General features: G+C 41.3%; 1 protein-coding gene across 4 annotated transcripts; it reads left to right on the forward strand.

Moving 5' to 3' along the window:
* The first annotated feature begins 35,200 nt into the window (after positions 1 to 35,200).
* fzd6 (frizzled class receptor 6) lies at positions 35,201 to 119,817 on the forward strand. 4 transcript variants are annotated; one of them, XM_087986301.1, is made up of 8 exons: positions 35,201 to 35,288; positions 53,871 to 54,070; positions 73,002 to 73,400; positions 103,621 to 103,817; positions 109,883 to 110,900; positions 114,354 to 114,502; positions 115,666 to 116,094; positions 119,105 to 119,817. In XM_087986301.1, the coding sequence occupies exons 3-8, from the start codon at positions 73,212 to 73,214 to the stop codon at positions 119,265 to 119,267; spliced, it is 2,145 nt and encodes a 714-aa protein (XP_087842427.1). In that variant the 5' UTR covers positions 35,201 to 35,288; positions 53,871 to 54,070; positions 73,002 to 73,211; the 3' UTR covers positions 119,268 to 119,817. The 4 variants fall into 4 exon arrangements, with proteins under 4 accessions (XP_087842427.1, XP_043544376.2, XP_043544374.2 ...); XM_043688441.2 differs by lacking the exons at positions 35,201 to 35,288; positions 53,871 to 54,070 and adding an exon at positions 71,495 to 71,517; XM_043688439.2 differs by lacking the exons at positions 35,201 to 35,288; positions 53,871 to 54,070 and adding an exon at positions 71,891 to 72,246.
* The last annotated feature ends 2,079 nt before the right edge of the window (positions 119,818 to 121,896 follow it).

The following is a 121,896-nucleotide window of genomic DNA, read 5'->3' on the forward strand; positions in this document are numbered from 1 at the left end:
TCCACATCCCACCCCCCCACAACCAGTCCACACCCAACTCCTGGCACCTTTCTCTGCCACCGCAGGAAGTGCAAAACCTACACCCACACCTCCCGCCTCACCTCTGTCCAAGGCCCCAAAGGATCCTTCCACATCTGACAGACATTTACCTGTACCTCCACCAATGTCATCTATTGTATCCGCTGCACCCAATGTGGTCTCCTCTACATTGGGGAGACAGGATGCCAATTTGCAGATTGTTTCAGAGAACATCTCTGGGACACCTGCACCAACTAACCCCATCACCCTGTGGCTGAACACTTCAACTCTCCCTCCCACTCTGCCAAGGCCATGCAGACCTCCTCAATTGCCAAACCCTTACCACCCAACGCCTGGAGGAAGGACGCCTCATACTCCGCCTTGGAACCCTCCAATGACACGGGATCAATATGGATTTCACCAGTTTCTTCATTTCCCCTCCCTCAACATTATCCCAGTCCCAAATCTCCAACTGGGCACTGTCCTCCTGTCCGACACCTTTCCCACCTATCTGCTCCACTCTCCTCTCTGACCTATCACCTTCTCTCCCACCTCCATCTACCTATCGCATTCTCAGCAACCTAGCCCCCCAGTCGCACCCCCTTCCCAATTATCTCTCAGCCCCCCTGGCCAAAAAAACCCTATTCCTGATGAAGGGCTTATGCCCGAAACGTCGATTCTCAAGCTTCTCATATGCTGCCTGACCTGCTGTGCTTTTCCAGCGTCACACTCTCTACTCTGATCTCCAGCATTTTCCAGCATTTTCTCTTTTGGTTCCAGCATCTGCAGTCCTCACTTTCTTCTCAGTGGCTTTGTACACCTAAAGTAATTCCAAGGTGGGGAATTTCTGGGTGCCACATAAGTGGCCATAAATTAAAATAAGCCTGATGACTGCTTTACTTACTTGCCTCCAATAACTTTGGTGTGTATCATCTGGTGGTCTAGAACCTAGCGGTGTCTGAACCGCTGGGGGTGTTCCTGAGCAGATGCAATCTTCTTGTCCTGATATGAAGAAGGCAGCTAGCTCCCTGGCAGAAAGGCAGGGTACCTCTGGAATATCCTGAGATGATTTTCCCTGCATGGTCAGCTGTCACTCCTCCTCTTAGTCAGAGCATACTGATGCCTCACTCACCCCCTGAGGAATGGAGTGCATGGAGGATGGTCTTGGCCCCTATTGCTTAGTGTGTGAAAGAATGTATTCCTGGCTCGATAGACTCCAGACCCAAGTGCATATGTGACAGATACTGACTGCTATGCTGGACATGGCTCTCCACATGGCATTATACCTGCATTAGATACAGATCAAGGTGTCAATCCCCAGAGCTATGATTGTTTGTTTTTCTATTACTGGTAAGCATAATATGCTACTGGAAGGGGGCGTGTATCCAAGGAATGAAGAGTTCTGAGTGAACAATATTTCTGCTTGGTTAAAGAGTTAGGGTACATGAAAAACAATAAAGCATTATGAGATTCATGTGATTGAGGTACCTGGAAGCATTTCATTCTGAAGCCATTTTTGTGGTTATGTCCTTCTCCCACACAATGCTTCAGTGAAACTGCATCCATTTTCTGAATTGAGATGGAAGGTCTGATGTTATCTGAGATGCTCAGTGCTATTGCTCCTTCTTTATGTTTTATCTGTTAACCTCCCACGTCAGACACTACGATGTAACTGGTCCTATATTGATCAATCTAATTAACTGAGATACGTACAGTGACCAAGAGATACCTGATGGAGATGTCTGTCAGCCAATGTTTTGTGTGACAATCCCATGTAGTGACAGCTTTACAATGCTTCTTGCCCCTATGAGTGTGAATTGGCATCAAATAGACAGTGGCACTCACTGTGGGGGAGTGCAGCAGATCATTCATCCTTTAGTAGTATTGGAGCCACATTCTATTGGGCAACCTGCAAGTAACGACCCACTGTAGCAACCTCTGTCCAGGCTATCAGTGTCAGTCAGAATGGCCTCCTGTTTCCCACAGACAGAGTACATCCCTTGTCCCCTTACAGCCTATAGGATAACATCAATTAAGGCAATGTGAGGTGGAGGTGACTAAGAAAGGATGACTAATTTTCCTGTCTTACTTGATGGTGTATAGGGGTCTTTTGAATATGGTTCCCAGAAGCTGGAGTCTAGAAGGTCATGGCAGGTGTCAGAATTTCCTGTCATCTGCTATAATTTCCTGTCATTCTATTCACACATACCTTTGCAATGAGCTGAGAACATAATAGTGTGAGACAATGAGACCCACCCACACATAGAGGTAACTGCCATTTTTAAACCCAAAGATACACGTCTTGTTTTTAAAAATAAGATTCTACATCATGTAGTCAAATCCCAACATGGCCTTGCCTCTCACTAATCTGCATTCATAGTGCAAGCTTTGCCTCCAGCAGAATATTTGTATCTATTGTGGCAACACTTATGTTAACTCTGTGATGTGGTATTGAAAGATTTAGTGGAAGCTTATTACGTGTCCTGACGTATGCATATACTCCAGGCATGCTTCCACAAACATGTAATGCTTCAAGTTATCTTAGTTAAGATGGGATCTGAAATATTTATACTGTTAGGTCATATTTCATATATGTTAGCTGTCATTGTCTTAATTAGGTCATTGGCTTCATTAAAGAGTCAGAGACAACTAGTGGTGATGTAACCTGAGAGCTCCCATACCTCAAATAGGGAGAAACATTGAGAAGAAGAGTCCTTCAGAGCAACCTCAGCTGGTGTGGGATTTGAAGTCACACAGTTAGCATCACTCTGTGTAAGACAGCTGGCCAGCCAACTGAGCTAACTGATTCCCAGGCTGTATTTCATAAACAGTGGTGATATCATGAATATATCTCTTAAAAATACACTGTAAATTAACTCTGAGACATAATACAATCTCTGTAGCTCTACATAAAGTATGGCAGATGCCAGAAATCTGGAAATAAGCACACAGAATGCTGGAGAAACTCAGCAGGTCTAGCATTTTCTGTAGAGATTCAGATCTGGTTCTAAAAAGAGTCATACCAGACTTGAAACCTAATTCTGTTTTTCTCTCTTCACAGATGCTGCCAGCATTCTCTTTGTTTATCCCTAGCTCTATAATCTCATCCAGAGATACAATACTCCAAGATTTCTATATTCATCCAATTCTAGCCTCTTGTGTATTCCTGACTTCCTTTCTCCTATCACTGCACTTTCATCTGTCTATGCCCTAAACGGCAAAATTCCCTTTGTTGTTATTTAATCTCCAGCTCCCTATGTCCTCCTTTAAGATACTCCTTCACTTATCTCTTTGACTAAGATTTTGTTCCTTGTCTTATATTTCCTTTGATGTAGCTCAGTGGCAATTATTTTCTGATAAGGCTGCTATGAAGCACCTTGGAGCATTTCACTACATTGAAGGCGCTTTATAGATATGAATTGTTGTTGATACCTTATAGGAATATTTAATTCTCCTTCCTAAATTTACTTGTGTTATTAAACTTACATGAGGAGACCACACCCATTGCTGTAAAGAATATTTTTAATGGAACAACAAAAAAAACAATTAAATTCTAAATAGTACCTGATGGAACATTATATATTTATGTTAATGAAAACGAGTTTGAGTGGAAACTTGAAACACAAACCCATTTTGAAAATGATTAGTATTTTGAACATTGTATTCACCTAAGTTGTAATTCACTCCAAAGCAGAAACACTATTCTGATGGTTTTATGAGAAAAAGAGTTCAATACGTAATCTTGAATTAAATTAGGTCTAGCTAGAATGTAAACATCCTTTCAAACTCAGTGAGCATTGCATTGTCACCTCTGGAAACTTGAATTCCATAATTTTACATTATCATTTTACTAGGTTTCAATTGTCACTTGTTTAATGCTTTGTTACAGTGCACTACTGGGGCTATTTAAACTGTTTGTATATTTAAAAGAGCAAAACATAAAACCTCATTGTGGTAATCAAATGCATTCACAATATGCATAATGTACCTTAAACATTTGTATAACCATGGTGGGTTTTTTTTAACACAGTTTTTGAGGCCTCGCTGCAGAGAAATATTTTTACGGTTTGGGACAGTCCTGTGAAGTCCTTGGCTGTATTAGCCAGTGCTCCGATGAAGTGGATATATAGATAACAAAGTTACCTTAGAGTGCCACATAAGTGTTAATACCATATTAGAAGAAGGAGATCTAAATGCATCAAAACAATTGGTTTTACATATGAAAGACCATGAAGGTTTTATTTTAAAAGGTCGATCTAACATTTGCTTGTCTGATGGAAGGATGCTTGAAGCTTAACTGAGCCGATAAATTCTGACGTGACTACTTCAAGCTGTTACATTTAAATATGGTTGTATAATGGCTCCAGGAAGAAGATATCTGTAATTTAAGTCTAAAAGTTGCAGTCACAAGTGACTTAAAGTTACAGAGGTTTTAGATACAGAGACTCTACTCTTACTGTGTATTATTTTGTTGGTTTGGTTGGATTATATCTTGATTTTGTCTGTTAATAATTTTTGTTTTTTTGTGAAGCCAATTCTGCAGCATTGCATGTTATTGTTCAATGAAATTCCACTTCATTAAAACCAAAACAGATCAAAATATGACCTATCAAACTAGTTTTCTGTCTAGGATCTGAAGTGTCAGGTAATAACATCAGCTGTATTTATAACAAAAGTCATCTGTTTACATCTTTCTATTATTAAGAAGTGGCCTGAAATGTTCACTGAATTGTAATTGCTGTCAAAAATGGATTCAGTCATAACATGAGACTTAAATAAAGGCAAATTACTGCAGATGCTGGAATTCTGAACCAATTGCAGAGCTGAAGAAACTCCCCAGGTCTAGTAGCATCTGTAGAGAAATAAGATAGCTAATCTTTTGAGTCTAGTATGATTACCTTTAGAACTGACAAAGAGTCATACTAGACTCAAATCATTAACTCTGTTTCTCTCTCAATGAAATTAGTTTTGATGTGTCAAAGAATGACCAGAAAAGTTACATCTTCTTCAAGGTGGGTTCCACTCATCCTGTTCATGTACAAGCAAATTTAGTCCTAGCATGTGTCCCTAACTGAACACATCTGAAATAAATTTGCTGGTCACCTTCCAACAAGTTACCAACAACTTGACATCCAGTCCTGGTGATTCATTACAGCCATAAGAATTTATCTCTTAAATGTATTCCCAGTTTCTGATAGATATTACACTTAACTTTCTCAAGGAGTTTTGACAGTAAACAAAGATGATGGAATGTATTCACATTGACTTTTCTTAATGTACATCCAAAAATATTAGAAATTCACAAAATGGATAGAAAATATGTGTACAACATCTCAATATGCTAATGTGTCACTCATGAAGGATAAAATAATAGCGTTTAAACTAAGATGCATGATGTATAATGTTGCAAAGAATGACTGACACAGGCTCCTGTTTAGTCCACATGCACAAAGCTGAAAGGGTTCGAGCAACACTTAATCAAGCAAACGGCTCAGCTTCATATGGCTTTTTTCTGTGACTTTGAATCAAATTCTAAGGACTTCTGGAAGTTCTACTTACATTTCCTCATTTATATTTAGGATTAAAAGCTACATAAAAATATCTAATATGTTTTCTATTTCTGTGTACATGCCAGCTGCTGAGGAGGTCTAACTATATCAAAACAGCTGGTTTTATGTAACTAAACAACAAAAAGTTTTATTTTAACATTTGCTTGTTACTTGAAGGATACTTGAAGCATAACTGGGCATTCTTATGACACCCAAAACTATAACTAAAGGCACCAGGAAGAAAGTATTAGTTTCATTATGAAAGTAAAACAGCTATTTTCAAATGTCCAAAATGACAAAGAAGTACAGGTTTAATGTGAACATTTGCACAGCAGTTTCATTAATAATTTGGAATGCTCTAGAACCTCCTGTGCAATGATTGTGGAATTGAATCAAGAAAAGCATTTGAAAGGAAAATACACCAAATGCAGACTTGCAGCCCACTGCCATTATTTTTACCATAACACCTTAGGTTTTTGAGTTTGATCTCTCAGAGCAAAATTCCCCAGCAATGTAGTCCCTTCAAATCTGGATTTATCTAGTTCACCCAGAATGCTAATAATAGATCTTTGATAGCTTAACTGATATTGTCTTTGTTTCTGAAGTAGGAATGCCTTACTGACATATTGAAGCTATTTTATTTCTTTTTCTGAAATGATTTAGTTATTTTTCTGTGATGCTTTTGGCATAATATTTTGCTCAGTGAATTATCAGCATTCTACCTGGATACATCACTGTGTGTTGGCTAGCATATATTCATTTGATATTGTACTGGAAGTTGAATCATATTATGACCACATATGCAATTTTGGTTATGTGAAAGCATAAAATAAATTACTTTCCATTTGCAAATAAAAGTGTAATGAATATGGTATGTTCTTATATGTTTCCCCTTTTCTGTTTTCAATATAGTTTATTGAAGTTTATTGCAGTGTCAACAATACAGACTGAAACTGGGGTTGATTCACAGATTCAACTAAAAAGTAGATCATTGCTATACGCCCTCGGTAATAGATCCTCACTACCCCAATATATTGTAAAATTTTAATTCATAATGTTCTACACTTGAGAATGCCTGTTTCCCTGGTGCCCTGGCTGCTTTTGGCCCCAGACCTCAGGCTGCTCCCAGCTCCAGGTCTCACACTCCTCACAGTTCCAGGCTTCCGGCTGCTCCCAGCACCAGGTCTCACACTCCTCACAGCTTCAGGCTTCAGGCTTCAGGCTGTTCCCAGCTCCAGGTCTCACACTCCTCACAGCTTCAGGCTTCAGGCTGTTCCCAGCTCCAGGTCTCACACTCCTCACAGCTTCAGGCTTCAGGCTGTTCCCAGCTCCAGGTCTCACACTCCTCACAGCTTCAGGCCTCAGGCTGCTCCCAGCTCCAGGTCTCACACTCCTCACAGCTTCGGGCCTCAGGCTGCTCCCAGCTCCAGGTCTCACACTCCTACCAGTTCCAAGTCTCAGGCTGCTCTTAACTCCAAGCCTTGGGCTGTTTGATAATCCAGCCCTTGGGCTGTTTCTGATTCCAGGCCTCAAGCTTCCCACATTTCCAGGTCTCAGGCTGCTAGCTGCTCCTCAGTCACAGAATTGTTCTGTCCTGCATTTGTTGCTGAACAGTAAGCCTGCAGCAGGAGACATTGTTGGGGGTGGGGGGACAGACGGAGTGAATGTGTGAGAGAGAGAGAGAGATAGAGAGAGAGAGAGTGAAAGAACCTTCTTTCTAATTATGCCTCATATTTTTCTATATTATATTTCATCAGAAAGTTTTTGTCCCTTCATTTAACTGTCTACATCCCTCTGCAAGCTCTTTGAGAATTATTCACCACTTTCCTTCCCAACTATTGCCTGCAAAGTGATTTGATTTGATTTGATTTGATTTATTGTTGTCACATGTGCCTAAGTACAGTGAAAAGTTTGTCTTGCAAGCAGTACAGGCAGATCAAAACATACAAGGACTTAGAGATCATAGGGTGTTTAGACAGAGAGAGGTTTACAAGGTTATAGCTGCACAGGAGGTGCACTAAAGTAAGATCAACATTTGATTTGAATTAGAGAGGTCCATTCTGCAGTCGAATAGCAGCAGAGTAGAAGCTGTTCTTGTTCCTGTTGGTACATATGTTTAAGCTTCTGTATCTTCTGCCTATAGGAAGAGGTTGGAAGTGTTGGGAAGGGTTGGGAAGGGTCTTTGAGATGTTGGCAACATTTCAGCAGCAACGAGAAGTGTAGATGGAGCCCGTAGATGGGAAGGTGGCTTTCATGATTGTCTGGGCTTTGTACACAACTTTCTGTAGTTTCTAAGCCATTATCATCTCTAAAGGTTGGTGAGGATCCTTGTGCACATGCCAAATTTCCTAAGCCTTCTAACAAAGACATTGTTATGCCTTTTTTAACCATGATTTCTACGTAGGAGCTCCAGGACAGATTGTTAGTTATTGTCACTCCTAGAAACTTGACACTCTCGACCCTCTCCACCTGAGCTCCATTGATGTAGATAGGGGCACGTCCTATTCCTTTCTTCTTGAAATCAATGATCAGTTCTTTTGTTTTGCTGATATTGAGAGAGAGGTTGTTATCATCATACCATGGCACCAAGCACTCTATCCCCTTCTTACATTCTGACGCAACATTGTTTGATATCCAGCCTACAATGGCGGTATGGTCACAAACTTATAGAAGGTGTTCGTATGAAATTTGGCCACATAATCATAGGTAGAAGCAGACCCTTTGGTTCAACTCATCTGTACCGATCAGATATCCTAACCTAAGCTTTTCCCATATCCCTCTCATCCCTTCCTATTCATATACCCATCCTGATACCTTTTAAATGCCTCCATCATTTCCTCTGGCAGCTCATCCCATATATACCCCACCCTCTATGTGAAAAACTTCTTTGCCCCTTAGGTCCTTTGTATATCTTTCCCCTCTCACCCCAAACCTATGCCCTCTAGTCTAGACTCCCCCACCCCAGGAAAAAGACCTTGTATATTTATCCTATCCATGCCCCTAATGATTTTATTTTAAGCCTCTATAAGGTCAACCCTCAGCCTCTGACACTCCAGGGAAAACAGCCCCAGCCTATTCAGCCTCTCCCTATTGCTCAAATCCTCCAACTCTGGCAACATCCTTGTAAATCTTTGCTCTACAACCCTTTCAAGTTTCACAACATCCTTCCGATAGGAAGGAAACCAGAATTGCATGCAATATTCCAAAAGTGACCTAACCAATGACCTGTACAGCCGCAACATGACCTCCCAACTCTTACACCTAATGCTCCGACTAATAAAGGAAAATATACCAAATGCCTTCTTCACAATCTTATCTAGCTGTGACTCTACTTTCAACAAAATATGAACCTGCACCCCAAGTTCTCTTTGTTCATCTACACTCCTCAGGACCTTACCATTCAGTGTACAAGTCCTGCACTGATTTGCTTTTCCAAAATGCAGGACCTTGCATTTATCTAAATTAAATTCAATCTGCCACTCCTCAGCCCATTGGCCCATCTGATCAAGATCCCTTTATACTCTGAGGTAAACTTCTTTGCTGTCCACTTCACCTCCAATTTTTTGGTGTCATCTGCAAACTTACTGATTATGTTCACATCCAAATTATTTATATAAATGACAAAATGTAGTGGACCCAGCACAATCCTTCTGGCACACCACTGGTCACAGGCCTCCAGTCTGAAAAGCAACCCTCCACCACCACTCCCTGTCTTCTACCTTCCGGCCAGTTCTGTATTCAAATGCTAGTTCTACTTGTATTCCATTAGATCTAAACTTCCTAACCAGTCTACTGAGGAACTGTGTCAAACACCTTACTGAAGTCCATGTAGATCATGTCTAGAGCTCTACCCTCATCAATCCTCTTTGTTACTTCCTCAAAAAACTCAATCAAGTTTGTGAGACATGATTTCCCATGCACAAAGCCATGCTGACTATCCCTAATCAGTCCTTGCCTTTCTAAATACATGTAAATCCTGTCCCTCAGGATTTCCTAATAGCTTACACACCACTGATGTCAGGCTCACTGGTCTATAGTTCTCTGGCTTTTCCTTACCACCTGTTTTAAATAGTGGCACCACGTTAGCCAACCTCCAGTCTCCCAGCACCTCACCTGTGACTACCAATGATATTAATATCTCAGCAAGGGTCCCAGCAATCATTTCCCTAGTTTCCCACAGAGTTCTACATTACACCTGATCAGATTTTGGGGATTCCACTTTTATGCATTTCAACACATCCAGCACTTCCTCCTCTGTAATATAGACATTTTTCAAGACACCTCCATCTATTTCCCCACATTCTACATCTTCCATGTTCATCTCCACAGTAAACACTAATGCAAAATACACGTTTAGTATCTCCCCCCATCTCCTACAACTCTACACAAAGCCTGCCTTGCTGATCTTTGAGGGGCACTATTCTCTCCCAAGTTAACCTTTTGTCCTTAATGTATTTATAAAAAACCCTTTGGATTATCCTTTACCCTATTTGCCAAAGCTACCTCATGTCTGATTTTGCCCTCCTGATTTCCCTCTTCATTACATTCCTACTGCCTTTCTACCCTTTTTAAGATTCATTCGATCTCTTCTGTCTATACTTCCTTCTTTTTGTATGTCTCCTTCTTCTTAACCAAAAACTCAATTGCACTAGTCAACCAGCTTTCCCTACTCCTGCCAGCCTTTCTTTCACCCGAACAGGAATATACCGTCTCTGGAATCTCGTTATCTCATTTCTGAAGGCTTCCCATTTTCCAGCTGTCCTTTTACCTGCAAACATCTGCCGCCAATCAGCTTTTGAAAATTCTTGCCTAATTCCATCAAAATTAGCGTTCCTCAAAATTAGAACTTCAACTTTTAAATCCGGTCTATCCTTTCCGATCACTATTTTAAAACTAATAGAATTATGGTTGCTGGCCCCAAAGTGCTCCCCCACTGACACCTTCATCACCTGCCCTGCCTTATTTCCTAAGACTAGGTCAAGCTTTGCACCTTCTCTGGTAGGTACATCCACTTACTGAATCAGAAATTTTTCTTGTATACACTTAACAAATTCCTTTCCACCTAAACCCTTAACACTATGTCAGTCCCAGTCTATGTATGGAAAGTTAAAATGCCCTACCATAACCAGCCGGTTATTCTGACAGACAACTGAAAGCTCTTTCCAAATTTGTTTCTCAATTTCCCACTGATATTAGGGGATCCATAATACAATCCCAATAAGATAATTATCCCTTTTTTATTTCTGAGTTCCACCCAAATAATTTCCCTGAATGTATTCCCAGGAATATCCTCCCTAAGTACAGCTGAAATGCTATCCTTTATCAAAAAATCACTCCTCTCCCCTCTTGCCACCACCCCCCCCCCCCCCCCCACCCCCCCACCCCACCCACCCACTTTCTATCCTTCCTATTGCATTTTTGTCCTGGAACATTAAGCTGTCAGTCCTGTGCATCCCTGAGCCACGTTTCTGTAATTCCAATGATATCCCAGTCCCATGTTCCTAACCATGCCCTGAGTGGGTTTTGTCCAGGCGCTCCAGTTTCCTCCCACAATCCAAAAGGTGTGCAGGTTAGGTGAATTGGCCATGCTAAATTGTCCATAGTGTTCAGGGATGTGTAGGTTAGGTGCATTGGTCAGGGGCAAATGTAGATTAATAGGGTAGGGGAATGGGTATGGGAGGGCTACTTTTCAGAGGGTCGGTGTGGGCTTGTTGGGCCGAAGGGCCTGTTTCCACACTGTAGGGATTCTATGATTCATCTGCCTTCCTTGTTAGGACTCTTGCATTGAAGTAAATGCAGTTTAATCTGTTAGTCCTACCTTGTTCTCTGCTTTGTTTCTGCCTGCCCTGACTATTTGACTCCCTCCTTTTCTGAACTATACCAGTCTCAGATTGATTTCTTTCCTCACTATTTCCCTGGGTCCCATCCTCCCACCTTACCAGTTTAAACCCTCCCAAACAGATCTAGCAGATCTCTCGGCCAGTATATTAGTCCCCTTCCAATTCAGGTGCAATCATCCTTTTTGTACATGGCACTCCTACCCCAGAAGAGATTCCAATGATCCAAAAATGTGAACCGTTCCCCCCTGCACCAGCTCCTCAGCCACGCATTCATCTGCACTATCCTCCTATTCCTACCCTCGGTAGCACATACTATTGAGAGTAATCCAGATATTACTACCCTCGAGGACCTCCTTTTTAAATTCCTGCCTAGCTTTCTGTATTCTCTCTTCAGAATTTCTTCCTTTTCCCTTCCTATGTCATTGGTTCCAATGTGTACAATGACCTCCTGCTAGTCCTTCTCTCCTTTGAGATCATTCTGAATTCTCTATGAGATATCCTTAATGTTGACACCAGGGAGGCAACACACCATTCTGATTTTTCACTGACAGTCCCCTAACACAATCAATTACTTGGAACCTGACATATTCTTCATTACATTAGAGCCTGTCTCGATACCAGAAACTTGGCTGTTCATGCTGCATACCCCTGAGAGTCCATCACTCCTACATTTTCCAAAACAGCATACTTGTTTGAAATGTGGATAGCCACAGATGACTCCTAAACTACCTACCTACCTCTCCTTCTTTTCCTGGAGTTAACTTATCTATCTGTCTGTATCTATGGCTTTTCTCCCTTCCTATAATTACCATCCATCACACCCCCAGCTCATGTAAATTCCTTATGTCAACATCAGTTCTTTTGTCAATTGTCATAAATCTGTGCCCTCTCAGTTAGAAGGCTATTGTCAAGCAGAATCCTCAACTTGAAAGACTCTTAGTGTGGCTCAGTCTTAAATGTTCCCTCTTAGTACAGCTCTACAACATATAACATTTCTTTTTCAAAGTGCAGAAGTGCCCAGACTTTTCAGTTGTCAGTGCAACATGCAGTTCAGTTTTATACTTGGAAAAAGGAAAATATGTGGTTTCTCATGATACACTTATTTCAATGCTAGTTGTAAAGAATTAACCAGATAGATTTCCTTGATTCTTGAACAAAATCAGATTGTCTTAAACTCATTAAATGATTGATATAGTTCCTGGAAGTCAACATTCAGAATGCACATGCACACAATTACAGATTAAAAATAGACATAAATGATTTTGGCCAAATACTGTGATACAAATACAAGACTCGGTTTACAGTTTTGTGGTTGGTAGTCTTATATGGCTATGAACTTACAGTCATAGAGTCTTACAGCACAGAAACAGACCCTTCGGTCCAACTCATCCATGCTGACCAGCTATCCTAACCTAATCTAGTCCCATTTGCCAGCACTTGGCCCATATTCATATATTCATCCAAATGCCTTTTAAATGCTGCAATTGCACCAGCCTCCACCACTTCCTCTGGCAGCTCATTCCATACATGTACCACTCTCTGTGTGAAAAAGTTGCCCTTTAGGTCCTTTTTATATCTTTCCCTTCTCACCCTAAACCTATGCCCTCTAGTTCTGCACTCCCCTACCCCAGGAAAATACTTTATGTATTTATCCTATCTATGCCCCTCATGATTTTATAAATCTCTATAAGGTCACCACTCAGCCTCCGACGCTCCAGGGGTAATAGTCCCAGCCTATTTCACCTCTTCCTATAGCTCAAACCCTCCAATCCTGGCAACATCCATGTATATCTTTTCCGAACCCTTCAAGTTTCACAACATCTTTCTGATAGCAAGGAGACCAGAGTTGCACACCATATTCCAGAAATGACCTAACCAATGTCTTGTGCAGCTGCAACATGACCTCCCAACTCCTGTACTCAATACTCTGACCAATAAAGGAAAGCATACCAAACATCTTCTTCATTATCCTATCTACTCCATGTTCGAGGAACTATGAACCTGCACTTCAAGGTCTCTTTGTACAGCAACACTCCCCAGGACCTTACCATTAAGTGTGTAAGTCCTGTTAAGATTTGCTTTTGCAAAATGCAGCATCTTGCATTTATTTAAAGTAAACTCTATCTGCCACTCCTCAGCCCATTGGCCCATCTGATCAAGATCTATTGTAATCTGAGGTAACCTTCTTCGCTGTCCACTACACCTCCAATTTTGATATCATCTGCAAACTTACTAATTGTGTCTCTTATGTTCACACCCAAATAATGTATATACTTCACAAAAAAGGAGTGGACCCAGTACAGATCTTTGTGGCACACCACTGTCACAGGCCTTCAGTCTGGAAAACAAGCCTTCACCACCACCCTCTGCCTTCTACCTTCCAGCCAATTCTTTATCCAAATGGCTAGTTCTCCCTGTATTCAGTGAGATCTAACTTTGCTAACCAGTCTCCCATGGGGAACCTTGTAAAATGCCTTATTGAAGTCCATATAGATCACGTCCACTGCTTTGCCCTTATCAATCATCTTTGTCACTTCTTTAAAAAACTGAATCAAGTTTGTGAGGTATAATTTCCCATGCACAACACCATGCTGACTATCCACAATCAGTCTTTGCCTTTCCAAATAAATGTAAAGCCTGTCCCTCAGAATTCCCTGCAACACATGCCCACCACCAACATCAAGCTCACCAGTCCATAGTTCCCTGGCTTTTCCATCCCCCTTTCTTCAATTGTGGTACCATATTAGCCAACCTCCAGTCTCCCAGCACCTCACCTGTGACTGTCGATGATACAAATAACTCAGCAAGGCGCCCAGCAATCATTTCCCTAGCTTCCCACAGAGATCTAGGGTACAACTGATCAGGTCCTGTGGATTTATCCATTTTTATGCATTTCAAGACATCCAGCACCTTCTCCTCTGTAATATGGACATTTTTCAAGATGTCACCATCCATTTCCCCACATTCTATATCTTCCGTGTCCTTCAGTAAACGCTGATGCAAAATACTCGTTACATATCTCCCCCATCTCCTGCAGCTCCACACATAGGTACAAATCCCTCGTCACCTCTGTCCAAGGCCCCAGAGGATCCGGCAGAGACTTACTTGCATATCCTCAAATCGTATTTACTACTCTGTTGCTCTCAATGTGGTCTTCTGTACATCAAAGAGACCTGAGTGCAAACTCGTGGAAAACTTCAGGGAACATTTCTGGTCCGTATGCACCAATCAACCCCACATTCCCATGGCCATCCATTCCAACTCCCCCTCCCAATCTCCCGATGACATGTCCATCCTGGGCTTCCTCCACTGCCTTAAGGAGGCCACCTGCAAACTGGAAGGAGAACACCGTATCTCTTGTCTTGGGAGCCTACAACCACATGTCCTCAACGTTGAATTGACCAGTTTCCAAATCACCCCACCCCCCCATCCCATTCCACATCCAACCATCTGACTCAGCTCCGCCCTCTTGACATGACTGAGCTATCCATCTTCCTTCCCACTTATCTGCTCCACTCTTCCCACCAATCTATCACAACCATCTCCTACCTGTATCCACTTATCGACATCCCACCTACCTCTCCCCCAGCCTCAGCTCCCCCCTATTTATTTCTCAGCCCCTTTACCCCTTGCCAATCCTTAAAAAGGGTCCTGCCCAAAATGTTGACTTTCCTGTTCCTTAGATGCTGCCTGACCTGTTGTGCTTTTTCCAGCACCACACTTTATCGATTCTGACTGTTCAGCATCTGCAGTCCTCCCAATCTTCACGGAATTGTTGAAAACCTAACACTAAAAACATCATGATGGACAGGAGCTGATTTCTTTCACTACATGGAAGATTGAGTAACAAATCCCCATTGCCTGCTTGGCTTGGGGCAATTACTACCATTGAAATTAATTGATGAGCTTTTGTAAACAGTCACCATTAGCGCTGCTTCTGAAAGCCTTGTCAACATCATCAATGGAGAGGTAGCATAATTGTGGTCATGTCTTTTGACTAGTAATCCAAAAGCCCAAGCGAACATTCTGTGGACATGGGTTTCAATCCTACCACAGCAGACGGTGAAATTTGAATTCAATAAGGAGCTAACCTAGTGATACCCATACGACCACTGTCAATTGTTTTAAAATGCAACTGGTTCACTAATGTCCTTTAGGAAGGAAACCTGAGAGGACTTGATAAGGTGGTTGTTGAAAGTGCATTTCCTATCATGGATAATCTAGAACAAGGTATCATAGTTTAAAAATAAGGAGGCATCCATTTAAGACAGAGGTGTTGATACATTTTTTTCTCAGAGAATGAGAGCATTTGAAATTCCCTGCTTCAAAGGGCAGTTGATGCAGTATCTTTAAACATTTTTAAAGCAGTGATAGTAGATTATTGATTAGCAAGGGGGTGCATAATTAACAGAGGTGTGCAGGAATGTAGAGTTGAGATTAAAATCAGATCAGCCATGATCTTATTGAATGGTGAAGCAGGCTTAAAGGGCTGAGTGGCCTTCTCTCGTTCGTTGTACATATATGTTTACATGTCTTGAGCACATTACCTTCATCTCTGGATTAATAGTCTAGCAATAATACTATTAAACCATCGGAGCCCCTCCCTTTTCACTTTTATCCCTCTTTCAATCATACCATCACATTTGTTGTTTTCCAATCCACCAGGACCATTCTAGAATCTTCAGAATATTGGAGGATTATAATCAATGCATTGATTGAGGAACATCTTTGCAGTCCTCTTACCCGGAGCTCTATGATGTTGGCCATCCACACCAGTGGAATTTGTCAGTTTTCAGTCTCATCTATTTCTCTAGTATTTTTTGTTTATAAATAATATTAAATATTAGCAGTTCCACACACCCTTTAGATCCTTGGTTCCCCATTAACTGTTGTATTTTTAAATGTTAACACCTCTCCCATTTTCTTTTTTCTCATCTTAATTTCTTCTGTCGTAGGTTTTTAATGGATTCCTTCTTTCTGTTTCATTTTACACAATTGTAGAAGATCATACAAGTTTCCCAGATTTAATTTCCTGCAAATTAAAATGTCAATATTAGCTATTTAACTACTATTGCTGAGTTGCTGTGTTGCATGGTAACAAGATTCAAATATGTGATGCAAACTTGTTATGTTCTACTGAACGTTAATGAATAATATAGCTGGAAACTGGAGAGCTATAAAATCCTCAGGTTAATTAGACAGGAACAGCTAGGCATGTTTGTCAGGATCATTAAACTATAACCCACAGATAGCACTTAAACTTGACTGATGTTTTATTGTAGCAGCTCAAGGCTCAACAGAGCACATTATGTATTTTCTGAACCACACTGAAGAGATGGAAAGCACTCTGCACAGCGATGACCGCAGACCAGGCTATTCACACTTCTGCTTTTACGGGGGAGTTTAAAATTAAATTGTAAGCTTTAGACCAGAAACCTCACTAATCATCCCATTATTGTTCTGGGACTAAATGGGAGATGATGCCAGGTTGCAAAGAAACAGTTTTCAGATGTCCAACTTAGCGGCCAGCCCCTGCTTGGACCAACCTGCCAAGAGACAAGGGTCACCCCATTTCCCATGGATATTTTCTAAGGCTTGAACAGGCCGATACCCTCGCCAGAATCATGGTTTTACACTATATTGGGAGCAAAATGAGGGTGGGAGGGAAAAAAATGAGTTCAGGAAATGCATATGTTAGGAGAATGGAATGGACTTTATGACATTAAGACACAATTTTTCCACTGTCAAGAATTAAGTCACTCAGGTAATATTCACTTGTGTTCATGTAATGTCAAAATAGTTAATGGGTTGACAAACTGTGGTGTGAGTATTGGATCGAAGGAATGTCCTTCTGTTGGAAAGTTGGGAGAAGGAGGTGAATTTGTGATATCAATGATAGAATGTATTTTACAGAGGAGAAAACTTCAAAAGTGACTGTAATTACTTGGGTGCCAAATACAGAAGCAACATGCAATGGTCAGAGCTAAGCAATTATACAATCAAAGTACTACATTTAAACTCTAGAGTTCTATCATATCCAGTTGTGAATGGTGATGGATAATTGAACAACTCATTAGAAGAGGAGACACCCCAAATATATCCTCCTCAATGATAAGACAGCCAAAACATAATTTCAACAGATAAGGCTGAAGTATTTAAATCCACCTTCAGTTGAAGAGGCAAGTGGATGATCCATTTCAGCTTCCACTTGAGTTTCACAGCAAAGTGATGATAGATTTAAAAATCTGAAGCACAAAGGGACTTGGGAATCCTAAATCAGGATTTTATTAAGGTTAACATGCCAGATCAATTAACAGTTAGGAAAGCAAATGCAACATTAGCATTCATTTCAAGAGGGCTGGAACACATGAGCAGAGTTATACTGCTGAGGCCACATGAAGTTCCAATCAGATCGCATTAGGAATATTGTGAGCAGTTTTGTGCCCCTGTCTAAGTAAGGATCTAGTGACATTGTTGGGGGGAGGGGATATCTGGAGGAGGTCCACAAGAAAGATCCAGGGAATGTGAGGCTTGTCATATGAGGAGTATCTAAGGACTCTGAGCCTGTACGTGATAGAGTTTAGAAGGATGAGGTGGGATTTCATAAAACATATACAAAACTGAGACCTGGAAAGAGTAAAGGTGGTAGTAGGAGACATTAGGACACAAGGGCACAGTCTTAGGGTGCAGGGATGATCCTTTAGAATTGAAATGAGGAGGAATTTCTTCAGCCAGCAGGTGGTAAATCTGTCAAACTCATTGTTATAGAAGGCTGTGGAGGCCAAGTCATTGAGTGTATTTAAGATTGAGATAGTTATGTTCTTGATTAGTAAAAGGATTAAGGATTTTGGGGAGAAGGCAGGAAAAGGATTCAGAAACATATTACATGGTCAAATGGTGGAGCAGAGTCATTGGGCCAAATGTTTAATTCTGCTCCTATATTTTATGGTCTTATGGTCTTATAAATGCAAGACAAAAAGAAATGAACAAAAGTTGTAATAGTAAATATGTAAGTTCAAAGGAGGAGTGAAGTACATGGTGGATCAGTGTCAAGAACTCTCCACATGTAAATAAAGAGTGACTCAGTGATGCTGTTCTGGCCTCTGTGGAGTTATTTCAGTGGCAATGACAGAAAAGCATAGTCCGGAAGAAATTCGCTTGCAACAGTAGTCTTTGAGTTGGGGATAAGCTTTTCTTGCACCATGTTATTATTTGGGAAGCTTGACTGATTTGATGCTGTCAAAAACGGGTCCCAGTACATGGAAAGAGTGCATTATTTTTTTCTGTGAGAGTGGTAAGGACATGCCAGGAAACTATAGACCAGTGAGCCTGACGTTGGTGGTGGGCAAGTTGTTGGAGGGTATCCTGAGAGACAGGATGTACATGTATTTGGAAAGGCAAGGACTGATTAGGGATAGTCAACATGGCTTTGTGCATGGGAAATCATGTCTCACAAACTTTATTGAGTTTTTTGAGGAAGTAACAATGAGGATTGATGAGGGCAGAGCCGTAGATGTGATCTATATGGATTTCAGTAAGGCTTTCGACAAGGTTCCCCATGGGAGACTGATTAGCAAAGTTAGATCTCAAGGAATACAGGGAGAACTAGCCATTTGGATACAGAACTGGCTCAAAGGTAGAAGACAGAGAGTGTTATAGAGTCATAGAGTCATAGAGATGTACAGGGTGGTGGTGGAGGGAGTGCCACAAGGATCGGTGCTGGGTCCACTATTTTTTGTCATTTACATAAATGATTTGGATGTGAGCATAAGAGGTACAGTTATTAAGTTTGCAGATGACACCAAAATTGGAGGTGTAGTGGACAGCGAAGAACGTTACCTCAGATTACAGTAGGATCTTGACCAGATGGGCCAATGGGCTGAGAGGTGGCAGATGGAGTTTAATTTAGATAAATGTGAGGTATTGCATTTTAGGAAAGCAAATCTTAGCAGGACTTATACACTTAATGGTAAGGTCCTCGGGAGTGTTGTTGAACAAAGGCATCTTGGAGTGCAGGTTCACAGCTCCTTGAAAGTGGAGTCACAGGTAGATAGGATAGTGAAGAAGGCATTTGGTATGCTTTCCTTTATTGGTCAAAGTATTGAGTACAGGAGTTGGGAGGTCATGTTGTGGCTGTACAGGATATTGGTTAGGCCACTGTTAGAATATTGCGTGCAATTCTGGTCTCCTTTCTACTGGAAGTCTGTTGTGAAAATTGAAAATGTTCAGAAAAGATTTACAAGGATGTTGCCAGGGTTGGAGGATTTGAGCAATAGGGAGAGGCTGAACAGGCTAGAGCTGGTTTCCCTGGAGCGTCGGAAGCTGAGGGGTGATCTTATAGAGGTTTACAAAATTATGAAAGGCATGGAAGGGGAAATAGACAAAGTCTTTTCCCTGGGGTTGGGGAGTCCAGAACTAGAGGGCATAGGTTTAGGGTGAGAGGGGAAAGATATAAAAGAGACCTAAGGGGCAATTTTTTTCACAAAGAGGGTGGTACGTGTATGGAATGATCTGCCAGAGGACGTGGTGGAGGTTGGTACAATTGCAACATTTAATAGGCATTTGGATGGGTATATGAAAAGGAGGGGTTTGGAGGGATATGGGCCGAGTGCTGGCAGGTGGGACTAGATTGGGTTGGGATATCTGGTCAGCATGGACGGGTTGGACCGAAGGGTCTGTTTCCATGCTGTACATCTCTATGACTTTAATTACACTGGGGCTGATGAAAAGCAGCAAGTAATTCTGACAGCTTTTTTGGTTGTTAGGAGGCTAACTTTGCCTGAGACAAGATATAGCAAAACCTTTCAAAAGTTGAATGATTTAGTTAAAGAAAATTATGACCCCTAAGCCTCCTCTACTTCTGAGATATTATCAGGTTTACTTGGCAATCCAAGAACCAGGGGAATCCATGTTGCAAGTTTGATTAAGTTAAGGTGACTGCAGAGATGTGTTACTTTATTTTAACCCTTAATGAGATGCTGAGAGATCATTTGGTATGTGGGATTTTTGATGTAATCATGCAATAGCACCTAATAGGTCAAGACCAACTGAACTTCAAACAGGCACTGCAACTGGCTTTATCATTGGAAAATGCAACAAGTGGAGCATATGATAGAAGTGGATACTCTCCTCAGTCCGACTGAGCTTGGGGAATGCCAGTTGAGTGAAGGCAATTGCATAGCCTCATTCAGGACATATCCTGAATGGAAGGACTCTAGATTGGCCCACAGCCAAGCTCCAAAATAAAGCCAAGCCTCAGACAAATTGTTAAAATTTTCTTGAGGATCTGAGCCAGCAGTATTGTAATTGTTGTTATTTAATGATCTTGAGACAGCAAACAAGTCCAACAAGACTTAAATTGAGTAACGGAACTCATAGGCATAACCAAGAGAGTGTACATCTGCGAACGTTCACCTACATCTGGTTTGGAACAGTTAAATTGCTTAGCAACATTCAAATCAGAATCAGGGCGGCATGGTGGCACAGTGGTTAGCATTGTTACCTCACAGCGCCAGAGACCCGGGTTCAATTCCCGCCTCAGGCGACTGACTGTGTGGAGTTTTCACGTTCTCCCCGTGTCTGCGTGGGTTTCCTCCGGGTGCTCCGGTTTCCTCCCACAGTCCAAAGATGTGCAGGTCAGGTGAATTGGCCATGCTAAATTGCCCGTAGTGTTAGGTTAAAGGGGTAAATGTAGGGGTATGGGTGGGTTGCGCTTCGGCGGGTCGGTGTGGACTTGTTGGGCCGAAGGGCCTGTTTCCACACTGTAAGTAATCTAACAGATTAAGGGTACAATTTCAGTTCTGGTCTCTTATGAGAAGCAGCTGGTTCAATTATCACTGATTGTAGTAAGAAGCTTGGGCCCAAGCTTGATGTGGTAAAATTGGTTGAGAAAGGTTCACCCTATATTGACTCAAAAGTGTTTGATTCGAAAATATTTGCCTGAGTGAAGTCCTAATTGAATACCTGAATGTTTTCCAGGAAGTTCTAGGGATTATCAAAGGAGCTAAGGCCACTTTGTATGTTGATCAGGAAGCAATTTCACGGTTCTGCAAGGCCCACCCAGAGTCATTTGCCTTACGAGCAAACGTAGAGGCAGAAATCTGGAGGCTGGAATGCAGAGGAATCATCAAATCAGTCCATTTCATGGACAGCACCAGTTGTACCGATCACGACACCAAACAGGTTGGTATGTCTTTGTGGGGATTTTAAACAAATGGTGAACAGCTTTTCACAACTGGAAAATACTTAATTCCTTACATCAAGGACTTATATGCAAAACTGGCAGGAGGGCTAATCTTCATGAAGCTAGATATGACCCTGCTAATTGCAGTTAGATGAATTGATCCCCATAAGGGTTCATGCCAATACGCGAGATTACCATTTGGGATATCATCTGCCTGTCCAATTTTTCAGCAGATGATGGAGAACAATTTACAAGGTCTACCCCATGTCGACATTTATCTGGATGATGTGCTAATAACAAGAAAGTCCAATAAAGAGCACTAAGAGAATTTGGGCATAGTCCTTAGACAATTCTCCCAGGCAGGTGTAGGAAGGGAATGATGTGTGTTCCAGAAACCCCAAATGACTTATTGGGCTACAGAGTTGAGAAGACCGGGTTACAGGAGGATAAAGCATGGGCAGTCAAAGGTGCCCAGGCTCCCACGTCTCCACTGGAGCTTATATCTTTCCTTGGGCTGATGAAATATTACAGGAGGATCATACATAACCTGGCCTCAATTCTGGCACCTGTGCACCAAAGGGTCTTAAAAAAGGGTCAGCCTTGGAAATAGTCGCATAGCCAAACCAAAGTTTTCAGGAAAGTAAAGAATCCTCTCAGGTTGCCACCAGATATTGGCACACTGTGATCCTGAGTGAGATCTGGTATTGGCATGAGATGTTGCCCCATATGGCATCGGGGTAATATTAATTCATAGGTGGCCCAATGGAGAGGAACATCCAACAGTGCATGCAACCAGGACTTTTGCTAATGCAGAGCGTAAATACTCCAAAATAGAAAAGGAAGATTTGGCAGTCAAATTTGGAGTCAGGAAGTTCCATCAATAACTGTATGGACAAAAATTTATAATAATAACAGGCCATAAACCCTCACTAAGTCTCCATAAACAGGACAAGGGAATGCTACCCATAGGATTAGAGTGGTGCTGGAAAAGCACAGCAGTTCAGACAGTATCCAAGGAGGAGGAAAATCGACGTTTCGGGCAAAAGCCCTTCATCAGGAATAGAGCATAGCTTCAGGCCGAATTCAGTTTTGGGCTCTCATACTAAGTGCATGTAATTACAAGTTGAAACACCATCCAGAAGCCCAAGTAGCAAATACAGATACATTGAGCCACCTCCCATTGGTGATACTGCTACTGGAATATTTTAAATTTTCTGGACACTTCCCATTACAGGTCAATTTGACTGTGGAAAGATCCGGTCCTAGCAAAACTGAAACAACTGATGGTGATGGGAGTAACTGAAAGGCCATCACAAATATAATTGAACCCTTTTGGATCTGGAGAGTGCAGATCACAGAAGAGAATGGCATATTATTATGGGGAGCAAGAGTAATTGTCCCGAGTAAAGATCACCACCGTATACTGGCTGAACTCCACAGCATCATCTCGGGGTTTCTGAAATGAAGTTGATGGTTAAAAATTATGTGTGGTGGTCAGGATTGAAGGTAGATATTGCTGCATTGATGGGACAGTGCCCAGAGTGCAACATGGACAAAATTACATCCAGCACTGTCCCGATATTTGTGGGAATGGCTGAGTAAACACTGGACTTGGTTATACATTGACTATGCAAGTCCTTTCATGAGCTCAAGTTTCTTAGTTATTGAAGATGCCCACTCAAAGTGACTGGACATGCATAGAGGTTATTCGTTAAACACAGGGACAATGCATGGAAAAACTGTATGCATCTTTTGCAGTACACAGACTCTCAGAGGTGTTGGTCACAGATAACTGGGCATTGTATACCAGCAGGGAATTTAAGTATTTTCTGAAGTCAAATGGTATTTGTCGTATAAGGACAGCTTCATACATTCTATCATTTAATTTTCTGGCAGAAAGAGCAGTTCAAACTTTGAAGGCAGGCTTGAAGAAACAGCCTACAACTTCACTGGATACCAAACTCTCCCAGTTCCTATTTAATGATAGGACCACCTATGAAACTACAGGAACAGAGTTGTTAATGGGGAGGAGAATCTGCAAAGGTTAAATCTTATTTTTCTGGAGCTGAGGATAGTGATGAAACAGCATCAGAAACACTAATGCCAGACACAAGACTCCGTTAGCAAGAGAAACAGTTTACATCGTGGGACAAAGTTTGATGTAGAAACCATTGGAAAGGCACTGCATGTGTGAGATGAATCGCTGATGCGATGTCAGGTCCAGTGATGTATAAAGTTCAGATAGGTGAGACGGTCCTGAACAAGTTCATGGACCATATAAAAACTGTAAACTTGCAAAGTGTGGGGGCAAAGTGTACCTGGCTCCTTGACTGACTTTCCGACTATTCCGTGATCTGTGAGTTCTTTCTCTCCATTAAGCATTGAAGATACTTGGGAATCTGAGATGGACATAGCAGAATTGCTGCTTTGACACCTTTGCCATCTGAAGAGGAAAATGAAAGTATTCTGAAATGCACTGCTTGCAAGAGGCAAGCTACTATGTGTTACACACCGTCCATATCAGAGGCAGAGTTGGAGGATCGTGATGTGGTGCTAAAGTGCCCAGGAGGAGCTACAAAAAAAGAGCCAGCCTATGTCATTGGACTCAGTGGGGGGGTGGGGAGGTAGTGATTGCAATTAGGTCAGCCAGGTGGATCTCATAGGATATGAGTTCCCTGATTCAGGCTGTTAATTTAGTCCAATAAAGGATCCCAGGATGACAGATGTAAACAGAAGTGTCAGATGATCTGTTCACCATATGATCTGGCTCTAAGGAAGCTGGATCAGAGTCAAGGAGTCTCTTCACATGTAAATAAAGGTCGACTTAGTGATTGGGATACCAGTCTCTGCGGAGTTATTTCAGGAAGTGTCTGAGCACAATCACTGAAAATGGAATGAACGCAGTCAAAGACCCCATCAGCTATGGTGGGAGATGGAGGGCAGTTGTGGATACCAAACTTTCCCAGTTCCTCTTTAATGATAGGACCACCCCTTATGAAACTAGAGGAACAGAGTTGTTAATGGGGAGAAGACTCTGCAAAGGTTAGATCTTATTTTTCTGGTGCTGGGGATAGTGATGAAACAGCATCAGAAACACTAATGCCAGACACAAGCAAGAGAAACAGTTTACATCAGGGGACAAAGTTTGGTGTAGAAACCATTGGAAAGGCACTGCATGTGTGAGATGAATCGCTGATGTGATGTCCGGTCGAGTGATTGAGGAAGAAGGAAGACATGGTGGCAGATAAAAGAAAAACACTGCAGATGCTGGAAACCTGAAATAAAGTCAGTAATGTGTTGAAAATACTCAGCATCCATGGAGAGAAAAAAACAGTTAACATTTCAAGTCAAACACAAGACAAATTGGAAAAATTTTAGAACGTTGTATTGTCAGAGTAGATTGGAGGAGCAAGATAGTATGAAGGATTGTGTAAAGGGATTTAGGTTGGGATGGAAGACATGGATGGACATGAGATAGTTAGGGTGGGTGAGGGATTGTAAGGTGTTGGAGCACTGGTTTATGTTTTCTTTGAAACCTGAACACAGTGTTGATGTACCCTCAACTCAGCCCATTTGGTAGCTTCCACTCTTGGTCCAGGAATGCCTGTCCTGACTTCTAATGTAGCACCCCACCCACACAGCTCAGTCCAATGATCCAAAATCCAGGAAACTAGAGATGAGTTATCAGAGGCACAAAGTTTGAAAAGTGGTTTTGGGTACAGATCAACTTCCTTGCAGTAAGAACAAGTGAGTTTGCCATGCCATTCTATCCAAGCATCAACCACCTCCTAACTTCTACATTCCTTTTCCTCTGTGAACTTAACTCTGCTGCCTTCCTCTTGAGTAATTATGTACTCCATAGACTGCCATTGTAAATTACATTGAATGCTTGTTTTAAAGTTATTAATTATCTGGTAATGGCTTTCTCTTACCTGTCGGAATGCCAGCCAGATCTGTCATAGATGTCTTTGAATTTTGTAAACCATTTAAATATGATGAAATATGGCTTGCTTATAAATTTCTGTTCTTTATTTTCTTGTTATGTTATAACAAACTCACACAACTACATCTTTTTCTGTGTTCTCTACGTATAAGGAACAGCCTATGCCTTCAGCCAGTCAAATACATTCAAGTCTCAAATCTAACAATGATCTCATTCTCTATCAAAGATTAACATACCAGCATGTCAAAGATTGATATTGCACTGTGATTTAAGAAACAAGCAATATTTTGTGCTAATCCTGAGAGTAATTTCACTGCAAGCATGCAGCTTACAAAACAATGATCTCTTTTAAACTTAATATCACTAAACACCGTCCCGACAAAATCCCATAGAAGTCAGTGGGCGGCACAGTGGGCGGCACGGTGGCACTGTGGTTAGCACTGCTGCCTCACAGCGCCGGGTTCAATTCCCGCCTCAGGCGACTGACTGTGTGGAGTTTGCACGTTCTCCCCGTGTCTGCGTGGGTTTCCTCCGGGTGCTCTGGTTTCCTCCCACAGTCCAAAGATATGCAGGTCAGGTGAATTGGCCATGCTAAATTGCCCGTAGTGTTAGGTAAGGGGTAAATGTAGGGGTATGGGTGGGATGCGCTTTGGCGGGTCGGTGTGGACTTGTTGGGCCGAAGGGCCTGTTTCCACACTGTAATGTAATCTAATCTAATCTAATCAGCATCAAGCAACCCCCCTCACCACTCTCTCCAGATAAGCACTATTTATACCGACATCCTTTACTGAATTAAGTATGTGATACAAATACACAGACAGAATTTAATGTAATGATTGGGCCAGTGTAAGGTCTTCTCTTGGATTTTGGACCCTGGCGAGCAGCTAACCCTGGCCTGCAGCATGACCAGAATGGGTGGTGGCTGCCAGTGCTGCGCCATACACGAGGGATAATTGCTGTGCTGAGAACAGATGAGTGAGGGCAAGATGGAAGTTGCTGAAAGGGATTTGTGGGAGGGGTGAGGTCTAACAGCAATACTTTGGTTCATTTTGTGTTGTGGATTAATTTAAACATACATTCTGCATTGCAGCAAAGGGACCTGAAGTGGAAGCTTTTCATCTTGAACTCAGCAAGTCTGACAAATATGCTTAATTTAATTAATTATTAATTTAAATGCATTTGATGGCCCTGACTTTGAAAGACTCTACTGGCCTCAACTGAGTTGAAAATGCATTGAGAGGTTAAACATTCAGACCTATGTCACAGGGTAGTGCATAAAAAAAATGAACACAATTAGTTGTAGAAGGATATACTCCTGGAAAAAACAAGACAATGTAGAATTGATTCAAATCAGATCCAAAATCATATTTAATTTTCTTCAGATGGGCTACATCTCCAGTGTTTACCTCACTTGCATAACATGGTTGTGTGACTCATCCACTAGCCTACTCTGCCGGAATTAAATTATTAAACCAAGCTACTTGTTAAAATGGTCAATTTGGATACTTTGGGAGCATTTCAAGATTGCAGCAGTCCTTTTTGTGAGATGGTGTCTCACCAGATAATCGGCCTCATGGCCAATTATTTGCAGGCCTGACTATTGGTGCCATACGAACACAAATATACGAACAGGAACTTTGTCAGCTATAAAGCCCCCTGAGTCTGTTCTGATATTCAAAAAGACCATGGCTGATCAATTGGTAACATCAAAGCTACATTCCCACCTACCACTGATAACCTTTCATCACCTTGCTTATCAGAAATCTATCTCCACCTGCCTTAAAAATATTCAAGAACTCTGTTTCCACCACGTTTTCAAGAAACAAATACCAAAATCTCAACTTCTGACGGAAAAAAATGACTTGTCTAATCTCTGTTTTAAATAGGTGACGTCTCATTTTTAAACAGCGACCACTCATTCTGGATTTTCTCATAACAGGAAACATAACAGGGGCTTTAACCTCTGCTCAGTCTGTGCCTGGAACTCAGATGTGTGAATGAGTCAATGTTGGAAGAAGCTGAAATGATCTCTTGCAGTCTGTCAGGGTAAGTGCTGCTTTCTATTCAATGCCTCATGTATGACTATGAGTTGATATTGTAAGCTTGCTGCTACACATGCAAAATTGGCTGTCAGGCAGATACCTTATGCATAATCAATGCCTGGCACTTCATTGCACCCACTGTTTTACCCCACAGTGGTTCTACCTCTCTCTCATCTGTCAGGGGTCACACTTAAAACAGAAAAGGAGTTACAACAGTCAGCAGCTCATGCACCACCAGCTCACTCATATTTCATCACAACACAAACAGCCTATACATTTCATAGCTTCTCACTCACGTTTGCATGAATTAAGGATGCCATCAGAAAAATTGACTTTGGAAGGAGTAAATCACACTAACATCAGATACATACATAATATAACATTTTATGCTCCTCGATCACCTCCAGCTCATTCACAACATTCAGCCATCTTTCATTCACCACATTCAGCCATCTTTCATTCAAAACTCTCTCCCTCGTACCACACTTCTCTCACAATTACCACACTCAGACAATCACAAGTTCAACTTCAACATCCCAAGCACAACCTCAAACTAGTTTATCAAACGTTGAGGCAATTCACCATGTGCTGGTGAATGTTCAACTGGCAGAATTTTCTATGTCCATCCAGAACTGTTTCCAAGGCAGGCAAAGGACCTTAACTGAGTGGGTTGAAAAATTTCAGTTTTTCAACGACAAGTGCAAGTTTTGATACTGAGTTCTCGGGTGGCTTCGTTTACCTCTTTTGGATTCATTTGCATGTCATGAATACTCACAAAGACCCTCAATGTGCTGGAATTACTCTTAAAGGAACAATTTTCTTGGCCAAAGACAGAAAACAGATGTTGTTGCAAACCCCACTGTATCTACCAGACACACAGCTAATACCATAAGTTGCTTTCTTCAAGCTTCAGTGAGTATAGTTCAACATATGGCTCCTTCAAAAACCAGCGGATAATTGGTGGAAATATTCCTCAATCCCTTCCTCCAGTTACTCAGAAGCCAATCCCCTTCCAGTAACCCCTCTTCCCAACCCACACTGCTCCACAGCATTGCTGCTGGACCCCAGGTTTGCCAGATTCATGACTGATACTCCTGTAGGCCAAAAACGTGCTGAAGGCATTGGCCTGCCATCCCTGCCATCGCTCCAACCTCTTTCAGCCCAACTGGATCCAGCTAGACCCTACCAGGGACTCTGCTTCTACCACCATCACCACAACACTGCTTTCCCTTATTTACAACCATCCAGCAGGCAGAGAAGACATTGCGGTAATGACGAGTAGTTAGACTAGTAATTCAGATCCCCAGATTCTGGGCACAGGGGTTCACCCACATGGCAGATAGTGGAATTTAACTTCAGTTAGTAACTTTGGAACATAAAGCTGCTCTTATTGATGGTGACCAATAATCAATTATAAAAATTAATTTGGCTTATTACTGTCTTTTAGGAAGGGCAATCTGCTGTACATACCTCTGGCCTCTAACTTCTTAACTCTTAAACACATATTCTTTAACTTTTAACTCTGAAATAGACTAGCAAGACTCTCAGTTCAAGGACAATTAGTGAGGGACAACAAATCCCAGCCATTCTAGTGATTCTCAAATCCCATGAAAGAATAAAGAAAAGAAAAGCTACCAAACCAAATAGAACATCAATGTTTACTGCACAATATCAAAAAGTAATTATGGTAAACTATACAAGATCGATTGGCATAGGCAATAAACAAAAGAATTAACTTTTATTTATTGTTGCAGAAACAGCTGGTCAGTTGTGCTCTGCCAAGCTCTTCATGGCTGACTGGGCAGCACAGGCACAAAAAACAGTCAGGCAGCAACAAGAGGAGACTCCAGCATTCTGCCAATCACTGGCTGAAGAAATACAGGACAACTAGCTTCCAGGGAAGCCAATGTTCAACTTGCAGGTTAAAACAGAAAAATGGCAGGACAATCTGTTAAAATAGAGTATGAATGATCAACTTTCATATCAATGCATTGTATCATAATCCTACAGGACAAATCAAATCACAGAATGATACTTGGCTTGCTGGACCATAATTTTTACTTTTTCTTTGCAGTTACCATGCAATTAACAAGAGGCTGCCAATGTACTTTTAACAAGAGAACATCAAAGTTTACTGCATAAAATCAACAAGTAACTATGGTAAACTATATAAGATCTATTGGAATAGTCTTACTGCAAATATTAGAAGGAAAGATTTATCCCTTTTATTTCAACAATAAACTTACAGACATTCAAATCTCAAGAAGAAGCATCTGTATCTCCAGCTAAAACTTCTTGTTCAGTTGAAATGAATGCACCCAGTTTCCTTTCAGAGAGTGTTTCTGCATTGACAATTCTATTTCGTTCACTTAATGTCTCTCCCAAAGGCTCATAAAAATACTAACTCAGCTCACTTTTTAATCTAACGTGATTGCCTACATGGATGTCTGAAGCATCCTTGTAGGATGTCTTCCTCTCTGATGCCTCCACAGCCTTCTGTTTCTGGAGTTTACTTCTACGGCCTTCTAAACCTCAGGGTTTCTCCCAAGCCCTGATTACTCCTATTAAAAACAGCACCTTTGCTGTTATTGTCCTTTTTCCTCTGAATTACTCAGCTTCTGTCCCCCACCTACACTCTCTAGAGGTCATAAATCAAGAAGTCAGCAAACACCTTAGTAATTTCTCCTCCAGTGGCTTACTGGCCAGTTAATTGAAATTTCATGTTCATGGTTCAAGGGGTCTTCAAGAGAAAGGTCATATTTTCACAGAAATGAAAAATTAAACATCCATTTTCCTCCTATTGAGAACCTAAATTCTCAAGCAAGAATAACATACGATATGAACGTTCATGACAATAGTATACAAATTCATTTTCCCAAAACAAAAACTGATTCATTATCTTTTGCAGCTTGGATGTGTTACAAACACTGAAATGAGAAACTGGATAACCAAATGGTTAAGCACCCGCACATCGCCTTTTTGCAAAATATTGCTTATTCCTTTCAAAACAATTGTCCTTTCTTTTGTGATCATAAGAAGTGGATCATATAGGACAGGGACTTCCATTCTGTCAATGTATTATGGAAAATGAACAATCCAGGTGACTAAAATGTAATTTTGTCCTTTTTAGCGCATTACTATGAATGGAAAAAGAATGTTAATCTCTGATGTTACTCTCAGAAACGTCAAGTTCTCACAGCAAAGAGAGGAGAGAAAAAATCAGTTTATTTCTGCAACAGAGTGTAGGATGTGTTAGCTGATTCATTAACTGTAAGATTATTATGAGTCACATTCCTTCAGCATGTTAGCGTGTTCAAACAGATGACAGTGTTGTTTCTGAAAAGTAAGCCTTTTCCAGAAAAAAAGCATTTATATTTTGAAGTGTACTGAGTCTGCCAACTCAATAATGAATATAGCCTGAGTTCTTCCCAGAACAGTGTTTGCCTCAATGCAATTTATACAAACTATAATGAAAATATGCCAGTCTTAGAAAGAGACTCCAGTTTCTGTTCAGTGTTCAATCCAATACAACATAGCCTGCACAATGTCTCCATGGAAATTGGTTGTAAGATGGATGTCCCCAGTCAGTGCCTCACAGTTGAGGTCAGTTGACTGCAACAAGTCAGGAAGTACATTGGCACAGTATTGCATATCTATTCCTAATAGTTCCAAGAATCAATACTAGTGATGGATGATAAAGATATTTCTTCCATCCTCTGGAAGTTCATTGAAAATACCAAGGTAAATTCTATTTCTGAGTGACTAATGGGTCATCTGCCCATTCAAGCAGTACATGTGCCAGTGAACTGGAAGAAGGAATTGAGGCCTCAAGATAGTATCAGGCCAGTGATAAACCAAGGTCAACTTTGGCAAAAAGGATGGAGGAGCAAACACAGAACATGCTGTCAGTAAACTCAGCAGTATCTGGGAGTATGTGAGAGAGAAGGGGTTAGCATTTCAAGTAGAGTTTTGTTCTGAAGAAGTCTTGAAATGTTAACTCTTTCTCTCTCCACAGATGCTACCAGACCATTCTGTGTATCTCCAGCATTCTCTGTGTTTGTTTCAGATTTCTAGAATCCATTGCATTTTGCTTTTATTAAAGGTGGGAGAAAGATTGATGGGAGGGGAAATTGTTACAATTGTGAAGGGTAGAAGCATACAGGGCAATAACAATCTAAATTACTTTTGTGAATCTACAAAAGAAATTCCCACACTTACCTTGTCTTCATTCATTGCCATCAACTGTAGATTTGGTCCTACACAGACTCTGACTACTCCTAACTATCAGGCTCCATTTACATCAGAAATCTTGTTTCCATATTTGAAAAGAGCCTACTGCCTGAAAAAGGCAGTTGCCTTCAACCAAAGCTCATCAGTAAAGCCACAAAAAATTTAAACTCATGTGGGGCTGTTACCATTGTGTTAACACCAAGAGACAAAACCACTGAAAATTAATTCCTTTTTTTGCAAAGTTGAATCTTGCTGCATTGTGCTATTTTAATTGTAATGTTGAGAGTTGACACATTACTGCCTGGAGAAAGTGAGGACTGCAGATGCTGGAGATCAGAGTCAAGAGAGTGGTGCTGAGAAAGTGGTGCTGATGAAGGGCTTTTGCCCGAAATGTCGATTCTCCTACTCCTCGGATGCTGCCTGACCTGGTGTGCTTTTCTCACATCACATTCTTGACCATTACTGCCTGGGATGATTAACATGAGATTTTCCTCATTTTGGAAAAAAATACAAATGTTCCCCAGGGGCGGCATGGTGGTTCAGTGATTAGCACTGCAACCTCACAGCCCTAGGGACCTGGGTTCGATCCCAGCCTTGGGTGACTGTCTGTGTAGAGTTTGCTCTGGGTGCTCCGGTTTCCTCCCACAGTCCAAAGATGTGCAGGTCAGGTGGATTGGTCATGCTGAATTGCCTCTAGTGTTAGGTGCATTAGTTGGAGGGAAATGGTTCTGGATGGGTTACTCTTCGGAGAGTTGGTGTGGACTTGTTGGGCTGAAGGGCCTGTTTCCACACTGTAGGGGATCTAATCTTATTCATTGGAATGAATGTCTGTGTAATCTTGCTGTCAATAGTCTCCTGAACAATCGGTTCTTGAAACAGAGAATGAGCTGTCCTGTGACACTGGTCACAACGGTCTTTTCACATTTTCCTTTTGTTATGTAGCATGCTGAATTAACACAAATTTCTCAAAAACATTTGGGAAATGTATAACAGCTGCTGTGTGTGATCCAGAAAAGTTCCTACTTTATCCAAAAAATCCGAAAGAACTGCGGATGCTGGAAATCGGAAGCAGTAAACAGAAATTGCTGAAAAACTTCAGTAGGTCTGGTAACATCTATGGTGAGAAAGCAGAATTAATGTTTTGATTCCAGTCACCTTTCTCTAGAACTGATGTTAGCTAGGAAGCGGATCAGTATATAAGCTGAATATCAGATGGGAGAGGAGTAAGCAATAGGTGGAGCTGGAGTCCAGAGGGAGAGAAATACCAATTTATCAACTAAGAGCGAGGAAATAGGAGTATTTATGCCCACAGAAGGCAAAAGGCTGATGAAAAGCAGTCAAACATAAAGGCCAACTTCAATTCCACCATCTAGGTCTCCAACCCAGAAAGGGACCATGTGAACTGTAGAGTGTCATTCCTCAATAGCAGGCCATTTCTGATAAGTGCATCACTCCAATGTATTCTCAGCCAAATTATTCAGTTTAACACCTTGAATGGAAAATTTAATTTTGGGAGGTGATGTAAAATAAGCAATATTAAAGTGCCCCCCACCCCCCCATTATCTTCAATAGAAAGGAAAGCCAGTCATATGCAAACAGCTAGTTACTCAGTCTTTATCTGTTCATATTATTGTCATTGGCTGTCCTGCGGTTTGAGGACATCCCATGACATACTGGGGAAAAAGAGAGCAAGATTTGCAGTTGTATGATCCCCAGCGTTTGCCAAAGTTAAATTTCAGATCTTTAATTAAGTCACGAATCTTCTTCCGTAGATTCCGGATGTTCAGCTGTAACTGTGACTACTCAACAAAAGGTTTCTCTGACACTCCTCATAATAATACAGGTACACAACAGTGGAAAGCTCATGGAGATTCAGGAAATGCTAAACTATTAACCACATGCACCCACAATTATCAATGCCATAACAGTAACATTAAAGCCACACAAGTGCCAGGGAGTACCCGTATACAACAAGAGTATCTAATCCAAGCCACTCATCATCTAGATTGAAAATTTATCACCATTCCTTCAATGTGTCAGCATCATTTTTATGTGTGTCTGATTTACTTGCTTACTTCCTGACTCATTTTATGATAATAATGAGATATGGTTTACTGTGAGGCATGGTTTATAATTGTTGAAACAAGTGCAATTCAATGAAATGCATGTTTCCCTCTCACTCTCCAAGTAACCTTACAGTTTTAAATTACTATATTCTCATGCTGGTTTAAAATCTGCTTTGGAAGCGGAAGATGGTAAAGAAGTTTATACTACCCTGATTACAGCTAGCCAAATGGAAGTTCAATTGATAAATCTGGAATATGGCACACACTACAGGTACGTATCTCTTTATCTGAGCATCCAAAAACCGAAAAGCTCCAAAATCGGAAGGTTTTCATGGAGCATGCAAAGTCAGTCATGTCTGCGTAACATCACGAGGTTTTCTTGACGGGCGAGGGCCACCCCCACTCGACCCACATGGTGGCATGGCCCAGCACTTGGAGGCGTCAGTTGTGTATTGTATTTACTGTGCTAAATTGTTTAATTTTAGAGTGAAAATGTCAAAACGAGGTGCAGGTATATCTATGGCTAACAATAATATAAAGAAAAGGAAGCATCTGTCATTATCAATAATGCAGAAAGTAGAGTTATTCAGAAGCTTAATCGTGGTGTCGCTGTGCAGCATTGGAACTACCACTGTCTATGATTTGAAGAAACAGAAAGACAAGTTATTGAAGTTTTATGGTGACAGTGATGACCATCAACTAATGAAAAATAGGAAAATACTGCATAGGGCAAAAAATGAAGATCTTAACTGTGTGTTGATGGAGTGGATTAGACAACAAAGAAATGAACGGATGCCACTGACTGGTTTGATGGTCATGAAACAAGCTAGAAAATATCACAAACAACTGAACATTAAAGGCGAATGTCAATATTCAGAAGGTTGGCTGCAGAAAGTCAAGAAGTGTAATGGTGTGAAGTACCTGAAAATTTGTGGCGAAAAAGCTTCTGCTGACCATGAAGCAGCTGAAAATTATGTTGGTGAATTTGCCAAGCTGATATCTGACGAAAGCCTTAGTCCTGAACAAATTTACAATGCTGATGAAAACAGCTCTCTATTGGCGCTATGTCCCGAGAAAAACATTAGCAACGGCTAATGAGAGAGCACCAACAGGTTTTAAGGAAACTAAGGACAGATTAACTAGTCTTGGGTGTGTCAGTGTTGCAAGGTGAAATGGGCAGTGATTGGGAAAAGCAAACATCCGAGATGTCTTAAAGGTGTACGCAATTTGCCTGTGCATTATTATGTAAACACGAAAACATGGGTAACCAGAGAATTTTTTTCCAACTGGTTCAGTAAACACTTCATACCAGCAGCATGAGCTCATTGCAGACAAGCTGGACTGGAAGAAAAGTGTAAAATTTTATTGTTCCTGGACAACTGCTCCGCAAATTACCCTGCCGAACAGCTTGTGAAAGGTAATATTTTTGGTATTTACTTGCCCCCGAATGTGACATCAGTATTACAGCAAGTATAAAGACTATTTTTTAAACAGTATGTTTGCAGCAGTCAACAGAGAGGTAGGAATTCAAGACTTCCTGAAAGAGTTTAGTCTTAAAGATGCCATTTACACAGTTTCTAATGCTTGGAATGCTGTCGATAAAGCAACATTAACAAATGCTTGGCACAGATTCTGGCCTACAACAATGTTTCTTGTAAATGAATCTGCAGATGAAGAGTTTGAAGGCTTTCATGTCACTGAAGAGCAAAAGATGATAGCAAGCCTTGTTACTTACGCACAAAATTTATTGGACTCAAGCGTAAATAAATTACATGAAGCTGACATCAAAGAAATACTGAACATTGACAATGATATGCCTATCGTGCATTCCTTAAGCGATGGGAACATTGCTGAAATGGTTTTAAATAAAGGTTTCTGTACAGATAAGTGTGAGGATAGTAGTGATGATGATGATGATGATGATGATGATGATGATGATGATGATGATGATGATGATGATGATGAGTTAGTGATGATGAGTTGAAAAAGTCCCCACTGACGATATGGTGAAAATGTGTGATCAGTTAATTGCTGGCCTTGAATAACAGTTCATTTATCAGTGAGCAAGAGATAATGGCAATTTACTCAGCTAAAGAGAGATTGCTTAGACAGAAACCTATGTCAATGAGACAGATGACACTAGAAGAAGTCTTTAAAACTGCCACCTGCCATAGTGCTGAAGCTGTGTATGTTTGAGTTTTACCGAATGTTTTTATTGTAATTTTCTTTATGGAAATAAAATGTTGTTGAATATTTATAGTCAATGTATTTCATGAATTTGTATGTATTACTCTATAAATAAGCTTTGTACATTTAGTTAAAAATCACACAACACCAGGTTATAGTCCAACCTAGCTTTCGGAGCGACGCTCCTTCATCAGGGGATAGTCACCTGTCTTTCACCTGTCTATCACCTGATGAAGGAGCGTCGCTCCGAAAGCTAGTGTGCTTCCAGTTAAACCTGTTAGACTATAACCTGGTGTTGTGTGATTTTTAACTTTGTACACCCCAGTCCAACACTGGCATCTCCAAATCATTTGTACATTTAAGCTTTCCAGAATGTTTTTCTTGTAATGTTTTTGATGGAAATAAAATAAAATATAAGGTCGATATATTTCATTTATCAGTACACTACTCTATAAATAAAGTGTGGTAGTACTTCTAGTCTTCATTTATCCCGCTTAGTGTCAGTATTCATATGTTTTTGCTGCAGTACATTATTTATGTTTGATTGTGAGTTGCTGCCCTACACCCTACAGGGGACACTACATTAGTTCCAAAAACTGCAAAATTCCAATTTCCGCAAAGCAGCTAGTCCCGAGCATTTAGGATAAAGTGATACATACCTGTATTATCAGTTGTTATCAATATCTAATTGCTTTCATTTTAGAGAAGGAAATCTGTTGGCCTTACCCAGTGTGGCCTACATTTGACTCCAGATCTACAGTAACGTGGTTTACTTTTAACTGCCCTCTGAAATGGGAAAGTAGGGATGGGCAAAAAATTTTGGAATTGATTGTGATGTTTGTATTATAGGAGTATATAAGGAAAGTTCAATAGCTTGTGTTTCTATTTAATTTTTCACCTTCTTACTTCAACTTAATCTTTTTAACCTCACCTGAAGGTCTGACCATACAGTGCCTTTGTTAAATCAGAGAAACGATTATGATTAGAGACGTCTATGCGAAAGTGTGAAGTCTTGTTCTGTATTAATTGCAGTGCATTTCAAACAATGTAAGGATTTATTGAATATCCAAAGGCTACTCCCCTCTATATTCTGCTCATGAGCGTGTTTTGGTTTACAGAAAGAAAGTTCAACTGAAAACTTACAGGGCAGGGTCAATGAATGCAGATATTGCAAAGTGTAATTTAATTCCAGCCCAACCAAGGTTGCTTCAGATGTAAACATACACAAATTTCCAGCTGCCTGTTTGTTTGAACCACAGCCACATGCAGGGAGCCTGGGTTTTTGCAAGTTTCTACAAAATGTCAGCCTGTATCATTAAGGTAATTTGAAAGGTAAGAGCTGGAACAGTTTGAGGAAAAGGGTATGAGCATGAAGAAAGGTGACAGGGCAAGGAGTGAGGAACAAGCTTTTCACATGTTGCTGTGGACACCTTAGTGGAAGGTATAGTCAGGAAGAGAGATCTTTAATCCGCAGGAGCCAGGAAAGCATCAAGGCAAACTGTGAAGAGAGGGGAACAAAAGGCCATGCAGGAATTTGGCCTTGAGGGTGGTTCTCAAGAAATTCAATTAATAATTAAGGCTTATCATCAAGGCATCTTCAAATGCCATAATCCATAATCACATCAGGAGACTTGCACACTCTGCTCAATGTACTAAACTTGCATCACCAACAATTGACAGCCTCTACAAATTGCACCAAATATTCACCGCTTCACCTTATTTGCACACCCTGTAAGCCTTGTGCCGATATCTCACAGATGGCAAACACATTGCAGTTATTTAACCATCATTCAAACTCATTGCACCACACTCACTGGCACAATTACCTTTATTTGAGGAAAAGGTGAAACAGGACTTGAGGCAGTAGAATAAACCAGTAGGGGACATGCATGGATGGAATGCATGCTCTGACCCTTATGGAAGATACAGTGCTTGTTATTGAGCAGTCATGACTAAGTGTGTGATCAACGGGGATGCTAAAACATTGAAGGTGACAGTATGTTCATACCTAATCCTACCCCATGTATTCCATTTCCTTCTCATCCAGTAATCCTGTCTGATTTCCATGCTTCAGATGATCTTCATGTGAACCTTTTCCTTTCACCTCCCTACCTGACTACAATCCTACCATTGTGCCTTTCTCCCTTCAGCTGCTTAGGAACAGAAAACTGTTCAGACACTAGTGGAGGAAGAAGAACTGGAAGTGAAGAAGACACTAATAAGGTGCAAATCTTGACCTACTCTTGGAAAATAAGGCACAGCAGGTGACTGGGGTGTCAGTGGGGGAGCACTTTGGGGCCAGTGACCATAATTCTATTAGATTTAAAATAATGATGGAAAAGGATAGACCAGATCTAAAAGTTGAAGTTCTAAATTGGAGAAAGGACAAGTTTGACAGTATTAGGCAAGAACTTTTGAAAGCTGTTTGGGGGCAGATGCTCGCAGGTAAAGGGACAGCTGGAAAATGGAAAGCCTTCAAAATGAAATAACGAGAATCCAGAGAAAGTATATTTCTGTCAGGGTGAAAGGAAAGGCTGGTAGGTATAAGGAATGTTGGATGACGAAAGAGATCGAGGGTTTGGTTAAGAAAAAGAAGGAAGCATATGTAAGGTATAGACAGGATAGATCGAGTGAATCCTTAGAAGAGTATAAAGGAAGTAGGAGTACGGTTAAGAGGGAAATCAGGAGGGCAAAAAGGGAACATGAGATAGCTTTGGCAAATAGAGTTAAGGAAAATCCAATGAGGTTTTACAAATACATTAAGGACAAAAGGGTAACGAGGGAGAGAATAGAGCCCCTAAAAGATCAGCAAAGCAGCCTTTGTATGGAGCCGCAGAAAATGGGAAAGATACCAAATGAGTATTTTACATCAGTATTTACTGTTGAAAGGGATATGGAAGATAGAGACTATAGGGAAATAGATGGTGATATCTTGCAAAATGTCCATACTACAGAGGAGGAAGTTCTGAATGTCTTGAAATGGGTAAAGGTGAATAGATCCCCAAGACCTGACCAGGTTTACCCTAGAACTCTGTGGGAAGCTAGAGAAGTGATTGCTGGGCCTCTTGCTGAGATATTTGTATCATCGATAGTCACAGATGAAGTGCCATAAGACTGCAGGTTGGCTAACATGGTGCCACTGTTTAAGAAGGGTGGGAAGGACAAGCCAGGGAACTATAGACCAGTGAGCCTGACATCAGTGGTGGGCAAGTTGTTGGAGGGAATCCTGAGGGACAGGATGTACATGTATTTGGAAAGGCAAGGACTGATTAGGGATAGTCAACATGGCTTTGTGCATGGGAAATCATGTCTCACAAACTTGATTGAGTTTTTTGAAGAAGTAACAAAGAAGATTGATGAGGGCAGAGCAGTAGATGTGATCTATATGGACTTCAGTAAGGCGTTCGACAAGGTTCCCCATGGGAGACTGATTATTAAGGTTAGATCTCATGGAATACAGGGAGAACTCGCCATTTGGATACAGAACTGGCTCAAAGGTAGAATACAGAGGGTGGTGGTGGATGGGTTATTTTTCAAACTGGAGGCCTGTGACCAGTGGAGTGCCACAAGGATCAGTGCGGGGTCCTCTACTTTTTGTCATTTACATAAATGATTTGGATGCGAGCATAAGAAGTACAGTTAGTAAGTTTGCAGATGACACCAAAATTGGAGGTGTGGTGGACAGCGAAGAGGGTTACCTCAGATTACAACAGGATCTTGACCAGATGGGCGAATGGGCTGAGAAGTGGCAGATGGAGTTTAATTCAGATAAATGCGAGGTGCTGCATTTTGGGAAAGCAAATCTTAGCAGGACTTTTACACTTAATGGTAAGGTCCTCGGGAGTGTTGCTGAACAAAGAGACCTTGGAGTGCAGGTTCATAGATCCTTGAAAGTGGAGTTGCAGGTAGATAGGATAGTGAAGAAGGCATTTGGTATGCTTTCCTTTATTGGTCAGAGTATTGAGTACAGGAGTTGGGAGGTCATGTTATGGCTGTACAGGTCATTGGTTAGGCCACTGTTGGAATATTGTGTGCAGGTCTGGTCTCCTTTCTATTGGAAAGATGTTGTGAAACTTGAAAGGGTTCAGAAAAGATTTACAAGGATGTTGCCAGGGTTGGAGGATTTGAGCTATCGGGAGAGGCTGAACAGGCTGGGCCTGTTTTCCCTGGAGCGTTGGAGGCTGAGGGATGACCTTATAGAGGTTTACAAAATTATGAGGGGCATGGATAGGATAAATAGGCAAAGTCTTTTCCCTGAGGTCGGGGAGTCCAGAACTAGAAGGCATAGGTTTAGGGTGAGAGGGGAAAGATATAAAAGAGACCTACGGGGCAACTTTTTCACACAGAGGGTGGTACGTGTATTGAATGAGCTGCCAGAGGATGTGGTGGAGGTTGGTACAATTGCAACATTTAAAGGGTATTTGGATGGGTATATGAGTAGGAAGGGTTTGGAGGGATATGGGCCGGGTGCTGGCAGGTGGGACTAGATTGGGTTGGGGTACTTGGTCGGAATGGACGGGTTGGACTGAAGGGTCTGTTTCCATGCTGTACATCTCTATGACTCTATGACTCTAATGAGGAAGAAATATAATTACCTCAGTCTCCTATTCACCAGCTCAGATATTTATATTGCAGCTACTTCAGAAGTTGAAAGGTGGTATCTGCAAGTGACAAAACGCTGGGCATAAATTGTCTGTTGGTAGGAAAGCGGCAGCTGCCACATTGCTTGAGGCTAAGGTCGTTCATGAGTTTGTTGTTGAAAACTTGGTTAAGGCTAGATGGAGCATCCTAGAGATAAAGAATAATCAGTTTACTCAATTAATTACTTGGTGCATTGGCAGCCTTGCCAAGAAGTCTATAATCAATGCCATAGAAACATAGAGGAGGTCCAGCAGCAAACTGGCACATATCCAGAAATCAGATCACATCTTTTCCCTTTTTTTAGTGTGGAAATGGTAAGCAACTGAGATGAAAATGTCTGACATCCTGTTGCTCACAGATTCAGATCAAGAATTCCTCTCTGAACACCTCAGATGGATAAGGCCACCTGCTAAGTGTGCTTCTCTTCCTTCCTCTTTCGTTATCACCTGCTCACTATCATCTCTGTATCACTCATCCAAGGAAGCATGTGAACTATAGCACTCATATTTTACAGCAAGTGGATTGTGCAGAATTCTTAAATTCAGGACAAAGTCCTTCAGCATATCTTGCAGAGGATTCGACCAATTTTAATCACCTATAGAAATGCCCAAATACTTCCACAATTGGAACAAGTTGGTCAAAACCAGTCACCTACTAACCTGAAATTATAGAATATAGAACATAGAACATTACAGTACAGGACAGGTCCTTTGGTCACCCTGTGAAACCAATCTGAAGCCCATCTAACCCATACTATTCCATTCTCATCCATATGCCTATCCAATGACCATTTAAATACCAGTAAGGTTGGTGAGTCTACAATTGTTGCAGGTAGTTTGTTCCACGTTCCTCCTACTCTCTGAGTAAAGAAATTACTTCTGACATCCATCCTATATCTACCAACTCTCAATTTGAAGCTATGCCCCCTTGTTCTAGTCACCACCATCTGAGGAAAAAGGTTCTCTCTGTCCACCCTCTCTAACCCTAATTAAGTCACCTCTCAACCTTCTTCTCTCTAATGAAAACAGCTTCAAGTCCTTCAAATTTTCCTCATAAGACTTTCCCTCCATACCAGGCAACATCCTAATAAATCTCCTCTGAACACTTTCCAAAACTTCTACACCCTTCCACGAATGCAGTGACTAAAACTGTGTGCAATACTCCAAGTGCGGTCGCACCAAAGTTTTGTACAGCTGCAACATGACCTTGTGGTTCTGAAACTCAATCCCTCTACTAATAAAAGCTAACATCCGTATGCTTTCTTAACAGCTCAATTAACCTGGGTGGCAACTTTCAGGGATCTATGTACATGGACACCGAGGTCTCTCTGCTCATCTGCACTACCAAGAATCTTACCATTAGCCCAGTACTCTTTATTCCTGTTGGTCCTTCCAAAATGAATCACCTCACACTTTTCTGCATTAAACTCCATTTGCCACCTCTCAGCCCAGCTCTGCAGCTTATCTATGTCCCACTGGAACCTGCAACATCCTTCATCACTATCCACAACTCGACCGGCCTTAGTTTTCTCTGCAAATTTACTAACCCATCCTTCTACGCTCTCATCCAGGTCATTTATAAAAATTATAAACAGCAATGGACCCAAAACAGATCCTTGCAGTACACCACTAGTAACTGAACTCCAGGATGAACATTCCCCATTAACCACCAAACTCTGACTTTTTCCAGCTAGCCAATTTCTGATCCAAACCATTACATCGCCCTCAATCCCATGCCTCCATATTTTGTGCAGTAGCCTACTACGGGGAACCTTATCAAATGCCTTACTGAAATCCATATACACCATATGAATGGCTTTACCCTCATCCATCTGTTTGGTCACCTTCTCGAAGAGCTCAGAAGGTTTGTGAGGCATGACCTACCCTTCACAAAATTGTGTTAACTATCCTGAATCAACTTATTCCTATTGAGATGATTATAAATCCTATCTCATAGCGTTTCCCAACACTTTACCCACAACAGAAGTAAGATTCACTGGTCTATAATTATTCGGTTGTCTCTACTCCCCATCTTAAACAAGGGAACAACATTTGCTATCGATTAGATTAGATTACATTACAGTATGGAAACAGGCCCTTCGGCCCAACAAGTCCACACCGAACCGCCAAAGCGCAACTCACCCATACCCATACATTTACCCCTAACCGAACACTACGGACAATTTAGCATGGCCAATTCACCTAACCTGCACATCTTTGTGACAATGGGAGGAAACCGGAGCACCCGGAGGAAACCCACGCAGACACGGGGAGAACGTGCAAACTCCACACAGAGAGTCGCCTGAGGCGGGAATTGAACCCGGGTCTCTGGCGCTGTGAGGCAGCAGTGCTAACCACTGTGCCACCGTGCCGCCCACCGTGCCGCCCACTATCTTCCAGTCTTCTAGTACAATTCCTATATACAATGACTGCATAAAGATCAAAGCCAAAGTCTCAGCAATCTCCTCCCTGGCTTTCCAAAGAATTCTAAGATAAATCCCATTCGGCTCAGGGAATTTATCTATTTTCACACTTTCCAGAATTTCTAACACCTCCTCCTTGTGAACCTCAATCCCATCTAGTTTAGTAGCCTGTTTCTCAGTGTTCTCCTCAACAACATTTTCTTTTTGCAGTGTGAATACTGATGAAAAATATTCATCTAGCACTTCCCCTATCTCCTCTGACTCCACGCACAACTTCCCACTACCATCCTTGATTGGCCCTAATCTTAATCTCATCATTCTTTTGTCCCTTATATACCTAGAGAATGTTTTAGGGTTTTCCCTGATCCTATCTGTCAACAACTTCTTATGTCCTCTCCTCACTTATCTGAGCTCTCTTTAGGCCTTTCCTGGCTATCTTGTAACTCTCAATCACCCTAACTGAGTCTTCACATCTCATCCTAACATAAGCCTTCTTCCTCTTGACAAGAAATTCAACTTCCTTAGTAAACCACGGCTCCTGTACTTGATAACTTTCTCTCTGTCTAACAGGTACATACTTATCAAGGACACACAGTAGCTGTTCCTTGAATAAACTCCACATTTCTATTGTGCCCATCCCCTGCAGTTTCCTTCCCCATCCTATACATCCTAAATCTTGTCTAATCATATTGTAATTGCCTTTCCCCAGCTATAGCTCTTGCCCTCTGGTGTATATCTATCCTTTTCCATTGCTGAAGTAAACATAACTGAATTGCGGTCACTATCACCAAAGTGCTCCCCACCTCCTAATCTAACAACTGGCCGGGTTCATTACCCAGCACCAAATCTAATGTGGCCTCACCCCCTGTTGGCCTGTCTACATACTGTGTCAGAAACCCTCCTGCACACAATGGACAAAAACTGACCCATCTAAAGTATTTGAACTATAGTATTCCCAGTCAACATTTGGGAAGTTGATGTCCCCCATAACAACTACCCTGTCACTTTCGCTCCTATCAAGTATTATCTTTGCCAACCTTTCCTCTAAATCTCTGCAACTATTCAGAGGCCTATAGAAAACTCACAACAGAGACCTCTCCTTTCCTGCTTCTAATCTCAGCCCATGCTAACTCAATTGATGAGACCTCAAACATCTTTTCTGCAGCTGTAATACTGTCTTTGACTAACAAAGCCACACCCCCACTTCTTTTACCATTTTCTTGTTCTTACTGAAACATCTAAATCCTGGAACCTGCAAAAACCATTTCTGTCCCTGCTTTACCCATGTCTCTGAAATGGCCACAGGTATCAACCAATGCTGCAAATTCACCCACCTTATTTCGGATGCTCCCGGCATTGCAATAGACACACTTCAAACCAACTTCTTGCTTGCCGGTGCCCTCTTGCAACACTGAAACCTTATTTTGGACCTCCCTACTCTCAATCTCCTCTGTACTCGAACTACAATTTAGGTTCCTATCCCCCTGCTGAATTAGTTTAAACCAACCCGAAGAGCATTAGCAAATTTCCTCCCCAGGATATTGGTACCTCTCTGGTTCAAGTGAAGTGCATCCTGTTTGTATAGGTCCCACCTACCCCAGAAAGAGTCCTAATTATCCAGGAATCCAAAACCCTCCCTCCTGCACCATCCCAGTAGTCATGTGTTCAACTCCTCTCTCTCCCTATTCCTCACTTTGCTCTCATGTGGCACTGGCAACAAATCAGAGGTAACAACTCTGTTTGTCCTAGTTCTAAGCTTCCACCCTAGCTCCCTGAATTTCTGCCTAAAATCCCCATCTCTCTTCCTTCTTGTGTCATTGGTGTCTATGTGGACCATGACTTGGGGCTGCTCTCCCTCCCCACAAGGATTCTGAAAACACAATCAGAGACATCACAAACCCTGGTGTCTGGGAAGCAAATTACCAACCGTGAGTTTCTTTTGTTCCCACAGTTGATGATTCTTTTAAATAACACAGGCAATGGAAGGGAGGGAACCATATGGTTGTTCATTCTCTCAGGCAGGAGAATACTGCAGACAACGAAGTGAAAGGCAGAGGCCCAACAGATGGGTGCCATTATCATCTTGGCAATTACTCGCTAAATGCATGATGCCAGGTATTTGACAGAGAGCCCCTTCTCTTTTCTCCTTGAGTACTATTTCACACTGTGATAAGATATGAGGCAAAATTTTTCCATCCTTAGAGGTGGTGGGGCAGGTAGCAGGAATGGCAAGTAACAGTGCAGGCTGGCACCACAAAGAAATACACCCCCATCTCGCCACTTGAACAATGAAGTTCTCAGAGATGAGCTTCCTGATCCACCACCAAATTAATGGCCTCTTAACCGCTTCCCATCAACCAATTATCTGCAATCTGGCTACCAAGATAAGTGGCTACTTTCCTGACAAAAAGACCAGTGCGGTCTACCTGATGGGCTCGGGGAATTGGAGGCAAGGTTGAGGTGCATGGATTGGCCACTGAAAATCAACCGCCTGCCTTGCTACCAACCATTCCAATCCCATTATTATCCCATGATCACCAATCTTTGATCCTTCAAAAAATGCACCTTTCTCTCTGGTCTTTGTGATTGAGCAGCCTAGGCCTCTATTGGCATTTCCCTTAGTGTAATGGCTACAATTCTGATTAGTCAGCAACTTGGGAGGGGTGTGACATCAGTAACAAGGGACCTGATAAGGAAAGAAACCTACTGGACAGCATTTAAGTGCCTGATTAGTGCTTGATTTGGTGGCATTTCTGGCAGGGGCCAGAAATTTTGTCACATCTGAAGACCTCCTCCTCCACATTTAATGCAGAGACTCTGTGCTTTGGGGTGGAGTGACCATAATATGGTAAAATTCTTCCCTAAGATGAAGAGTGACCTCATTGATTTGAAAACTAAGATCATGAATCTCACTAAAAGAATTTATGATAGTATGAGGCATGAGCTAGCTCTGATAAATTGGAGAATGTTGCTAACAGGGAAGATGGTGGATAGACGATGGTAAACATTTAAATAGAGCATGGAGAAATCGTAACAATTTTTCCATTCAAGTTTTGTACAAAAATTAAATGGAAAAGGAGGCTCAAACGTGACTATCAAAGTAAATTAAGAATAGCATTAGATCCAAGGAAGGTGCATACAAATTGCCCAAAAAGGCAGCCAATTTGAGGACTGGGTACAGTTTAGACTTCAGCAAAGAACAATAAGATTGGTTAAGAGGAGAAAAATAGAGTATGAGAGTAAATTTGCCAAGTGCACACAAACTGGTTGTAAAAGTTTCTATAGGCATGTGAAATAAAAATAGGTTAGTGAAGGCAAATGTAGGTCCCTTATAATTAAAAACAGTGGAAGCAATAATTGGGAATAAATAAATGGCAGACTAGTTAAATACATATTAAAGGCTAACAAATGGTCAGGATCTAATAATCTACATCCCAGAGTCATTAAGGAAGCGACCCAATGGATACACTTGTGGTCATCTTTCAAAATTCAATATACTTTGAAACAGTTCCTATGAATTGAAGGATAATTAATGTAACTCCACTATTTAAAAAAAGAGATAGAGAGAAAGCAGGGAATTATAAACTGGTTAGCCTGACATTAGTAGAGACAAAAATGTTAAAGTCCATTACAAAAGATTTAATAACAGAGCATTTGGAAGACAGGAACAGGATCAGATAGGGTCAGCATGGATTTATGAAAAATAAATCATGCTAGACAAATCTACTTGAATTTTCCTGGCATGCAAGTAGTACAGTTAATGAGGGGAAGCCAATGAATATGGTTTACTTGTACTTTCACAAGACTTTCAATAAGGTCCCACATAAGCGATTAGAGAATAAAAATCAAGAAGAAAGGACTGGGGTAGTGTACTGATATGGATGGTAAACTGCTGGCAGGCAGGAAGTAAAAAGTTGGAAGAACGGGTCATTTTCTGAGTGGAAGGCAATGACTGGTGAAATATCACAGAGATCAGCATCATAGAGTCATAGAGTCATACAACAGCGTAACAAATACTTCAGTCCATCAAATCCATGCTAATCATAATCCCAAACTAAACTGGTCTCACCTGCCTGCCCTTGGCCCATTTCCTTCCCATATCCATCACTTCCTGTGGAAAATTATTCCAAACATGAACTATTCAATGTAAAAACATTGCATCTTGTCCTTTTTAAATCTTTCTCCTCTCACCTTAAAAATATGCCCCCAGTATTGAAATCCCCCAACCCATGGAAAAGCCTTTTGCCATTAACCTTATCTATACCCCTCATGATTTTATAAATCTCTGTAAACCTCTTAATCTCCTAGGCTTCAGTGAAAGAAGTCCCAGCTCCTCCTAATAACTCAACACCCCATTCCTGGCAATATCCTAGTAAATCTCTTCTGAATCCTCTCTAGCTTCTTCCTATAAAAGCCAGAACTGGACACAGTACTCAAAAAGAGGCCTTACCAACATAACGTCCCAATGTAACAACCTCAACATAACATCCCAATTCATTTGCTCAAAGATCTATGCAATGAAGATAAGCATGCTAAATGTCTTCTTAGCCTCCCTGTCTACCTGTGTCACAAATTTCAAATGAATATGTACCTGAACCTCTAGGTGTCTCTGTTCTACAGCACTACCCAAGGCTTGAACCCCAGCTAATTACAATATATAGTGTCACAGTATCATAGAGTCTGACAACACAGAGACGGGCCGTTTGGCCCAGTTTGGTCTGTGCTGACCAAAATGTCCATCCACGATAACTCCATTTCCCTGCACTTGACCCATATCCTTCTAAACCTTTCCTACCCATTATGCCCGAAACATCGATTCTCCTGCTCCTTGGATGCTGCCTGGCCTGCTGTGTTTTTCCAGCACCGCATTTTTCAACTCTGGTCTCCAGCATCTGCAGTCCTCACTTTTCTCCTTTTACCCATGTATTTGCCCAAATATCTTTTAATGTTGTTCATGCCACTGGAGCTCATTCCATAAAGGTACACTCTCTGTGTAAAAATGTTGCCCCTCAGGTTCCCTTTTATTCTTTCCCCTCTTAACTTAAACTGATGCCTTCTAGTCTTTGATTCCCCAACCCTGTGAAAAAGACTGAGTGCATTCACCCTATCCATGTGTCTTATGATCTTATACACTTCTATAAGATACCCCTCAGTCTTCTATGCACTAAAGAAAAAAGTCCTAGCTTGTCCAATGTCTTCCTACAACTCAGACCATTGAATCCTGGCAACCTTCTTGTAAATTCCTTCTTCACTCTTTCCAGTTTAATAACATCCTTCATATAGCATGGTGACCAAAATTAAACACAATTTTCTAAGTGCAGCCTCACCAACATTCTGTACAACTTCAACATAACTTCCCAATTTCTATACTCAATGCCCTGTCTGATGAAGACCAGTCTGCCCTGTATATCTGTGACTCCATTTTAAGAAAACCGTGCAACTGAACTCCAAGGTCCCTCTGTTCCATTACAGTCCTTAAGGCCCTACCATTCACTATGAAATCCCACCTTGTATGGACTTTCCAAAATACAATACCTCACACTTATCTATATTAACTTCCATTTGTCATTTCTCAGCCCACTTCCCCAGCTGATCAAGGTCCTGCTGCAATTTCTGATATCTTTCCTCACTGTCAATGATACATTACAATGTCATCTGCAAACTTACTAATCATTCTCATCATTGACGTAGATAACAAACAGCAATCGGCCCATCACCAACCTCTGAGGCACACCACTAGTCACAGGCCTCCAGCCCAACAAGCATCCTTCCACTATTACCTTCTGCTTTTTAAGATCAAGCCAATTGTGTATTCAATTTGTCAGCTCATCCTGGATTCCATGCAATCTAAACTTTCAGAACAGCCGACCATGTGGAACCTTATCAAAGGCCTTACTGAAATCTATGTAGACTCCATTTACTGCCCTGCCCTCATCATCCTTCCTGTTCACTTCATAAAAGAGCTCTAACAAACTTGTCAGGCATGATCTCCTAAGCGCAAAGCCATGATGACTACTCCTAATCAAATCCTGTCTTTCCAAATGCATGTATATCTTATCCCTCAGAATCTTCTCAAGTAACTTACCCAGCACAGATGTTAAGCTTACTGGTTTTTTGTTCCCAGGTTTTTCTTTGCAGTCCTTATTAAATAAGGACACAACATGCACTACCCTGCAGTCTTCTGGGACCTCACCAATGGCTAACAATGATGCAAATATATCAGCCAGAGCCCTCACAATTTCTTCTCTATCCTCTGGTCACGGTCAGGAGATTCATCCACCGTCATACATTCTAATACATCCAATACCTCCTCTACTGTGATACCTTGGACTAACCCCAAGACATCACCGCTAACTTCCCCAAGCTCCTCAGTCTTCATGTCTTTCTCCACGGTAAACACAGAGGAGATATATTCATTGAGGATCTTACCTATCTCCTGCGTCCACACATACATGTCCACTTTGGTCCTTGAGGGGTCCTATACTCTCTCTATTTATTCTTTTTCCTTTAATATACTTAAAATATCTGTTTGGATTCACTCTAATCTTCTCAGTCAAAGCTATCTCGTGCCCCCTTTTGCCCTCCTGATTTCCTTTTCTGTTAATTCTGTATCCCCTATATACTTGCATTGTGTCCCTTGATCCCAGCTGCCAGTACCTCCTTCATATTTCTGGTCAAAGCCTCAGTACCTCTTGTCATCCAGGATTTCTTACTCCTGCAAACCTTGCCCTTCACCCTCACTGGAACATATAGACCTTGAACTCTACCTATCACATTTTTAAAGGCCCACTTGCTGGAGGTCCCGTTGCCTGCAAACAAACTACTCCAATCAACCCTTGTAAGCTCCTGTCTAATTCCATCAAAATTTGTCTTGCCCATCCCACCCACCCCCCACCCCCAATTTAGAACCTGTCAACCTGTTTTGTCCCTCTCCATGACTATTTTAACATTAATAGAACTATGTTCACTGGTCCCAAAGTATTCCCCCACTGACACGGCAATCACCATTAGTATATATTAATGGTTTGGATGAGGAAACTAAATGTTATATGACATTACCAACCCAAAGAAACCTAAACATATAAATAGAAAGCAGGACTTAACAGCAGTGCTTCGCCTGAGGCCCACTGAAGATGTCACCTAGTAGGGTGACAAAATGTCTAGAAATGAACCTTCCAGCTCAGTGAGCAAACCTACATCCAGAACCTCAACCTGAGCTACAAATCTTCTCAAAACTCGCTAAATGTAATATCTCCAGTTTGGCAAAAGACTCAAAACTGAGTGGGAGCGTGAACAGTGAGGAAGATGCAAAGATGTTTTAGCATAATTTGGACAAGATGAGTGAGTGGGCAAAAAAATGGCAAACTGAAGTGTAATGTGAATAAATGTGAGGTTATCTGCTGTGCGAACAAGTACAGGAAGGCATATTACTACCTAAATGGCAATAGTTTGGAAAAAAAGGGATGCAACAAGACCTGCCTGCCTTCTACATCAGTTGCTGAAAGTAAGCAGGAAGGGATAGTAGACAGTGAAGAAGGCACCTTCAAACCAAGAGTATTTGATTACAGGAGCAGTGTTGTCCTTCTTCAATTGTACAGGAACAGGGAGATCTTGGTGACACCAGACCAAGTGTGCAGTTTTGATCTCTTTGTCAAAGGAAGGTGGTTCTGACTGTGAAGGGACTGCAATGAAGGCTTATCAGACTGATTTCTGGGATAGCAGGACTAATGTGTGATGAGTGACTGAATTGATTAAGACTACATTTATTGGAGTTTAGCAGAATGGGGGGGGGGGGATCTGATAGAAACTTCTAAAACTCTAACAAGCTTAGATAGGGTAAATGCAGGAAAGATGTTCTTGATGTCCAGGAGTCCAGATTCAGGGGTCCAGCATACAGTGTATGCCATTTAGGACTGAGATGAGGATAATTTCTTTCATCCAGAGTGTGGTGAGCCTGTAAAATTCTTTGTCACAGGAGATGATTTTGAGGCTAAAATATTTAATTTTTTCAAGAAAGAGTTAGATATCATTCTTGAGGCTAAAGGGTATGGGTCAAAAGCAGAAGTAAGGTACAGAGTTAAATTGAATTGTCATATTGAATGGTGGAGCAGAGTCTGAATGGCCTACTCCTGCTCCTATTTTCTACATTTCAATGTAGAGAGCACTAAATCCAGCCTGACGTTTTATTGAGCCAGCGATTTTGTCTCATGCAATATTTTAAATGTGGTCAACAAGTCTTGTTCTGTTGTTGCTCACAGGAGATTATGTTCTGTTTTCTTATCTTGTTAATAAAATACTTTCCTCTCACCATAGCTGCGGTGACACATTTTTTTAGTGTCATGCATTTATTTTAGTATAAAATGAATTTGATACACTACAGGCACACATGCTTCATATGCATATTTGTTCAACAAACATTTATCAATATTCAGTGCAAAATTTTGCTTTTTTTCCCTGTCAACTGATAACAACTTCCAGTGTTTCCATAGTGCTGATGTGTGGCATTTCACTAGTGCAATGCACCTGTCAAACAGACACACAGAAATGGAAGGAAGTAAAGGATGCAAGAGGACTCACACTTTCTGACTACTTTATGAACAAATACACTGTTCATGATTTGACAACTAAGAGTAGTGAAAATAAGGAACATGGCCACCTGGTTAGGCAATGACACACTGATTGGAGGTTTGATATCTGGATGTGGGAGAAACAGATAGTTATCCATAGGGCCAATTAAGGAGAGATTACTAGAGTGGAAAGAGATTGTGGGGTTGGTAAGCATTGGTCAGATGGGCTGAATCACCCTGTTTCCTCCCCACTCACTGATTCTCAGTGATTTATCCAGTTGCTGCTCCAGTCATGTTAGAGTAAAGTACAGAACTCTCTGATTGTGCCAGGGCTCTCTTCCAATCTGTGGAGGTGGTGGGGTTGGACTGGGTGGACAAAATCAGAAATCATGCAACACCAGGTTATAGTCCAACAGGTTTATTTGAAATCACAAGCTTCGGAATGTAGCCCGTTCATCAGGTATTGTGAGAGGAAACCACACAAAACACAGCATTTACTGGCAGAGAGATCAAAAGATTATACAAATAGTGTAAGTGGAGTGTCAAATAATAAGTCTCTGCAGATGACTAAGAGTATTAGACAATGTGAATAACAACCAAACAGATGATCTATAATCCAATTAACTGAAGCAGAGAGATAATCACAAAAAATTTAAAATGAGGTGGTGCTGGAGACAAACTAAATGACTGGAATAACATGGAACTAAAACAAAAGCTGCTGGGAAAGCCCAACAGGGGTCTGGCAGCATCTGTGAAGAAAATCCAGACAAAGCGTCACCGGATCCGAAACTTCCTTTTTGATTTTTCTTCACAGATGACGCCAGACCCGCTGAGCAACCCCACCCCAACAACCCCTACCCATGCCCCTACTCCTGATTTACAGCAGCTGTAGTTTTTTCGGTTTTTATTTGACTGGAATAACATGAGAGTTATAAGCATACCGAGGGACTAACCAATGTAATAAGTAATCCAAAACTGTACAAGCTAATGAAGGTAGAGAGATCATAACAATTTATCAAGGTGATGGTGTCAAAACAGAACAGTAAAGAAGATTTTACAGATACAGAACAGGGTTGTGAGGTCACATGTAGTGAGACATGAACCCAAGATCATAATTGAGGTTGCCTTCATGGGTATGGAATGTAGCTATCAGTTTCTGCTCGGTGAGTCTGCATTGCTGTGTATCTCGAAGGCTACCTTGGAGGACACTTATCCGAAGATCGGATGCCGAATGTCCTTGGCTGCTGAAGTGTTTCCTGACTGGGAGGGAATGTTCCTATTTGGCGATTGTTGCACCATATCCATTCATCCATTGTTGTGGTATCTGTATGGTCTCACCAATATACCATGCCTCGGGGCATCATTGCCTGCAATGTTTAAGATATGATGTGGAGGAACCAGTGTTGGACTGGGGTCAACAAAGTTAAAAATCACACAACACCAGGTTATAGTCCAACAGGTTTATTTGGAAGCACAAGCTTTTGGAGCGCTGCTCCTTCATCGGGTAGCTGACAGTGCTCAGAAAGCTAGTGCTTCCAAGTAAACCTGTTGGACTATAACCTTGTGTTGTGTGATTTTTAACTGTGTTTAAGATTGACAACATTGGCCAAGTTGTATGGGTGCCATGTATCTGGTCGGTGGTGTTCTCATGTGTGATGGTAGTATCCGTGTCAATGATCTGACATGTCTCGCAGAGGTTGGCATGGCAGGGTTGTGTGGTGTTCTCATCAATATTGTCTGAAGGCTGGGTAGTTTGCTGCGAACAGTGGCATGTTTAAGGTTTGATGGTTGTTTAAAGATGAGAAGTGGAGGTGTAGGGATGATCTTGTTGAGATGACATTGGTTCACTTGCTCCTACTCATTCAATGCTCGCAAACTAATTACTCTGCATGGAAAAATAAAAATCTTAAGAACTGTGAATACTGGAAATCAGAAATTGAAACAGAAATTGCTGGAAAAGCTCAGCAGATCTAGCAGCATGTGGAGAGAAATCACAGTTAACATTTCAGGTCCAGTGACCCTTCCTCAGAACTAGGTAATCCTTCCTCAGAACCCTGCATGGCCTCTGCATCTCTTCTTCACCCAGTTGGAGCAATTAGCCACCTTTACCACAACTGTACGAGCATTAATAACTGTGCCAGAACTTTCATCTCACTTAATCCCTCCCTTTCTCTCATTTCAGGAGAAAATAGTCCACAGTAGAGCAACAAGAGTAACGATGGGTGGTCGTCTGCCCAACATTGAGATCTTCATACCCTACAAGGAGAAAAAGCTGACCAATCATCTGGTTGACAGTACCAAGGGCTCTGGACTGATCTCAGAGGTTACCTTTGACTTAGTATGCCTGGACCCTCTGAGTGAAGGGTGTCTCCCATGACTTGAGTAAGGACTATTTCCCTTAGACTTTGAGATATGGCTATTTGGTTGTTATGTTGTGATTGTAACAAGGTCAGCCAGGTGAACCTCATAGAATATGACTTCCCCGATTGGGGTTGTTAATCTGGCTTACAAATAAGAATAGGAGTGTCAGACATCCTATCATTCAGAGAGCTGGTGCTGATGAAGCTGGATCAGTGTCAAGGACTCTCCATGTGTAAATAAAGGGTGACTTGGTGATTGGATGCCAGCCTCTATAGAATTACTTCGATGGCAACAAGAGTAGGATTAATAATGTAACCATGCAAAAGCACCTACTAGCTGAAGCTCAACTGGACTTCAAACATGCACTACAACTGGCTTTACCATTGGGAAATGCAGCAAGCGAGCATATGATTTGCTGCGTAGTCTGATGGGAGTGAACACCTTTGACAGTCTGACTGACCTTGGGAACAACTACCTGAATGAAAGCGATTGCATAGCAACATTCAGGATGTTTCCTGAACAGAGCTACTCTAGGCTAGCCCAAAATAAAACCAAATCCTGGCCAAATGGTTAAAATTTTCCTCAGGATCCAGGTCGGTGAGCCATGTAGTTGCTGCCGGTATGTGGACTCAGGACAGTAAAAGAGGCCAACTACACATAAATTGAGTAAGCGAACTCATAGGCTGGTATCCAGTGGTGTGTACACCCTGGACAGTCCACCGACATCTGGTTTGGAACAGTTAAATTGCTTAGCAACAATCAAATCAAAACCAAAATAAATTCCTGCTTAAATGGTCACCTGCTTCTAATGGAGGTTGATATAACTTCAGTTCCACTCTCATATGATGTTCAGTTAGCACTGATTGTAGTAAAAGACTCAGGCCCAAGCTCAATAGAGCAAAATTGATTGAGAAAGATTCACCTAGATTGGCTCAACACTTTTTGATTAGAAAATGGCTGACTGAGTGAAGTCCTAATTACATTCCCGGATGTTTTTCAGAAATGTCTAAGAACTATCAAAGGAGCTAAGGCTACCTTGTATGTTGACAGGTTAAATCAGATCTTCCCAGATCTGGGAGGAGGGAGGGGTAAAATGCCAATGCCAAACACAAGATTCTGATAAGATAGAGAGAAAGAGAGAGAGAGATACTTGACTTCAGGTGTCGAAGTTTAGTGTAGGAACCACGGGAATGGCCCTGTGTGGTTAGGACTCATGGTCGATGCGAGGTCAGGTGTAGTGACATATGAAGTTTGGGTAGGTGCAACAGTCCTGAACAAGCACGTGGACCATATGAAAGCTGCTAACTCACTAACTCACTAAGCCTCAACAGCCTTTGCGACTTTTCTGGAACTTTTCTGGTTCTCCTACAATGTCAAGTGTTGAAGATACTTGGAATTTAAGATAGATATGGTGGATGCTACCACGTCAACCCCTTTGCCACCTTTTCAGCATTCATGCTCGTGTCCTGAGCTCGGGGCTGGTCTGCTTCTATCTGTCTTTATTGTTTCTCTCTTCTCTCCTTTTACTTCTTTCTTTTCTCTCTCTTACTATTGTTCTTTTTGTTGCCTTCTCGGTGCCATCAGTCCCTTTCCCAGGGGGACAGCAGCAATGGGAGCACTTCCTTCCTTTGCAGCAGGTTCCTTTGCTGAAATGAAGTTTAAAAGTTTACAAATCAAGTTTACAATTTCAACAACAACTTTCATGACTTGAAAAATGTTTATAAGTTTACTTGCTAATGCTTGCTGGCAGGTTATACAGTTGACAAAACAGAGGAATCGGGATCATTTCTGCAAAATGTAACATTTGCACCAAATCTGGCTGGTGGTGCACCATCAGTTGGCATGGAAGCCAATTTCTTGATCGGAATGTTTTTCTCAAGTAGAATTTCTTATAGGTATCCTGCCCCTTGTTCTCTCTTCGAGGGGCAACAGGAATGAGAAGATTGTCTTTAGTTGTTATGCTCTCAAAAACCATGTGCTCAAAAACAATCAGCTGGGCTGTGTCAATCATTTCGATGGATTCATTAATCTAGTCAGTTGGACCAGACCAAACCCTCTCAAAATATGTTAAGAAGATAGCCTAGACCCGAACTTTTTCTTATTTTAAAGGTAAGCATAAGATGTTGCATTCCAGCTGCAATTCAGCTGATCAAACTGCAGGTCATTCTCCTATACCACATTTTTCGTTAATGTGAATTCGCTCTAACATGATTAACAAATTGGGGACACTGTTTTTAAAGTGCGCACTTTTAAAGCATTTATTGGTTAAAATGCGATTCCAGCCCCATTAGTTTAAATAGTGCTGTTATTACATGATTTTCTTATAGCATGGGAGTGCACGAGAATGGAACTATTGCGTTATAGCAGAACTGACTGTAACAGATTTGAAACAAAACACACATTATTCATACAATACAGTTAAAATAACAAAAGAAAGAAGAAATTGTATTAACTTAACACTGCGGGAAAACTGAATAGAATAATGCATTGCTTTTACCACTAAATATCAACTGTTTCCATGTGGTAATATCCCATGGTCACGCTGCAGATCAGCATCTAGATAGACACCTTTGGAACAACCAAAATGTTACTGCTGCTTTCAAATGTGAAGGCACAGGAAGTCACTCTGTGGTCATGATTTGTTTTAATGCTTCTGGTCATCTTGCCGTGCAAGATATTGGATGTGTAATTTAGCAACATTCCTCATAATTTTTCTTAATCCTATTAGATAAGCAGCTGAAGGAGAAAAATTGCAAGTCCACAGAGAACAGGCAGAGAAGCAGGATGGGCTGAGCTGCCCTTGCAGAGAGTATGCATTGATAAGAGGGGCTTAATAGACTCCTACATTTCTAGTTTTGAACTATATTGGCTTCACACATCCATTCCCAGTGTAGGTACAAACAAAGTACTGCAGATGCTGGAAATCTGTAACAAAACCAGAAGTGGCTGGAGAAACTCAGCAAGTCTGGCAGCATCTATGCAGAGAAAGCAGAGTCAATGTTTTGGGTGAGTGTTTTCAATGTCTGGATCATACGTGCTGATGTCAAGATACTTGTTTATAAGGTAGACATCCTTTGGAATCTTCTATATGGCTCCAAAACGTTGACTACATGTAAATACCACCTCAAGGAGCTTGAGAAATATTATCAAAGCAGTTTGAAAAGGATTCTTCACATCAGCTGGGAAGGTATGTGTACTAATACCAGCATCCTTGAAGCAACCATTAGTACCTGTGTCGAGGCCATAATCATCTGAAACCAGATCCTCTGGGCTGGTCATATGTTTAAGATGCCTGAGTTCCAACTACGAAACCAAATCTTCTTCGCCCTATTAAAGAAGGCACTCTGATGAGAGGAGGACAAAGGAAGTATTTCAAAGACTTAGTGAAGGCCGCCCTCAAGAAATGAAACAAAGGTATCAATGCATAGAAGACCCTCATTCAGAAGAAATTGGCTTGGAGGCAGCTGCTGCATGAAGGGGCAGCATTCTTTGAGAACACCTGTCAGCAAGAGGATGTACAGAAAAGGAACTGGAGAAAGAAATGTCAGCAATCTCAAGTCCAAGGCCCAGTGCCACCTCCAGGAAACATCTGACAAATGTGTGGTCAGAGATGCAGCTCTAGGATCAGGCTCATCAGCCCTACAAGGACCCACAGAACAGGTGACAAGTGATACTGAACTTCCTAGGTGGACAATCAAAGTTGTTAGCGAATGATTCCCGATGCCGATAACTGAATGATGGCTATGAGATAAGGCACCCTATGTTATCCAACCCTATTTTATCTTTCTGTTCATTTTTCCTTCTTCTTAAATGCATCTTCACTATCCGCCTAGTCTAGTCTTTATGGTAGTGATTTGCAAGTAATAATTCTTCTCCTGGGTAGATAACATTCTCCTGAATTCTCTGTTGACTTACGAATGACTGTCTTATATTTATGACTTATAGTTTTGGACTGCCCCATAAGTGGTACAAATTTTCTGAGTCTACCATATGGTATACCTTCATCATTTAATAATTTTAATTCGGTCACCCATATTTCAAGAAAGAAAACTTAGACAATTCCATTTGTCCCATTAGTTTGAACCATCCTGTTCTTTATTACTAACAAATTAATGAAAATTCTTCATTAAGTACAATATCTTCTCAAAAATAATAAGGAATAGGAGACCTGAAGAATGGTTACACCCAAAATGTCATCTTCTCCACCTCCTGATGCTGCCTGGCTTGCTGTGTTCTTCCAGTCTCCTGCCTGTCTAGTTTGGTTTCCAGCATCTGCAGTTTTTTGTCTGTAATTTAGACTACGCCTCCGTAAGATCATGGCTAATTTGTTTATGTTTCAAACTTCACATTCCCATTAATTCCTGATAATCTTTGATTCCCCTGCATCACAATAATCAATCCACCTCTGTCTTAGAAAGATATAATGACCCCAACTTCACTAACCTTCTCCACATTATGTGGCACAGAGTTCAAAAGACACACAATTTTCTGAGAAAAACAATTGTCATCTCCAAACAGACAATTATTCATTTTAAAACAGTACTGCTTAGTTCTGGACTCACCCACTAAAGGAAATATCCTTTCCATATCCACTTTGTCAAGAATACTCAGCTCTTATACACTTCAATCAAATCATCTGTCACTATAAGACCATAAGACCATAAGACATAGGAGCGGAAGTAAGGCCATTCGGCCCATCGAGTCCACTCCGCCATTCAATCATGGCTGATGAGCATTTCAACTCCACTTACCCGCATTCTCCCCGTAGCCCTTAATTCCTTGTGACATCAAGAATTTATCAATTTCTGCCTTGAAGACATTTAGCGTTTCAGCCTCCACTGCACTCTGTGGCAATGAATTCCACAGGCCCACCACTCTCTGGCTGAAGAAATGTCTCCGCATTTCTGTTCTGAATTTACCCCCTCTAATTCTAAGGCTGTGTCCACGGGTCCTAGTCTCCTCACCTAACGGAAACAATTTCCTAGTGTCCACCCTCTTCAAGCCATGTATTATCTTGTAAGTTTCTATTAGATCTCCCCTTAATCTTCTAAACTCCAATGAATACAATCCCAGGATCCTCAGCCGTTCCTCATATGTTAGACCTACCATTCCAGGGATCATCTGTGTGAATCTCCGCTGGACATGCTCCAATGCCAGTATGTCCTTCCTGAGGTGTGGGGACCAAAACTGGACACAGTACTCCAAATGGGGCCTAACCAGAGCTTTATAAAGTCTCAGTAGCACAACAGTGCTTTTATATTCCACCCCTCTTGAGATAATTGACAACATTGCATTCGCTTTCTTAATCACGGACTCAACCTGCATGTTTAACTTTAGAGAATCCTCAACTAGCACTCCCAGATCCCTCTGTACTTTGGCTTTACGAATTTTCTCACCGTTTAGAAAGTAGTCCATGCTTCTATTCTTTTTTCCAAAGTGCAAGACCTTGCATTTGCTCACATTGAATTCCATCAGCCATTTCCTGGACCACTCCTCCAAACTGTCTAGTTCCTTCTGCAGCCTCCCCACTTCCTCAGTACTACCTGCCTGTCCACCTAACTTTGTATCATCAGCAAACTTCGCTAGAATGCCCCCAGTCCCTTCATCCAGATCATTAATATATGATGTGAACAGCTGTGGCCCCAACACTGAACCCTGCGGGACACCGCTTGTCACCAGCTGCCATTCCGAAAAAGAACCTTTTATCCCAACTCTCTGCCTTCTGTCATATAGCCAATCCTCAATCCATACTAGTAGCTCACCCTCACCTTGTTCAGCAGCCTCCCGTGTGGCACCTTATCAAAGGCCTTTTGGAAATCTAGGTAGACCACATCCACTGGGTTTCCCCGGTCTAACCTACTTGTCACCTCTTCAAAGAACTCCAACAGGTTTGTCAGGCATGACCTCCCCTTACTAAATCCATGTTGACTTGATCTAATCCGACTCTGCTCTTCCAAGAATTTAGAAACTTCATCCTTAATGATGGATTCTAGAATTTTACCAACAACCGAGGTTAGGCTAATTGGCCTATAATTTTCCTAAATGAAGTTCCAGTGAAAACAAGCCCAATATTTCTTCATAAGGTAGCTCGCTCAATCCAGGCATTAGCCTGGTAAAGTTCCTCTGAATCACCTCCAGGAATTTACATCCTTTCTTAAATTAGCAAGCAAAGAAAGTACAAACTTTTTGAAGTATAGCTTCACAAATGCCCATATAACAAAAGCATAACATCATTATATTTATGTTTCAGTCCCCTTGTAATAAGGATAGCATCCCATTAATTCTTCTTGAATACTTGCTGTACCTGCATACTAACATTTCAGATAACACTGATAACACTCAGTTGAGTCAGCAAATGAATAAAAGTTGACACAATGTGCAACATTAACATCACTACAAGATTCAACAACAATTTCACCATGGCAAAATGTTTCCAGGCATATCACAAGAGGCACAATTAAACACAATTTGACTTCAGGCCACACAAGGAGATGTTAGGAGAGTGACGGAAAGCCTTGTCATAAGGTTTTAAGGAATAGATTAAGGGTAGACAGCTTATGAAACTGAAAGGCTAATTCTGAATGTTCTCACCAATGTCAGGTACAGCAATCCACTCACTGGCAGTTGTTTGATGGTGAACAGATTCCCTCCAAGGGACTGAGGAGATGCAGGTTCTCCTATTCCCTGCCAGTTCTCTTCTGCCACTGCATTTATGTTCAACTTTCTTTTGTAAGAAAGAGGGAAGAATATCGAGTTTATTTTCCATAATTGTGTAGCTTGAAGTATTTGGAAACCATGAGGGATTAGTGTCAGGCTTGCAAAATTGTGTAAAATCTAGTAAATGTGAGGCAAAACACCTGCAGGTTAGTCTTGAATGTGGTTGTCGAGCAATGGGAGTGTGTTACATTGAGTAGCTTGACAGGCTGATGGTGTGATTAGACTTTGCTCCATGTTCCCGAAAACATAGTCCTTAGTATATTGTGTAAGACATTTAAAGATGCATTGACTACCCTGAACACTCACTACAATCACATTTAGGAACTCACCTCCATCCATTCTCTTTACAACTGTTAAGACATGGTTAGAAATCACATAATGCTGAAAATGTGTTGCTGGAAAAACGCAGCAGGTCAGGCAGCATCCAAGGAGCACGAGAATTGACATTTCGGGCATGAGCCCTTCTTCAGGAATGAGGAAAGGAATGTCTTTCCTCATTCCTGAAGAAGGGGTCATGCCCGAAACATCGATTCTCCTGCTCCTTGGATGCTGCCTGACCTGCTGCGCTTTTCCAGAAACACATTTTCAGCTCTGATCTCCAGCATCTGCAGTCCTCACTTTCTCCTAAAAATCACACAATACCAGGTTATAGTCCAACAGGTGTTGTGTGATTTTTAACTTTGTACACACCAGTCCAAATCCTGCATTTCCAAATCATGTAGAAACATGATATCTTTGTTCCTTTGGAGAAAGAACCTCCAGCTCCACATTAGTAATTCTGAGATCCCTTTTCTGACAGAATGCTCTTTTTGCAAATTTCCTCTTTCCCTCAAAGAATCTGTGAGACCATTCCAACAGTTAGTGAGCACAGTTCCCATAAGAGGGGTAAATTGCCTTTATACAATACATCATTCAATCTATGCATTCACTTGGGCCCTTGCTGAGCAACTCTCAGCCATTCGTTCATTACAAACTTATTTAACCTCACCTTGCCCTGGCATGAGTTAATCAGGCATCAACTGCCCTCTGCACACTGACGGGCTCAAATAAAACTTTTTGGTGTGTGTGTTTCAGAAAATGATTTCTGTTTTGAGTGAGAGACAGAGAAAGGCACTGCAAAAGAGAACAATGCATCTATCTCTTTTTCTCACCGTCTCCATCGCCTATATTTGAAATGATATAACAGATTAGTTTGGAAATTGAGAATAGGAACCTCGGAAAGTAATCATTTGCTGTTGAAAGCAACATTTTAGAAGCTTTTATTATTTATCAACCTCATAATAATGTCAAATATTTGGTAATGAATATTTTGAATCAAAACATCTTCAGGATTCTGATCCCAAATAATGTTTTCTCAAAAAAATTCTGTAAAGGTTAAAGATTCTCAGAAAGCCTGCTCTTTCATAGACAATATTTGCTAGACATCTAATTGCTCACATTGATTTTCTAAAAGATAGTGAAATGGAGAAGGTGGTGATCAGAAGAGCATTTTGAGGCTATAAATCATTATATTTTGAATCAACATATTGGGGAATGCTAATGAAGGTGGCAACTAATTTGATTCAGTGTTCAGTATTGAGATGGAGTTGGTATAATTTTGAAAGTGCATGCAGATCTGAATCAGTTGTCATTGTGATATAGATGTCAGTATCTGATTTAATGAAGTGAAATTTAGAGACACAAAGAGTGTCTTGGAGACGGTGGATTGGGTGATGGTCACTGGCATGAGCAAAGTAATTGTTGAGGAATAAAGGAACTCTAGCAACCGCAAAAGAAAGGAAAGGTTAAAAACTAAAACTGAATAAGAGAACTTTAGAAAAGAATCACACAATGCACAAAAGCTAAGTTGAAAACAACATCAAGAAAGTGTCAAAAGCAGTTAAAACAACAAAGAGAATGAAGGAAAGCAAAGGGGTGAAGACAGCATGAGAGTTAAGGTATTGAAGTGCCATGGTATATAATTCTTGCTGAAATGAGAGGCAGTTTGTTGAAGTTTGGCATCTTGCTCTCCTCAGAACAAATGCAAGTTTACCAAATTTCAATGATAACAATAATTTGTATAACAGGAGAAAAGAAGTGCTGATTAGTAGCTGGAACTGACAAATATTCATAGGTAGAATCCCAGTTTTTGCAAGCAAAAAGGCTGTGCTTAGGCTTTGCACATTTTAGGAATTACCCAGGAGCTTAGCAAGCCTATAGTTCCCAGCCAATCAGCACACATTCCCATATGTGGATAGGGTAGTGTTAATGCTGATCCTTAATTCACTATGAACTGAGTGCTTTGTTAGATCATTTTGAAGGGCAGTAAAGAGTTAACCAAGTTGCTGTGAGTCTGGAATCACATATGGGCCAGATCAGATAAGGAAGACAGATACATTTTTATAACAACCATGGTCACCTTGACTAAATCTAACTCTCAATTTCAAATCTATGAATTGGATATTAAATTCCACCAGCTCCCATGGTGAGATTTGAACCCACACCCTGAGCATGGCTTGGGCTTCTTGGTTATCATCCCAGTGATATTACCATTACAGCATGGTACTGAGTTTCAGGAAAAGTGAACCCAAGATTTGACTTTTTCATGTAATGTGTTTCAATGTGTGTCAAAAACTAACAGCAATGGTAGACATCACACACTCATGGTTAGTTAGTATAATCTCATTGTTCATGTTTAGTCAGGAGAACATTTCTTCTGCCTTCCCCAAACTGGATTAAAGACACTGGTTGTCCCTGCTCTAAGTTGCTCTAAGTTCAGTCTTGCTAGCATCACATTACAAACTGACATTATCATTGACATTTTAGTAGCCAGTTGTTAGATTCCAGTGAAAGTTGTTTCTTGTTTTATGCCCAATACCAGTGCAAGTGAGACAAATGGAAACAAATTAGAGAAGAATTTTGCTAAATCCTCACAAATCCAACAAATCATCGCACTATTTTCACATTTGCTGGTCCCTGTATCCCTTGCTACAGATCTCATCTTCTCAGGATTTGGGGAAAGTCCTTTATCATTGTCAGCATCTGACCTATGCACTCAACTTCAGGCATCTTTAATAACATCTTTTTCTGGTCCATCTTCAGTTCAATTTGGCGAGCTCTCTCTATAAGTTGCATTGGATTCTAATTGTGGTCTGCTACTGTACTCCCGCAGCATACTAGCATATCATCTATCCTGACTATTTTGTGCTGTCTGTGTTTATACTCTTTCAGAGTATTCTAAATGCCAGACAATATGTGTAACCATCTGTGTCTCCAAAATAACATTTAGAATGTCATTATAAAACTGCTGCTTTCATCTGGCTTCATCTTTTGCATCAATGTTATTGAATATCTTTGCCTTGATGAAACACAGAAAGGTTTCTTATATAATTCTTGAAAACTTTCTTGAATATTGTTTTATTGAGATACTCTGGATCTTTGCACACTCTCAGTTTTCCCATTATTTTCACCACTACCATGCTAATCCATTCTATGAGACTTTTCACTTTCATGATTTCACTTTCTTTTCCACTCCTGTATCTTGTCTTTCAGACTGGATTTGAGGGCATCTGGAATTCTCCACAGTAGATAGTTAGTTGATTTCACACTCTCAGTTACTTTGGAATGATACTCACCAGGAAGGCACCGTAAGAAGTCAAATATCTTTGTAATCTTCTGTGTCCTGTTTGGCAATCAATGGCTTAGTGGACTGAAAAATACTCCAAATCTCTTATGACATAGATGGTGTTATTAGTCCAAACTTTAAACTAGCTTCAATTGAGATGAGTGGATCTTGTTAATATATGAAAAAGCAATTTTTTTAAAACCTTAAAGTTGGATTTGAACTCATCTTCAGTTCAGTCTGAAATGGATTTTCATTTTCGGGTATACAAAGAGGAGTTCAAATCAGTTCCGTCGAAATTTAATTTTTTCTTCTTTCAAGAAATTTTGATTCCATGGCTGATGGAAAATAATGCCAATGAAATCAGTGTTGGAGTAGGAATGGAGGCTTTAGGCAGTGCCGGCTTGACCTGAAGTTGCTTGAATCTACTCTCATCAAATATTGAAATAGTTTGACGACAGAGACATCCCCCCAATATTTACATCAGTAGCGATTGTAATGAGGTCAGGTGGGTCATATAGAATATGAATTACCTGATTGGTGCTGTTAACCTGGTCCAATCAGAGAACCCTGGCTGACAGATAAGAATAGGTGTGTCCCCCTTTCTCTCGGGGATCTGGGGTGGAGGGTGTTGCACGCAGCAGTCCCCTGCAACCGCAGATTGCGGTGGTTCACGGACTCCAAGCCCAACTGCTTGTTCTGTGGCGCTGTGGAGTCCGTGGACCACGTATATATTGGGTGTGGGCGTTTGCACTCCCTTTTTGATTTCCTTAAAAACCTTCTCCTCTGTTTTTGGCTGCACTTCAGTCCCACGCTCATGATCTTTGGGCACCCGGTACGGAGGAAGGAGGGCAGGTCTGAAGACCTCCTTGTGGGTCTGCTCCTGGGCCTGGCCAAACTGGCCATCAACAGGTCCAGGCAGCGGGCCGTGGAGGGGGTCGTTAAGGCCGACTGCCTGCCCCTCTTCCGCGGTTACGTTAGGGCCCGGGTGTCCTTGGAGAAGGAGCACGCGGTGTCGACCAACACCCTGGAGTTGTTCAGGGAGAGGTGGGCGCCGCAGGGAGTGGAGTGCATCATTTCTCCCTCCAACTCTATTTTGATTTAGTCCCTCCCCTCCCCTTCACTGTTTTGATCACACAGCACTGTCCCTTGATGTGAAGGGCAGTGCTTGTCACTGGCCACCCGGGTGTTTTCCTATCTTCCTGGTGGTGGAATTTGAATAAAGATTGGTGCACTTTGTGTCTTCCACTGTGTCTCCCACCTGCACACACACACCATGGGTGCTGGGGATAAAATAAGCACTACCGCACTTAGGTGGTAGTGTGGGGGTTAAGAAAAAAAAAATATAAACAGGAATGTCACAGAAAAAAAAAACAAAAAAAAAGAAAAGAAAAAAAAAGAATAGGTGTGTCAGAGGTTCTATTCACTCTGAGATCTGGCTCGGAGGGAGCTGGATCAGTGTCAAGAACTCTCTATGTGTAAATAAAATGTGACTTGGTGACTGGCTTCTGTCAAGATTAGGTTAGATTACTTACAGTGTGGAAACAGGCCCTTCGGCCCAACAAGTCCACACTGACCCGCCGAAGCGTAACCCACCCATTCCCGTACATTTACCCCTTTACCTAACAATACGGGCAATTTAACATGGCCAATTCACCTGACGTGCACATCTTTGTGACTGTGGGAGGAAACCGGAGCACCCGGAGGAAACCCACGCAGACACGGGGAGAACGTGCAAACTCCACACAGTCAGTCGCCTGAGTCGGGAATTGAACCCGGGTCTCTGGCGCTGTGAGGCAGCAGTGCTAACCACTGTGCCACCGTGCCACCCAATATTTACAAGTTATAATAGTGACAAGTTATAATAGTGACAAGAGAAAAGCATGCCCCTGAAGAAATCGGCTTGAAACAATCATTGTTGGATCTGGTATCATGCCATTATTTAGGGAGCTTGACTCATCCATTCTTGCCATCAATGGCTTGGCTCAGTATATGGAAAGAATATGTTGTCTTTTCAGGTCAAATGGCCAAGAAAAGCAATGACTAATTCTCCTGACAGCTTGTGAATCAACAGCTTTATCTGTTGTTAGGAGCCCAACTTTCTCTGAGGCACCAGATAATAAAAACTTTCAAGAGTTGACAGATTGGTTTTACTCGCAATTCGAGAATCAGGGGAATCTGCATTCTTGGCTAGGTTAAGATAACTGGAAGAGGCATGAGACTTTGATTTAACCCTTAATGAAATGCTGAGAGACCATTTGGTAAGACAGAGTATTGATGTAGGAGAAAGTGAGGACTGCAGATGCTGGGGATCAGAGCTTAAAAATGTGTTGCTGGAAAAGCGCAGCAGGTCAGGCAGCATCAAAGGAGAAGGAGAATCGACGTTTCGGGCAAAATCCCTTCTTCAGGAATGAGGAGGGTGTGCCAAGCAGGCTAAGATAAAAGGTAGGGAGGAGGGACTTGGGGGAGGGGCATTGGGAATGCGATAGGTGGAAGGAGGTTAAGGTGAGGGTGATAGGCCGGAGAGGGGGTGGGGGCGGAGAGGTCGGGAAGAAGATTGCAGGTCAAGAAGGCGGTGCTGAGTCTGAGGGTTGGGACTGAAAAAAGGTGGGGGGAGGGGAAATGAGGAAGCTGGAGAAATCTGTATTCATCCCTTGTGGTTGGAGGGTTCCTCAGCGGAAGATGAGTCGCTCTTCCTCCAGGCGTCGTGTTGCCATGGTCTGGCGATGGAGGAGGCCAAGGACCTGAATGTCCTTGGTGGAGTGGGACGGGAAATTAAAGTGTTCAGCCACGGGGCGGTTGGATTGGTTGTGCGGGTGTCCCAGAGGTGTTCTCTGAAACGTTCCGCAAGTAGGCGGCCTGTCTCCCCAATGTACAGAAGGCCACATCGGGTGCAGCGGATGCAGTAAATGATGTGTGTGGAGGTGCAGGTGAATTTCTGTTGGATTTTGAAGGATCCCTTGGGGCCTTGGAGGGAAGTGAGGGGGGAGGTGTGGGCGCAAGTTTTGCATTTTTTGTGGTTGAGGGGAAGGTGCCGGGAGTGGAGGTTGGGTTGATGGGGGGTGTGGATCTGACGAGGGAGTCGCGGAGGGAGTGGTCTTTCTGGAACACTGATAGGGGTGGGGAGGGAAATATATCCTTGGTGGTGGGGTCTGTTTGGAGGTGGCGGAAATGATGAAGGTTGATCCGATGTATCTGGATGTTGGTGGAGTGGTAGGTGAGGACTAGTGGGGTTCTATCCTGGTGGCAATTGGAGGGGCTGGGTTCAAGGGCGGAGGAGCGGGAAGTGGAGGAGATGCGGTAGAGAGCATCGTCAACCACGTCTGAGGAGAAATTGCGGTCTTTGAAGAAGGAGGCCATCTGGGTTGTTCGATATTGGAATTGGTCCTCCTGGGAGCAGATGCGGCGAAGGCGAAGGAATTGGGAATATGGGATGGCATTTTTACAGGGGGCAGGAGGGGAAGAGGTGTAAACTAGTTGGCCGTGGGAGTCAGTCGGTTTATAGTAAATGTCCGTGTTGAGTCGGTCCGAGATAGAGATGGAGAGGTCTAGGAAGGGGAGGGAGGAGTCTGAGACGGTCCAGGTAAATTTGAGGTCGGGGTGGAAGGTGTTAGTAAAGTTGAAGATCTGTTCAACCTCCTCGTGGGAGCACGAGGTAGCGCCGATACAGTCATCAATGTAGCGCAGGAAAAGGTGGGGAATGGTGCCATTGTAGCTGCAGAAGATGGACTGTTCCACATATCCAACGAAGAGGCAGGCATAGCTAGGGCCTATGCGAGTGCCCATGGCTACTCCTTTGGTTTGGAGGAAGTGGGAGGATTGGAAGGAGAAATTGTTAAGAGTGAGGACCAGTTCAGTCAGTCGAAGGAGAGTGTCAGTGGAAGGGTACTGGTTGGTTCGGCGGGAAAGGAAGAAGCGGAGGGCTTTGGGGCCTTCGTGATGGGGGATGGAGGTGTATAGGGACTGGATGTCCTTGGTGAAAATAAGGCGTTAGGGGCCAGGGAAGCGAAAATCATGGAGGAGGTGGAGGGTGTGGGTGGTGTCCCGAACGTGGGTGGGGAGTTCTTGGACTAAGGGGGACAGGACCGTTTCAAGGTATGCAGAAATGAGTTCGGTGGGGCGGAGCAGGCTGAGACAATGGGTCGGCCGGGGCAGTCAGGTTTGTGGATTTTGGGCAGGAGGTAGAAACGGGCGGTACGGGGTTGTGGGACTATAAGGTTGGAGGCGGTGGATGGGAGATCACCTGAGGTGATGAGGTTATGGATGGTCTGGGAGATGATGGTTTGGTGGTGGGAGGAGGAGTCATGGTCAAGAGGGCAGTAGGAGGAGGTGTCCGCGAGCTGGCGTTTAGCCTCAGCAATATAAAGATCAGTGCGCCAAACTACCACCGCGCCTCCCCTGTCTGCCGGTTTGATGGTGAGGATTGATGTAACCAAGCAAAAGCGCCTAGACTTTGAATGGGAACTACAATTGGCTTTATCATTGGGAAATGTGACATGTGGAGCATATGAGTTGAAGGGTATTCCAATTGAAGTGATACCCTTGCCACTCCAATGGAGCTTGGAGAACTCCACTTGAGTGAAGGCAATTGCATAGCCTCACTATGGACATATTCTGAATAGAGGGACTCTAGGTCAGCCCACAAGAAGACCCAAAAAAAAGCCAAGTCTCAGCCAAAGGTTAACATTTTCCACAGGATCCAGGACTGTAAGCCATTGTAGTTGCTGCTGGTATGCCTTATGGGCAAAAGTAGATGCAGAATGAGAAGGCTGGAAAGGAAAGAAGTCATAAAACCAGTACAGTTTGTGGAATGAGCAGCAACCAGTCATACCGATTGTGAAGCCCAACAGGTAGGCTTGTCTTTGTGGGCATTTTAAACAAACGGTAAACCACTTTTTGGAGCTGGATAAATACCCACTCCCTCAGATAGAGGACTTATATGCAAAGTTAGCAGGTGGGCTATGCTTCACAAAGCTAAACATGAGCCATGCATACTTGCAATTGTGGTTAGGTGAGGATTCCTGGAAATATACCATAATTAATATACATAAGGATTTGTACTGAAGATACCTCGGAATTTGAGATGGACACATCAAATGCCGCTGCCTCGACACCTTTGCCATCTGAAGAAGAAAATGAATTTCTTCCAAGGTGTTCTGAGTGCAAGATGCTAATGTGGTAGTGAGTGTAGGAATAGGCAGATAGAACAGATCAATTCAAGACTGAAGAGTTGGAGCAGGAGGGAGGGCTATCAATTCCTAAATCACTGGTTCTATTTGTGGAGAAAGTAGGATCTGTACAAATTTAGTGTGTTCTAGTGAAGTTAGTGAATTAATCTCCACTTAGAGAAGCAAGAATTGATCAAGAATGGTCAGCATAGCTTTGTCAAGGAGACAGTGAGGTCTGCAGATGCTGGAGATCAGAGTTGAGAGTATGTTGCTGGAAAAGCACAGCAGGTCAGGCAGTATCCAAGGAGCAGGAAAATCGACGTATCGAGCTGGAGCCCTTCATTAGGAATCATTCCTGATGAAGGGCTCCGGTCCGAAACATTGATTTTCCTGCTCCTCAGATGCTGCCTGACTTGCTCTGCTTTTCCAGCAACACACTCTCAACAATAGCTTTGTAAAGGGCAGATGTTGTCTAACAAATTTGATTAAATATGTTGAGGAGGTGAATAGGTCTGTAGGTGAGGGTAGGACAGCTAATGTAGTTTAGGGCGGCATGGTGGCTCAGCAGTTAGTACTGCTGCCTCACAGTGTCAGGGACCCAGGTGCGATTCTGTCTGTTTGCACATTTGTGTCTGTGTGGGTTTTCTCTGGGTGCTCCGGTGCTCCACAGTCCAAAATTGTGCAGGCCAGGTGAATTGGCCATGCTAATTTGCCCATAGTGCTAGGTGCATTAGTCAAAGGGAAATGGGTCTGGGTAGGTTACTCTTCAGAGGACTTGTTGGGCCATAGGGCCTGTTCCCGCACTGTAGGACATCTAATCTACATGGATTCCAGTAAGGCTTTTGACAGTGCCTTGCAAGAGCTCATGAGATCTAGGAAAATTGAATCCAAATTGGCTTTGCGATGGGAAGCAGAGAGTGTTGATTGAAAGGTGTCTGTGTGACTGAAAGTCTGTGTCCAGTGGCATAAAGTAAAGTAATCTAATCTAATCACATCATTCTGTGCTGGGTCCTTTGCTGCTTGTCTAGACATGAGATATAATCAGTAAGTTCACAGATGACACAGAAATCCATGATATATCAAATAGTGAGGAGGCAAGCCTTTAACCAGAAGGCAGTATGGATGGTATGGGCCAAGCACTGGCAAATGGTATGGGCCAAGCACTGGTAATTTAATCTTGAAAACTGTGAGGCAATGCATTTTAAAAGGACGAACAAGGCAAGGAAGTGCACCTTGAATGGTAGGATCTTCAGAAGATCCGGGAGACACTGGCACATCCCTAGCACATAGAAGGCAGCAGGAAAGACATAAACTGGTTGAGAAGATATATGACATACTTGCTTTTATTAAATCAAGGCATTGAAAACAACAGCAAGGAGATTATGATGGAACTGTACATAACATTAGTTAGGCCACAATTGGATTACCGCATGTTGTTTCTGGTCACCACACAGAGAAGGAAGTGATTGCACGAGATGGAGTGCAGAAGAGATTCACAAGGATGTTGCTTGGGCTGGAATTGTTCAGCCATAAAGCGAGACTAAGTTGTTTACCTGAGGGTGGAGGGGGAATCATATTGAAGTGTACAAAACTCTGGGGGGCATAGACAGGGTAGTTTGTGAGAAATATTTCCCCCAATAAAAGTTAATAATTAGGGGCGCAGTTTTAAGGTAAAGAGCAATAGTTTTAGAGATGATTTAAGTTTTTTTTCACTTAGAGCGTTGTCAATATCTGGAAGTTATCATTCCAACAGGTGGGGCTCTCAAAACATTTAAGAATATCTAAATGAGCACTTGAAATGCGATAGGAGACAAGGATCAAGTGCTGGAAAACAGGACTAGAGTAAATGGATGTTTGATGACTGGCGAGGACACAATGAGCTGTAAAAAACTCAGAGGGCGATGGAGGCGGGGCCATGCGGGTCGCGTTGCATTCCCATTCACACAAACCCTCGGCGGCGGGAGGAGGAGGAGGAGCAACAGGTGTGTTGGCGACAACAACAACTGATCCGCGAGGGGGGTGGGGGAAGGGTAAAACCAACTGATCCGCCAGGGGAGGGGGGTAACAACAACAACTGATCCACGAGGGGAGGGGGTAACAACAACAACAACTGATCCGCCAGGGGAGGGGGGTAACAACAACAACTGATCCGCGAGGGGAGGGGGTAACAACAACAACTGATCCGCCAGGGGAGGGGGGTAACAACAACAACTGATCCACGAGGGGAGGGGGTAACAACAACAACTGATCCACGAGGGGAGGGGGTAACAACAACAACTGATCCGCGAGGGGAGGGGGGTAACAACAACAACTGATCCGCGAGGGGAGGGGGGTAACAACAACTGGTGAGTGGTTAGGAGGCGCCTCCTCCTCATTTTGAGGACTGTTTGGGAGGATGACGGTTCTGTGCGCAGTTTCTCCCCGGGCCTGGTCGGAGTCGTGGCTTCCTTACCCTCCCTCCCCAAACCCGTCCTGATCCCTCTCTCCCGAGGCGCTAAGGTTTGAGCGGTACTGAGGAGTTGGTGAGGGTTGCCTGTCCAAGCGGGAGCAAAGGGAGCAGCCTCCACCTCTACGCTTTCTGCCAGTGTAGTGTGAGGGGTCGGCATTGTGAATGAAGACTGAGGCATCCAGCGGAATCATGGTGCTGTCGGGAGAGGTATTTACACGAGGAGTCTAACGCTGTCGGGAGTGGGGAGATCTAGGTGTATCAGGTATTTACTGGAAAGGGAAATCTGGTGCTCTCGCCCTGTAATCGTTCTTATGGGGGTTGGTAAGACTCCCCTTTCCCACTGTTTATTTAGCCATGAAAGGTTTAGGAATTGCGAAATACTTAAGCAATTCCTACTCCTGTCTGATAGATTGTTTTCTTCTCCTTTTGTTAATAATTAGAATCTTTTCATGTATGCTGGGAGAAGTTGTGAGTGAGCTTTGAAGTGTGGAGAAAAGCTGGTGGTATACACCCTTTTGCAAAGTTAACATCAAATGCATTCCTTAAGTGCAAAGGTCAGAGCACTTGCTTTAAAAGAATGCATGTGAAAAATTAAAACTGTGCGGGGGTACGTTATGGAATTCATTGAAGCTCGTCCTATTGTTAACCATCCACATGTTATCCAGCTGAATTTTTAGTGGCACTATTTTGCTTTCCCAATTTATGTACTTATTTATCTGTCAGTCAATTCCATGCAATTCTCCTTCTTTGAGCAAAGGAATTATTGGCAGTGTTTTAAATGTATCTTTTATTAATTTAAAGATTCACATTTTAGAGTTACATTCGTGGCTTGCCTTGAAATTCCATTTTGCATTCATTCCATATGGCTGCAGCTCTGCCAAAACATTTCCTTCTTCAAAGTGACTTCATGTGAACACTTGCATTTGGAAATGACATCTGCATTAACAAATAAATGATGGTAAATTGTGCTATAGAATTAAAATTATGTACTTTCCTAACTCCATGCTTTTCTTTCAGGACTCAATATTGAATATAATTACTTGAAAAGTACTGTGTTGATGATAAACAGTTTGCACTGATCAGTACTCTTAAAGCAATTTACCAGCTGAATAACAATGCGATATACAGTGAAGAGTGGATAAAGACTACTCCTGTTCTTCATACTTGGAACTGGGGATCAGAGTGTTATTACTTCTGTGACCCCCATTCTTTAATTGCATTCCCACCATGAAAGATTCAACACAAGTCTTTGTTTGTTGGTTTGTCCTGCCACTGCTCCGTTTGACCCAGAGTCACAGTCATTTCACCTGTGAACCTATAACAATCCACCGGTGTGAAGGTCTGCCATACAACATGACATTTTTTCCAAATAAATTGGATCACTTTGATCAGGACATGGCTGCAATTGCAATGGAGGTATGTCTTATTTATGTTGTTTATATGTATTTCCATATCTACATATCAAAACTGAAGATAAAATAGAATGCAAAAAGAAATGACCAGTTTTTTTCCATCTGCTTTAATACTTCCTTAAGTGGAGCCATATACTTTGTTTTATAATGCTCACGTGAAAGCATCTTCAGATGTGTTTTTGCATTAAATGTGCTATATGAGTGTTAGTTGTTTTGTTTTTTGCTTCCTAAACTGTAGGAGTCCCTCAGTAGTTCTAGGGCTACCAAGTATAACCAGTTATAATGTGCTGTCTTAAAATTATCAGTTGCAGATTACAAAGTCAACTTTAATTGCAGACAGGTCAGTTCAGGAGGTGCAAATATTATGTCTTAGTGTCAAATGTGGGGTTGAAATTTTCATTAGAAGTCATGTGGTACAATATATTTTGAATTTCTGTTCAACCAATGAGTAGCCATTATGAAAGTGTTTCCTCTGGGTATGAAAGTGTTTCCTCCTTAACAGTTTGGTGTTCTTCTGTTCCACCCAAACTAACTGCAGCTGAAAAGTATCACTTTGCTATTGGTCCTCCTCCCCGTATTCCAGATACAAAAGTCTTTGGGTGACTGTTAAAATATTCTTTCCTCCTCTTTTGTGATTCAGTTAGTAACTCCCTTCATTAGAGGCACTGTAAGATAGGATACTCAGTGTGTCAGGGCATCATGCTTGCAAACCATTAACTTTGCCCTGAGTATTAGCTATGTCATCACACAGGTCTGTCCATCTCAATACTTTGAATTCATCATCTCCTTTTGTGAATTTAGGCAGGGGGTTAAAAGCTTTTAAATTTCAATGGTTTGTGAAGGTATCTAATTTTCAAACACCTGTGGTGTTCTTGTTTCAGATGAGCTGTTTGCTCGATTCTATGTTGAATAAATCTATTATGAATATTAAAACAGTGCAAGCAGTTGATTAAACTCTGTGATGTTCATAAGTGTGTATGCATGTCAGCTGTGCTAAACCTAACTAAATGAGCTGTGTAGGAGGACTGTAAGTGATAAGCATATGTACAATTTGCCTATTCATGTGTTAGAATTTAACTTTGAAATTTATTTAAAAATTGCCAAGTGTACCTTTTTTAAAATTAGCATGACACTGTTGGATGAAGTGTTAGAAAATGTCATTTGATTTCAGCATTTAGTATGAATTTTTAATAAATAATGCTAGTTATCACAAGCATTGAGGGCAGCACAGTGCCTTAGTGGTTAGCACTGCAGCCTCACAACACCAGGGACTTGGGTTCAATTCCAGCCTTGGGTAACTGTGTCTATGCAGAGTTTAACTGTGTCTATCCAGAGTCCTGAAGAAGGGCTTATGCCCGAAACGTCGATTCTCCTGTTCCTTGGATGCTGCCTGACCTGCTGCGCTTTTTCAGCAACACATTTTCAGCTCTATGCAGAGTTTGCTAATTCTTTGCATCGGTTTCTGCTGGTGCTCCGGTTTCTGTTCTCAGCGTGCAGTTTAGTTTGGCCATCCTGAATTGCCATGTATTGTCCAGGGATGTGCAGACTAGGTGGATTAGATGGGGGAGGGGTTATGGAGATAGCACAGGGATGCTGGGTCTGGGTGGGATAATCTTTGGAGGGTTGGTGTAGATTTGATGGGCCAAGTAGACTGTCTCTGCACTAGAGGAATTCTGAGTCTATGACAAAAGAACATTTGATGAAAGGTCTCATAATAGACCTGTTACCTAAACTTGAGATTAAGGAGCAGTAGCAGCGTGGATATGAAATTGGCTAAAAGGCAGAAAGCAATTTTGAAGGGTTGTTTGACGCATTGGAGGAAATCCTTCGGGAAATGGTATTCAGACATTTACAGTCTTTGCACATTAATGAGCTGGACTTGATTTACAGGGCACAACAGCTGCTTGGATTTGTACAGTTTCAGCAACACTCGAAGTTCAGTACCATCTAGAATAAAGCAGCTCACTTGACTGGCACCACAACTACCACCTACAACATTCTCTCCCTCCACCATTGATGCAGCAGTGTCTCCAAGATACTCTGCAAGAACTCAACAAAGCTTTTTTGGCATGACCTTCTAAATCCATGACCACCTACATCCTCAAAGAGCAAGAGCAGAAAGTGCATAGGAACACTACCACCAGTAAGATCTCCTTCAAGCCATGCACCATCCTGACTTGAAGCTATATTATTGTTAATTACTGTCATTGGGTTAAAATTTCTTGAAATACCTGCCCAATTATACTGCGGTAGCTCAACATCATCATCTCCAGGCCATTGGGGATGGGCAGTAACTTTTAAAAAGACATTCTTTAGAAGTTAAAGTTTACAGATAAATGAAACTCAGAAAAACGTAATAATCAGTGAGGAACGCAGTCTTCACGGTGACATATACTGATAAATTGGACAGAAGCACAAGAGGTATGTGTGCAGCTATGCACTTTGGTAGAAAGAATATGGAGAGGCCGTTGAGAGTGAATTGTACCATTTACTGTAAATTGCTGCAGGAACAGATAGTGTATATACATAAATCTTTGTAAGTAGTCTAGCAAATTGATATGACTTTGGAAAAAGCGTATAGAATCTTTGGCTTTGCAAACTGGCAAGGAAGATGTACTTTTAATCAAAGACTGGTTAGTCCTCAGTTGGAATGTTTGATCTAAATCTGGTCACCACACTTTGGGGAGTATGTTATGGCCTGAGAGTGATTAAAAGAGGTGCTGTTTTGGAATAGTATCAGGAATATCAGACTGCACTGTGAGTTCTAGAAAGCTGAGGTTGTTCTCCAGTGGGGCAGACAAGGTTAAATCAGAATTTTATAGAGGTGTACAAAATCGTGAGGTGTCTTGACAGTATAAGTTGTCTCCATTAAGAACAAGAGTACATATTTGAAGTAATTGGCTGGATATGCAGACAGGAGGTGAAGGGGATTTTTTAGCTGTGAGTCAAGATACACAATGGACTTTCTGAAAGTGTGTTGGAAGGAAATATGATAATTTTCAAAATAAATAATTGCTAAGAAATATTTTCATGAGAAATTGTATCCATCCAGTTTGTGACTGCAGTTTAAGATTCACTTCCTTGGAAAGCTGACCGAAGCACAGTGAGCTGAATGGCATCCTTTCTTTGCTATGTCATTCTCTATGTGACACCTGATTGGAACTCCGATGTATCAAAGATGAAAAAGCAGCTGAACATGTCAGGAACCCACTAACAAACAAAACCAGGTAGAATGTAAATTCTCAATTAAGAAGCAGAGAAGAAAAAGGGAACACAACAAATTCATTTGCAAAGACTTTTTAAATAAGTTTTCTTAATTCCCTGAGTTTCAAGTGTTTAACATAGAAACATAGAAAATAAGAGCAGGAGTAGGCCATTTGGCCCTCCAAGCCTGCTCCATTTTTCAACATGATCATGACTGATCATCAAACTGTTCTTACTTTCACCCCAACACATTTGATCCTTTTGGCCTTCAGAATAAACTCCTTCTGGAGAAGATTCATTGTTTTGACCTCAACTGCTTTCTGTGACAGAATTCTAGAAGCTCACCGCTGTTTAGGTGAAGAAATGTCTCCTCGTCTCAGTCCTGAGAGGCCTCCCCCATCTACTTAGTTTGTGACCCCTGGTTCTGGACTCTCCAGACATCGGCAAAATCCTTTCTGTATTTAAACCTGTCTGGTTCTGTTAGAATTTTGTAGGGTCCTTTGAACTCCCATGAATATAATCCAGTTTCTCTTCATATGTCAGTCGTACTGGCAATAAGTATGATGAAAGGCTGTGCTGAGCTCCCTCCATAGTCATAACATCCTTCCTCTGACATTCCCTGTACCCAATTACTGTTCCTATGAAGGCCAACATACCATTTGCTGCTTTCACCACCTGCTGCACCTGTATGCTTGCTTTCACCAACTAGACACGCAGGTCTTATTGAATTCTTCCTTTTCCAATCAATCAGCATTCAGATAATAAGCAGTTCAGAAACTATTCTGTAAATGCACAAAAAACTTGAGTAATTCATAAAATAATCTTTCTGAAAATCAATCTAGTCAGTTTTGTTACTGTAGGGCCTACTATCTCTTTCTCTCTCAGCCTGGAAATTGAATTCTGTTCCTTTTATGGTGTTTGCTTTGTTCAGTCTACCTTTCTGCCATACCTCTGAACATGTGGCACATGAATATATATCTATAACCTACTACAAACTTTTAGAATGGCTGCATTTGTTTCATATTTGGCAGACAGCACAAACAATAGAAATGTAAAATTAAAGTGGAAAATTCTGAAAGGATTGTACCATTATTCCATTATTTAAAATTCTTAAGTAAAACCATTAGCTAAGCCTGAATTGTGCAGAGGTATTTGGTTGTGAATTATGCAATTTAAGTATTTTCTTCAGTTTTCTAATTATTGTGCTTCCAATTTGTGAACTTTTTTTATGACACTCTGCTTAATTTAGAGGTGCCAGTGTTGGACTTGGGTGTACAAAGTTTAAAAATCACACCACACCAGGTTATAGTCCAACAGGTTTATTTGGAAGCTCTAGCTTTTGGAGCACTGCTCCTTCATCAGGCGGTTTGGAAACTAGTGGTTCCAAATAAACCTGTTGGACTATAAACTAGCGTTGTGATTTTTAACTGTGTTTAAAATGTGAGTAAGGAGCTCCGAAGACTCATCTCCCTTTGTGAACTTCAGAAAAGAAAAGCATTGTAATATTGAAAAGTTTTATTTTATCTGCTAACCAAGAAATCTTTGAAAAGAAAGCTATAATTTTACTTATCCAGCTGACTCATTTGTCTTGGTGACATACTTGTGGAAGGCTAGGCCAGGCTGTTGTCAGAGGAAATCAAAGATGTCTTATCTTCCTTTTAGCAAATAAACTTTGTTTCAAGTTTGCTGTGTGATCTCAGTGACCAGTAAGTGCTAGATTTCCAGCTGCTTGTTTCACTCCATGTGACTTTTCTTGAGGATAGAGCACAAATCCTCACTATATAGGAATCTCTTGTGTCTATATATTTAAATATACTAGAAAGCATATGAATATTGGAGTGGATCATTGACTGCCTTCTAGTACACATGCAATTTCCATTTTGTGCCATACACCCCCAAATGTACATGTGGAATCTGGGAATGATAGAATCTCCATTGGGCAGAATGATTCTTGTCATGGTTTCTAATTTGAATGTGGAAAAATAAATGAAAGACATGTTTAAACAATGAAAACTTGGACCATTCTCAACATTAATCACAGTCTTTTCATTTGTATCCAACTTTCAAATCACACAAAAATTGAGGAAACTGCATCTCCATTTAATGAATAAGAGTCTGGTTTGTGAAGATCACAGCAAGCCATGTGACAAATTTCAGCTAGATTGTGAAGTTGAGCCTGTATAATGTTTGCTATTCTATACATTTATGGTGATTTTTAATATCCACCAAGGTAAGGGCGAGGACCCAAATAATACACAGAGGAACCTTGATTTTCCGGCATTCGATTATCTGAAATTTTGGAATATCTGGCAAGATCACAAGGTTTTGATGCTTGGCTAAACAGTGTTATCTGGCATTTGATTATCCGAACATTCGATTATCTGACAAAATACTCCGCGCTTGTGTCATTTGGATAATCAAGATTTCTCTGCAAAGTAAGAATGTTATAACTGTTATAACAATTGACACCTCTCTTTTGAACAATTTGCTACTGCAATCAGATTTGTTCAAGCCTGTGAGCATTTCAACTCGAGTTCTTGTACTGTCAGAATATTTGACCATCTGTCTTAAGGATTTCCAGAATTATGATCCAGATAGTTATTTGGCATTCCTGAAACCTTCAAGAATGTAGTTTTTATCAGGTAAATATCCTGTGTTCCTAAAACATTTTAAAGGCATTGGGCAAGTGATGATCATGAAACTTTGTTGATTATTGGCAAAGCTCAACCAGTTTGCTACTGTCCTTTTGTTTTTAAGGAGGAAAATTGTTGACCTTGCCTTGGCTGGTCTAGCCTAGATCTAATGTGGTTGATACTTAATTGCCCTCTGGGCAATTAGGGTTGGGTGATAATTGTTGGCCTAGCTTGCAATACATATATTCTGTGAAAAAATATTAAAGGAGTTACACTCACTGGAGGAGGAGGCTCTATAGATACGCTCATTCTCAATAAAGGGGGAAATATTGAGGACTGCAGATGCTGGCGAGTCTGTCGATAAAGTGTGGCACTGGAAAAAGCACAACAGGTCAGGCAGCATCCAAGAAACAGGAGAGTCGAAGTTTCAGGTAGGATCTTTATCAGGACTGGTGAGGGGGAAGGGGGCTGAGAAATAAATAGGGAGAAAGGGGATGGGGCTGAGGGAAAGCTAGATCAGATGGCGATTGTTGGATGCAAGTAGGAGGCGATTGTGATAGGTCGGTGGGAAGGAAGATGGACAGGTTAGTCAGGTCAAGAGGGTGGTGTCGAGTCAGTGGCCCACTTCCCCCCCCTCCCCAGTCCTGATGAAAGGCCTGCCAGAAATGTGAACTCTCCTGCTCTTCCTCCCCCACCCCACCACCTCACCGCCGTCCCAGGCCCCAAATGATCCTTCCACATCTGGCAGAGATTTGTCTGCACCTCCAAATGTCTCATCTACTGTGTCTGTTGTTCTTGATGTGGTGTCCTCTACATTGGGAAGACAGGATGACAACTATTGGAATGTTTCATAGGACATCTTTGGGACACCTGCATCAACCAAGCTCACCGCCCCATGGCTGAACACATCAACTCCCCCTCCCACTCCGCCAAGGACATGCAAGTACTGGGCCACCTCCACCACCAAATCCTAGCCACCCGATAACTAGAGGAAGAACACATTCATCTTCTGCCTTGGGACCCTCGAAGCACACAGGATCAATGTCAATTTCATCAGTGTCTTCATCTCCCCTCCCACTACCTTATCCTAAGTCCAACCCTCCAACTCAGCACCGCACTCTTGAACTGTCCTACCTGTCCAAATTCCTTCCCAAATATCCGCTCCACCCTCCACTCCAGCCTAATACCATCACCCCTCCAGCTTCATCCACATATCGCATTCCCAGAAACCTTGCCCTGCCCCTCCCCAGCCCCACGTCCCTCCCATTTATCTCTCAGCCCCCTTAGTCCCCCCACGCCCCTACATTACTGATGAAGAGCTTATGCTTGCAACACCAACTCCTCCTCCTCGGTTGCTACTGACCAGCTGTGCTTTTTCCAGCGCCACACTTTATCAACGCAATGAAGGGGGAGCCCAGCCCTTCAGTGCAAATATAAGGCTGAAACAATTGCACATTTTTAGCCAGAAGTGACAAGTGGATGATATAACTCTGACTCCTTCAAAATTCCGTAGCATCATAAATGCCAGTCATCAGCCAAATTTGATTGAATCTACGTGATATCAAGAAATGGTTGGAGGCACTGGATGCTACAACAGTTATAGGTCCTGACAACATTTCAACAATAATACTGAAGATTAGTGCTCCAGAAATTGCAGTTCCAGCTGGCATTTGTCTAATAGAAAAAGCACAGCTGGTCAGTAGCAACCGAGGAGGAGGAGTTGGTGTTGCGAGCATAAGCTCTTCATCAGGAATGTAGGGGCGTGGGGGGACTAAGGGGGCTGGCACATAAGAAATGATAAGAAAAGAGGTCACTAATCTCGGCTCCAGGACAACAGGACCCCACACCATCAACATCCTGGGTGATGCCTCAATGATGGTGAGGAGGTGCTTTTGGATTAAAATTTAAAAGTTGCATAGTTATTAAAAAAAACTCTTGAAGGTAAACTTGCAAGTAATATCAAGATGGATAGCAAGAGCTTCCTTAAATGTATAAAACATATTGAATGTATGGTTCTTGATCAGTTGGGGAATGAAGAGTTATGGGAGAAACACAGGAAAGTAGAAATGAGGAATTAGATCAGCCACAATCCTTTTGAATAGTGGAGTAAGTTTGAGGAGCCGAACAGCCTACTCCAATTCCTATTCCTATTGGAAGAGAGAGGTCAAAGTGAGCATGGGTCCCTTGAAGAATGAGGCTGGGAAAATAATAATGGGGAATGAGGAAATGGCAGAGAAAATCAATAAATGCTTTGTAGCAGTCTTCACAGAAGACACCACTAGCGTTCAAAAATACTTAAAATACAAAAAATGAGGAGGGAAATAAATACAAAAGCTATTTCCTAACAAAAAGTACGAGGGGAACTAAACATCCCCAAGACCTGATGGAATGCATCCTTTATTTGAAAAGGGAAGATGAAAATAGTTAACTTTAGATCAGTTAACTTATCTGTTATTGTGAAAATGTTAGACTCTATTATAGGTGTTATAATAGCACAACATTTAGAAATCTGTTATAAATCAAGGAGAGTCAATATGGCTTCATAAAAGGGAAATTTATTAAAATTCCTTGAGATAACAAAGAGGACAGATAAAGGGGAAGCAGTGGATGTAATGAATTTGGGTTTCCTGAAGCCATTTGATAAGGTACCATGTGTTATAAATTAAGAGCTCATGATGTTGGAGGTAGGATATTAGCATGGATAGAGATTGGCTAACTAATAGAAGATAAAGTTGGATAAAGGGATATTTTCAGATTTAACTTGAGCAGTATGAGTTGTTTGAGGAAACTGAATGCACTACAGCTATATTTGCAGATGACACAAATAGAGGAAGGAAGGCAAGTGGTGAGGGCGACAGAGTCAGCAGAAAGATATAGGCAGGTTAGGAGAGTGGGCAAATAGGTGGCAAATGAAATATAATGCAGGAAAATGTGAAGTTATGCACTTTGGGGAAGAACAAAAGAATTTTCTTTAAATGAGAAAAAAACTACAGAAAGCTACATGTCAGAGGGACTTGGGAGTCCTTGTGCATAAATTGCAAACAAAAATTTAGAATTCTTGCAGTGTAGAAGCAAATCATCAGGCCCATTGAGTCCACACCGACCCTCTGAAGAGCATCCCACCCAGACCCACCTCCTAACCATATCCCTATAACCCTGCATTTCCCATGAATAATCCAATTAGCCTGCACATCCCTGGAAACTATTGGCAATTTAGCATTGCCCATCCACCTAATCTGCACATCTTTGGACTGTGGGAGGAAATCTGAGCACCCGGAAGAAACTTACGCTGGTGAATTGAACCCAGGTATCTATTTCTGTGAGACAACAGTGCTAATCACTGAGCCACTGTGCTGCCCTACACTCACCTCTGCTCCTTGACTCTCTTGAAGTTCTGGTAAACTGCTGGTGTCATCCACTGTGAAGACTAATGCAAACTATCTATTTAATTTTGCTGCTATTTCTTTGTTCCCCATTTCTTCATGGCCAGCCTCATTTTCCAGCGATCCAATGTCTCCTCTTGCCTCTTTTTTTACCTTTTTCTGTATCTAAAAAACTTCTTGCAATCTTCTTTTATATTACCAGCTAGTTCACACTCGTTATTTCATGTTCTCCCTACTTATTGCTTTTTTTATTTGTCCTCTGCTGGTTTTTAAAAGGCTTTCCAATCCTCTGGCTTCCCACAAATCTTCATCACATTATCTGTTTTTTTTGCTTTTATTCTATCCCTTTGTCTTCCTCCCTTTAGTATGATTCTTCTTCCTCTGGATGAATTTCTTCTGTGCCTCCCAAATTGCCCATAGAAACCCTTGCCATTGCTGCTCCGCTTTCTTCCTTGCTAAGCTCGATTTCCAACCAACTCTCACCAGCTCCTGCCTCATGACTTTAGTCACCAATTAGTCAATTATGATACCGTTACATCTGATTCCAGCTTCTCCCTCTTAAACTGCAGTGTGAAGTTTATCATATCACTTCCCTTTATGGGCTCCTTCACCTTAAGGTCTGTAACCAAGTCTGCACATCACCAAATCCAGAATTGCATGTTCCCTAGTATGCTGTACCACAAGCTGCTCCAAAATAACCATCTTGTAGATGTTCCACAAATTCCTTTTTCTGGGATCCAGTATCAATCTGATTTTCCCAGACCACCTGAATCCCACGTGATTATTGTAATAATAGCTTTTCTTACATGCCTTTTCTATTTCCTGATTTATTTTCTGCCCCACTACTGCTAGGAAGCTTGCCCATAATTCCCATCAGGGTCTTTTTTCCCTTTGCAGTTCCTCAACTCTACCTACATAGATTTTACACCTTCTGACTACTTCTTGCTATCAATTTAATATTTTTTTTACTAACCCCATCCCATCTGCCCCGCTGCCTATCCTTTAGATAGGATGTGTATACTTGGATATTTAGTTCCGAGCCCTAATCTCCTTGCAGCTGCTGCCCCCTGAGATACCCACAACATTGTACCCACTAATTTAAACCTGTATTTGAAGCTCATTTACCTTGTTGCGTATACTGCATGTGTTTAAGTATAGCACCCTCAAGTCCTGTGTTGACCATCCCCTTCTCATGGTTTTCCTCTTATCTGCTGTACTTAAAGATTCATGATCCTGTCAGTACACCTGTTCTGTTACTTGTTGTAGAAACTTTAATAGCCTCTCCTGATCTCTCCCCACTTTAAACTGGTTAAAGTCCTTATGTTCACCCTAGTTAGAATTTCACTAGAATCCTGGTCCCAGATTGATTCGGGTAGAATGTGTCGTAATGGTCCAGCTCCTTGCTATCTCAATGTTGATGCAAAAACCCCACAAAATGCAATCCCGCTTTCCCACACCACCTCTTTAGCCATGTGTTTACTTTCCTTCTTATTTGTTTGTCAATTTGCACATGGTTCAGGTAATAATCCTGAGATTGCAGTCTTTAATGTCCATTTGAACAAACTTTGTTCCTATTCCAGGATGGTTGAGTGGTATTATCACTGGACAGTTAATCCTCACGCCCAGGTAACGTTCTGGGAATCCTGGTTCAAATCCTTCGATAGCAGATTGTGGAATTTGAATTCTATATTAAAAAAATTTGGAATAAAGAGTAGAATGATGACCAAGAATCCATTATTGATTGTTGGAGAAACCCATTTAGTTCACTAATATCCTTTAAGGAAGGAAATTGCTGTCCTTATGTGGTCTAGCCTAAATATGACTTCAGACCAACGCTTATCTGCCAGCTGGGAACTAATGATGGGTAATAAATGCTGGCCTAGCCAGCAACACCCACATCCCATGAATGAATATATTAAAAAAAAATTCTCCAAAGGGGACCTTTTGCCTATATTGTTGGTGCCAATATGGACTACAAAAACTGGATCCTGCTCCTCACTCTCCAGTATCCTTTCAAGCCAACTTGAAATATCCTTTACCTTGGTACCAGGTAGGCAACACACCATGTGGGACTCTCAATCCTGCGCTTGAAAGGATGCTACCTGTCCCTGTAATTACAAAATCCCCTACTACTTCCACTTTTCTTTGTGCTCCTCCCCAGCTTGAATGGCTTTCTGCACCATGGCGCAGTGATCAGTTTGACCATCCTCCAGGCAGATTCTTTCTTCATCCACACAGGGAACAAGCTCAGGATCTAAGGCTCCTCCAATGCCATGTTCAGCATCTCTCTACCTCATTTGTTGTTACACCATCCTGTTCCTGACCAGTGTCCAAATTTGAAATATTTAAGCTATGAGGTGTGACTGTCAGTAACACAGTATTAAGATAATTCTCTCCCTCCCAGATGTGCCAGTATCTGAAGCTCAGATTCTAACTCATCAGCTCAGAGCTGAAGTTCCTCAAGCTGCAGACACTGCTGATGTCATGGTGGCTTGCAATGGAATCCACCAGCTCCCATGTCATGCAAGAGCAGCATTTCGCCAGTACTGCCATTTCTAATGTAGTTAATTAAGGTTTATTCTATTTGTTTAAAAAATTTTCAGTCCTTAAATTAATGTATTCCTTTCTAAATCTACTAATATTCACTACTATGAAGAGGCCTAAAGAAGGGTCACTGGTTTGCCAGACTTGAGTTTTTCCAACAAATTCTGTTTTTGTTTCTGATTTCTAGCATACGCAGTTTTTTTTTCTCTACCTACTGTTTAAGGTGAGTCTCTACTGTAACTCCTATATCAGCTACAGCTTCTGTGATGTCATTTTTTGCTGCTGGTGCTGCCCTTCCCCTACTCGTGCAAGTCTGGACATATTCAATGCTCCTTCTCAAAATGCATCATGGTGACAACAACTATGAGGACCTCTGCAAGTAATGGGGAATGGAAATTGAATGTTGGCAATTATTGCAAATGCGGTGGAGTATAAAACAGGAATGTCTTACTGAGGCACTAGATCACAAATGGAATACTGTGAAGAGTTTTGGGTCCCTTTATCTGTTGTTATTTGAAGGGGATTAAGTAATGAAATCAGACATCATTTAGATCTGAGTAAACTTGTATCATTAAAAATATTCCCTTTATTCCAATTTGGCAGGAGGATTGATACTCCAGATCAAGATTGACCCCTTTCAATCATGATTTGTTCCTGGCTGAGAAAATCAGGTGAAGCAGACAGCCATGCTGTAGCACAGAGCGTCTTCCAGCATATCAGGTTTCAGAAACTATGCTGCCCAGGTTTTCTTCAGTTAATTCCTGCCCTAACTTGATACGGGTTAAAATCTGAGCAGCAGTATTAAAATGTACAACATTGTCACTATATTGTGGGCAGAAATGTAATCTACACATAATTACTCCCTGGACATCCCCCTACTTCAGTTAATGTGATGCATATAACTCCTCAGATTCTGTGCCCTGGGAATACACAGAGGGGATATTTGAGAGATTTAGAGAGATTGAGAGACCTTGGATAATTCTTGAAGATAGCAGGACAAATAGATAAGGTGCTTAAGAAAGATTCGGAATGCTTTCCTTTCTTGAATGAAGTCAGAGAGTCATAGAGATGTACAGCATGGAAACAGACCCTTCGGTCCAACCTGTCCACGCCGACCAGATATCCCAACCCAACCTAGTCCCACCTGCCAGCACCCAGCCCATATACCTCCAAGCCCTTCCTATTCATATAGCCATCCAAATGCCTCTTAAATGTTGCAATTGTACCAGTCTCCACCACTTCATCTGGCAACTCATTCCATACATGTACCACCCTCTGCGTGAAAAAGTTGCCCCTTGGGTCTCTTTTATATCTTTCCCCTCTCACGCTAAACCTATGCCCTCTAGTTCTGGACTCCCCTATCCCAGGGAAAAGACTTTGTCTATTTATCCTATCCATGCCCCTCATAATTTTGTAAACCTCTATAAGGTCACCCCTCAGCCTCCGACGCTCCAGGGAAAACAGCCCCAGCCTGTTCAGCCTCTCCCCATAGCTCAAATCCTCCAACCCTGGCAACATCCTTGTAAATCTTTTCTGAACCCTTTCAAGTTTCACAACATCTTTCCCATAGGAAGGAGACCAGAATTGCATGCAATATTCCAACAGTGGCCTAACCAATGTCCTGTACAGCCGCAACATGACCTCCCAACACCTGTATTCAATACTCTGACCAATAAAGGAAAGCATACCAAATGCCTTCTTCACTATCCTATCTACCTGCAACTCCACTTTCAAGGAGCTATGAACCTGCACTCCAAGGTCTCTTTGTTCAGCAACACTCCCGAGGACCTTACCATTAAGTGTATAAGTCCTGCTAAGATTTGCTTACCCAAAATTCAGCACCTCACATTTATCTAAATTAAACTCCATCAGCCACTTCTCAGCTCATTGGCCCATCTGGTCCAGATTCTGTTGTAATCTGAGGTAACCCTCTTCGCTGTCCACTACACCTCCAATTTTGGTGTCATTTGCAAACTTACTAACTGTACCTCTTATGCTCGCATCCAAATCATTTATATAAATGACAAAAAGTAAGAGGACCTAGCACCGATCCTTATGGCACTCCACTGGTCACAGGCCTCCAGTCTGAAAAACAACCCTCCACCACCATCCTCTGTCTTCTACCTTTGAGCCAGTTCTGTATCCAAATGGCTAGTTCTCCCTTTTTTCCATGAGATCTATCCTTGCTAATCAACCTCCCCTGGGGAACCTTGTCGAATGCCTTACTGAAGTCCATATAGATCACATCCACTGCTCTGCCCTCATCCATCTTCTTTGTTACTTCTTCAAAAAAACTCAATCAAGTTTATGAGACATGATTTCCCACGCACAAAGCCATGTTGACTATCCCTAATCAGTCCTTGTCTTTCCAAATACATGTACATCCTGTCCCTCAGAATTTCCTCCAACAACTTGCTCACCACTGACGTCAGGCTCACCGGTCTATAGTTCCCTGGCTTGTCCTTACCACCCTTCTTAAACAGTGGCACCACGTTTGCCAACCTCCAGTCTTCCGGCACCTCACCTGTGACTATTGATGATACACATATCTCAGCAAGAGGCCCAGCAATCACTTCTCTAGCTTCCCACAGAGTTCTCGGGTACACCTGATCAGGTCCTGGGGATTTATCCACCTTTACCTGTTTCAAGACCTCCAGCACTTCCTCCTCTGTAATCTGGACATTTTGCAAGATGTCACCATCTATTTCCTTACAGTCTATATCTTCCATATCCTTTTCCACAGTAAATACTGATGCAAAATATTCATTTAGTATCCCCCCTATTTTCTGTGGCTCAACACAAAGGCTGCCTTGTTGATCTTTGAGGGGCCCTATTCTCTCCCTAGTTACCCTTTTGTTCTTAATAAGTATAAAATACAAAAGCGGGGATGTAATTCTGGAATTGTATAAAACGCTGGCAAGGCTCAGCTGACATTTTGCAAATTGTTCTGGTCACCATGTTACTGAAGGACACAGTTGCTCTGGAGAGAGTGCAGAGGAGATTTATAGGATGTGGTCAAAGACTGAAAATTGTATCTTGAGGAAAAGTTGGATAATCTCTGGTTTCTTTAGAGCAGAAGAGACTGAGAAATGACTTAATTGAGATATACAAAACAATAAAGACCCTAAATAATAAGTAAAGACCTGTTTTTTTCTCCCTAGCAGAGAGGTCATTTACCAGGGCCATAGATATAAAGTGATTGCCAGTTAGATTAGAGCGGATATGAGCACGCTTTTTTGCGCCTTGAAATGTCTAAAATTCACTACCTAGTTTCATAGTGAAGATAGAAACCCTCTCCTATTTCAGAGGAACCTGGAATGCTGTAATCTGCAAGGCTATCATCCAGGTGCCGATATGTGTGATTAAAGCTGGCGGCCGGTTTATTTAGCCTGCACAAACATGATAGGCTAAATGGGCTCTTTCTGTGCTGTGACTCTTCTGTAGTTCCAAGGAATCCTTAAGTTTTGGTAGTAAACAAATGTATGGAAATCAATCAAACGCAATTATCACCTCACTATTTGAACAGTCCAACTCTGAAGATATTCTGTACCCATATGCCAGCACAAAATCAAAGGTCAGATTCAGGATCTCTGACTTCCCATGCTCAAAATTCTATCAGCTGGTAAATATTCCCAGTACCAAACAAGAAGAACATATTGACCTTGGCACCTGATACGTTGCCTAGGATTTGATGCACTATTGTTTTCTTTTTTCTGTCTGTAGCTATTTAATTTTGCCAGAATTTTTTAGATTATATTCCCTTCAGTATGGAAACAGGCTCTTCAGCCCAACAAGTCCACCCCAAGAAGAGCAACTCCCCCACAGACCCCTTCCCCATATTTACCCCCTGACTAATGCACCTAACACTATGGGCAATTTATCATGGCCAGTTCACCTGACCTGCACATCTTTGATTGTGGGAGGAAACCCACACAGACACAGGGAGAGCTTGCAAACTCCACACAGGCAGTCACCTGAGGCAGGAACCGGACCAAGGTCGCTGGTGCTGTAAGACAGCTGTGCTAACCACTGAAGCACTGTGTCACCCGATTTCTTTGTTGGTTTTTGCTACTGCAACTGAGGTAGAACAGGTTGGGGTGCAGTGGGAAGGATCTCTTATTTCTCACTCAGGAGCCTTCATGTGTTCATACTTGGCTGAATTAATACAGTAGTTTACTTTTCCTTTAAACCTTTTTGTTCCTTTCAAAATCTTGGGGAATTCAAAGCATTTGGTCAATGAAGGCCCATCCAGTTACATATATTTGAATTTTCAGAAGACATTTGGTAAGTTAATGCACATTTAGGTTATTTAATAATGAGTCCATGGTGTTGAAGGTGGTACGTTAGCATAGTTAGAGGATTGGATAACTAAGAGAAGAAACAAAGTCAGATAAAGGCGGCCATTTTCAGGATTGCATCCTGTAACTGCATCCAAGTTGTGCCTCAGATTAGTGATGGCCACAATTATTTACAATATATATTAATAATTTGGCTGAAGAAAGTGAATACTAAAGCCATGTTTATAGATGACACAAAAATAAGTGGGAAGGCAAGTGATGAGAATAACAGTCTGCAGAGGGATATAGTTAGGTTAAATGAGTGGGCAATATCTTGGCAGATGGGGTATAATGTGGTGAAATGTGAGGTTATGTATTTTGGCAAGAAGAATACAGAAACTGAATATTGTTGAAATGGAGAAGGACTGCACAAAGCTACAGAACATGGGGAATCACTAACGGCTAGCATGCAGGATCAGCGGGGCTTAATCTCAGAATAAAGGGTGTGCAGATGAGAGGAATTTCTTCACTTGGACAATTTGAAATCTGGAATTCTGTACCACAGAGGCCTGTTGAGGCTAGATTGTTAAATATGCTCAAAGCTGTAATCATCGAGGAGAAAGTGAGGTCTGCAGATGCTGGAGATCAAAGTTGAAACTTTATTGCTGGAACAGCACAGCAGGTCAGGCAGCATCCAGGGAACAGGAGATTCGACGTTTCGGGCACAGGCCCTTCTTCAGGAATGAGCAGAGAGTGTTCAGCAGGAGAAGATAAAAGGTAGGGAGGAGGGACTTGGAGGAGGGGAGTTGGAAATGTGATAGGTGGAAAGAGGTCAAGGTGAGGGTGATAGGTCGGAGTAGGGTGGAGGCGGAGAGGTCAAGAAGAAGACTGCAGGTCAGGAAGGCGGTGCCGGGCTGGAAGGATCCGGCTGAGACAAGGTGGGGGGAGGGGGGATGAAGAAACTGGTGAAGTCCAAGTTCAACTTGGACTTCACCAGTTTCTTCATCCCCCCTCCCCCCACCTTGTCTCAGCCGGATCCTTCCAGCCCGGCACCGCCTTCCTGACCTGCAGTCTTCTTCTTGACCTCTCCGCCTCCACCCTACTCCGACCTATCACCCTCACCTTGACCTCTTTCCACCTATCACATTTCCAACTCCCCTCCTCCAAGTCCCTCCTCCCTACCTTTTATCTTCTCCTGCTGAACACTCTCTGCTCATTCCTGAAGAAGGGCCTGTGCCCGAAACGTCGAATCTCCTGTTCCCTGGATGCTGCCTGACCTGCTGCGCTGTTCCAGCAATAAAGTTTCAACAAAGCTGTAATCAATAAGGGGATCGAGGTTTTTTGGGAAAAGGTAAGAAATTGGAGGGTTATCAAATCAATGAATGGCGAAGTATACTCCGTGGCTGAATGACCTCCTTGCATTCCTATGTCTTATGGCCAAACCACAATTCCCCATGAAATGCCCTTCTCAGCAAAGTTTTCTTTGGTCATATTACAAGTAGAAATAAAATCAAGGCCAGTGTAAGATGCAGTGTAAAAATAAAATTAAACAAGTATACAGTTAATCATAACATTTAAATTAGTCTTCATTAATTAGTAATGTAGGGATTTCCCGACAGATTTATTACTGTACAAAATGTTGTTATTCTGAGAGGCTTGGAATTAGACTCCTCTGATAAGCAAAAGTGCTGAGGTGAGGCAAAACAGTGGCAAGAAGGGCCAGTCCAGTATCCTCCAGATATAAATGCATTGATTGTCCAACAAACTTCCTCTACACAGTCAACCATGCTTTGGTCAGGTTGTCAGAGATCTTGCATCTCAAAATGTGGTGTCAACATAATGCCTCTCTCCTTCTGTCTCCCAACTATTGAATAGGAATAAGCTGAGTGCAGTTGTACTACAGATAAATGTGCTCTCTTTATAAGAGATGAGTTTGCTCTTTAAATGGTCTAAGTAGGTGGAAGGCAGCTGCCACCAATGAAATTGGCTGGCCTATATGTCAATCTTATTAAAATGAAGCCAGGCAGTTAAAATTAGCTAGTTTTTGGTATTTCTGACTGTTCAGCAGCATTTGCTTTATAATCTTAAAAGTTAGAAAGTAGTCATGCTAAGTTGTGTTGGTAAAGAATGGTGGAGTCAAAGGCATTTTTGCAGCTGCTTTTGCATTAGCAGATTGCAGATGCTGGCAGTCTGAAGTAAAAACAGAAAATGCTAACAAACACAGCTGTGGCAATATTCTGGAGAATCATATTAGGCTCAAAACATTAACTCTGTTTCTTTCCCCATAAATGCTGTAAGATCTGCTGAGTTTATCCAGCCTTTTCTGTCTGTTATTTCTCTGCTGCAGAAAGTGGTGTAATTAACAGGATCAGGTTACCTCACCATCCTCATGGCTGAGGAATAACACATCTGAGGAAAGGCAGGAGAAAGAGAGAAGAGCAATCTAGAAATTATACAAGATGTTATCTGCACTCCCTGCTCTTCTTTTGAGTATTCATGATGGTTGTGATCTTCCTTGAGTCATCCCAACAATTGTATTTAATGTTTAAAGAAGAGAGTCTCATCTTTTAAAAAAGGGTAAAGCTGATCAATGCAATGATGCTGTTCATTTTGAAGTATATTATTCTGTCACAAAATCATTGCAGAGAATGATGCGTGGGCGTTCAAACAGTTTCTCCTCCCGGGTGATGACGGCAAAAGCAAAGAATACCAATCACTGCACTCTTTTCAGAAAAGAAATTGGTACAGAGTTACAGTCAACCTTTTTAGTTACGTATGTTACCTTGAATTTTGAATAAAGTTTTACTTTAAAAGAATATTCTGCAATAGTATTTGTTATTAGCGTTATTATAATGTCTTCCATAGAAGAACATGGCTTTATAAATTTTGTCTTAAACAAATATGTCTGTTTTAATATACCTCTTCAAATTTCAACCCTCTCTGTGAAAATATTTCTGCTCATGTCCATCTGAGGTGGATTGGAATACCCTTTATCCCCAGACTATGACCTGAGTTAAGACTTATAACCAGGCAAGAAGGCCTCACTGCGCCCATCCTGCCAAGCCCTCTTCAGAATATTATACTTTACAAACAGATCACATCACATTCTCCTAAACCTTGGATGTTATGGGCCCTTTGTTTTGGTGGTGGAAGATGTGGATGTGGCACCAACAAAACTGGCTGCTTACCGTAGGTGGGATCAGACGTTTTGACTGTTATAGGATTGCTCTCATTGAAGGCAGTGGAGTGCTTCCTCATGCTGTCAGGATATGAGTTCCTCATTTCAAATTTCCTAGGCTGTGACTGGCCTTGTAGCCACTGTATTTTTATGGTTGGTCCAGTTCAGTTTCAGTTAAATGGTTAAATTGCCACCCCGCCTTCTAAAACCTCCAAGATGTTGATAGTGGGGGATTTAGTGGTGGCAGTGCCTTTGAATGCCACAGAAGATGTGTAGATTGTCTCTTGCTAAAGAATGTTATTCTCTGGTGCTTGGGTAGCACAGCTATTACTTGCAACTTACCACCCAAGCCTAATTTGTTAAAATCTTGCTTCATATGGACATGATTACTTCATATCTGAGTAATGGCAAATGGTTCTGTTCATCATGCAATCATCAGCAAATATCTTCACTTTTGATCTTTTTGTGGTGGAAGGTTTGAATGGAAAAATGGGTTGAAGTAGCTGAAGATTGTTGAGCCTAGGACACTGTTCTGAGAAGCTCCTGCAGTGATGTCCTGGGACTGAGATCATGGGCCTCCAATAACCACAACCATTTTTCTTTTGTGCTAGATATGGCTCCAAGCAATGGAGGGTATTCCCCACTAACTTGAATTTCCAAGTGCCCATGCTCATAATAATCATTGATTTTTCCCATTGCTTCAACTGATGAATGTTCAGCAAGCAGATAATTGTTGCAACATCTGCATTAGTGTTGTCCCTTGTGTAATGTTAAACCAAATCTTGATTTGCAGATCCAGTTGCATATTACATCACTGTTGGAGGATGGGTGAAGGCACAGCTTTGCAGCATGTTTGCTTGTCTTGTCATGACTCGGGTTTTCTCCTTCAAATATTGAGATGGCTTGATGACTGAGACTTAAATACTGAGATATGTCCTGAGCAATTCTTACTGTGTAGTGTAGTTGGACTTGCAGGCTGTGAAATTAGCGTGCCAAATATCTTTGTATCTGAGTTTGGAGCATCTTATATTGCAGGTTACCATGTGCAACTGGCTGCAGAATACGGCCTTTGCAGTGCAAGGATCCTCATGAACTCCCATTAGCTAGCCAACTCAGTAACTCTGAGCTCTCATGAGCTTTCAATACCTGGTATGCTACACCTTGTAGGAAGTTGGTGTTAAAGATTTTTGAAAATTAGTTGTCCTTTGAGTTTTAGATGACTTAGTGTTCCATTTGCAGAGATTTATAACCAGCTAGCACTGATAGTCTGACAGATGCTGGAAGAGAAAGCTGTGTTGTGTCCTTTTTTCTCCGTCCCTGGATTATAGGGACCAGAATATATCTAAAGTGTCTTTCACCTTTTAAGAGGCTATGAATTCCATATCTACCTCTTTCTGCAGAGATCAACATTAATCATAAGACTGCTTGTGTGCATAATTGTGAAGAAGACTACTGGCCCCTGTTGTCATTTCCATTTTGCCATGAGGTTTGGACATTAGTTAATGTCCTAAATACCCTGCGCATTGAGTGTATTTAAGTGGGTGAGGTTTGTCTCCCTTTTACACCCCCAATTTCCCTTTCTCCTCACGTGCTCTTTTTGCCCCCCTCTTCCACTCACCCTCTCTTCTTCCCCCCCGTGCTTTATTCCACCCACGCTCGCGCTCTCTCTCTCTCTCTCTCTCTCTCTCTCTCTCTCTCTCTCTCTCTCTTCCTTCCCCCTTGCACTGTCCCCCTGCTCTCTCTGTCTCTGTCTCTCTCTCTCCCCACTCTCCCTCTCCCCATGCTCTTTGTAACCCCTGTTTTCTCTCCCCCCGCTCTGTCTTCCCCACCCTGCTCGTTCTCTTCCCTCCCGCCCCTGCTGTCTCTCCCCATCCCTCCACTCCCCCGCTCTCTCTTCCCTCCCACTCTCTCGCCTGCTCTCTCCCTGCAGCTGTCTCTCACCCTCTCCCCTGCTGTCTCTCTGTCATCCCCCCGCGCTATCCCCCTACTCTTTCTTCCCCCTCCCCCCGCTCGTTGTCTTCCCCGTCCGCGCTCTCTCTTCCTCCCGCATCGTTCTGTCTCTCTCCCTCCCACTCTCTCTGTCCTCTGCTCTTCCCCCTCTGCTCTCATTCCCCTTGCTCTCTCTCTCTCCCCTCCACTCCTACTCCCCTGCTCTTTGCCAACCCTCCACACCCCGCTCTCCCCCTTCCTCCGCTCTCTCTGTCTCCTCCTCACCCCCACACCCCTGACCATGCACTCTGTCTCTCCTTCCGTCCCCACCACATGCTTTGTCTCCTCTTCCCTTTCCCACGAGCGCTCTTTCCCACCCAATCACCCTACACTATTTGTCTGAAATATGGGATGTTTTAATTAAGAGCCTCTCCGCTTTCTTCACATCCCAACCCTTCCTAACTCTTCAATCATCATTGGTATGTGTTATGTGGGGACAGTGTCCCTTCAAGAGCTGAGTCATGTGATACTGGTGAATGTTCAGCCAGTGTTCACTTATTTGTTTGAGCTTTTACAGAGTGCACAGCCTCAGAATAAAAACTGCCCTGTTGGATTGCAGCAAACACTGATTTTGTATGTTCTTAGTTCTGACTAGAACCAGTGATTACCCAATCCAGATTACTCTTTAATAATAGATTTTACCATTTTCTCTACTACTGATGTCAACTGATCTATAGTTCTGTTTTCTCTCTTCTTTCCTTGAACACGAAGGTCGCATTTTCTAACTTCTCATCAACAGAATTTAGGGAATTGTGAATGATCACACACAATGCATTTGCAATAATTGTAGCCATTTCTTTGAAAAGCTAAAGGTGTACACTTTCAGATCAAGATGATTTGTCAGCCCTTTGTGGAACTATAGGATCCCCACAGTGTGGAAGCAAGCCATTTGGACTATTGAGTCCCCGCTGACCCTGTGAAGAGCATCTTACCTGGACCCACCCTATCCCTATAACCTTGCATTTCCAATGGCTAATCCATCTATCCTGCATACTGTGGGCAATTTAGCATGACCAGTCCACCTAACCTGCGTATCATTAGACCGAGAGAAAAACCTGGAGCACTCAGAGGAAACCCATGCAGACACAGGGAGAACGTGCAAACTACTTACGGACAGTCACTCGAGGGTGGAATACCCAAGGTCCCTGGTACTGTGATTCAGCAGTGCTAAGCATTGAGCCACCATGCTGTCCCAAGCATTTGTGCAGTGCTGTTTCTTTACTAATAATAATTCAAGTTAATCACACTCAATTCTCCTGAATTTCTAGTAGGTATACCTTCTATTGTAATGAACATACGTTTTAAGTTGCAGCATTGCTTGTAATTGAAAAATGATCACTTTACTGCAATCTTATAGTTGGTATATAACATATTCAAGATTCAATCTGTGAATCAATGGGAATTTTAACATCTGTAAGAAATGTCAGCAACAAGAGTGGTTATCTTGGGCCTTATATAGAACATAACCTCTGCAGCAAACTATTTCCTCAGAACCTGTGGCAGCACCATCTTTGAGACTGGTTGTTGCTTACCGATCACTTAAGAATCATATAGAGTGCCTTTTTGCAGTAGTTCAAGGTGATGTGTGCACTTTCTTGTATTTCCACCATATGCAGCCTTTTATGTTTCTTGCTGGCTCACTGTTATTTTTATTCTCCCTATTAATTGCTTCTTTATTGCTGAGTTTTTTCAAAACATCTCCAATCCTCAGGTTTAGTACCCTCTTTGACATTGTTATAAGATCCTTATTTCATTTTAAATTATCCTTCACTTATCTGAGTAGCCTAGATGTATTTTTTTCAATGGAGTTTTTATTCTTTAAAGGAACTGGTAAAGAATTATGAATTATTTCTTCAAGTATGTACTATTTGTTGACTACAGTCATTTCTTTGGATCAAATTCCCAATCTAAGACAGCCACCCCGACTTAGTAAATGATCACTGATCCTTGATCATAGCTAATAGTAACAATACATATGCTGCTGTGGCTCAAGAAGGATGCGCAATAAATATTGGCCTTCCCGTGCATTCACATCGCATGAGCAAGATTTTTTTTAAAAATGTACCACTTCCTTTTTGCCTCATTGATTGACTTTGTTTATTTTAAGATTCTGATTCCATTTTTAGCCACATTACTTTCAAACTTATGGAAATCATATTATGATCATTCTTCACAAGAATGCTTAGTTGTAATATAAATTCTGCCTAATTAATTGCACAATATTCAATATAAAGTCAGCTGTTCCCAGGTTGGTCCTCAGCTTATTAGATTTCATAAGAAATAGAATTCCAGAAAGCCCTTTTTAAAATAGTTGTTACTTTACAACAGCTTCCCTGTTCCAGGTTTGAATAAATTTGAGTATTCCTGGCTAAATTGGACTAATTCAGGCATGAATCTGCTTCTTTACGAGTTGAGGCTTATCCTTTATATCATCTATGAAATTAAGAAAAAAAAATGCTCTGAGGGATGTGTCAGTGTAGCAATAATAACCTTTCTTGGGAGAAGCAGTTTGTTATAACATGTAGACATACAAATGTTTCTTACAACCCTAATCCTCTTCAAAAGTACCTGAGCTGCACTCTGCACCAATGTTCAACATATAGGACAATCAATTATTTTGCTGCTGATGTACAATTTTTAGTTCTATCCTGGTTTTTAACATTCTCTTGTTAAGGCTTTTATCACATCACATCTCTCAAATGCTCATTTATTTTCAATCAGCATTTATAGATGAGTGAATTATAGATTCATTCTAAGAAGTAAAGTTTTTAAATTGTTCACATTGTTTACAATTTTGAATAATGCTAGTAACAATTAAGTTTAATCATAGGCTTTTGAATTATGAATATCCCTTTTTTAAGCTAAAGTTATGGCCTTCTGGAAATTATCATTGGAAACTATAATCCTAAAGCGCAAACAAAATTCCATCGGTTTTATTAATGCAGAAGTATGAATCCACTTAATTTCCAGAAATTTTCCTTGTCTTGTTTTTTCCAAAGATAAGTTGACTTTTGAGACTGTTACCAGTGTTTACATATTCAGTGTTCTCCCTGAGTAGGGTGAAAGTATGACTTCAGACATATTCACAAGTCACAGCAGGCACACTGAGTTTTGCAAGGGCATGTATCTGTAATAAGTCACCTTGTCACAACTTTTAATGTGTTAGCTGAAATGTATATGATTAAGAAACATGTTCTTTAGTACATTTACTGTATTTAAATAGGATATGCAGAGGTTTCACTGAAGTTAACTGTAAAATCTTTGAAATTAAAAATCAAACGTGTTTATTTTTAAAACAGTGCTATTCTTTGATTCGTAATCTGGGAGTGTCAAGCTGCTGCTTGTGAACAATACATGTTTTCCTTTTAGCCATGCAGGAAGGATGTACGGAATGCCTGTTCTGCCCCTGGTGGCAAAGTGATGGTTATCAAATCTCTCCATGTTTCATGCATTTGTTAATGTTTCACTTCTGACAAGAGTAGAAGAACATGGGCCCACATTTCACAGAATAGTGGTTTAAGTGTTTGGGTAAATAATAGCAGTAATAATTTGAACTTTTGGAGCTTCTACTTTGTATCTTGCATGACAATTTCAGCTGTAATTGATATCTATTAGCATTCTTTAAAGTAACATTTCTATTAACAATCTCATGTAATTATGCATCTCATGTGGACTGCTGAGATTAAATGGATACATTTGAAACTGGAATTTAATTTTTAACAGGACCTATACAGTTTCAGGACATGATAGTGGTGTGTGTTGGTTTTCATTTTATTCTACGATCATGAGCTGAGCTGCATGTTTACAGTTTTCAGACAGAAATGGCTAAAATATAATGTCCAAACACTGGTAAAATTCTGCTGATTGACTTGTTGCCCCACATTTTATCGACTAAAACCAGAATTTGCCTTGAAATGGTCTTTAAGACCAATGGCTCTCAATGCAGTAATATCAACTTGTGCATTTGTGTGTACTTCTCAAGCACCCTGGGACATCTTGCTACCAGAATTCAAGCTGTGTCTGCAAAACTAAACTTTTAGCCTGTTACGCTTTTGTTACAATTTTATGGTAACTTTTCTATTAGAAATTCCTACATTTGCCTTATGATGGAGCATGTAGTAACAAACTTGTCATTGTGTAATTGTACCTTCCTGTTTGTGGCTGTGTCTTCTCACCCTTCTGCTTATCTTACAGAGGAATTCCTGTGCCTGAGCCAACTTTAGCTCTGACCTGATTTTTAACTCTATAAGTGAATGGGTTTTGATCAAGTTAAAATTGAGCCTATTATGTCATTGCTTCCCAAATTGCTTTAAGACTGTCTATTATAAATAATACCAAAATGCATAAAAGTAAAGGGAAAATGAGTGCAGACAAAGGCTCTTCGGCTTATCACATCTGCACTGATTTAAAAAAAAAACACCTAATTATTTGAATTCAATTTTATGGCACTTGGCCTATAGCCTTGTATGCCTTGGCATCACAAGTGCACAATTTACAGGCAATGATTTCCAGACTCCTTGAAAGGGTTCAGAAAAGATTTACAAGGATGTTGCCAGGGTTGGAGGATTTGAACTATAGTAGAGGTTAAATAGGCTAGGGCTGTTCACCAATCTTTGGGTGAAAAAGGTTTTGCTCACATCTCAGTCAGAGAAAAGTACAGCATGGAAACACCCTTCGGTCCAACTCATCCATGCCGACCAGAAATCCCGACACAATCTAGTCCCACCTGCCAGCACCCGTCCCATATCCTTCGAAAGCCTTCCTATTCATATACCCATCCAGATGCCTTTTAAATGTTGCAATTGTACCAGCCTCTACCAGTTCCTCTGGCAGCTCATTCCACACACGTACCACCCTTTGTGTGAAAAAGTTGCCCCTTAGGTCTCTCTTGTATCTTTCTCCTCTCACCCTAAACCTATGCCCTCTAGTTCTGGACTACCCCACCCCAGGGAAAAGACATTGCCTATTCATCCTATCCATGCCTCTCATGATTTTATAAACCTCTATATGGTCACCCCTCAGCCTCCCCACTCCAGGGAAACAGCCCTAGCCTATTCAACCTCTCCCTATAGTTCAAATCCTCCAACTCTGGCAACATCCTTTTAAATCTTTTCTGAACCCTTTCAAGTTTCACAACATCCTTCTGATTAGATGGAGACCAGAATTGCACGCAATATTCCAAAAGTGGCCTAACCAATGTCCTGCACAGCTGCAACATGACCTCCCAACTCCTGTATTCAATACTCTGACCAATAAAGGAAAGCATACCAAACGCCTCCTTCACTATCCTACCTAACTGTGACTCTACTTTCAGTAGCTATGAACCTGCACTCCAAGGTCTCATTGTTCAGCAACACTCCTGAGGACCTTACCATTAAGTGTATAAGTCCTGCTAAGGTTTGCTTTCCCAAAATGTAGAACCTTAACATTTATCTAAATTAAACTCCATCTGCCATTTCTCAGGCCATTGGCCCATCTGATCAAGATCACATTGTAATCTGAGGTAACCTTCTTCGCTGTCCACTGCACCTCCAATTTTGGTGTCAATTTTAAACCCACTAACTATACTTCTCAAGCTCACATCCAAATCATTTACATAAATGATGAAAAGTAGTGGACCCAGCACTGATCCATGTGGCACTCCACTGGTCACAGGCCTCCAATCTGAAAAACAACCCTCCACCACCACCCTCTGTCTTCTACCTTTTGAACCAGTTCTGTATCCAAATGGCTAGTTCTCCCTGTATTCCATGCGATCTAACCTTGGTAACCAGTCTCCCAAATCCATGACCCCTGATTTATTGTTCCCTCCATCAAGGGGAAAAGCTTCTTCCTGTCTGTCCTATCTATGCCCCTCATAATTTTATACATCTTAATTGTGTCTCTGCCTGCGTCCCCCCCACCCCAATCTCCTCTCGGTAAGGCAAACAACCCTGATTTGTCCAATGTCTCTTCAGTAAAAGCCAGTGGAGTGATGTTAATGATAAAGTGACAACTGACATTTGGAGTAAAACTGTTCAACAAATAGTATTTAGTGACTGCCATCAATCTCCATCTCAAAGTTCCTTATTACATCAATATTGTACACCCTGCATAATTGATCATTTTGCACTTCTGCTGCCGTTTTAAATTCATTCAGAAAAGAGTAGACTGTTTCCTATGATTCCTGGATTAGAAGTTGGGTCTGGAGACTTTTTTTGATGTTAAGTATTAACATGCATAGCCATGAATTTGGCAAGATACAAATTCAGGAAAAGTGAACTAGTAGGATTGAGAAGTGAGTGACATAATTCAAATTGCTTAGTTGCCGCCAACTAGAAGAGCAGGGGTTTTATGTAGTTTTTCAGAGTTTACTTTTTATTTCACAGTCATTAACATGAAAACCTGCCCTTCAGCCCAACTTGTCCATGTCGACCAGATTTCCTCAAACTGAACTAGTCCCATTTGCCTGCATTTAGTCCATATCCCTCTAAACCTTTCCTATCCATGTACCTATCCAATTGTCTTTTAAATGTTCTAATTGTTGTAATTGTACCTGCCTCTACAACTTTCCCAGCAGCTTGTTCCATAAGTGCACCACCCTTTGAGTGAAAAAGGTGTCCCTCGGGTCACTTTTAAATCTTTCCCCTCTCACTTTAAATCTATGCCCTCTAATTTTGGACACCCCTACCCTGGGGAAAAGACCTTGGCAAGTCACCTTATCTACGCCTGTCATGATTTTTTAAACCTCTATAACGTCACACTCTGCTGCCTCCATGGAAAAATTTCCCAGCCTCCTCTTAAAACTCAAGCTTTCCAGTCCCAGTAACATGTTTGTTAATCATTTTTGCACTCCTTCCAGTTTTAATAACGTCCTTCCTATTGTAGGGCGACCAGAATTATATGCAGTCCTCCAAATCTGGTCTTATCTATGTCTTTTACAGCTGTAATATGACGTCCCAACTCTTGTACAGAATGCTCTGACTGATGAAGGTTAAGCTCCTTTGATGCTGCCTGATCTGCTGTGCTTTCTCCAGTGCCGTACTTTATTGATCAAGATCCCATTGTACTCTTAGATAACCTTCTTCACTGTCTACTATGCCACCAATTTTGGTGTCACCTGCATACCTATTAACCATGCCTCCTAAGTTCTCATGCAGATTGTTTATATAAATGATGAACAACAGTGGACCCAGAAACAATCTTTGCAGCACACCGCTGGTTACAGGCCTCCTGTCTGAACAGTAAGCCTCTATCACAACTCTGTCACCCACTGTCAAGCCGATTTTGTATCCAATTGGCTCACTGTCCCTGGATCCCATGTGATCTAACCTTCTTAACCAGCCTACCATGTTAAACTTAGCTAAAGTCCATGTAGACAATGTCTTTCACTCTACCTTCATCTGTCTTCTTGGTCACCTCTTCAAAAAACTCAACCAAATTTTGAGAGACAAATTTGCCATGTACAAAACCATGCTGACTATCTTTAAGCAGTTCTTACCTTACCAAATGCATATAGATCCTATCTCTCAGAATCCCTTCCAACCTGTCACTGACATTAGGCTCACCAGTCTGTAATTCCTTGACTTTTCCTTGCAGCTTTTCATAAATAATAGCATATCATTAGACACCCTCCAGTCTTCTGGCACCTTTCTGTGACTGTCGTTGATACAGATATATCTACTAGGGCCCCCACAATTTATTTCCTACCTTCCCATAATGTCCTAGGAAACACTTGATCAGGTTGTGGGGATTTATCTACCTTTTTAGCATGTTAAGACCTCCAACACTTCCCTTTCTGTAATGTAAATTGTTTTCAAGATATTGCTGTTCATTTCCCGAAACTCCCTAGCTTCCATGTCTTTCTCCACTAAGTACTGATGAGAAGTATTCATTTAGAATCTCACCCACCCACCTCCCGTGGCTCCACACATAGATGACCTCATTGATCTTTAGGACATTATAGCTCAGAACAGGCCCTTCAGACCTCAATGAAAGACCCCATTCTCTTCCGAGTTGTTCTGTTGCCCTTAATATACTTGTAGAATCTCTTTGGATTCTCATCTACCTTATCTTCTAACACTATCTCATTACCCTTTTTTGCCCTGCTGATTTCCCTTTTAAGTGTACTCCTATACTCTCTATACTCCTCAAAGGATTCACTTGACTCCAGCTGCCTTTATCTGACATATGCTTCCTTCTTTTTCTTGACCAGATCCTCAATATCTCTAGTCATTGGTTCCCTACTCTTGCCAGCCTTGCCCTTCTCACTAACATAAACATGTTGGCCTGTTATTTCACTTTTGAAAGCCTCCCTTTACCTGTAAACAGCCTCTCCAATTAACTTTTGGAAGTTCCTCTCCAATAGCATCAAAATTATCCTTGCTGCAATTTAAAACTTTGAATTGTGGACCAGACCTATCCTTTTCCATAACTATTTTAAAACTGATAAAATTATGGTCATTATTCCCAAAGTGCTCCCCCATTAACACTTCAGTCACTTGCACTGTCTTATTTCCCAAGAGGAGGTTGAGTTTTGTTCCTTTTCTAGTAGGACCATTTTGGAGAGTTTTTCTGAAGACACTTAACAAATTCATTCCCATCCAAACCCGTAACACTATGGCAGTCCTAGTCTATGTTTGAAAAGTTTAAAAACTCCTATTATTGCAACACTACTATTCTTAGAGCTATCTGTGATATCCTGATATATTTCCTCCTCAAATTGCCACTGACTACTGCAGTGGGAGGTGGGGGGTTATAGAACAATCCCGTCAAAATGATTACCCCCTTCTTATTTCTGTTAGCCAGAAGACTGATATCTGGTATGCTAGGGTCTGAAGTAGAATCTAAAGTTAGAGTTGTTTTGAGTCCCCACTAAACCAGTACTGAAGGGCAGAAATTATTATTTTTGTGTTTTGTCGTATCATTTTTACTGTTTCAATTGACATTGTTGTGATCCGATCCAGGAGGAAATGAGTTGAAATTGGGTCACATATCATTCACCATAATAGAGTAATTTTTCTTTTCTCCTCTGCAGCCTTTTCTTCCACTTATGAATCTGCGATGCTCCCCAAATGTGAAAACGTTCCTTTGCAGTGCATTTGTGCCAGCTTGTATGGAAGATCTGCAGATCGTCCCTCCTTGTAGAAAGCTTTGTGAGGAAGTTCTTCAGGACTGTGAAAAACTCATTGAGACATTTGGGATTGCATGGCCAGATGGGTTGCAGTGTGATCAGTAAGAGAATTAACTTTAGTATCAATCTAGATTGTGTGGTGGATCTTTCTGATGGAGAGGGAATAAGATGCAAATCTTTACAATGGAAGCTGTTTCATTGTGAACTGTATTGAATGACACCAAAGATGTAAAATTTAGTAGTTTAAATGAAAATGAATGCTGGAAATACAAAATAATGAAAGATGAAAACGAATTGGAAGACCACAACAAGCATGTTGATCTTTTCTTTTTAAATCATGTTTGATCCTCTTCTTTATGCTTTCTGCATTTGGATTTGCATGTTTTTTTTAATTTCAGTTTAAACCTGATTCCTGCTTGGTCCTCAAAGTTGTAGTTCATCACCAAGCCATCTGTATCTACCTCTGAAATATCACCTGCCCGTATCTGCAGCATCATTGCAGCAGATACGATCATCCAAACTTTGTCACCTCCAGTGCATCTTTATATTCTCCTTGAACTTGCTTCCTGCATTCAGTTCCCTCAAGCCTTGCATACTGAACCTCATTTAATGCTCATTTCTCCTTGAATCTCACTGTTTCCTTACCAGATTCTGTCATTGTTTATTTACCAGCTAATGGCAAATGATGCATCATTTGGCTGAGTATGGTATCAAAAAAAGATAGCCAAACTGATTTCAAAGGGAATTAGGGTGGAAACTCTCCCTTGTTTGGATTTATATCTAGCACAAAGGAAGATGATTGTGTTTCTTAGAAAAAAACATCTCAGTTCCAGGACATTTCTATAGAAGTTCCTCATCCAAATAAAGCAATCTGCTTGATTCATCTAACACCCGATGCACTAAGCTTCAAAATTCACTCCATTAACCATTTGGTCACATTAGCAGTAGTCCTGTATATAAGATGCAGCAGCAATATGCCAAGCCAACAACAAAACCCCTTCCTAAACCTGTGATTCTTAGGCTGCCCTTGTCCTTATAAATGCTATGTATAGGAACACCATTGATTGCAAGTTCACCTTAAACCATTCTGACTTAGAATTTTATTGCAATTCCTGCAGTGTTGCTACGTTCCTAATTCTCTCTCTAATGGCACTGTGGTTCTCTCTGTACCAAATGGTTTGCAGCAGTTTAGGATTGGTCAACTATAACCTTCGAAATGGCAGTCAAAATTGGGCAGCCAATGCTGTCCTTACCACCACACACTGATTCCAAAAAAAGAATAATAAGAATCTGTCACAGCATTGCACTCTGATATACCCATTTGCAATCCATCGCACCTCCAATTTTGTGACATTTTTTTTGTCACCTTGATATGCTTTTATTCTTTATTTGGAGGTCTAAGTAACTGGGCTAGGCCAGTACTTGTTGCCCATTCCTAGTCATAGAGTCATAGAGATGTACAGCATGGAAATAGACACTTCGGTCCAACCCGTCCATGCCGACGAGATATCCCAACCCAATCTAGTCCCACCTGGCAGCACCCAGCTCATATCCCTCCAAACCCTTGCTATTCATATACACATCCAGATGCCTTTTGAATGTTGCAATTGTACCAGCCTCCACCACATCCTCTGGCAGCTCATTCCACACACGTACCTAACCAATGTCCTGTAGAGCCGCAACATGACCTCCCAACACCTGTATTCAATACTCTGACCAATAAAGAAAAGCATACCAAACGCCTTCTTCACTATCCTATCTACCTGCGACTCCACTTTCAAGGAGCTATGAACCTGCACTCCAAGGTCTCTTTGTTCAGCAACACTCCCTAGGACCTTACCATTAAGTGTATAAGTCCTGCTAAGATTTGCTTTCCCAAAATGCAGCACCTCGCATGTATCTGAATTAAACTCCATCTGCCACTTCTCAGCCCATTGGCTCATCTGGTCCAGATCCTGTTGTAATCTGAGGTAAACCTCTTCACTGTCCACTGCACCTCCAATCTTGGTGTCATCTGCAAACTTACTAACTGTACCTCTTATGCTCGCATCCAAATCATTTATGTAAATGACAAAAAGTAGAGGACCCAGCACCGATCCTTGTGGCACTCCATTGGTCACAGGCCTCCAGTCTGAAAAACAACCCTCCACCACCATCCTCTGTCTTCTACCTATGAGCCAGTTCTGTATCCAAATGGCTAGTTCTCCCTGTATTCCATGAGATCGAACCTTGCTAACCAGTCTCCCATGGGGGGCCTTGTCTAACGCCTTACTGAAGTCCATATAGATTACATCTACTGCTCTGCCCTCATCAATCCTCTTTGTTACTTCTTCAAAAAACTCAATCATGTTTGTGAGACATGAGTTCCCACACACAAAGCCATGTTGACTATCCCGAATCAGTCCTTGCCTTTCCAAATACATGCACATCCTGTCCCTCAGGATTCCCTCCAACAACTTGCCCACCACCGACGTCAGGCTTACCGGTCTATAGTTCCCTGGCTTGTCTTTACCGCCCTTCTTAAACAGTGGCACCACGTTTGCCAACTTTCAGTCTTCCGGCACCTCACCTGTGACTATCACCCTTGGAAAAAGTGGTAATGAACTGTCACTTTGATCCTTTGCAATCCTTTTGGTTTAGAGCTTAAAATGTGTTGCTGGAAAAATGCAGCAGGTCAGGCAGCATCCAAGGAGCAGGAGAATCGACGTTTCGGACATGAGCCCTTCTTCAGGAATCCTTTTGGTTTAGGTAAACTCACAATGCTGTTGGAGAAGGAGTTCCAGGACTTTGACCCAGCAACACTGAAGGAACAGTGGATATAAGACCAGAAGTATCAGACCACAAGACATAGCAGCAGAAGTAGGCATTTCAGCCCATCGAATCTGCTCTAGTATTCCGTGAGATCATGGCAGATCTAATAATCCTCAACTCCACTTTTTTTGCCTTTTTCCCATAACCCCGTCATTGCTTGCTGACTAAAAATCTGAATATCTCTGTCTTGAATATACTTAATGACCCAACTTCAACAGTCCAAACATGTGCAAGGTAGGTTAATTGGCCAGGCTAAATTGCTGACTGTGTTCAGGAATGTGTAGGTTAGGTGCATTAGCCACAGGAAATGCAGGGTTGCATGGATAGGGTCGGAGAATGGGTCTGGGTGGAGCGCTTTTGGGAGAGTTGATGTGGACTTGTTGGACCGAATGGCCTGTTTCCACACTGGGGATTCTATAATTCTATGAACAGCCTTCTGTTATTAAAGGTTCTATAGATTCACAACCCTGAAAGAAGAAATTCTTCCTCATTTCTCTCTCTCGCTCTCTCTCGCTCTCTCTCAAACGTGTGACCCCTTATTCTGAGGTTATGCCCTCTTGTCCTAGACTGTCCCACAACAACCTTTCCACATCTACCCTGACAAGTCCCTAAGAATATTGTATGCTTCAATAAAGTTGCGTTTCATCATACGAAGCTTCAAAGAGTACAGGCAAAATCTACTCAAACTTTCCTCGTAAGACCCTTTCACCCATACCTGGTATCAGCTTCAAGAACCTTCTTTTTTGCTGGACTACCTCCAATGCCAGTGAATATTACCTTCGAGAAGGGGCCCAAAAGTATTTGCAGTATTCAACTTTGCCTTGTATGGGTTTTAGCAAAACTCAATAATTTTATGTTGCATTCCCTTTGAAATAAAAGCTGACATTCTATTTGTCATCCCTATTACTCACTGAATTTGGATGTTGGCTTTTTCAGATTCATGGAGGAGGACTTCCAAATCTCTCGCTTCTATAGCTTTCTACAATTGTTTTCTATTTAAATAACATTTGACTCTTTTTCTGCAAAAATGCATAACATTATATTCCATCCGTCAAGTTTTTGCCCATTCCCTTAACCTATCAATATACCTCTGCAGGCTTTGTATCATCTTCACTGTTTGCCTTCCCGCCTATTTTGTATCATCCGCAAACTCAGCTTTAGGAAAGTCACTTTTCATATCCAAGTCATTAATGTATATGTAAACAGTTATGGCCCCAGCACTTATCCTTGTGGCATTCCTAGGTACAAGCTGCCAGCCTGAAAATGCACCCCTTATCCCACCTCTGTCTTCTATCAGCCAATCCTCGATCCATGGACACCAAAACTCATAATCTTTCAACTACTTCCAATATCACAGGCTCTTATCAAGAGCCTGACATGTAGTACCTTATCAAAAGCTTTCTGAAAATCCAAATATATTACATCCATTGCTTTTTATTTATATATCCTGCTTGTTACCACCTCAAAGAATTCTAGTAAAGTTATCAGGCATAATATTCCCCTTCATGAAGGCACGGTCACATATTATGCATTTCTAATTGTTCTGCTGTTACTTTCTTCATAATATACTCTAGCATTTTCATAATAACAAACATTAAGTGAACTTCTGGCTCCTTTTCCCTTTTTAAATAAATGTGTTGGACTGGCAGTTGTCCAGTCCTCTGGGACTGTTACAGAATCTCAGGATTCCTAGATTATTACCAGTGCATCCACTATCTCTGCAGCTACTTAATTTAAAATCCTGGGATGCATCCCATCCAGATCGCGGCAACTTTTCACTCTTTTGCCTCAATAGTTTCCCTAGTCGATTTTCTTTTGGTGATGATTATTGTGTTTATTTCCTGTCCATTTGCTTCTTTAATATTTCATAATTTTGGAATCCTGTAAGCGTCTTCTACTGTGAAGATTGATAAAAAGTATTTTTGTAACTGCTGTGCCGATTTTGCTTCCCCATTATTATTTCTCCTTCTCTAAGGAGCTGATGTTCACTTTGGCTTCTCTCTTCCTTATATTTCTAGAAACTCTTACAGTCCATCTTGATATTACTTGCATGTCTATCCTCAAAGCTTATTTTCTCCCTTTGTCTTTTATTGGTTTTTTAAACTTGCCCAATCCTCTGGTTTATTACTAAACTTTACCACATTGTATGTTTTTTCTTTCAATCGTTAACTTCCCTGGTTAACCATGGTTGGCTTATCCCATTTGTAGAATTCTTCTTCACTGGAATATGTCTTTTGCTGTGAGCCATGAACTGTTTCCTTAAGCATCTGACATTGGTCCTCAACCTTTTTGCTGAAAAGCTCCTTCCCCAGTCCACTTGAGCCAATTCTGCTCTCATTCCTTTGTAATTATGATTATTTAGGTTTAGCACAGTGTTTCTGGTCCAAGTTCCTCCTTTTCAAATTGAATGCTAGATTCTAACATGTTGTGATCACTGTTTCCAAAGGGATCTTTTATTCTGCTATCGTTTATTGAACGTGCCTGATTACATCTCACCAGATCCAAAGTAGCCTGATTCCTGGTTGGATCCATAACATATTATACTAGGAAACTCCAGATTACATTCTACAAATTCTTCCTTACGGCCTCCTAACTAATCTGACCATCCCAACTATGTGAAGATTAAAGTCACTTTTGATTAATATGCTGCCTTTGTTACATGCCCTCCATCCCACTGTATACCTACTCTTAAGGCATTTCCAAGTCAGGGAGATGAGTCGTCTGGAGAAGAACCTGCAGGTGATAGTGTTCCTATATATCTGTTGCCCTTATCTTTCTAGGGGATAGCAGTCTTGAATTTGGAAAGTGTTGTTAAGCCTCCAAGCTTTATTAAGGTCAAATACTGTTCTGAATGTCACTTTGTAAAAATAAAAGGAGACAAATAATGATATACTACATTAAATATATTCAATTTGAATTATATTGCAATAGGATTGAGTTGGCCTTGCATTTGCTATAGACTTGAAACAGAAGTACAGTATATAAACTGCTGGATTGTTGATAATCAGAGTTGCAGCTTGCTCCATGAAGGAATCATATTATCTGACTTCAGTCTGGTCAGTTTTTATTGTCAGCTTTTCTGACTGGTGAGACCTTGGGTAAAGGAAAGTTAAATTGCACCACAAATATAAAATTTGTCAGTTTGGGGTAATGACTATATATAGAATTAAAAATATGAATTCGATAACAAGGTTGTTTCTCATCATCTCAACAGGAATAGTCAGTTTGAGGAGTAACTAAAGTAGGTGCAAAATAGAAAAGTGTAGAATATTTCTGCTGATACATTAGAAAATGAGCATTATTTGAGTTTTAACTTGATCTTTCAGAGGAGTTTGATATGAATTTTTATTTTAAGGTTAGAAGATTGTGTTGATGGCCAGCAGTCTTCAGCAGTAACTCCAACCTCAAGATCGATAACAGAGAAGACTTCGCAAACAATTGTGAAAGATTATGGGTTTTGGTGTCCACGGCCCCTGAAGACCCCTACTGGACATGGCAGTTCATTTCTTGGTGTAGATGACTGTTTGCCACCGTGCCCCAACATGTACTTCAAAGAAGATGAACTAAGCTTTGCTAAATGTTTCATCGGAGTTGTTTCCATCTTTTGTCTATGTGCAACTCTCTTTACCTTCCTGACTTTCCTTATCGATGTTCGAAGATTTCGGTATCCTGAGCGGCCAATCATTTTCTACGCAGTATGTTACAGCATAGTATCTCTTATGTATTTTGTAGGTTTTGTTGCTGGTAATAATATAGTATGCAACAAGGCAGATGAGAAACTGGGAGCCATGGAAACAGTTGTCATAGGAGCACAGAGCAAAGGGTGTACCATCCTTTTCATGTTATTATATTTCTTTACTATGGCAGGTACTGTTTGGTGGGTAATCCTAACCATAACATGGTTCCTAGCAGCAGGACTGAAGTGGAGTTGTGAAGCTATTGAACAGAAAGCGTTGTGGTACCATTCTGTTGCCTGGGGAATACCTGGGATATTCACAATAATGCTGCTTGCCTTGAACAAAGTGGAAGGTGACAATATCAGTGGTGTATGCTTTGTTGGGTTGTACGACTTGAATGCTTTGCGTTATTTTATCTTGACGCCATTGTGCCTCTGTGTGGTGGTGGGATTGTCCCTTCTGTTGGCAGGGATTATTTCCTTGAATCACGTGCGACAGGTGATCCAACATGATGGACGAAATCAAGAGAAGCTGAAGAAATTCATGATTCGAATTGGAGTTTTTAGCGGCCTGTACTTGGTGCCTCTAGTTGGGCTTCTGGGATGCTATATTTATGAGCAAACCCTTCGGACAACTTGGGAAACAACATGGGTTCATGATTACTGTCAAGATTATCCTATCCCATGCCCCAATCAGGTACATTCAGAAAGTGCATATTTTGACATGTTTTCTATACTTTTAAATTCTTGTTGTAATTCATTGCACATTATTATTTTCAGTAAATTTATATTTCTGTATTCAGTGAACAGCTAGTAATTGAGATTTTTAGTTCTGACATGGATGCGTATTAAGATGGCAGCTAGGTGGCCAGTTACCAGTGGCATAATCACAAGTTCCACAGGCTAAATTTAATCTATAAGCATGTTCATGGTACATTTTCTTCAGGACCTGTCTGCCATTGCTCAGTTGGTAGTATCTTCAACTCCAAATCATAACATTGTCCTAATTCAACAATCCAGGCTGTGCTCCAGTGCAGTACAGAGGGAGTGTTACGCTGTCAGAATTGCCATCTTTCAAATGGGACATTAAACTGACCTCCATGCTGCCCTTTCAGTTGGATCCCATTACATTGTTTAGCATTTGATCAGAAAATGTATTCCTAGTGTCTCGGCCACATCTTATCCCTCAATCAACATTTTAAAAACATGGATCATCTGGTATGTAGCACTTTGCTGTTTGTGACACTGTGTTTCCTACATTACAAAAGTGAGTAACCTTCAAAAGCACTTTACTGACTGTGAAATACCTTGGGACATCATGCAGTGATAAGGCACTATGTAAATGCAAGTCTTCTTTCAAAATGTACATACAGAGGCAAGCATTGGGGAAATGCAGGGTAGGCACCACTGTATTGCAGTATTCTAATTATAGTTTGTTGGTAGTTGAAGTAAGTGACAGTTTTGGATTACTTGACATGCCGTGATCATTTGATTCAGACATATTTATTCTTTTACCAACTTCTCTTGTTCTTTTGGTTTTGAGCAAGAGTCAAGACATTAGCATACATTGAGTAGAGGGGTAGGTACTCTGGCACACTTAACATTAATCTTCGGGAGTTAGCTTTGTTATTACAAAGAACTTTGAATTGTTTTAGTCCCAGTGTACTGCGGCATAATATGGTACCTCAACAGCAATTTGGAATTCTTAATTAAATCCTGATTATCAAATGGAACCTCATCAGGATTTTACCACCTTTTGTGCAAACCATCTTGGATATGGAAATAGTCTCTGTCATGTTTCTTCAGGAATGTAGGAATAAATATGGTGGCCGCACACATTTACGGTTTTATATGCTTGTGTGTTATGGGGATGGATGCAAATCAAATTTTAAACTATGCAATTTATATTTGCAATCAGATTTTTAAACTGACAAGTGTCAGTTATGTTTGGAATATAGTTTGCTAAATATTTATTTAAATTAATATGGACTTGTGCATGTCAATTTTCAGTGGTAAGTGTTGTGCCATGTTTAATTGCAAGTCATATTTCACAAACAACTTCTATATAAGAAAATATTTATTTTTATATTATATAATGCTTAGATTATTTTGTTAGAAACTATATTTCTAACATTTTAATTACACAGAATTCTGCTTTCTTTCACTATATTTCCGAGGTTGCTGAGGCAATTAAAAGCTAATTTTCAGTTCCAGCTCTTTAAACAAGTGTTAGTGCCAATATAATTTTATTTTATACTTGGGAATTATTTTGGAATGTTTGGACTCAGTTAAGCTTTTCATGTTTAAAAATGACATAAATATTCAAATAACTATTTGGCAGAGGTATGTAAGGTATGACCGTATTCTAGAGGTGTAAAAAGTCCTTGTTATCCAGGCTCGACCTGCATTACTTTCTGAGATAGGCTTAGGTTTAGGCTTAGATTGTGACATTACTATTGGGCCTTAGCATACCTGGAGCTAAGAGTAAAATTGATCGCCACCTAGTTTATGCTGAAAGTGCTCCAGTGTCATTTTTGTGATCCACAACTATATGGCCTGCCAGCAACTTGCTATGCAGTAATTTTCCACAGAAGAAAAGGCCATTTTAATTCTAGAGGCGAGAATGCTGCTGACTCCATGGGGTAGGAAAGGGGTTGGTGGTCACCTTGGGCACTTTTCAGTTCTTGCCATTTAACATTGTGCTCTTTGTGCAACAAATTTACCACATTTGAAAAGGTGTCAGATTACTTTGCCATAACTACCGTGTGTGCTCATGTAAAAGTCAAATTTTATTAGATCATTTTTAACGTTAAATTTATTGGGTCAACTATTACATGGATACTACTTTTGAGGGGCTGAAATTCATGCTACAGTCCAAAATACTGTATCAGTAGCAGAAGCCCAATTGATCTCTAAACAAATAAAAGTAAAACACAGGAAAGTACGCTAATCACCAGATAAAGACAATAGAAACAAAAATGAATTAGTAATTAGATTGAATTAGATTGATCTTTTATTTATACATATAAAAATTGAAGTAGAAATATAATGTGGCTTTAAATTACAATTACATGCTACATTAGGTGCATTAGTTAGAAGGAAATGGGGCTGGCTGGCTGGGTTACTCCTTGGACCTGTTTCCATACAGTAGGGAATCTAATCTTAAATTAAACATGTCAGATATAAAAGTTTGTTAAAATCCTGCAAAATCACACTGTTCAGCTAGGTATATGACAGTATTCCATGAGTGCTACAGGGAAACTGAACCCAGCTGAGCTGCACACAAAGGGAGGTTGTTACCTGTCTATGACCTAATGTGTCTTAAACTTTTGCGCCAAATTGATGTGAAACGTCAAAACACAGTACAAAAAAAATTAATTTCCTTATCGTAACATTTATGTGCAGGATAATACCTTGACTCATAAATGTTGATCTGTTATCTGTGAAGAACTAGGGTCAACCTTTTGCATGAGATATATGAAAAATTCCAGATTTTTGGCCAAAAATAGGGGGTCAACTTTTACATGAGATCGACTTTAATGTACAGTATATGAACGTCAAAGGATTAGAAGAGAAAAACAAAACCTAAGAGATTAAGCTTGCTATTTTAGACTGCTAATTTCATTACTGTAACTAACATTCTAGTCTGTCTACTGATTGTGTGTCCAGGTTTGTGAGAATTGTCAACCATTTTCTTTGGAGCTGCCACAGAGACCTGGGGCTAGAATTTCCCAAAAGGGGTGAGGTGATTTCCATCTATCTGCCATTATCTCTTTGACAGCAACAACAACTTTAGTTTATGAAACACTAATAAAGTAATAATTTTCCATCTCAAGGAAGTCCTGGAGGAGTGTACAAACAGCTAGTTTTGCCATTTCTCAAAATTACTTTAAAGCTTTTGGAAGAAAATAGGAAGAACCTGTACAGAAACTCCAGTGTCTGATATTCACAGTACATTGTGTGTAGCTAACTTGTACAATGAACAATGAGAGGATATTTTCTACAGATAAATAATAAATTACAGTTTGTAAACTTGATTAAGACTTGTTCCATTAGCATTATGGTACATAGTTTTACTTAGATTGCTTACATTGCCTACTGGGCAGTAATTTAATGCATTAATTTGTTCTGCTTGTTTATTTTTATATAGGTGGAAACCTTGATCAGGCCGGACCTGTCACTCTTTATGATGAAATACTTGATGACTCTAATTGTTGGTATACCAGCAGTTTTCTGGGTTGGCAGTAGAAAAACATGTTCTGAATGGGCCAATTTTTTTCACAGTGCCCACAAACGAGAGTAAGACCGACTTTCAATTTCTTCTTTAAGAATACTCCCATTAAATGAGGAAGGTTCTGTGTGGGTAGTATCAGAAGGGAAGGAGATATTTTGCAGATGCTGGGGGACTTAGAGCAAAATGCAGGGATTGGTGTTCAGCCATGGGAAGTATCTGGGAGAAACTAGACATTTCCCCTCTGTGAGAGGGAAGGCTGTTTTTGAGCATAAATCAGTTTCAAAATGGCATTAACATAGAGTTATACAGCACGGAGACAGGCCTTTCAGTCCAACTAGTCCATACCAAACTTAATCCCAAGCTAAACTAGTCCCACCTACCTACTCCTAGTCCATATCCCTGCAAACCTTTCCTATTCATATACTTATCCAAATGTCTTTTAAAAGTTGCAATTATGCTCACATCCACCACTTTGTCAGAAGATTATTCCACATGCAGACCACCCTCTGTGTAAAAAAAAAAATGCCCCATTGTCTTTTTAAATCTCTCTCTCTCACATCTCTCCTTAAAATGTGTCTTGAAATCCCGCATCCTAGGGAAAAGACACCCACTACTAACCCTATCAACACCCCTCATGAATTTATAAATTTATATAAGGCCACCTCTCAACCTTCTATGCTCCAGTGAAAGAAGTCCAAGCCTATCCAGCCTTTCTTTATAACTCAAACCTTCCATACGTGGCAACATCATGGTAAATCTCTTCTGAACCCTCTCCAGCTTAATATCCTGCTATAACTGGGCAACCAGAACTGGGCACAGTACTCCAGAAGACACCTCACCAATGTCCTGTACAACTTCAACATGACTTTCCACTCCTAATTGCGAAGGACTGAGCAATGAAAACATCATGCTAAATGCCATATGTTACGTTATGTACCACATTTATTCTTAGGGATAGTTTATTACTGTTAAAGGAGTTGAAGAATGCTACTAAATTGTCTTTGTTAAATCAATCCAGATTTTTCATAGTCATTATTTCTGTGGTTAGACCACAAATTTATTGAATTCCCTTTTATCGATACAAGGTATTTGTTGGCATTTGAATCTTGACCTCAGCATTCCTAGTCCAGTACCATACTATCCTGTCCACAGCAAATATTAAAAGTGAAAATTTCAGCGATTAGTCAGATTTTTTTTTCTGAATATTCTTTTTCTCCCATCTTCTTAGCCCTATTACCGAAAGTCGGAGAGTGCTGCAGGAGTCCTGTGAATTTTTCCTGAAGCACAATTCTAAAGTTCAGCACAAGAAGAAGCACAAATCAACTTCCCATAAACTCAGGGTAATCTCTAAATCCATGGGGACATCTACTACCGGCATGGCAAATCATGGGACATCAACTTTGCCTGCAACCAATCACGAATCATTTGGTGAAGCAACATTTTCTGAGGCTAAACCTTTCCTTGAAATCAGTGAGCATGATGCTTTCCTCCCTGCTATCGCGACTGCATTGAACGCATCCACCGGGGAACAGGTTTCTCTCAGTTTATCTGGACACGGGGTGACTACTGACCTTCCAGAGAAAAGGAGTAAAGGAGGAAGCGTATCTGGCAGAGTAAGCAACCAGTCTGAAGGCTTGCAGCGTGTTCCAGATGGACGGTAAGAAACTAGTGGTTTACTGTGTAGTTTAATGATTATGATGAGGGTTGTAAAATGCAGTGGAACTTGCTTTAAGTTATTAGCAAGGTAGGCATTCAACCTTATGGGGAAACATCTTATTCCAAAATGACTTCTCATTTTGTAAGAGTTTGCACTCACTTGCGTTGATCAGTAGGCAATCTGCTCTAAGAATCAGTTTTGAAATTATTTCCTTTTCTCAGACAGAAAACACTTCTGCAGCTTTCGAGCTATCTATTAAAGACACTTCAAAATAGACTTATCTGTCTCTGCTTCTTATGTTGCCTGCTGCTTGACAAATAAAAATCATAAGGTCAGTTTTATCCCTCAGCTGTATTGTGTAAGGAAATGCAAGGATTTATTTGTGTAGTTAGGAGGCATAGCCCACATCAATCTTTTGTCTGTGTTAGTTTGAAGCAATCTTTTTGCTTTAAATAAATTTAAATTAGTAATTTGAATTAAGCCACAGTACAAAGTATACTGTATTGCTTAAAAATAAATGAATGAAGAATTAATTTAATCATGGTATCTTGGAGTACAAGTACTTTGTAGCACAATTCAACGTGTGTGTGTGTGTGTGCGCGCGTGCACACATGTGTAGCCATACAGCACGGAAACAGACGCTTCGGTACAACCAGTCCATGCCAAACATAATTCCAAAGTAAACTGGCCTACACCTGGCCTATATCTCTCCAAATCTTTCCTATTTATGTATCCATCCAAATGTCTTTTAAACATTGTAATTGCATTATTTACTCTCATATATAACATGAAATTGGCCTAAAGACATTAGTATCCTTTTTTATTTTGTTCCTGGATTTGAGTGTCAGTTGCGAGGCCCTTATTTATTGCCCATGAATAGGTGCTGTTAAGCCATCTTCTTGAACCGTTGCAGTCCATGTGTAACACAGTTCGATTTGGAAGGAGCTTCCAGACTTTTGACACAATGACAGTGAAGAAATGGCATCATTAGTTTAAGTCAGGATAGTGTGTAGCTTTGAGGGGATGTGTCTCCTGCCCTTTTCTAAATGGTAGAAGTCGGAGTTTGGAAGATGCTGTTGGAAGGAGTTGTTCTCTGCTTTCGTGTCAGTACATAAAGTTTGCACCAGCACAAGTGATGAAATAAGCTACGTTAACAGGTTCAGATATATTCTGGTCAACAAGTGGAATGTTCGAAATAGGCCTTGGAGGTAATGTGATTTGATTTTGTAAGATGGATCAAAGCTCTTAAGCCTGAAACTAGACCTTGTTAAATACTATGTTACTATTTTATATGAAGAAATCCTTGGGTTTCTGGCAGTGTTGCCCACAAACTTCAGGTTGAGGCACAAAATGTTTCTAAATTCTTTTGCACCCACAATTTTGATAGTTTTTTTTCAGTTCAGGGAGAACGTGGTCTTCATTTATTGCCCATCTTTACTTGTCCTTGAGATAGTAGTAGTGGTGAGCTGCAAACTTGAATATCTGCAGTCCATCAGGTGCAGATACTGGTAAGGGAGTTCCAGGATTTTGACTCCTTGACAGTGAAGGAGCAGTAATATGTTTCCAAGTCTGGATGGTGAGTTTCTTCAAGGGGAATTTGCACCTAGTAGTTCCAAGCAAATGCTGTCCTTATCCTCCTCAGTGGTAGAGGTTTGCAAGATGCTGTCTAAAGAGCCTTAGAGATTTGCTGCAGTGCAGCTTGTAGATGGTACACACTATCGTGTTGAAGAGAGTGAGCTTTGAAGGTGCTTCAAGGTTTCTGATCAAGAGGTTTCCTTGTCCTAGACGGTAATGAGTGTTGACACTGCATTCCTCTATCAAACTGTTGACTTTGCCTTGTTAATGACAAACAGGTTAGGAGAGTCAGGAAGTGAGTTACTTACTTCAGTTTCTGATCAATTGTAATCCATAGAATGTTGATAGTTAGGGATTCAACAATAGTAATGTTATTAAACATCAAAGAGATCAAAATACAAAATTGTGGGCAGCACGGTGGCACAGTGGTTAGCACTGCTGCCTCACAGCGCCAGAGACCCGGGTTCAATTCCCGCCTCAGGCGACAGACTGTGTGGAGTTTGCACATTCTCCCCGTGTCTGCGTGGGTTTCCTCCGGGTGCTCCGGTTTCCTCCCACAATCCAAAGATGTGCAGGTCAGGTGAATTGGCCATGCTAAATTGCCCGTAGTGTTAGGTAAGGGGTAAATGTAGGGTTATGGGTGGGTTGCGCTTCGGCGGGTCGGTGTGGACTTGTTGGGCCGAACGGCCTGTTTCCACATTGTAATGTAATCTAATCTACATCATGTCACCTTTCGGTTAGCCACTGTCCAGCCTTGTGGGCTCAATTTAAGCCCATAATCTCTGTCCTCATTTTGTTTGCCTCTTTCACTGCATTTAGTTTTACTTCTGTCAGAAACTTGTTTTTAGTTTCAAAAATAATTGTTTCATCTTTCTGCTGTCCACACCTCATGAAGACATATCTTTCGTTTCTTTATTTGTTCTATTTTGGACTTAATTGTCCCTTAGTCAAGAATCACCAACTCTCCTATTTTCCATCCTGTCACTTCTGTTTTTCTCCCATCCTTCTCCAGCCTACACACACAAGCGGGTACACAGGTGACTTGTTACATTTCTGACTTCTGAATGGCAAGTCATTATCCTGAAAACAGCTCAGTTTCTCACTTCACACACATTGCTTGACCTGAGCTATTCCAACATTTTCTGTTCTTATTCCCACTATTTTCCTGTGTTCTGCATTACAATCTGGAATGCCTCAAATCCACACTGTTTAAAGGTAATGTTGGTTCCAGAGAACTCTCTTTCTCTGTTCAGCAACTCAGTATCTTTGTTTTAATGTAACAGCATATGTAATTTTATAACGGCTTTCCAATTGCACTCTACTCTCCTTAATTTGCTTCACCTTAAGGCTGCATTTTGATTCTTCATGTAACTCCACGGGAGATCGTTTACTCTGTAATTAATGACTTTGTTTGTTTGTTTGTTTTTGAAAACAGATTAACACCAAGAGACGACTATGCTGAAGAACAGACAGTACAATCTAGTTTTGTCCTCGTGCCCCACAATCCACGGGCCAGTAGCAGCAAGAGCCCTGCTTCTCTTCTCGTGCATGCATTGCCAGATATCACCAAGTTTGAAGACTCTGAGAATGGTGACTAAACGCCTGACCATGTTAGATTGATATATTTGGTGGCTTTTCATGTCTTGGCATTTGGACTATAGCCTATGCTTTGTGAAGACGGCATCTGTAGCACGTCATTTTGTGAGCTAGTTACTTTTTTTTTTCTTTAGTTTTAGGGAGAAAATTTAAATGCACTACAGATAAGTCTTAAATAGTTTGAACTTGAGAACTAATCTGAAAGTCCAACTTACTACAAATATCAGAGGAACCTTTTTTATACTTCCCACGCAAATTCTTTTTTCTGATACTGTAAAATATCATGTGGTAACTCTCCATTTATAGATAGTTTTGTATTAGTGTTTATGAAGGTGGGAGGGGTAGAAATTGCGTTTAGTCAATATTGTGTCTTTATGCCTTGTAAAGTAGGCAGTGACAGCAGTGTTTCTTTGTGGTATCTTCTTTCTGTTCAATTATATGCTCATTTATAATGTTATTTTACCTTGCATAGTAGTGTGTATGTATGAAATCGCTTGTTCACCTTGAAATAATGATAAATAGGGTGTAACACTCCCTTAGTAGCTACTGTTACCGCTGTTGTTTATTTGTTCCAATAATTTGCACAATTGTGGTAGTTGACTCAGCAGGATTGTGGATACTTTATGCAGATTGAAGGAAGAAGCAGAGAGACCTGGGAGTGTACTTATATCTTTTGAATGTGTAATATGGCGAGTTTAGAAGTCTGTTATAAGGGCAGGTGGATACTTAGCTTTATCAATAGAGACGGAGGACAAAAGCAAGGAGATTATCCTAACCACGTTACTTAGGCCTCATCTGGAGTATTGTAGGCACTGCAATACTATACGTTAGGAAGATTGACGAGGCTTAGGAGTTGATGCAGAAGGAATTCATTTGCGTAATACCAATTACAGTGTATAAAGATTTCACTCGCATCAATACTAGAATTTGGGATCATTCTCCTTCACTCTGAGATGGTTATGGGAAGATTGGATAAAGGCATTCAGAATCCTTTAATAGAATAAATAAGGAACAACTGTTTCCGATGCAATAACGATTGGTAATCAGTGCACAGAATAAAGGAATTGACAGATGAACCTGAGGTGATATGAGGGGAAAATGAATCTGGAATGCAGTGCCTGAAAGAGTGGTGGAAGTAGATTCAATAATCATTTCCACAAAGGAATTGGATAAGTACTTTATGCAGAAACCCCACTGGAACTGTTAGGTAAGAGCAGGGAATTGAAGTAAATTCAGTAGTTATTTGAATGTTCTGGTCCACATGTTCGAAAGGAAATCCCCTAGTCAGAGATTACACAACATCTCTAATTCTCTACAGTTTAACTCTGGTTTACCAGTTCAGCTCCACTCAGAACTGGAGACTGTCAAGTTGTTGTGGTTCTGTTCGCCGAGCTAGAAGTTTTTGTTGCAAACATTTCGTCCCCTGTCTAGGTGACATCCTCAGTGCTTGGGAGCCTCCTGTGAAGCGTTTCTGTGGTGTTTCCTCCGGCATTTATAGTGGCCTGTCCTGCCGCTTCCGGAAGACAAACAGGAAGACAGCTAATGATCCGCATCCACGAACATCAACTAGCCACGAAACGACACGACCAGCTATCCCTAGTAGCCACACACGCAGAAGACAAGCAACATGAATTCGACTGGGACAACACTACCATTATAGGGCAAGCCAAACAAAGAACTGCCAGGGAATTCCTAGAAGCATGGCACTCCTCCACAAACACCATCAACAAACACATCGACCTGGACCCAATATACCGGCCACTACAGCGGACAGCTGAAACTGACAACCGGAAGCAGCAGGGACAGGCCACTATAAATGCTGGAGGAAACACCACAGAAGCGCTTCGCAGGAGGCTCCCAAGCACTGAGGATGTCACCTAGACAGGGGACGAAACGTTTGCAACAAAAACTTCCAGCTCGGCGAACAGAACCACAGCAACGAGCACCCAAGCTACAAATCTTCTCACAAACTTTGTTCTGTCAAGTTTTAAATCTTGGCACAATTATGGGCAGGTGAGAATTAACACATGTATGAACATATGGGAAACAGAGTGGTCTACTCCACCCTTTGAGCCTGCTCCACCATTCATTAAGATCATAGCTGATCTGCTTTTAACCTCAACTCTATATTCCTGCATATCCCTAATAACTTTAATCCCCTAAATCAAGAATCTATCTACCTCTGCCTTAAAATGTTTAAGATTCTGCATCCATTGCTTTTTGAGGAAGAGAAGTCCAAAGACTCTGAACTGTCTGAGGGGAAAAGAAAGTTTCCTCATCTCTGTCTTAAATGAGCGACCCTTTATTTTTAAACCACGGCACCTAATTCTAGAATCTCCCACAAGAAGAAACACCTGGTCAAGTCCCCTCAGGATCTTAAAAGTTTCAATTAAGTCACTTCTGACTCTTCTAAATTCCAGAGGATACAGCCTCGCCTCATGAGGCAATCTGCTCATTCCAGGTATTAATCTAATCCTTTCCTCTCTCTCTTCCCCTTTCTTCCTCTCTCCCTTTCTTCCTCTCTCCCTTTCTTCCTCTCTCTCTTTCTGTCTCTGTCTGTCTCTCTCTCGCTCTCTTAAATTTACACTATTTTCAGTTGTTTTATGTCAGATATCCAGCATCTGCAGTATT

The sequence above is a fragment of the Chiloscyllium plagiosum genome, unplaced genomic scaffold (assembly GCF_037043375.1).
Source record: "Chiloscyllium plagiosum isolate Xiang-an unplaced genomic scaffold, Cpla_swu_hap1 HiC_scaffold_4, whole genome shotgun sequence".
NCBI classification, from domain to species: Eukaryota; Metazoa; Chordata; class Chondrichthyes; order Orectolobiformes; family Hemiscylliidae; genus Chiloscyllium; species Chiloscyllium plagiosum.

Coding starts and splice junctions, on each gene's coding strand:
- fzd6 (XM_087986301.1), top strand. CDS start 73,212: ATGAAAGATTCAACACAAGTCTTTGTTTGTTGGTTTGTCCTGCCACTG. Junction 73,401..103,620: donor TGGCTGCAATTGCAATGGAG/GTATGTCTTATT, acceptor TCTCCTCTGCAG/CCTTTTCTTCCACTTATGAA. Junction 114,503..115,665: donor CACAGTGCCCACAAACGAGA/GTAAGACCGACT, acceptor CCATCTTCTTAG/CCCTATTACCGAAAGTCGGA.